This window comes from Micromys minutus (assembly GCF_963924665.1).
Source record: "Micromys minutus genome assembly, chromosome: 10".
Classification (NCBI taxonomy): Eukaryota; Metazoa; Chordata; class Mammalia; order Rodentia; family Muridae; genus Micromys; species Micromys minutus.
Window position 1 is genome coordinate 21,476,757 of NC_137979.1, and position 136,274 is coordinate 21,613,030.

At 50.3% G+C, this 136,274-nt stretch overlaps 15 protein-coding genes across 25 annotated transcripts in view; 4 read left to right on the forward strand and 11 right to left on the reverse strand.

The window, feature by feature from the left end:
* The first annotated feature begins 2,678 nt into the window (after positions 1-2,678).
* On the forward strand, positions 2,679-18,156 carry ZBTB4 (zinc finger and BTB domain containing 4). 2 transcript variants are annotated; one of them, XM_080923361.1, is made up of 4 exons: positions 2,679-2,799; positions 11,599-11,665; positions 12,074-13,098; positions 13,656-18,156. In XM_080923361.1, exons 3-4 carry the CDS (start codon positions 12,083-12,085, stop codon positions 15,592-15,594), a joined length of 2,955 nt encoding a protein of 984 aa, XP_080779487.1. In that variant the 5' UTR covers positions 2,679-2,799; positions 11,599-11,665; positions 12,074-12,082; the 3' UTR covers positions 15,595-18,156. The 2 variants fall into 2 exon arrangements, with proteins under 2 accessions (XP_080779487.1, XP_080779488.1); XM_080923362.1 differs by lacking the exon at positions 2,679-2,799 and adding an exon at positions 3,305-3,346.
* A 2,125-nt stretch (positions 18,157-20,281) lies between these two features.
* CHRNB1 (cholinergic receptor nicotinic beta 1 subunit) lies at positions 20,282-31,301 on the reverse strand. The gene is made up of 11 exons (XM_080922307.1): positions 31,194-31,301; positions 30,966-31,105; positions 30,342-30,386; positions 29,553-29,662; positions 29,290-29,398; positions 28,878-29,025; positions 28,112-28,321; positions 22,769-22,992; positions 21,554-21,735; positions 21,078-21,225; positions 20,282-20,811 (listed from the first exon to the last, which is right to left on the reverse strand). The coding sequence occupies exons 1-11, from the start codon at positions 31,249-31,251 to the stop codon at positions 20,671-20,673; spliced, it is 1,515 nt and encodes a 504-aa protein (XP_080778433.1). The 5' UTR covers positions 31,252-31,301; the 3' UTR covers positions 20,282-20,670.
* Positions 31,302-33,461: 2,160 nt separating this feature from the next.
* On the reverse strand, positions 33,462-36,821 carry FGF11 (fibroblast growth factor 11; the record flags this gene model as incomplete). Of its 3 annotated transcripts, none has more annotated exons than XM_080922250.1 (5): positions 33,462-33,588; positions 33,864-33,978; positions 34,591-34,694; positions 34,892-35,002; positions 36,629-36,821. In XM_080922250.1, the coding sequence occupies 5 exons, from the start codon at positions 36,819-36,821 to the stop codon at positions 33,518-33,520; spliced, it is 594 nt and encodes a 197-aa protein (XP_080778376.1). The 3 variants fall into 3 exon arrangements, with proteins under 3 accessions (XP_080778376.1, XP_080778374.1, XP_080778375.1); XM_080922248.1 differs by having other exon boundaries at positions 33,864-34,062; XM_080922249.1 differs by having other exon boundaries at positions 33,549-33,588; positions 33,842-34,062.
* Positions 36,822-38,775: 1,954 nt separating this feature from the next.
* TMEM102 (transmembrane protein 102) lies at positions 38,776-40,375 on the reverse strand (the record flags this gene model as incomplete). Its single annotated transcript, XM_080922929.1, has 2 exons — positions 38,776-40,070; positions 40,162-40,375. The coding sequence occupies 2 exons, from the start codon at positions 40,373-40,375 to the stop codon at positions 38,776-38,778; spliced, it is 1,509 nt and encodes a 502-aa protein (XP_080779055.1).
* Positions 40,376-49,212: 8,837 nt separating this feature from the next.
* On the reverse strand, positions 49,213-50,994 carry SPEM2 (SPEM family member 2; the record flags this gene model as incomplete). Its single annotated transcript, XM_080922936.1, has 3 exons — positions 50,854-50,994; positions 50,632-50,698; positions 49,213-50,504 (listed from the first exon to the last, which is right to left on the reverse strand). The coding sequence occupies exons 1-3, from the start codon at positions 50,989-50,991 to the stop codon at positions 49,213-49,215; spliced, it is 1,497 nt and encodes a 498-aa protein (XP_080779062.1). The 5' UTR covers positions 50,992-50,994.
* Positions 50,995-53,609: 2,615 nt separating this feature from the next.
* Positions 53,610-54,792, reverse strand: SPEM1 (spermatid maturation 1; the record flags this gene model as incomplete). The annotated part of the gene is made up of 3 exons (XM_080924153.1): positions 53,610-54,346; positions 54,497-54,554; positions 54,649-54,792. The coding sequence occupies 3 exons, from the start codon at positions 54,790-54,792 to the stop codon at positions 53,610-53,612; spliced, it is 939 nt and encodes a 312-aa protein (XP_080780279.1).
* A 2,133-nt stretch (positions 54,793-56,925) lies between these two features.
* On the reverse strand, positions 56,926-66,337 carry NLGN2 (neuroligin 2; the record flags this gene model as incomplete). The annotated part of the gene is made up of 7 exons (XM_080922536.1): positions 56,926-58,456; positions 58,940-59,536; positions 59,907-60,099; positions 60,209-60,394; positions 60,561-60,710; positions 62,706-62,756; positions 65,881-66,337. 7 exons carry the CDS (start codon positions 66,335-66,337, stop codon positions 57,580-57,582), a joined length of 2,511 nt encoding a protein of 836 aa, XP_080778662.1. The 3' UTR covers positions 56,926-57,579.
* Positions 66,338-70,456: 4,119 nt separating this feature from the next.
* TMEM256 (transmembrane protein 256) lies at positions 70,457-71,591 on the forward strand. 2 transcript variants are annotated; one of them, XM_080924319.1, is made up of 4 exons: positions 70,457-70,577; positions 70,874-70,905; positions 71,169-71,249; positions 71,348-71,591. In XM_080924319.1, exons 1-4 carry the CDS (start codon positions 70,493-70,495, stop codon positions 71,489-71,491), a joined length of 342 nt encoding a protein of 113 aa, XP_080780445.1. In that variant the 5' UTR covers positions 70,457-70,492; the 3' UTR covers positions 71,492-71,591. The 2 variants fall into 2 exon arrangements, with proteins under 2 accessions (XP_080780445.1, XP_080780446.1); XM_080924320.1 differs by having other exon boundaries at positions 70,457-70,526.
* Positions 71,592-77,625: 6,034 nt separating this feature from the next.
* PLSCR3 (phospholipid scramblase 3) lies at positions 77,626-82,212 on the forward strand. Of its 2 annotated transcripts, none has more exons than XM_080922325.1 (8): positions 77,626-77,690; positions 77,926-78,094; positions 78,371-78,609; positions 78,694-78,736; positions 78,838-79,058; positions 79,248-79,409; positions 81,147-81,308; positions 81,462-82,212. In XM_080922325.1, the coding sequence occupies exons 2-8, from the start codon at positions 78,088-78,090 to the stop codon at positions 81,516-81,518; spliced, it is 891 nt and encodes a 296-aa protein (XP_080778451.1). In that variant the 5' UTR covers positions 77,626-77,690; positions 77,926-78,087; the 3' UTR covers positions 81,519-82,212. The 2 variants fall into 2 exon arrangements, with proteins under 2 accessions (XP_080778451.1, XP_080778452.1); XM_080922326.1 differs by having other exon boundaries at positions 77,642-77,690; positions 77,920-78,094.
* A 494-nt stretch (positions 82,213-82,706) lies between these two features.
* Positions 82,707-87,666, reverse strand: TNK1 (tyrosine kinase non receptor 1; the record flags this gene model as incomplete). Its single annotated transcript, XM_080922244.1, has 12 exons — positions 82,707-82,820; positions 82,903-82,998; positions 83,079-83,389; positions 83,738-83,817; positions 84,037-84,198; positions 84,529-84,623; positions 85,703-85,976; positions 86,266-86,549; positions 86,653-86,808; positions 87,000-87,191; positions 87,299-87,369; positions 87,504-87,666. 12 exons carry the CDS (start codon positions 87,664-87,666, stop codon positions 82,707-82,709), a joined length of 1,998 nt encoding a protein of 665 aa, XP_080778370.1.
* Positions 87,667-107,381: 19,715 nt separating this feature from the next.
* TMEM95 (transmembrane protein 95) lies at positions 107,382-108,621 on the reverse strand (the record flags this gene model as incomplete). Its single annotated transcript, XM_080923491.1, has 6 exons — positions 107,382-107,473; positions 107,562-107,642; positions 107,775-107,795; positions 107,900-107,980; positions 108,135-108,191; positions 108,420-108,621. The coding sequence occupies 6 exons, from the start codon at positions 108,619-108,621 to the stop codon at positions 107,382-107,384; spliced, it is 534 nt and encodes a 177-aa protein (XP_080779617.1).
* A 376-nt stretch (positions 108,622-108,997) lies between these two features.
* On the reverse strand, positions 108,998-110,850 carry KCTD11 (potassium channel tetramerization domain containing 11). The gene has a single exon (XM_080922856.1). The coding sequence runs from the start codon at positions 110,734-110,736 to the stop codon at positions 110,038-110,040; it is 699 nt and encodes a 232-aa protein (XP_080778982.1). The 5' UTR covers positions 110,737-110,850; the 3' UTR covers positions 108,998-110,037.
* Positions 110,851-112,152: 1,302 nt separating this feature from the next.
* ACAP1 (ArfGAP with coiled-coil, ankyrin repeat and PH domains 1) lies at positions 112,153-125,413 on the reverse strand (the record flags this gene model as incomplete). The annotated part of the gene is made up of 22 exons (XM_080924488.1): positions 112,153-112,253; positions 112,504-112,553; positions 112,894-113,004; positions 113,097-113,206; positions 114,175-114,347; positions 115,000-115,169; positions 115,264-115,358; positions 115,464-115,533; positions 115,987-116,189; positions 116,287-116,410; positions 117,720-117,820; positions 117,905-117,956; positions 119,916-120,025; positions 120,113-120,187; positions 120,295-120,390; positions 120,502-120,546; positions 120,687-120,870; positions 121,130-121,188; positions 121,290-121,343; positions 121,563-121,682; positions 124,669-124,726; positions 125,361-125,413. 22 exons carry the CDS (start codon positions 125,411-125,413, stop codon positions 112,153-112,155), a joined length of 2,214 nt encoding a protein of 737 aa, XP_080780614.1.
* A 1,281-nt stretch (positions 125,414-126,694) lies between these two features.
* On the reverse strand, positions 126,695-129,926 carry LOC308425151 (uncharacterized protein; the record flags this gene model as incomplete). Its single annotated transcript, XM_080922396.1, has 9 exons — positions 126,695-126,753; positions 126,874-127,017; positions 127,486-127,533; positions 127,651-127,809; positions 128,233-128,484; positions 128,589-128,677; positions 128,907-128,978; positions 129,092-129,196; positions 129,496-129,926. The coding sequence occupies 9 exons, from the start codon at positions 129,924-129,926 to the stop codon at positions 126,695-126,697; spliced, it is 1,359 nt and encodes a 452-aa protein (XP_080778522.1).
* A 1,172-nt stretch (positions 129,927-131,098) lies between these two features.
* Positions 131,099-136,274, forward strand: part of NEURL4 (neuralized E3 ubiquitin protein ligase 4) — a gene marked incomplete at its 5' end in the record, with an annotated part of 10,498 nt that continues 5,322 nt past the window's right edge. For 4 of the 6 annotated variants that reach the window (XM_080924189.1, XM_080924191.1, XM_080924190.1 and 1 more), the window contains 15 exons: positions 131,099-131,386; positions 131,805-132,249; positions 132,448-132,513; positions 132,670-132,968; positions 133,118-133,229; positions 133,319-133,407; positions 133,896-133,968; positions 134,080-134,344; positions 134,579-134,760; positions 134,866-134,951; positions 135,074-135,236; positions 135,332-135,530; positions 135,613-135,689; positions 135,770-135,848; positions 136,198-136,274. The exon at positions 136,198-136,274 is cut by the window's right edge. In XM_080924189.1, coding sequence (XP_080780315.1) covers positions 131,099-131,386; positions 131,805-132,249; positions 132,448-132,513; positions 132,670-132,968; positions 133,118-133,229; positions 133,319-133,407; positions 133,896-133,968; positions 134,080-134,344; positions 134,579-134,760; positions 134,866-134,951; positions 135,074-135,236; positions 135,332-135,530; positions 135,613-135,689; positions 135,770-135,848; positions 136,198-136,274 — 2,500 coding nt within the window. The remainder of the gene's footprint in view (positions 131,387-131,804; positions 132,250-132,447; positions 132,514-132,669; positions 132,969-133,117; positions 133,230-133,318; positions 133,408-133,895; positions 133,969-134,079; positions 134,345-134,578; positions 134,761-134,865; positions 134,952-135,073; positions 135,237-135,331; positions 135,531-135,612; positions 135,690-135,769; positions 135,849-136,197) is intronic. The other 2 variants (XM_080924193.1, XM_080924194.1) reach the window with 1 other exon arrangement.

Below are 136,274 nucleotides of genomic sequence, written 5' to 3' on the forward strand. Positions count from 1 at the left end.
AGGCTGATTATAGGTGTGTACCACCACTCCAGGCTTGTTTTCTGTCTTTGTTGCTATGACTCCAAGTTCATTCTCATTCTCTCTCTCCCCCTCCCCCTCACTCCCCACCCCCACTAAAACTGTTTTTGGTTTATTTACTTTACGTTGTACATCACTTTACAAGGATTGTTCTTTTTGGTTTCTGGGTATCTGTGTGTTCTCGTCCCTGGGAAAGTAAAAGCCCAAAGGTAACATTAGGTATTTTTCTTCAGGCTTTTTTTAAGGTTCTGTCCACCTTTTTATTTTTTCATTTTTTAGACACAATCTTTAGTGGCCAAAACTTGCTCAAAAGGTGAGATGGCTGGTCAGAGAACCAGGGATTCACCTGCCTCTGTGTCCTCTACTTTGTGATTACAAGCATACAACCTCCCTACTTGGCTTTTCTCTCTTCCTTCTTTTCCCTCCCTCCCCCTTTCTCCCTCCTCACCATTTCACTGTGTGTGTGGGACACACGTGTGACACACACACTGTGTGGAGGTCGGAGAGAATCTGGCAGTGCTCACCTCTACCCTGTGTTAAGAGCACTAACTGTTCTTCCAGAGGCCCTGGGTTCGATTCCCAGCAACCACATGGTGGCTCACAACCATCTGTAACAGGATCCATTGCCCTTTTCTGGTGTGTCTAAAGACAGTGTGTATAAAATAAATAAATCTTTAAAAACAATCTAAATTTTATGTGGGACCTTACACATATCTTCCCGGCTCCTACTAGCTTTTTAAAAAATGAGTTCTGGGGCCCAAACCCAGGTCTTCATGCTTGTGTGACGGGCTTTTACCAAGTGAGTTATCTGTCCTGTTTATTCTTATTTTTAAATTTAATTTTGTGTGGATGAGTGTTTTGCCTGCTTACATGTTTGTGTACCACTTGCATGTGCCTGGCGCCCTTTGAGATCAGAAGAAGGTGTTAGCTCTCGAGAAATGAGTTACAGGTGTTTGTAAACCACCATGTGGGTTCTGAGAGTTGAATCTGAAAGAGCAACAGTACTCTTAAACACTGACCCATCTTTATAGCCTTAGTTTCTTTTTTAAAAATTTTGGTGTATGGACAGGTATGGTGGCTCACACCTTAAATCCCAGCATTTGGGAGGCAGAAGCAGATCCCTGTGAGTTCTAGGCCAGCCAGGAGTACACAGCAAGAGAAAAAAATGGAAAAGAAAAGTACATATGGTTATGTTCATGCAAGTGTGCAAGCTCAACCATCTCACCAACCCCCAAACTTATTTTATTTTTATTATATGTATACAGAGGCCAGAGATATCAGATGCCCTGGAGCTGGAGTTCCAGGTGGTTGTGAATGGCCATATTTGGATGTTGGAGAGAATGGGACTCTTGGTTCTTCTGCAAGAATAGTTCTCTCTCATAACCACTGAGCATTTTCTCTAGTCCTCAGGGGCTTTTTATTTGTTTTGATTTTTGCTTTTTGAAAAATCTTACCCAGGCTGGTCTCAAATATGTACCCCGTTGGAATCTGGCTTTGAGATCTTGGTCCTCATACCACCATCCCTCAAAGTACTTAGGATTATAGGTACAGAGCACAAATGTTCAGAAGAGTGTGGAGGTGGGTTTTTTGTTGCTGTAGGACTGGTATATGCTGAGGCCTTGAAACTTGCTAGTAGACCAGCGTGGACTTGAGCAGTGGTCTCCCGCCTTTACTGCCCTGGTGTAGGCATTACAAGCTTGAACCATGCTCTGCAGGGAGAGTTTGCTCTTCTTTCTCCTGAAGTGGGTTTCTTTTGGGGGAGGTGGTGGTTTTTTCAAGACAGAGATCTCTCTATGTAGCCCTGGCTGAAATGGAACGTGGTGCTTAGATCAGGTTGGCCTCCAAGTTACATAAAACTACCTGCCTCTGCCTCCGAAGCAAATGCCAGGCCTCTCCTGAGTTTTTAATTTTGCAACCAGGAAGCAGTCCATAGGACTGTCCACCTGGTGTGTGGCTAGTGTTGTTCGGGGAAGCCCATGTGCCGAGGCCTCTGCATTAATGTGCAAGGAGACGGAAGTGAATCTTTCCACTGGTGGAGACGAAGTTCCAAGCTTTGTGTTCATCTGCACTAATGACCACCCATTCTACCGGGGTGAGGTCTTCCTTGCCCTTGAGTCTGGTGATAGTCCCTAGGCATTCCTGAAGGTCGGCGCCCCCAGGGTTGTGAGGATGCTCACTTTGGATCTATAGGTTCCACTGGGCCTAAATTTGAATCTGCCATGTTGTAAGTTTGCGGCTCTAGAGAACCTGTGTGGTGTGAGTGTATGTGGTGAACAAATGTGCTCGTGCAGCGTGCTCTAGGCGATGTGATCCCTGAGTGAAGGGTGTGCAGAGGGAAGGGCAGGTGTGGGGGTGAGTCCCTTCCCAGAGAGTGAGTGGTCTAGGGCAATGCAGTCCAGTCACCGCCCCGTAAGGTGTGCACCCTGCGGGAGGCCCTGAGTTGATTCCCTGTGAGGGATCCTCTGGGCCTTGGCTATCAGACTAGAGTCCAGAGTCGGTGTCGGCTGCGCTTTGCTTGGCTTCCTCTCGGCAGCAGCGGCGGCGCTGGGGGGGGGACTGTTTCCGGGGTTGGGGGTTGGGGGGGAGGACCGGGGCGCGGGGGGGGGGGGAGCCGATGATGTCAGCGGCGGCGGCGGCGGCGGTGGGGCTGGGCCGGGGCCGGGCGCTGGGGGGGGGCCGGGCCGGAGTCGGAGCCGAAGCTGGAGGAGGGCGAAACCCAAGCGGCCGGGGGTGGCCACGGGGATGAGCCGGGCCTGGCGGACGCGGCGCCATCGCAGTCAGGTGGGCCCCGGGGCGAACCGGGCAGGGCTAGAAAGGATGTCCCCTCTCCGCTGCCAGGCGCCGCAGGGGCCGGAGCCGCGCCCCGCGACCGCTCCCCTTCCAGGTTGATCTAGGGGCGCAGGGGTCGGGGGCTGTAATAGGCCCCGCCCCCGGACGCTCACGGCGTTGGGGAGCAACTTAAGGGCGCCCTGGTATGGCGTCTAGCGAGCCGCGACTGGGGGGACTCGGTCTCCTGGGGCTGAGAAGAGGGTCGCGATCACTCCACTTATGAAGGGTTAAATTCTGCAGCCCAATGCCCCCTCCCTCTGTGGGGCAGGTTGGGGGTGGGGTGGGGCGGGTGTGATCCGGGGCAAGCGCTGCAAGCTGCTGAGAGGGTGATGGCGTAGGAGCCAGGCAAAGAGGGGGGAGGGGTGGCCCTCTGAGGGCCCCAGAGTTGGGGTGTGCAGGGTGCGCACTGTGAGCAGGGGCCCGGAACCGCCGCGCCGTCGGGGCAGGGTTGTTGCTGTGAGTCCTGGAAATTGTGCCTCCTGCGGTGCTGTGGGGCAAGGTAAACTGCTCCTCCTGGGTATAACACCATTTGCCAGTTTGGCATCGAGGGGTCTGGTAGGGCCCTCCCTGATACATAGAGATAGAAAGCCAGAAGGGGTACTTATTGGTATAGAATTACAAGCTATGGCTCTGTAGCTTTAGGTGACAGATACCTTAAGTTGTGGTGTCTGAGGTCGTGTATATAGTTTTTGACAGCATGTGTTTTCTTACATGTATGTCTTCTGTTGCACATATGAATGTTTATTGTTTATGAATGTTTGTTTTCTGTATAGCTGGCATGGCCTGTGTGTGTGTGTGTGTGTGTGTGTGTGTGTGTGTGTTATATCGGGCACCAGAATGCAGGGTGTACATACCCATTTGAAGAGTGCAGTCAGTTGTGGACATTTGAACCAGAAGGTATCATGCCTGCGCTCCATTTCTGTAGTCCTGATGAGGTGTGGTCCAGTTGTGTAGAGAACAGAAAGGCGGATGGATTTGTGTGTCTGTGATGAGCAAGTTTCATGGGGGCTGCATGTCTGGAACTCAGACCTAGTAATCATTAGGAACATGAGAAACTGAAGCCTGTGGATCAGCTGTCATTGGTGTGAGGTGAGGGGTTCTGGGTGGGACATGCTAGATGTGTTTATGGGATCATGGGCAGCCAAGCACGGGAAAGGTTGCGTGTTTGCAACATTCTCCACGGGACTCTTTTGTGACGTTGTTTGTGGGAGCCTGTCTGGGCTGTTGGGCTGGAAGGCAAGCTGGTCAGAGAACACTTAGGAGGAGGTGGCATGACAAGGGCAATGTGGGCCTCAGACCAGGAGACCAGTGAGGAGCTTTGTGTGCGTGACTACCTTCTGTGTGTCTAAGTGACGGGGTAGGGCTGCCCAGATGTCACGGGAAAGTTGGGAGATAAATATTAGGCAGGGCAAGAGGGGCAGGCTTGGGTGCTGTTGGGTGGCAGGGCTCTCTTTTTGCAGGGTCTCTGTGTTTGCCCCTCACCCAGAACAGTAGGGCCATAGGGAGGAAAAGTCCTGGCGCCCACAAGGGAAGTGAGCTTAGACAGAGCGGCTCCTTGGTCATGTTTATGTAAAGGCTGGGTGTGACTTTTGTCACTAAAATGGAAAAAGGGATCACAGACTTTTCAGTCTCCTCCTGCTTTGCCCTCTTCCTTTCTCTGCCCCCCTTTTGGGTATCTCTGACGCACATGAAGCCCTACTCCTGGTACAGCGAAAGGGCCTTGGACAGAATTTGCTCACTAAGCAGATTCTTTGGAACAGGTTTCCCTCACCTTTGGGCCTGGGCCCTTCAGTGCATGTGGGAGATACACATGCACACACAGTGTGTGCCACACTGAGCGCACCATCTAGCCCGTGTGTACACATATAGGAGCAGGAAAACTTTACGGCTATTCCTCTGGAATGGTTGAGGGAGGCTGCCTGCCTATAAGGCCTGTAGGACAGGTGCAAGGCTTACACTGGAACTGAAGTGTTCGGTGCCTTCACAACTTCCTTCCTGGCACATTCTCTGAGCCTCCTAGTCCACATCTGTGGAGATGGAGCTAATGACCCACCTTTTACCGAACTTGCAACAGCACATGGAAAATAGACCTGCTATAGTAACAAATTGAGAAACTGTGCTGGTGCCAGCCCCTGTCGGCCCCCTTGCAGAGAATCCCGGCTCCCAGTCTCACTGTTAACAGTCACAAACAGTTGGTTCTGCTCCAGGCTTCTATGGACTGCCACTCATCTGTCCCGGCTTCAGGCAAAGCAGCTGAAACCCAGGGAATTAAATCCTTTGCCTCAAATCACTGGGTTGTGAGAGGTGCGCAGGCTCTGGATTCTGTGCTCTTGACTTCGGTGCTGTGCTGCCTTTTGCTTTTCTGGCTCATTCAGCATGCACATGGCAACACACACACCGCCATTTTTATAGAACATCACTTTTTCCTTTTTGTTTTTGTGTTTTCTTTTGAGACAGGGACACACTCTGTAGCCAAGATTAGCCTCTAGTTTTTCCCAAGCTCTCTGCTTCAACTTCCTTAATACCGAGATTACAGGCTTAAAGTATCATTCCTGGCTCAGCAGAACATTTCTTAATTTTTATTTTTTAAGATTGAATTGTGTATATGACTATTTTGCCCATATGTATGTCTGTGCACCACATGGGTGCCGAGTACTTGAGGAGGTCAGAAGATGTTGTTGGAGCCTCTGCAACTGGATGTTTGGGGCCACCATCTGGATGCTGGGTCTTCTCAAGAACAAGTGCTCTTAACAGCTGGCCTGTCTCTCCTGCCCTTCACCAATCTGTTTTTGAGGACCAGTCCTCACAGGCAGTGCTCTCAAGAGTCCCAAGCCCAGGGTGTGAGAACCTGAGTATCTGTGGCTTTGCCTTGTTGGTGCTGGCTTTGGGACACTGAACAATCAGGAGAGATTGTCCTTGTCCCATGGGTGATAGAGGGCAAAGGAGAAGCCTTACAGTTTGTAGAGATGTTGGGAAGAGGCCAAGGACAGGACATTAAAAGAGCATGTGTGTGTGTGTGTATGTGTTTGTGTGTGTGTGTGTGTGTATATGTGTTTGTGTATGTATGTGTATATGTGTGTGGGTGTGTGTGTGTCTGTGTGTGTATGTGTTTGTGTGTGTGTGTATGTGTGTGTGGGTGTGTATGTGTGTGGGTGTGTGTATGTATGTGTGTGTGTGTCTGTGTATGTGTGTGTGGGTGTGTATGTGTGTGGGTGTGTGTGTGTATGTGTGTGTGGGTGTGTATGTGTGTGGGTGTGTTGTGTATGTGTGTGTGTATGTGTGTGTGTGTCTGTGTGTATGTGTGTGTATGTATGTGTTTGTGTGTGTGTGTGTATGTGTGTGTGTATGTGTGTGTATGTGTGTGTGTATGTGTGTGTGTCTGTGTGTATGTGTGTGTGTATGTGTTTGTGTGTGGGTGTGTATGTGTGTGGGTGTGTGTGTGTATGTGAGTGTGTGTGTGGGTGTGTGTTGCACTTGAATATGGGGATGTAAGTGTCTACTGCACATGTGGAGGCCAGGGCAAGACATTGCTTATCTGTTACTGCCTTTGGCCTCATTGGGCTGAAAGGGTCTGACATTAACCTAGAACTTGCCATTTTGACTAGGGTGACCAGCCAGTGATCCCTTAACCTTTCTTTGCCCTCCAATCTTGGGGTGACACGTTCAGAGCCATGCCCCAGCTTTATATGTGGGTGCTAGGGTTTGAACGAAACTGCTGTTACTCATAGAGTTGTCTCCCCAGCCCTGATTTTTTTGAATTACACTTGTTTGTGTGTGAGCACATGCCACAGTGTATAAGTGGAGTTCAAAGGAGAGCTTTCAAGAGTTGGTCCTCCCCGTCTACCATGTGGATCCTGGGGATTCAGGTTGCTAGGCTTGTGTGGCAAATGCCTTTACCCTTTGAGCTATCTTACCCACCCTAGCTTTTGTGTTTTTAAGATAGTCTGAATGTGTAGCCCAGGGTAGCCTTGAACTCTCTGCATTCCTCCCATTCCAGCCTTCTGAGTGCTGGGGTCACAGGCATGAGCGACCAGACCCAGACCAGCTTCCAAAGACCACTTTCAACCCAGGAGTCTCACTAAACTGCAGTTAGCACTAATCAGTGGAAGAAGACAGGCTGGAAGAGATAAGCCTCCAGGCAACGAGATAGCATGCCCCATGCCTTGATCCATGTGCGTGTTAACAAGGGCTCCCAACTACTTTGGTGGCCTGAGGGGCCTGAGAAGGCTTGCAGGCCGTTTCCATGCCGCTTTAGCCAGACTTGGTGACTGCTGGATTTAGGAACCAGGGAAAGGGTGGAGTCAGATGTGGCACAGTTAACACTTAGCACGTGAGAGTTTGCGTGGTGATTTATGTAACCAGCTGGCCTGCTATAGGCTCCTCAGGGCAGGATCCAGCAGTATGGCAGAGGGAAAGACTCAGCATCTGGGGTCATCCAAGCCTGGATTAAAATTTTGGCTATTACTTACAATCTCTCTTTCCTTCAGTAAGGTTTATTCCCTTTCTGTAAAACTGGGGGAATATAAAAACCTACTATGGCCTGTTGCGTGAAGCTATGAGGATATTGTTAAATGACACAATGTATAGCAAGCCTCTAGATATGTACCAGGTATAATGAGCGTCCCAAAAGTCGAGGCATGGCCGTCATCCTCAGCTCTGAGGATGGCTTTTTTGTTTTGAGAGTAGAGGCTCCAGGAAGAATAGTTCTGTTTGTTTGTTCTAGAAAAGTCTCATTTTTCCCAAGCTAACTTCAAATTCACGGTATTCTGGATCCAACCTTCAGAGTGCTTGTGCCACCAACACAGATTCTTTAATTACCGAAGTCCTGTGCTTCTCGAATGTTCCTTTGTTCTGAGCTGGAACCCAAGGCCAGGCCAGGCAAGTGTCCTGCCTCTGTCCTGGACCTCAGGCCTCCGGATTCTTTAACCTCTCATTAAACTCTATGCAAGATTCTTGAGCAAACAACGCACTCGTTGTACCTGTCCCTCCTGGAAGCCCATGCTCTAGAGATAAATGAGCAGTGTGTTTACTAAAAGACATGAAGGGAAATAAAGTAACAGAGAGAACTATGAAGTTTCCAGAAGTGGGAAGGGGCCAGGGAAGACCCCTTAGCCAGATGGCAAGTCAAAGCATACTGAAGGTAGACCTACGGGGCATGAAGCAATCCAGAGGGAAGAACATTCCAAATGGGGAGAACAGCAAGAGGTGAAGCTTTCTGGAATATGAGCTCAGCTCCTCAGCTCCGTGGGACCCTGAGGTCATTCAGGCAGCCTAGAGCAGAGGACTAAGCCTGGAAATGTAAGTCAGGGATACAGCTTCCTTAGCGTGCTTGAGGCCCTGGGTTCAATCCTCCATAACACACACACACACACACACACACACACACACACACACACACACACACACACACACACACACATGTGTGCACACAGAAAATGTAGTGAGAATTCTGGAGTTTTGGTTTCTTTAAAAAAACAAGTGGGAGGGAGAAATGGCTCAGCAATTAAGAGCATTTGCTTGTCTTCTAAATGCACCTGGGTTCAAAGCCAGCACCCACATGGCAGCTCACAACTGTCTGTAACTCCAGTTGCAGGGGATCTGATGCCCTGGCACAGATACATGGAGGCAGAACACCAATGTAAGTAAAATTTTAAACATTTAAAAAACAAATAAAAAACCCCACAGAAATACTGTAAGAATATATTTTCATGTTAATCCCAGCTGTGGGGATATGGGGATGCTTTGCTGCAGCAGACTATGATTTGCCTTGTGCTCTGAGTCCCCTTCCCCCTGCCAAATTTTCCTTTCCTTACCATTTTTCCAGGGTGAAATTCCAAGACTAGGCGCATCCATCCCTTAGTGTCCATGAGCAGTTGGTTCCAGAATGCCCCATGGGTATATATACATCATGAAGTGTCATGCTGGCACAGATATAATAGTTAGACTAGTAAGTCATATCTAGCGATGTATTTCTACTCCCAACACTGAGGAGGTGGGGGTGACAGGATTAGGAAGGAGCTCAAGACCATTCTTGATCAGTCCAAGAAACCCTGTCTCAGAATAAGTAAACAGTATGTCAAAGTATCTGCATCTAAATTACACACGTCCTCCTGTCTACCTTGTTGTCTCTACTTAAATATTTAATACCTTATAAATTCCATATAAAGTGTTTTTGGAATTTTTATCTTATTTGCTTGCTTCGAGTCAGGGGTCTTCCATTCGGCTCTGCTGGCCTGATACTTGGTGTGTAGATTGGGGTGGCACTGAATGTCAGTGACCCTTCTGCCTGTCCTCAGTGACAGGAAGGCATGCATGCCCCACCACACCGGTTTAAATAGTTCTTCTATTGCGCTGTGTAGAGAACAGTGACCAGAGAATAAAGTCCGTGTGTTCGGTGCAGGACCGGCGTTTTGGAATATTGCTGATCCTTGGTTGGTTGGACTATTAGTTCATTTCATCTTTACGGCCACCCTGCCCAGTGGGAACTGTCTCTCACTGCTACCAGACAAGAAAAGTAAGATAAAGGTTAAGTAGCTTTTCCAGGATCACATAGCTGGTGTCTTCATCTCCCAGAACTCATTTTAGGGCATTGGCCTGTCATGGGGCAGTTGAACTGGTCTAAACTCCAGGGGAATTAGCAGCAATGCCAGGGTCAGATGGCCAGAGCAGTCCATTCTCTTGACCCAAAGACGAGCTTGCCGTGTTTAGCCTCTTCACGGTGGTCATTCTGAGGGTTAAGAAGAGATGGTGGGCATGAAACAAAGGGAGGCTCCAGTGCTTGTAGTGATAATGATTCTGGGGGATTGCTAAGAGCCAGACCAGCTTTGGGTCTCTGCAGTTCTAAGAAGCACCAACAGGCCTTGCCTCATACCATGGCAGTCTAAACGCAGGTGCAGATCTGTAAGCACCCTCTTGTTACATGTGGTGCAAGGTCCTGGTCACAGGGGTGAATGGGGCCTGTACTCAAACTGACTTTGCTTATCTTCACATGGCTTCCTTGAGGAAGGAGCCCCCTAATTTTCACAAAGTGCTAGGTAGGCTTGTAGTGTTCCAGTTGGGGGCGATTAACATCCTCTATCATGGTGTACTGAAGTCACTGGAGACTTTGAACCCAAACTTTGTAGGGTCAGATCCCAGCCTAGCTGCTAACTGGCTATGCAGCCATGAACAAGCTACCTAGCATGCCTGAGTTTCTATCTTCATAGAAAAGAGAAGCCCATGCTAAGTAAGCGGTGAGGGAAAAGATGAAATGACACAAAGGCAGTGCTGAGGCCATCGTAGAAGGGAGAGAGGGGCTGGAGAGATGGCTCTGAGGTTAAGCACTGGCTGCTCTTCCAGAGGGCCTAGCTTCAGTTCTCAGCTTACAACTGCCTGTAATTCCACTTCCAGGGCATCTGACACTGTTACCCAGATAGACAAGCAGGTAGAACACCAATGTCCATTTAAAAAACTGATAAGAGAAATAGAAGGGAGTAAGAGACAATGACTCCAGACAGTAGGTGAGGTGGATCCTTCCCCAGGACTCTTGCCTTACAACAATGCAGCAACAAATGGGCAGCCCTTGGGCTCTTGCTCTGTGCCTGGCATGGTGGTTACAACTTTGGTTACAACTATTGCCCTGTTTACCACCGTCTTTCCTCCTGCCCAGAGGAGGTATCAGAGCCATGTCTTGGGGCATCAGGAGGTGAGGCATAGTCTTTAGATAATATGCGCAACCACTGAGGAAGGAGTGTTTCAGAGGCGTTGAGCTTAGATGAGAAGCTTTGGATGTGCGACACTGGTGATTGCGTGGCCCATGGCATGTGGATAAGGGACCTGAGTGGCCCTGGAACTCAGATCCTCAAATGAGAAAATGGAAGCCTGAGACTGCAGTGGCTGGCACAACTGTGATTTGCTCACTTGTGACAGTCATAGTTTACTTTTTGGTTGCCTATGGTTCCATTTGGATGAACCTCTCAGCAGGAAGTGAGGTGGGTTACATGTGTCCCAGTCCCAGCTTCAAAGCCAAAAGTCAAAGGTCTCAGAACAAAGAATGGGACCCAAAGCCCCTCACTCTAGGTCTGGTTACTTTCCCAGTGTCCTCAAGAGGCTAGAGAAAGCAGACATATATATATGTCACTGGTCATTTGGTACCTAGAACCCCCACCCCCTCACACACACACATCCCAGACTAAGATTTCTGGATTTGTGATATATATGAGGAAGTGCTCTCCTAATATAGAAATCTAATCAGGTTAGTCCAATAGAAAAAAAAAAAAAAAGCTCTATTTTGATATGTAAATAAGCCCACTGAGATTTAAACAGGCAAACAAACAAACGAAACTGAAAAAAACAAAAACAACAACAACAACAACAACAACAACAAAAAAAAAACTGTGCAGATCCTTGATTTCCATTGAGTCCCAAGACTGGGTCAAAAGGATTAGAGTGAATTGAAAGGCTGAGGCTGTCCTGAACCTGTGGGACTGACGTGTGCCGCTGTGCTGTTCAGAGGTGAGCTGCGGATATGCAAATCATCTTGTTGCTGTACTTCTTTCTGGCCGGCAGAGCAAGCTCAGCGATAATCTTGTGGCCTCCTTGGTCTGATTGGATTTGGCCAAGTAGCCTGACAGGCTCCTGGTAGGGATCAGGGTTTGCAGAGCAGCCAAGGTGTCTTTGGCTGCTGGACTGAAGCCCACATCCCGAATCCTTTCCTTGCGAGGACCCTCTTCTGTCTCTTTGATTTCTGACACAGTTTCTGTTTCTCTGCAGAAGGAAAAGGCCAGGCTGGAGGGACTCGCTGAGCCACCACACTGCTCCATGTTGGCTATGCTCTCAGGTGAGAGGGTTCGGGGAGAACTACAGCTAGAAAGGAAGTAGACCCCAGGAGGGAAGGCAGCAAAGGCAGCCATTTTGTCCATCCCCACCCCATCCCTCCCCAAATGGTTGGGTATGGAGAAGTTCCCCTTCTACTGCTTACTGTGAGTCTGGAGGTCACAACCATTTGCCCTTCACTATGGCCTGAGGTATCCCTAGCCTCTGCTGACCCAGATGTTAAACATACTGGTCTTGGATATCGGTTCAGTTCTGAGCAGCCTAGTGTTAACGCATGACTTCTGTGACCCGAATTATTCAGCCTTCCACCAACTCTAACTGCCGTCCTCCATTTATCTCCGTGGTCTCAGAGGCTTCTGACCCCTGCCCCGCCTCTGAGACTCTCTCCCTGGCCTCTTTTCCCTACATCTAGGCTGGCATCATGCCACCCCCTGCAGAGGTGACGGACCCATCCCATGCCCCAGCTGTCCTGCGTCAGCTCAATGAGCAGCGGCTCCGTGGCCTCTTCTGCGATGTCACCCTCATAGCTGGAGACACCAAGTTCCCTGCTCACCGCAGTGTCCTGGCTGCCTCTAGTCCCTTCTTCAGAGAAGCTCTACTAGCTTCAGCCCCACTGCCCCTCCCACCAGTTACTGGTGGCTCAGCCCCTAGCCCTGCAACCACCACAGCTGCCTCCTCCTCCTCCTCCCCTCTTGCTCCAGCCTCTCCTCACTCTTCATCTCCTCCCCGGGTACTAGAGCTGCCCGGGGTCCCAGCAGCCGCCTTCTCAGATGTCCTCAACTTCATCTATAGCGCCCGGCTTGCACTCCCTGGTGGCGGGGATGGGGCAGCTGTGGCAGAGATTGGAGCTCTGGGCCGGAGGCTGGGTATCTCCCGACTTCAGGGCCTCGGGGAAGGAGGTGATACTTGGGTACCACCTGCCCCAACTTCCATGGTCACCTCAGAGCCTAATGAGGATAGTTTGGGGCTAGGGCCTAGAGCAGATGGGGAGTGGGAAGGTGACAAAGCCGAGCCCCTCACTCCCGACTCACAGCCCCGGCGGCCCTTTCCTTGCCCTCGATGTGGAAAAAGCTTCATCCATCCCAAGCGACTGCAGACCCACGAGGCTCAGTGTCGACGAGGGTCTAACGCTCGGGGGTCTGCGGGGCTGGGACCTGGGGGCTCTGGCCCCGGGGGTCCTGCAGGAGTGGATGCCTCAGCCCTGCCACAACCAGTGGGCTTCAGAGATGGCCCTGAGCATGTGGTGAAGGTTGTGGGCGGCCATGTGCTCTACGTGTGTGCGGCCTGTGAGCGTTCCTACGTGACCCTGTCCAGCCTGAAGCGGCACAGCAATGTACACTCATGGCGGAGGAAGTACCCCTGCCGTTACTGTGAGAAGGTGTTTGCCCTGGCTGAGTACCGCACCAAGCACGAGGTGTGGCACACTGGGGAGCGCAGGTGAGTGACCTGAGGTGGACAAGGGAGGGATGGGCAGAGGGGTCTAGAAAGCTGGCCATCCACACTGGGATCTGCTCTCGTCCCCTCCCTACTTCCTGCCTCCAGGACTGCGCGTGCCTCCTCTCAGCCCCAGTTCCTGGATGCCAGCATCTTGCCTGCCCACCCAGGCTTGGCGCTGTGGGAAAAGCTAGGCAGGAAAGAGAAATTTGCCCTCACAGGAGAGGACTGTGGGATTGAGAGCACACAGAACAACACCTGGTATTTTCTTAGCATGACCATTCTGTCATGTGTAGCACAGAAGGCATTTTGGGGGCTAACACATGTATGTGACTATCTGGCTGAGAGTGGCAGCTGGCAGGACCCAGGGTGCTGAGCTTAGTCTGCTTCCGCTCCAGAGGCTGGCAGGGCGCAGCAAGCAGCAGGAAGGGAAGATGAGTGAGTTGCTGGGGAGTTATAGGTCTGAGGGCTGCAGATGACAGGGCAAGATGAGGCCCTGCCTTCAGGGCCTTTAACTCAGTGGCTCTGTTCCTGCCCTATTCCCTGCTGTCCTGGCCCAGGTACCAGTGCATCTTCTGCTGGGAAACCTTTGTCACCTATTATAACCTGAAGACCCACCAGCGAGCCTTCCATGGCATTAGCCCTGGCCTCCTAGCCAGTGAGAAGACACCCAATGGAGGCTACAAGCCCAAGCTTAATACCCTCAAGCTGTACCGCCTGCTCCCTATGCGAGCAGCCAAGCGGCCCTACAAGACCTACAGTCAGGGAGCCCCTGAGGCCCCTATTTCTCCAAGCCTCCACACCTCGGCCCCCGCAGCAATGCCAGCCAATCCCCAACCCCTACTCCCACCCGCCCCAGAACCTGGTCCTCCCCCCTCTGTCATTACCTTTGCTCATCCAGCTCCCTCTGTCATTGTCCACGGGAGCAGTAGTAGTGGTGCAGCTGGGGGTGGACCAGCTGGCACAGGAGGGTCCCAAGCTGCCTCAGTCATCACTTATACGACTCCCCCAAGACCCCCCAAGAAACGAGAGTACCCACCTCCTCCCCCTGAGCCTGCAGCAACACCCACCAGCCCAGTCTCTACCGCCGTCAGCCCGGCCACAGCTGCAGGGCCAGCCACAGCCACAGAGGAGGCCAAGGGCCGGAATCTGCGGGCTGGGAGGACTCTGACCTACACAGCCAAACCCGTGGGTGGGGTGAGTGGGAGTGGGGGTTCCCCCACAGGGACAGGCCGAGGCTCTTCTCAGCTTCAGGCTCCACCTCCACTGTGTCAGATCACTGTGCGAATTGGGGAAGAGGCCATTGTCAAGCGCCGCATCTCAGAAACTGACCTGCGTCCCGGAGAGCTGAGTGGAGAGGATGTAGAGGAGAGCGAGGAAGAGGAGGAGGAAGAGGAGGACCAGGAGGACCAGGAGGACCACGAGGAATCAAAGGCTGGAGGGGAAGATCAGCTTTGGAGACCCTACTATTCATACAAGCCTAAGCGCAAAGCTGGAGCTACTGCCAGTGGGGTCAGCGGGGTCAGCGGACTGCCCCGAGGACGAAGACCACTACGCTGGAGGCAAAAGCTGGAACGAAGGGGCTGGGAGGAAACCCCGTCAGTGGAGAGCCCAGGAGGACGAGGACGTGGTGAACGTAGGCACCGTTGTGGGGACTGTGCCCAGGCCTTTGCCACTCTGAGGAAGCTGAGAAAGCACCAGGAAGCCCATAGTGGGGGCTCCCACAACTCCAGGACTGGGAGGAGGTCTTCCTCCCGCTTCACCTGTCCCCACTGTGCCAAGGTGTGCAAGACGGCAGCTGCCCTGAACCGACATGGGCAGAGGCATGCTGTGGAGCGGCCTGGGGGTACTCCCACACCTGTCATTGCCTATTCCAAAGGCAGCGTTGGCACCAGGCCCACTGATGTCAAGGAGGAAGCTCCCCAAGAGATGCAAGTGTCCTCATCGAGTGGGGAGGCAGGCGGTGGGAGTGCTGCTGCTGCTGAAGCTTCTGAGTCAGCCTCACTCCAGGACCCGGTCATCTCTGGGGGTGAGGAGCCCCCACTAACAGTTGGGGGCAGCTATGTATACCCACCTGTGCAGGAATTCCCGCTGGCCCTGATAGGCAGCCGGGAGCCCGGTGCTGGTAAAGGAAAACCTGGGAATGAGGGGCCAGTGGGAGCTTCCGAGGGAGACCAGATGGAAGGGATGGGGACTGCCAAAGTCACCTTCTACCCTGAGCCCTACCCACTTGTCTACGGCCCCCAGCTCCTTGCTGCCTACCCTTACAACTTCAGCAACTTGGCTGCTCTCCCAGTTGCTCTCAACATGGTCCTACCTGACGAAAAGGGTGGCGGGGCCCTTCCCTTCCTACCAGGGGTCTTTGGCTACGCAGTGAACCCTCAAGCAGCACCACCTACTCCACCAACCCCACCTCCCCCTCTTCCTCTGCCAGTTCCCCCTAAGGGAATAGGGGAAATGACAGGGGTTGAGAGAACCCAAAAGGGGGATGTGGGGTGAGCACCAAGGCCAGATTCCCCCCTCTCACCAGATGCCACCCTCCCTGAGTCCCCCAACCCCCAGCTCCCTGGCCTCTCTGCCCTTTTGGGAGCCCCATCACATTCTTGTGCAGGGATTTGGGGGCCCCTGGAGCTCAGGTGTCAGGCTGCTTTGTGTGATTGTAGTTTTCCCATTCCCTAAGAAGGGGTTTTGGGTGGTTCCCTCTCAGTCTTCTCCAGGGAATGGTCCCTGTGAGGGGAAGAGCCAGCTCCCATCCCTTCTCCAGCCCTTGGGGCAACTGAGCAATATACTTATCTGAATCTCTACTTACAGCCCCCACCAGCTCTGAATGTCTAACCTGCTCCCCTGATTTGTAATCCAGGGGGAAACCATCTCTCTCACCTAATGATGCCTGCTCATTCTAACGTTGTCTCTAAGCCCCTCCCCAGATGCTTCCTAGCACATTCCATTCTTTGTGGCCCAAGGCCTGGACCAGACCATTGTGATATCTGACCCACCAGCCTGGAAGCATGGCTTTGGATTCCGTTCTTCCCAAGGGTGGGTTTCTCTGTCCTTGTTTCTTTCATACTAAGACACCAAGCCTTCCTTGGCTTCCATGCCTTTGGATCTTCCATATTCCTTCCTGTGCTCCTAGACTTTGGAGGTGGCCTAACCCATTCCAGGTCAAAAGGAGGTGGGAGGTGTCCTATGGCTGAGCACTTTTTCAATGCAGGGCAGGGAAATCTTGGGCCATACCTTTACCCCCAAGTCCTGTGACCCCAGATTCTTCCAAGACAAAAGAGGTGAATAGATCATAACTCTTCTTTCTGGCCTTTATATATGGCTGCTTTGGGGCTAACCCAGAATCTGAGCACCAGGTATGAAGCACTCCATACAGAATGGAGAAGTGAATCTACTTTCTCCCTCCCTGCCAACCCTTCACTATGTTTTCTCCTAGATTAGACCAAATAGCCAGAGAAAATAATGGGAGTTTGATGTGTGGGTAAGCCCAAGATTTGCACATAACCTCCATCCTTACCTTTCTTCCATCTCCTCTGATGTCACTGTCCTCACAAATCACTCCAGATGGTTTTGAGGGAACCATCTTCCTCTTCTGGTGGGCTTTGGGGTATCCCCACCAACTCTGCCTCCAAAATAGCACCTTATACCCCATCTTTGACTCAGTCCCCCACACCCAAAGATCCCAGCCTAGGAATGGGGTGCAGGGATTTAAAATAGTCCCTAATCCCTAATTTGCACTAGTTAACCCTGATCAGGGGTCCTATGTTTCTTTCCAGTAGGGACAATAGAGAAATGTTTGTTCCTAATTCCCTTTGAAAATGGGGCCTCCCTGACATGTGATTAGATGGTTATTTCCAATATACCCACCTCCCCTCCCTCACAAAGAACCAGCTCACAAAGGGAGAGCCGGTTTGGGGGAACAAATTTGATGTGGGAGATAGAGGAGTATGACTTCAAAAGGAGAAAGACTGTTTTAATCAAAATGACAGTCTTTCTCTCAGCTATTGTTTTCTGGGGCCAAGATGGCTGCCCTCTGACCTGCTGTGGAGAGGGCAAGATCATGGCTTTTGGGAGGGAGGTGAGTTTGGGAAGGGGAGTACCCCCTGCCCCTTGTAACCTCCAAATATATAGAAAGGGGGAGGTTTTTGACAGGCTTCCTGAATGTTAACTATGGAGGGGGTCACTCCACCCCTCCTCTGTCTCTTTGCACTTTTCTTGGTCTTGGCTACAGCCTGAGTGAAGAATTTCCTACTGAATGTACCAAGTTCCAGTTTTTAAGGGGGAAAACGTTTTAAACAGGGAAAAATGGAAAAAAGAAAAAAAAGAAAAATCACTAAAAATTCCCATAAATCTTGTTTCTGGCACTTTAGAAAAACTGCAAAAAAAATACATAATAAAGAATACATATATATATATCTACACACAAATTATATATATATATAAATATATCTATATATACAGCGGAACCACAAGAGAGACTGAGGAAGGCCTGAAGGCCGGGGGGTGGGGGCAGATAGGACAAGGGTCCCCTCTACCCTTCACTGCCCTCCTCTGAGGAAGTCATGAGAGGAGGAGTAAAATGACTGGGGAATTTGAATTTCAGGATAGATCACAATTCTGACCATTTGGAAGAATTGAGATTGTAAGTGGGTTTGTTGTTATTGTTGTTTTTAATAAGGGTAAAGAGAATAGCTTCCAGAATTTGTCAACAAATAGTTTGTGGTAAAGCAGAAACTTAAAAAAATGTATTCGAGCTGGAAGGTCTCAATATCATGAGTTACAGGTATTAGAAGTTTGGGATTTTGCAATTTTGTCATTTGGAGATGATCAAGTCCTGTCGGTTTGTGCCCTCTTTCCCCGTGTGACCAGGGAAGAAGGGAGACAGTGGGAAGCCACTGGTTCTGTGCCACAGCACGCAAGGTTTAGAATTTTACAGACTCTAGCTCTATACGTAGTGAGGACCCAGATTTAGAAAATCTGACCAATATTTATCTCCAGATTTGTGTGTGTTTCCAATTCTCTAGGCCAATAAATCAACAAGACAAATGAACTATGCTCACAGCGAGACGCCAGATGCGATTATTTGTGTGGCTGGTGGGTAGGGGTCAGGCATTTGTTTTCTTTGCTCGGCAAGGATCCTGAGACCTGTAGCCCATTCTTTTGACTCCAGGTGCTTCACTGTAGTTGTAGCCCCTAGGCTCCTGTCCACTCCCTTCTGACCTTTAGGTAGAGACATTAACTCAGGAGCTGGGGATGTAGCTCAGTTGGCAAAGGGCTTGAGTAGAATGCAGATTTCTCAGCCCAACATGAGGGCACACACCTCTATGTGGGAGGTGAAGGCAAGAGGACCGGGAGTTCAAGGTCATCTTCAGCTACGTATAGAGTTCTAGGCTAACCCCTTCCTCACAGGCCCCTTCTTAAAAATGCAGTGCCTCCCCCTGACACACACTTTTAGACACATCCTTAATGAGTACAAGTGCTAGGTTCAAGGTTTCTATGTCCCAGAATAACCTTTGTCTTAAACCAGGTCCAACTCTTTTCTACTTTGAAGGTACACTGTAGACATAAGAGCTCCTTCCTCCGCTCCTGTCTCCTTGGCTTCATCTTGCCTGCTGGGTGTGCCTATGGAGGACTAGCCGGGAACATGAGTGAGGCTGCTAGGTGGATGAGAGATTGTTGGTTTGAGCCCTGACCAGAGCAGGCAACCGCCGATAAGCTCTGGCACACTGCAGGCAGCAGCAGTGTGGGGTCTCGTGTCACTATAGGCTTTCTAAATGTTCTCAAGAGAAACCAAAACTCCAAATGTCTGTGGGGTACACACACTTTAAAGGGACCAAGCTTCAACTACTGTTTTTCCTTTGAGTGTTTAGCTTGCATATTGGTACGTGTACCAGAGGAAGTCAGAAAGAAGGTGTTCGATCCACTTGGGACTGGAGCTGCACATGCGGACAACAGGAATCAAATCCTGGTCCCGAAGGAGAGCAGCCAACGCTTCAGAATCATCCCTCTCCAGTCCTTAATTCAAACTTAAAATTAGACACTCATGAGGCAGTAGCAAGTGGAGTTTGAGGTCAACCTGGTCTACTCAAGCTCCAGGCTAGCTATGGTTATATAGTGAGACCATGTCCCCCAAAAACAGACATGGTGGGTGTGTACCTATAATCTCAGAATCTCAGTTACTTCAAAAACAGGCTTGGTGGTCTATGTTTATAATCCCAGTTCTTGGAAGAGGCAGAAGATCGGGAGTTTAGGTTGTTCTTAGCTCTGTAGTGAGTTCAACCATCCTGGACTGTATGAGATCCTGTCTCGAGACAAAAGTTAAAACTGTATAGCGTGGTGAAAAACTGAACCCAGCATTTGAGAGGGTAAGGCAAAAGGGTTGTTGAGAGTTCAAGGCCAGCCTGGACTGTATCATCAAGCAAGACTCTGTCTTAAGCAACAATAACAAAACCATGAAATCAAAAAATGGAGGAAACATAAGGTATGTTATGTAGCTCAGAGGTAGACTACTTGCCTACTGTTTGCAATTCGGGGTTCAATTCCAACGATAAAACAAGCCAATAGATACAGCCCAAGAACACAGGCAAAAAGTAAAATAAAGAATCCAAACAAATCCACCAGTGTGAAAACTCTGGTGTGTATTGCTAGGAACTTTTTGTGCCTGCCCTCACCTGAACAACAACCAGAGGTACACACTACCTCTGCTTCATTTTACAGATACAGAAACAGTGTGAGAGTTTAGTGGCTTGTGTGCCAAGGCTGTGAGACAAGCTCTCATTCTTTACCTTAGCCTAGCTGAAACCCACAGCAGTCCTGCCTCAGCCTTCCAAGCTGGGATTTTAAGCACGAGACACCATGTCCAGCTTGAATGAGATCTCAATATGTAGCAGAGATTGGTCTTGAACTCAGCAATCCTCCTGCCTCTGTCTTCCAAGTTCTGGAATTACAGGCATTCACCACCACTCCTTTTGTTTTGATTTGTTTTTTAATGTTTATTGCCAACGCTGACTTTTTAGAAATAGGTTTTTCAGTCTAAAGGTGGTAATCTTACAAAAAATAAATTATAGAAAGTTAAAAATAGACAAAACTTATTAATCATTTCTTCTACATTTTAATTTTAATACATGCAATTGTAGGTGGTATTTTATATTTCCTTCCAGATTCTCCCCCCCCCCCCCCCCCCGTCAACAAATGTTAAGCACTTACAGGCTAGGACCTGTGCACATGCTAGGGATATTAACCTCTGACATTCTGTGTTTCAAGAACCAAAACCCAAGTGTGCTGGCTTACCAGATCTGTAATTCCATTGTCTGAGAGTTTGAGGCCAGCCTGGACTTCATAGTTGCAGGCTAGCCTGAGCCACAGAGTGAGACTCTATCTCAACAACAAAAACAAAACCGCAGAAGAACAAAACTCTAAATAAAAGTAGAAGGACATTTCTGGTGGTTCCACGGCACCCTGCTTAGCCCCCAAGTTCTACTACAACGCCGTTCCAGAAACAAGATTCTTACTGGAGCCAAGCTTTATAGAGCTTGAGAGTACCTGCAGCACTTGGCAAAAATGACCGGAGGGTCCTCAAGGAAAAGGTTCAGGAGGGGGCAAATGGTACGTGGCATCTAGGAAAATGACTAGGGTCCCGACGCTTGTGAAAACGATGAATGTCCACAGAAAAAGACGGTCCACAACCATGGCTACAAACTGCCAGTCCTCCTTCAGCTAAGGGTAGGCAGAAATAAATAAATAAGCTCCAGGTCCAGAGCCCTGGAAAGACCACCCCTTTCAGTTTTCCTAATGTGAGAAAAAGGCAAGTAGCTCAAAAGCCAGGCACCAGCTAGATACGAAAGTAAGGAACCAGTCGGAAAGCAGGAAGAGGGACAAAGCCAAGCACACTTCCAATCAGAAACGGAAGGGCCTCTAAGGGCGGAGCTTGAAGTTAGGGGTGGAGCCGAGGTCTCGGAGCCCGCGTCAGACTCTGGACTTACTGCGTCGTGGTCCTCCTGTTCCTGCAGCTGTCTGGCCATGTAGTTGATTGAAGAAATGACCTCGCGGAGCTCCTGAGGCAGACCTACAGCCCGGGTTGGTCCGTCAATAAATCGTCTCAGGTCCGGGGCAGATGATTCAGGCTGAAACCTGTGTGTGTAGGGCGGGGACTGTTTCACCACACACGGGGGTTCAAAGAGAACAAGCAGTTCTAGTTGACCTGTTGACCCTGCTCCAGCTGCCTCCTCCAACAACCTGGTACTTCTCAAAACCTGAGAGAGCCCTTCCGGATCTCCCTGGCAGCACAGACCTCTCCAGACTTTTGCAAGTTTCTGGCTCTTTAAACTTGAAAATGCTTCGGGTTCCCAATACAAAAACTGACAGGGTTACAACTCCCATGATGCTAGGCCACACTACCTTCCGCGGTCTTCAGGGAGCTATAGCTCTCCCTTGCCCACGTGACTGACTTAAGCCTTACCTGTTAAGTTTAGGGAAAAGAAAATCACTTGGAGGCTTCCGGATGAAATATTCATCAGTTCCTCGGCCCCAGCCACTTCTTGGAGAAAAGGGGTGACGTGGTTCGGGTAGTTGGTCTAGTTGGTCTCTCTCCGGTTTGGGCCTCTTCAGACCCAGGTATGGAGGGAGCTTGTGAATGAAGATCTATAGAGTAGTGACATATTACAGAGGGCTTTCAGACCACAAAGGAGGCAGCTAACTATTTCCTCTCTGGGTGTCCATCCCTGTACTTAGGGACACACTCACGGATTTCCTGAGCTACACACTAGCAGAACCTCAACTTCACAGTTTAAGGGCTGGACAGATGGCTCAGCAGTTACGAGCAATGACTGCTCTTCCAGAAGACCCTGATTTCCAGTGCCACATGGTGGCTCACAACCATCTGTAATTCTGGTTCCAGGGTATTTGATGCTCTTCTGGCCTCAGGCATCAGGCACATAGGCAGTGCATATGTGTACACACAAAACATTCATACATGTAAAATTATATAGTATATATATATATATATATATGTCAATACATATATATATATATATATCGATCACTCCACACACAAAATGTATATACACTTTTAAAAAGAGCTCTTTTAGGTCAGATAATGGTGGCTTTAATCCTAGCACTTGGGAGGCAAAGGCAGGTGGATCTCTGAGGCCAGCCTGGTCCACAAAGCAAGTTCCAGGACAACCAAGACTGCACAGGGAAAACTGCCTCAGAAGTATAAAAAAAAAAAAAAAAAAAAAAAAAGTCTTTAATAGGTTGGGAGGCATCCTGAGAATTTTAGTGTCCAAAGTCTTCTACCCTGATGGCATCTAAAACTGAGACTGTTTCCTTGGGCCTCCACATGAACTGCATGGATGAAGAACATGCCGGATCTATGAAATGATGGGGGTGGGAAGGAAAAATACTTGTGTAATGCTTCACCACCTAACAGGTTTGGCCCTTCACTGTGCTAGCTGCAGCTCTCCGTAAGCTCCCAAAGTCAAGTCCAGGCTGGTGAAAGACAGGAGCAGAGTCTGGACACAAAACCAAATGCAAGGATGCTTCTCCTCCCTCCTTTTATTCTGTCATTTGCAGATGGGATCTTACTATGTAGCCCAGGCTAGCCTCATCTTCTCCCACACCCGGCTGGTTGTAAAATCGGGCATTGAGACAGATTGGATGAGGAGAGCTCTCTTACCTGGCGGACCCACAAGGGCATTTGGTGGGTGTGGGGTGATCGATGGTGCAGGTTGAGGACCACAACGCTAAGGATAACTGAGAAGGTGACGAGGATCATGGTAAACATGAGATACTTGATAATGATGGGGACAGCCAGGGAGGTCTCAGGCACTTTGTCGGCCAGCAGCAGCAAAAACACAGTAAGGGTCAGCAGGGCAAAAATTGAGAGCCCCATCTTCTCTCCTGGAAGACAGAGAAGGCAGAAGGAATAGTCTCCCCCCCCCCTTAAATATATTTTATTTTATTGAGACAAGGATTCTCAGTGAATCCCCAGGCTGTCCTGGGATTTGCTCTGTAGTCCAGGCTGGCCTCAACCTCAGAAATTCTCCTGCCTCTGCCTCCCAAATACTGGGATTAAAGATGTGTGCTAACACCACCAGAAGGATTAGTGTTTACCAGAAGGAAACCTCTATGGCATGAAAAACAGTCATGCCTCCAACCTAAGCGCAGGTTTATATGCAAATCTCTCTGATATTTGTTCCTCCAGCTCAGACTTCCTCTGAACTTCAGGCTTACATTCAAATGCCGACTCATTTTTCCCACTGAATATCTAAAGCACATCGCAAACTTAACGTGTCTACAAACTCCCTTACTATTCAAGCTGTTCTCCTAGCTGGGCCAGGCACGGTTCTGTAGCCCAATTGCTCTCAAGGCTGAGACAGGAGGATTGCAAGTTCAAAGCCTGCTTCTGGGTTACAGAATAAATTCAAGGTCAACCTGGACTGTTTAAGCAAACAGGGCTGGGTGAGACTGGGAATCCAAATGAGCTGGTACAGTGCTAACCTTGCTTGCATGCTTAAGACCCTGGATTCAATTCTTAGTACCAGAATTTTTTTTTTAAAGGTTGGGATATAGGTATCATTATGTTATCTTACTACCATATAAAGCAAATTAGGCCTAGCATGGTGTCACACCAATCCTCGAACTTTGGTGGTAGAGGCAGGAGGATCAGGAGCTCAATGCTTCAACTGCATGTTGAATTCAAGGCTAGCCTGGGCTACATGAAACTCTAAAAACGAGACAAACACACATACGCAAAGACACGCGGGCACACACACACTTTAAAGACAGGGCTGAACTTTGTAGCTTTGGCTGGCCTGGAGCTCACTGTTCATGTCAGGATGTGCGGTGTGGGGGGAGCTGGGATTAAAGGCATTGCCACCACACTTGGTTTCAGTGTGGCATCTAACAGTGCAATGATATTTCATCCAAAGAAGTTCCTTTTGTGTTTGGTTTGGAGGTGTATTATTTTCTGGTTTGCTCATGCTGGTCTTGAACTCAGGGCTCCAGTGCAGGAGCTCATGCCACCATACTTGTCACATACTCTTGAGACAGGGTTTTACGTTGTCTTCGGGCTGGCCTGGAACTGACTTACTATATGCATTTCAGACTGGCCTCAAATTTAAAGTGATCCCCCTGCCTCAATGAGTACTGGGTTCTGGGTGTGCACCTTCCTCTCTATCCTTTCAAACCTCTGTTTTGCAAATGTAGGTGACATCCTCTCACTGGGACACCATTGTGCTCTCCTACCTGGCAGGTCCTTCTGCCTGAAACCTGAGGGCTATTCCCTACCCACTTAAAGCCCTTGAGGCATTGGCTAACATCAAATCTTACTCATTTTCACTCATATTCATTTTGAGGACATGTGTGTGCGTGCATATATAGTACATGTGTATATATAGGAGAGCAAGAGCCATGCCCAGAGGACAGTTTTCAAGAGTTATTTCTCTTTCATCATGTGGCAGTCAATTGAACTCAGGTCATCAGGCTTAGCAGCAAGCACCTTTCCTGGCTGAGCCATCTTGCCAACCCATTTTGCTTTTTGAATGGTTTCAAGTAGCCCTGTCTCTTACTGGAACGTAATACTGTAGTCTAGGTTAGCCTCGCCTGCCCCTGCCTCCTGAGTGTTGGGGTTAAAGATGTGTGCCATCATGCCCAGGTATTTATTCACTCATTCATTCCTTTTTATTCTTTGGGCCTAGGGACCAACTGCAGGGATGCTGTTTTGAAATTGCAGCCTCTAAGGTTAAGGATGGAGTTTGGTTGGTACAGTGCTTCCCCAGCATACAGGGAGCCCTGGGTACAATCCCCAACACCCCATAAACTGGTGTGGTAACACATGCCTGGAAAGAGTCCTATAGTCCCGGGGACAGACGGAGGCTATCAGACTTGACAGCACGTGCCTTAGCCAGCTGAGCCTCCTGTCTAGCTCTGTTTGATTTTTGAGACCAGATGTCACATACTCAAGCTGGCCTTGAGTTCCCTGTGCTCAGAGGGTGACCTTGACTTTATGATCATCCTGTCCTTCCTCCTGTCCCTGGCGCTAGGATAACAGGGCTTGCTACTGTGTCTGGTTCATTCTGTGATAAGGGTCAACGGCTTTGAGCATGAGAGGCAAACACTACAGCTACATCCCAAGCCCTTTTTTGAGACGGGATCTCACTTTGTAGCCTTACATCCTCCCTATGTAGCCTGGCAGCCTCAAACTCTTTGTTCTCTGAGTGCCGGTTTAACAGGAGTCCCTCCCCTCCCCATTTAATCTTTCCAACCCCTCCCTCTTTTATTTTTCTCTTTAAAACTCATTCAGAAGCTGGGTATGGTGCACACACCTTTAATCCCAGCACTCAGGAGGCAGAGGCAGGTAGGTAAAGGCCAGCCTGGTCTACAGAGGGAGTTCCAGACAGCCAGGACAACACAGAGAAACCCTGTCTTGGAAAAAAAAAAAAAAAAAAAAAACACGAAATAAAACAACAAACAAAAATATGTGTTCTTTTCTAACATAGAATCAATTTATTGACTGACATCCCCACTAGAAGAAAGTCGGGGATTTTATTTACTTGTTTGTTGTTTGTTTATAAATGGGTTCTAGAAATTGAGCTCAGGGCTTCATGAATGCATACAAGGTAAATGTTCAGCCAACTAAACCTGCCACCCCTGCACCCCCCAATTGCTTGGGATGGAATCCAGGGCTTCCTGTATGGTAGACTAGCTCTACAGACCTCCTCTAGTGCTCTAGCACTGAGCCACGTTCTCAATCCAGTTTTTATTGTATTTATTCCCTGATACATTTTCAGTGCTCTGCACATCACAGGATTCCCACAGACATAGTTGCATGAACAAATTGACCAATCTCTGTAGCTTTTTCAAGAACAATATAGCAATTTGAAGAATCTAAAAATAAAAACAGTATACAAAAGTGGATGATTCCTCCCGTGTCATACAAGAGACCTTACAAACTTCCTGAAAGCTACTGAAAGAAATAAGCTATACAGCTCACTCTATTTTGGTCCTGTAATACTAGGTTCCAAGACTGCCCTGTTCCAGAAGAAAGTGATTGTATTTGTAAGTAGGTTCTTTTTTCTTTTTAACATTGTGTGTGTGCGCATGCGTGTGTGTGTGTGTGTGTGTGTGCGTGTGTGTGTGTGTGTGTGTGTGTGTGTGTGTGTGCGCGCGCGCATGCGTGAGTGTGTGTCCAAGAACTTGAAGGTTCCATATTAGACCCAGGTCCTCAAGTTTGGTTGCAAGCATCTCGCTTACTGAGTCATCTTACAGGACTTGGAAATATGTACTTGGATAACATCTCTTTTCCTTTCTGGATAGAGGACAGGATGCTAGAGATGAGGAAAACACACGGGTCTGTTTATTCATTTTCACATTTGCTTGCTTTGTTTTTTGGATTTTTTTTTTTTTTTTTTTTTTTTTTTTTTGAGACAGGGTTTTGCTTATGAAACTCCAGGTAAGCTCATACTCATTGGCCTCAAACTCTTGGCAATTCTCCTGCATCAACCTCCCAAATGCTAAGATACTGACCTGAGTGTGATGCCAGGAAAACTGACTTTAACTCCTTCAGCCTCTTAACCCTTCTCTATAACTGGAAATGACAATCTGGCACTTACCTGAAAGGTTACTGTAAAGATTGGAATTTACATATATGATCCAATTGTATCACCTTCCAACAATTGTTCAAAAGCATCGGACAAACAAATTTGCATAGATCCTAGTAGGTACCAGGTAGAGTTTTATTAACCTGGTCACTGTTCAAAATCATTCCATGCAGTGGAGACAGCAATTGCCCCATCCAGATCAGGAAACTCAGATACACAGTCATGACGGAACTTGTCCATAATGACTGTTGCTATTTTGTACTTCCTTATAGAGAAAAGTCAACTCTCATTTCCTAATGAGACAGCCAGATAAGGCACCAGTTGGTGTCTGGAAGGTAGGAGGAAGGTGGTTTGCTATGAATGGGAAACACAAAAAGTTGGCTTAGCCTGGAATTTGGTTTGTCATAGACGTGGGAGCTCCAAGAATGGGAAGCTGGGATTCTAAAGGGACAGAGTGAAAATGTTACTGAGTGAGGAGAAGCCCTGAGGCAGAGGGGGTGCAGAGCCTGTAGTTGGGTCTAGTTGTGCATGGGGAGAACCTGGGATGGCTGATATCCAATCCATGATGGTTTGAGTTGGCAAGAAACCTAAGATGGGAGCTGGAGAGGTTGCTCAGTAGTTAAGAACACTCACTGCTTGTCTAGATGAACTTCAGTGTGTTCATTTCACACACCTGGGAAAAGGACTTTTCAATAGGAATGACCTCATCAGACTAGCCTGTGGGCAAGTAGGGGGCAGTTTCTTAAGTGATAATTGATACAGAAAAGCCCAATTCACTGTGGGACAGTGCCATTCCTGGGCAAGTGGTTCAGGATTGTATAAAGAAAGTAGCTGACTAAACCAAAGGAAACAAGCCAGGAAGTAATGCTTTTTCATGGTCTGGTTTTCAGTTCTTACTTTGAGCTCCAGCCTTGGCTTATCTCGATAGTGAACTGTAACCTGTAAGCTCAATAAAACCCTCTCCTCCTATATGTTGGTTTGGGCCAGTCTTTTATTGCAGCTACAAAAGAGAAAACTAGTGTTCTGTCTGGTCTGAGGAGTTCAGATCCCAGTACTTCCTGCCCCAGGATTCTCAGGAATGCCTGGAACTCCAGCTTCTCTGTGTGTGTTTGTGTGTGTGTGTGTATGTGCAACTGTGTATGTGTGTGTGCACGCAAGCTCAAGCACACAGTCTTCTTCTTTTCAAGTCAGAGTTTCTTTGTACAGCCTTGGCTGTCCTGGAACTCGCTCTATAGACCAGGCTGGCCTGGATCTCAAAGACCCAGCTGCCTCTGCCTTCAAGTGCTGGGATTAAAGGTGTGGGTCATCACTACCAGCTCACAGACAAATCTTAGAAAACAAAAACTAATCTGGACTAAAAGGTGAGAAGGAAGAAGCGGGGCTAACGACACAGAGGGCCTGGAGCCCGTGTCCGTTACCTGCATCTGGTGGAAGGTAGAAAACAAAGATGGCCAGGAGGGTGATGAGGATGCACGGGGCAATGACATTGACCAGGTAGAAGAGAGGCTTCCTCCGAATAATGAGATAGAAGATAACTTCCTCACGATGTCCTTCCTTCCCTCCTCTCCGATCCCCTGGTAGTTGGATTAGCCTAGAGGGCTTGTGGATAATCTCCCACTGGCCATTCTCTGGAGAAGGAGACAGTATTAGTAAACCCAGGTGTGGTAGCTGCCCTTAGTCAGCGCCTCATATGGCACACTGCTAGGCAGCCCACCTCTAATAAAGAAATCTCAACTTCCATATTTGTTTTGTTTTTCTGTTTGTTTGTTTTGAATATTTGTGTGTGTGTGTGTGTGTGTGTGTGTGTGTGTGTGTACACGTGAATTCAAAGGTCAAAGGACAACTTTTGGAGTTCTCTCCTTCCACTGTTCCCGGGACTGAATTCAGGTTGTCAAATTTGCATTTACACTGAGCTATCTCATCTTCCCTGTGTGTGTGTTGTATGCACTTTTCGTTTGTCGTTTTAAGAATCAGGGCCGCTGAATGTAGTCCAGGCTGGCCCTGAATATACAGCCACACTCCTGCCTCACCCCTCCCTCCCCTCCAAGTGCTGGACTTGAAAATCTGGCTTATCCTGCTTGGCTTCCTTATCCATATTTGCAGTATTGATCATCATCCCCAAGTTGCTGACCCCACCAGGTTCACTGTCGATCAGCCTTGGATGTGAGAACCATGCCTACTCACCAATGAAGGTCCCTTCGTGAATGTAGATTTCCTGCCTCTCCTGTCCGTCAGGGTCTAGGCCTGTCTTCAGGCTGACCTCGGAGCTATCATAGCTGTAGGAACTAAACACCATGGTGCAATTCTGCCAGTCAAAGGGGAAGTAGGTGACCTGGATGGAGGGGAAGACACTGGAGCTGCCAAAGAGCTGGCAAGGAAGGACTCGGGAAGTTTGGGAGGTCATTGGATTCGGGTTACAAAGGAGAAGGGATCGTCAGAGAAATGGCAGACAACCTTTGAAGAAGGCAGAAAACCAAAGCAGGGCAGTGTAAAGTCAGGCATACAAACAAGAGGTTTGGGTCAGGAGGAATTATGGCACAGGATTGGGCGGAGCTGGGGAGCGAGGAAGTCTGAGAACAAGACAAAGTTTGGAAACCTGGATGCTGCAGCTGCTGCGATAGAGACCAGGGGGTTGCCAGCGCACAGAGCCCTCAAAGGATACCACGACGTTAATGTCCAGGGCAACGTCAAAATTTCCATCATTGCTAAAGGAAAGAGATCTTTTTATTTGGGATCTGGATCTGTCCTCCGGAGACCCTGCCCCCTCCCTGATGGTTCAAACCCCCCCCCACGCCCCCCGCATGGCTTACCCTAATCCCCTCATGCCTCAACCCCGCCCAGGCTTTAGAAAGACCCTACTTGTTCAGCAACACCACGTCAGGGAGCCAAACGGACTCCGCAGAGATGCGGAGAGAATCGATGCCTTCGTGTTCTGCGGGGTCCCAGCTTAACCTGTAGTCGGTCCACTCCTAGAGGAGCAGAGGCTAAAAGCACTGTTCCGGCTAGAGGCCTGGAAGAGGCTTCAGGGGTCGCGAGTGCCAGCAAGAGGTGCAAAGGGGAGTAGCTCAGGGTGACTAGTGGGTCCATGGGAAAGGGATCTGGCTCTGCCTTCACTCTCTGGGATTCACATTAACTAGTTTCCTCCCTCATCCCCCGACCCCGCAGACCCCGCACGGAACTCTCTTTCTTCAGTCTAAAACAAAGAGGGGGACCTAAAGAGATACCTAATCGGTTAAGGGCACTGGCTGCTCTTCCAGAGGACCCAAACTGGAAGGCCCAACCATCTGTCACTCTAGTTCCATGAGATCAGAGGCCCTTGTCTGGCTTCCGCCGGCACCAGTTATGCATGTGGTTTACAGACATATATAAGCAAAACACACATTCACATAAAACAGAAACAAAACAATTTAAGAAATAACAGAAAAGATTGCACTAGCTATCCTACGACATTTTAAGGGATGGGAATTCAAATTAGTGATCCCCAAACTTGTGCCTTAAATAATTGTTGATCGAGCTTCTGTTTCAGTTATTATATGTGTACATTATGAACATAAGTACTATTTTAAAAAATCTTCCTGGGCTGAGCATTCTAGGAGATTAATATAAAGGAGACGGGGTGCCCTTCCCTAACCCACGGGGTCTCCATACCAGGTCTAAGTACACCTTTGTGCTCATTTCTTCATCCTTTTCGTTCTAGAATGGAAAAATTTTAAAGGCAGAAGTGAAATGAAGTAGGTAGGAACGCGGGCTTGGCAGGTTACTTTCTTCACGGAATCTCTAGCCCCTTTCTTTAAGTTGCACCATTTTGGGTGCAAATTCCATCTCATATCAACCTCAAAACACCAGACCCTGAGGCCTGCTTTCCTTTCTTATCTCTTGGTTAAGTCTCGAGCCACGCCCAGCGTCTAATGGATTCAACTCTGAATCTCCGCTCAGGGTTGTTTATTGACTGCTTGGGCACCAAGCTCTGCTGGACTTTGCTAGAATATACACGGGCCCCGCCTCGAGGTCTTCCCGGTAGGTCCTTCTGCCCCAGCTCCGCCTCAAAACCCGCCCACAGGCGGGTAAGCGGAACAGTAGTCTGTGTCTATCATAGAGGCCACGCCCCCCACGAACTAGTTCATTGGTCTGATTTTCACCCAATCACCGCCAAGGGCCTGTTCTTCTCTTAGCATAACCCGCCCACTGGCTGCCGGTCTTCTGGGCCCGCGTCTAAAGCCACGCCCCCGGCCGGTTCTGCCGGACGACCTCCACCCGCAGTGCCGCGCTCACCAGGCTGATGAGTTGCGCCAGGGTGAGGCCGATGCTGACCCCGACGCGGTCTCCCACCTCCCGTGCCGGCCTCACCGAGCTATCATAGTCCGAGAAAAGTTTCTTAAGCAATTGGCCTTCGGCTTCCGACCCGCGGGCGCCTGATGAAGGAAAACACTAAGTGATGCTTCGGGGGGCTGGCCGTGACCACTGCTCTTCTCTGCCTCTTCGGAGCCCAAACTGACTTACCTGGGGCGAGGGGCGTCCCGAGTACCCCCAGAAGCAGAAGCAGCGCCCCTAAGGCCATGGCCCTGCCTCTTTCGCTCACTGAGTTTGTCCGAAGAGCGGCCGAGGCCGCCAGGCTAGGGGAAGTGACGAGTGGCCCAGGAATGTGCACCTGTTGTCTGGGGACCAGCTGCCAGCCCACCCGCCCCACCCTGGGGACTTGGTCCCGCCCGGAGCAACTGCAGTCGCCCTCCATTCACAAATGTCAGATAACACCCCGGTTGTATAAATCATCTTTAATTCCAGAAAGCATGAAGTGGAGACCCAGTCCCCTGAGAGCCGAGAGCCAGGAGGTGGGCGGAGCCTGAGCGGGGTTTGTATGAGGGAGGAGGGCATCTCTTACAACAAGCCAGAAGTAAAAGGGCCTGAGGAAAAGTGACCTGTCTTTGAGCACTAGCCCCTCCCTTAGGACCTCCAAAGACGGTTCCACCTACATCTCCTAGACTCGGAATCTACCCCCTATTTTACTAGAGGTTCCCCATGGCTTTCCCGGTTTTCAGGTCCTTTTTGGGTACTTAAAACCCACCTGAGGTTATAAGCTGTAAGGTAAAGTAAATTCTATTTAGTTAGAAGCTCTGGGGATACATGATGAGGGGAAGCCCAAGAGGCACTTTTCTTAGGCCTGACCAGTAGAGGGCTTGGAGAAGTTGAACTTATTGCTGAGTTGGGGGTCTCATCGCTGTGAGGGGGAGTCAAGGCTGTGTCCCTATTTGTTCTTTTTAATCCTAGCGTTATTGTTGTTATAGACCTCAGCTTCCTGTTGTTTGAGACAGGGTTTCACATAGCCCAGGTTGGCTCTGAACTCACTATGTAGCCCAGGCTGGCCTCCCCCCCAACCCCCTTTACCTCGCATCATATTGGAATGGAAGACCTCAGCTTTAAAGGGGATCTGGAAGGAATTCCTGCTGAGGTAGCTAAGTGTTCAGACACAGATTTAACCAAACCTTGGCATTTTCTCCCTCTCACCTTCCCTACTAGGAGCCAGGTATATTCTTGCAGAATTCCTGTATCTTTCCCCAGACTCCCGTTTCCCTGGCAGAACCCCAGTTGGAATGCTGAAACTAGAAACCATGTGAAAATGAGGTTAGTTCTGGAGTGCGTTTTAGAAAATTATCTAGGAAAAGCAAGAAGTAGTTCTTGATCTGTTCAGTACTGATTGGTAATCTCTCTCAGTCTCCCTGTCTCTGTCTCTGTCTCTCTGTGTGTGTGTTGGCTTTTGAAACAGGGTTTTGCTGTTGTAGTTCAGAATGGCCTCCAACTCAAAATCATTCTGATTCAGCCTCCCAGATGCCGAATTACAGGAACATGCCACCACCAAGCACAGCTCAGAACCAATTAGTTCTTAATTAATCATAGCTGAGTTCTATCCATAGCTCATGCTTAAATAATCGCTAGAGAAAGTGGAAGGGTGGTTTTGAACTTACTCTAGTATAATAATATGGCTATACAGGTCCTAGTTCCATTCTGGAAAAAGGGGCTGAGAGTTGTGGTCTATGTCCTAGAGCTGAGATTCAGAAGGAAGTATGGCTCCACAAAGGTCTAGAATACCATGCTCTGGAATTGGGTGTCTCTGGGATAAGAAGGTCTAACCTGTCGTGACCTGAGACGGTTCTGATTCAGACCAAGGCCAGTAGCTACATTAGAAGGCTCAAATTCAGCCTCTTAAAAAAAAAAAAAAAAAACTAAAAAACAAAAAACTAGGTGAGGGAGGTGTCCATCTAGGTCAAGGGTAGAATTGTAAAGGATTCATACCTGGCTTCCAACACAGAACATAGGAATGGCCCTGCCTGGCTGAGGTGAACAGCTCTATCAGGACCTGTCCAGATGAAGACTGAAGGTAGAGCAGAGAAAGGAGATGAAGTCTGAGGGCCAGTGGACCAACAAGAAAGCTATGGTTTCGCAGCAATGAAAAGAAGGACATGGCTTCAGAGACTGGCTCAGCCAAGACAAAGAGAATTACTTCCCTCGCTTTGTCAGTGTTGGAACCCTGGTGCCTTTTAGGAAAAACTGGGGTTCTCTTAAGGGGCAGGAGTTAGTGTGGAGAAAAATTAAAGAGAAGTGATCAGCCAGTATCATTTCAGGCACCCCCATCTTGGAACCTCTCCGGGGCCCCTGGATCTAAGAGTTCAGCAATTCCGGAGGTCCCAGACAGCCCCTAAGCTCCCACAGGGTACAGCACCTGGTGAGACCTGGCCGCTCAGGGCATGTGTGTGGCAACAGGGGTTAGAGCAGCAAGGCCTGGAGCAGGGTTAGGAAATGGGGTGTGGCGGTGGTCCAGGGACTACATCTCAATGGGCAGGGGGACTGGAAGGGGAGGTCTCAGGAACACTGTGGAGAGAAGGCTCCCGGTACATGGCCACTGTGAAGGGGAGAGACAGGAGCAAGGAAGGAGAATTAGGCAGAGAGCCAGGAAAAACCAGAGCTCTGAGAGGCCTCCCTTCTCTTACACTCACCCTTGGAGAACCCCAGTCCAAAGGAAGAGAGCTTCCCAACCCCCCAAAGGCTAAAGCCTTTTGGCCTGGCCTGCCAGAACATCTTGTTGAACATTTATGGCCTGAGCTACGTGCCACTAAGTATTCATGTAAAGGCCAGTACCGTCCCACATGACCCACCTTTTCTTGAGCCCATACCCACCCTCCAGGAGCTTGGGCACAAAGTGGGCAGCTGCCTTGGTCTTCTTGACTCGGTTTCCCTTCATGACCCGGCCTTCCTTGTCCAGGCCGAGGTACCAGGCCCGGCCAGAACGTCGCTGGCGGTAGAGAGCAGAGGCATACAGGACATAGTAATTCTCAAAGACGCACTCCTTAAAGCGACACTCTGCTGTGAAATGCGGCTGAGGAGACAAAGATCCAGAAAGAGGCGTGGACAGAGGGGGGTGGGGGGAGAGAGAGAGAGAGAGATCACTGGCAGAATGGAGCCCTTGGGAAAAAGCAGCCAAGATATAATCCATACATTATTTGGAAAGGAGAACGGCAGCTACTGAGTCCACGCAGAAACCAGAGCACAGAGAGAATAAGGAAGAACCTGGCGGATCACCCAGGGGCAGGAACTAGATTTTTAGGGGCACTGGAAATAAGATTTCTTCTCTTTGTTCCCAACCTCTTACTTATCCAGGGGGAAAATGAGGCTTGAAGGCTGAGAAGTACAGCCCTAGCAGCTGAAAGGGTCGGGCATCCTGAGAGCCTTTAGTGAGCGGAGCTAGTAGAGATGGGTATACTCTAGAGGACGCGTTCTGGACTAGGCCCTCATCAGCCAAAACAGGAAGGACGGAGTCCCGGATGTAAGTCCCGTCTGCAGCAAAGGATGGTTATATTCTGAGGGCGTTCCCAGTCTTCCACGCCACTCAGCCTCACTGTCTTACCGAGCTGTACAATAGGCCCTCAGCGTTCATGGCCATGTAGTGACCCAGCTTAGCACTCTGGATAGTGACCACACGAAGCCCCACAGGAATCAGATTGAAGTGGGCTGGGGAAGGAGAAAGCAAGCGTCAATACCTAGGTACTTCCCTTCCACCTGAGTCCCGCTCCCAACTCCAGCCCCACTGCCTCCTTTGGGGCCCAGGAAGACAAACGGAAGGCGGCAAAGCCTGAAGAGGTGATAGGGTTGTCATCTCTTGTGCCTATCTCCCCATTTCCCACCCTGCAGCTGGTGTCCCTTCTCACTGAAGGAGCTGGTGTCCTCTGGGGTGCCCTGGATGCTTCCATCGGGATTCGCCTGGAGGTAGAAACCCTGGCGGCAGAACAGTTTGGTGACGATGCCTTTGAGCTGAGGCTCTGGAGAGAGAGACATTTATCTTTGAAAATGACATCTCTGTTCCCAGAAACATTCCTACTCTTGGCGGGATCACAGGAAAGAAGGAAGGGGAAATGAAGAGACGAGGGTTCCAGGGCCCCAGCTCCCTTATCCCCCAAGCTTCCTTCCACCTCTCTTTGATTCCTAAGGAAGCTGGGGGGGTGGGGTGGGTCCCTTCCGCTTTCTCTAATCATGAGCGTCAGCTTAATTTATTGAAATTTATTTAAATGGTTTAATTCCTTCTCCCTACCAGAGTTGGGGGAGGGGACAGGGAGAAGGTAGATGAGAGAGACATAAAAGGCAACGGACAGTGCCAGAGACGCAGGGCAATGTGTTTGCAAATGTCGGGGTGAGCAGCAAGGTGACCACAGGGAAGGGGCTCCCCCTCAGAAGTAGGGGTGGGACTGGGCTTGACTGACGCTGACTCAGCACCTGCTGCTGCAGCTGCCGCTTGCTTGGCGCGGGCCTTGCTCTGGCACAGTGCCGGCCTGTCTGACACTGACCCATCTGTCTGTCTGTCTGTCTGTCAGTCAGTCAGTCGGCGGGCTTACGAGGGTCCAGTTTTCCTTGAGACTGAGCCTCTACCCTTCAGCTAGGTAACTGGCCGGGGATGGGGGACATTTAAACCACATCAAGGAAAAGAAAGAGGGGACAGAGACGGAGAGGCAGGCTGCATCACGTGGGGGCTGGGTCCCACTCAGAGGGTGGGCTGAGGACTGTACCACTACCTATTGTTGATGGTGGGGGAGGAGGGCGCAAGAGGAACCGGCGGTGGCCTGGAGCAAGGCCAGAGGGACTCCCTAACTGTCGTACCTGGACGGGAATCACATACCAACCCTTACATCTCTCCTTTCCCATGGCTTGCTCTCTGCCGATTTCCCTGTTTCCCCCTTGTAAAAAGTGGTACGACCCCCTGCCTAAGTCTCTGTGCAGGTCTTCAGCCTGTACCGTGTGTGAGTTCCTACTGGCAAAGGGTCCCCGGCGCCAGTAAGGACTGGATTTCCGAGTCACACAGGAGTAATGGGGAGGGGGTGACAAGCACCCTTTTCGAAGCGCAGGTCACAGAAAGAGGGCGTACGGAGGGGGCTGGCTAACGAGGTAGCTGCAAGGACACCCGGGGGAGAGCTGGAGAGATTGGCTCCTGGCCAGGCGAGCTCGACCAGGAGGAATCTAGCCAAAGCGTGGAGGGGCGGGAGAACCGGAGCGGGGGCGGGGCAGCCAGGGCTGCAGAAACCCTCGGGGTGACCCAAGCGTCCAGAACCCCCCCAAGCCCCGCCACTTCGGATAGAAAGAATCGCGAGAACCCGCACGTAGGCGAAGGACCGTGGGGGGTGGGGAGTCCTGTGTTGAAGGGGGGCCGACAGGAACTGAAAAGCTTGGGGCTCCAGACTTCGCCCCTCAAACCTTCCCCCTGCCCTCGAAAGCAAGGAGATTCGGCATTACAGGCAAAGAGGAAGAAAACTGAAGGATAGTCCCGTAGATTTTTGTCGTTCTGGTCCACCTCTTCCACTTCTGGGACACCCCCCTCCTCATCGGGCTTCATTCTCCAGGGTCCCCGGCCTCAGGCAGGACTTCTGTTCGGGAGACCCCGCCCTAGCCACACTCACCTGGGCCGCGGTCCTGTCGCGTGGGCCGCCCCCCGCACAGTCGCACCTTGGACAGCAGGATGAGGAGCTGCTTCTGGCAAAGTGACTTGGTACCGCGGGGACACACGCGCCGCTGCGCCGACACCGGCCGGCTGCCCCCGGGCTCGCGGACCTCCCGCTTCTGTCGGATCAGGCTACTGGCCAACGCCGCCATCGCGCCCCGGGAGGAGACACCCCCAAACCAGCAGGCTCCGGGAGCGCCCTGGGCTCCCCAAGAGGAGCCCTCTCACCAGGGCATGCTCAGGACCCAACCCACCGCCCCACCCACAGGATCTGAAGATAAACCCCAGACCCCCAAACGTCCCCCAAACACCACCAGCTTCCACCCTTGGGCCCTGACTAGTTCCAGCCGCTCTAGGAGCTTATACTCTCCTCAGCTGACCTCACCCATGAAATTTTGTCCCCTAATGAAAGCTTTCCCCTTCCCTTCTCTCTGGGCTCTGTACCAGACAGAGGCACCTCCTCTACCCCAAAGTCAAGACCCTCCTATATTTCTAAGATGTGTTCTCAATATCCTGAGGCTTCTTTCTACCCTATTTGGGGCCGCTCCTGCCCAGCCCTACTCTTATAAAGGGCGTGGGTCCTAAGCTTCGTGGACATTAGCTCAGGCTGCTGTCAATGTCAAGAGGAGCCCAGCTCGGTTTTTTTCCTTTGCTATATTCTAAATGGAGTGGATCTCCCACTTTCTTTAAATCCCACCACCTCCAGCAAATAGGACTCAATATTCAGGCTGTCTAGGTTCAGTGAGAAGGGGTTCCCAGACCCTCTGGCTGGATAAGGCTTTTTCTCATTGTCATCCCCATTTCTAGTGCCACAGAGTCCCAGGTGCTGGGACCATTTCTTCACCTTGCTACCCTCCACTTCTTTTGAAGTCACCTCCAAACCAGCCCTTTCTAGTGCATACACCAGGTGGTTGTCTGGAGGACCCTCTGTCGCCCCGAAAAATGGAGCATCAGTTGTTTCTGTTTGTTTTCTAGTTACCCCTTAAATTTCCCCGAGGAACAACTGGAACTGCTTAGATCCCACACCCGCCAATCTAACAAGGCCCCCAAGAGAGGAGTGCACCCACGTTGTCAACACTCCTCAAATCTGAACAGGCCCTTAATAAGTCATAGCGCATCAGAGCCTCCTGCGCCAGGGCTTTCTCGTCCTCCCTGGGACTGCTATAACACCCCTTCCTTTCCCCCGACGCCCCTCAACCTGTCCTGTCCTGTTGATCCGGGCGACGGGTGCCGTGAGCTCCGGCTCCAGGCTCCTCCCTCCCTGTCACCCGCAAGCGGAGGTTTCCCCCCAACGTCGGCCTAAGCGTCCCGGACCCCCAGGAAGGAGTAAGGATGTCTCTGCAGAGCGCCTCGGTTCGGCAAAGTCAGGGCACTGGGCCTGGAGGTTGGACCAGGCAGAGCGGCGGAGGCAGCGGCAGCGGCTGTGGGAAGCTGAGGCGGCGGCGGCGACAGAGGCTCCCCCTCCTCTGCGAGCCGGCCCGGGGGCGGGGCAGGGGGCGGAGACGCTGGGAGAAGCTGGGCGGGCGGAACCCTGGGGTTCCTTGGAAGCTGTAAGTGGGGACTGTCACAGAGGCAGGCAGAGTAGAGGCAAGGCCTGCAAGTCTGGGGTTCAGAGGAGAGGAGACATGGAGCCTGATATGGCAGGGCTGTGGGTAGGGGGTAGACGGAGTAACCGACCGACAAAAATGAAAAAAAACTGTACTGCTTGGGATGGAGTTGGGGGGGAAAGTGGGGAAACGGGTGGCTGTACCACCCAGTCTGGGCTGTAACACGGCCTTAATATCTCTCTCTGCTTTGGTATGAGCCAAATTGATCAGAACCTGGTTTCCAAAAACCAGTTTCTTCCCGCATTTTGTCAGTAAATACATTCCTCCTTTCCCTCTAAAAGAATCGGGGAGAGAGGTTCTGGGAGGCAGTACCAGGATAGAAGGGGCGCCAGCCAGATTTAAAGAACTTGGGCCTCAGGCCAGGCAGAATACTGGAGAAACCTTTTAGAAAAGAGACTTTGGACCCAAACACACACTGCCTGTGTGCGAGGGGGCAGCGGTCTTCTCCATGACCCTCTCGCCAAAGGAAATACTTTTCATTCCCTTAGGAGTAGAATCTTTAATGGGTTCCGCCCCCTACGCCCGCTAAACCACCCCCTTTGCGGGCAACCTTGGCTTCCTCCACCGCCTCACGCAAGGCCTGTGCAGGGTCCCCGCGGAGCTGGGCCAATGCCCCGCGCAGAGCAGCGGAGCCACCTTCCATACGGAGCTTTCGGCCGCTCAAAAAATAATGAGGCAGCGTCCCGGCCTCTAGCACTCGGCTCAGTTCATCCAGTAGCCCGAGGCAACAAGCGCCGGCATTTTCCGGCCGAGCCAGGTAGAGCGCTGGGAGCCGCTCGCACGCCCAGTAGAGCAAGGTCCGCAGGAGGTAGGGCGCAGCGGCTCGGGTCCCCGCCACCAGCGGGCGCAGCAGCGCCTGGGCCGCCGCGTGTGCCTGAAGCAGCGGCGCGGGGATGCGCGCTTTGAGCGCCAGCTCCTGGCGGGCGAAGCACAGCTGCCATCCAGAGGTGCCTGGGAGGCTGCCTGGCACTAGGTAGAAAGACGCCGATTCAGAAACCAGTGGACCCGCCCACGAGTGGCTCCGAGCCCCGTCAGGCCAGCCAGTCACGGTCACTACAGGGACCAGGTCGAAGAGCAGGAGGTGGCGTGGGGGCTCTGGAGTGACCAAGAGGACCGTGGTGACACCCGCGTGGCGAGCTGCGTGAACTAGCCGCGGGGCGCCCGGGACCGGGATCAGGGACTCAGCAACCTCAGCCAATTTAACGAAGAACCATGAAGCTACTTGGGTCGGGCATAACGTGGGCCATGCCTTTGGAGCCTCCGACGGCTTTGGGACTGGGCTCTCCTCGGCTTCCAAGGCGTCATGACTCAGTGTTTCCAAAGGTTCAGGAGTTTCAAGATTGGTGATGTCATTAAAAGACGATAGGGACCCTGAAAGGTCACTAGATGACTTTCGCAAAGACATATGTGGCTCAGATTCATGTGACTGATTTACAGAGTTTTCCCGGTCGGTGGGACTCTCTTTGCTGTGTGTTTGGTGAGTCACATCACTTTCTTCTGGGACAGGGGGGCCTAGGCAATCCTGCCAGGCCTCCCGGACCAAAATTCCGCGCGTCAGTTCTGGAAGGCGGAGCCATGCAGAACAGGATTCCAGATCCAGTAGCAGCTCGGGCCCAGTGCCATCCAGAGAAAATACAGGCACAAGGAGTGTAAAGCCCGCATCATAATGAGGTCCCCGGGAGTAAGGACCTAAGGGGGCGTGCCCTAAATCTATGGAACCTTCGCGAATCCCACCGCGAAGCAGCAAGAGTTCTGCCTGGGGTGGAAAACGAGGGTCCTGGCGGTGAACTAGACCTAAAAGCAGAAAAAAAGGTCGTGAAGGTATCATGGTTCAAAGCCGGCACGGGCCGGGGTTTGCAAATTCCCACAGTTGCTAATTACTTACCAAGCAGAGAGAAGACAAAATCCTTGGCTCGGAGAAGATCAACTCCAGGCTTGGGCCCTTCACTCCAACTCTCCTGAACACCCAGCTCCTGAATCAACTGAGTGAGCTCCTGGAGCTGTGCTCCAGAGCAGAAGTCTAAGTCTGTGAGAGGCCGAGCTGGGGCTGGGGGCGGTGGGCCCCACCAGGGGGCACCCCCCCAGACGGTGGAAGCCATGGTTCTCTATTGTGTGGTGCTGGAGCACAGATCCGTTAGCTTCGGCAGGCCTTTCTTTTGCAGCCCCCAAGTTCTCCAGTTTCCCCCTCCCTCTGAGGCAGAGCAAGGGCTGCAGACAGTCCACAAGTGGCTTTTGTAGACGGTGTGCTGTGTGTGTAGTCTTCAGAATGAACAAGTGACTATTTCCTTTGGTTGTCTTCTAAGCAGGTTGCCCCACGGTGAATCGGTTCACCTAACTCAAAGGCTATTTGGTTCCTCCTAAGAATACAATAGCTAATCTCTGCCACCAGCCTTTGCCCACCTCCCTTTACCTCTTTTTAAGAAGGGTTTATTGGTCCGCGGCTTTCCGATGAAGGGGCAGCTGGAAAGGTGGTGGACAGAAAGCAACGTAAAGGACTGTACAGGTAACTTCCTGGTGGTCACATGTCCACGCCCTTTTCTGGAAGCTGTCTGGGTGGCTCCAGACTGGTTCCCGCCTCCTGAGAGAGTTCAGTCACGCCTTTCACCCTGCTGAGAGGTTGTTACCCTGGGAGTTGTAGTTTGTGTCCCGCGATATAGGCGGCCTCGGAGCCTACACACCCTTTCCGTCGTTTTGAAGTAGTGTCTACTGGAAGCTGGAGTTCTTTTCTTCCCTTTCAGTTTATTTATTTAGTCTGCACAAATCGTTCCAGGTAGAGAGGCCTGCATAGTGAGACCCTGTCTAATAATAAAATAAAATAGGAATAGTGCACGTGACTTGTCCAGGGTCAGAGTTGAGGTAGGGGACTGGTGGGAAAGCATCTTCCTGGAGTCAGGAATACATGGGACCAGACATCTGAATCTTAGAAGGGATAGCAGCCAGCGATGCTCACATCAGACGTGCAGAATCGTGACAGGAAAACCACTTGGGAATTCAAAGTTACATGCACACAGACGTTATTAGGACTAATTGAAAGTCCAGAGAAAACTCCCAGCTAGGTTAGGTCAGGCCACAAAAACTAGGGCAGGAAGTTACTTTCAGTAACCTATGCTACCAGACACCAGAATAAGATATCAGAATATAGCACAGACTCAGGATGGGACCGAGTGTGTGGACAAACTCCTAGAACCAGAGCTCACTTAGGAAGCCCAGACCTAAGGGGTTTCAAGTTACTGCCAAAGAGGTATATATACCCTTCCCCTTCATCCACGAGGGAGAAAGCAGAGAACCAGGAACACAGGTTTATATATCTGTGACCCAAGAGGCCAGATTAAGAGAAGTGAAGACAGGTTTGTTTGTTTCAATTTATATTGTGTATGGGTGTTTTGTCTGTGGGCCATCTGTGTGCCTGGAGTTCTTAGAACCAGAAGATGGCCTCAGATTTCCTGGGACTGGAGTTACAGATGGTTAGTTAGCCATCATGTGAGTGCTAGGAATTGAACCTGTGTTCTCTTGGCTGCTGAGTTCTCTCAAGTCCCATATATGAGCAGTTTTTGCCTATGTGTGTGTGTACTGGTGCACGTGTATGTGTGTGTGTGTGTATGTGTGTGTGTGTGTGTGTGTGTGTGTGTGTTGATGGTAGTGGTGATCAGAGAACAACTTGTGGAAATTGGTCCTCTCCTTTCACCATGTATCACCCAAAGGTCAAACTCAAGTATCAGGCTTCACCGTTTTACCCACTGAGCCATCTGGCTAGACTTCTCCGCCCCCTCTCTCTTTCTCTTTGTATTGTTTTTCTTTTTCTTTTTCTTTTTTTTTTTTTTTTAATAGTACAGAATAGAGTTTATTCAGGTCATGGGGAGAGTTAAAGGGGCAGTAGAGCAGAAAGAGGGAAGAGGAGGGTAGAGAAGTAGAGGAGTAGAGGCCATGAGCACGTGGAGAGAGAGTGGGGAAGGGAAGGAGGAGAGGAGGGGTAAGGGTGGGAGAGCAAGAGGGTAAGAGCTGTATTGTTTTTCAAGGGGATGTTTCTCTGCTTAGCCCTGGCTATCCTGAAATTCGCTGTGTTTTTCAGGCTGGCCTTGAACCTGGCCATCTGCCCACCTCTGCCTCCAGAATGCTGGGATTAAAAGTGTGTACCATGGGCTGGAGAGATGGCTCAGCAGTTAAGAGCACCGACTGCTCTTCCAGAGGTTCTGAGTTCGATTCCCAGCAACCACATGGTGGCTCACAACCATCTGTAATGGGATCTGATGCCCTCTCCTGGTGTGTGTGTACTCATATAAATACAATAAATAAATAAATCTTAAAAAAAAAAAAAAGTGTGTACCACTACCCAGCTTTTCTCTTTTTTCTATGTTTTCACTTTGTGTGATTGTGCATGTGCACATCCATATACCCATATCACAGTTTGCTCGAGGAGCTCAAAGGACACTATACAGTAATGGGCTCTTTTGAACCCTGAGATCAAACGCTCATCAGACTTAGAAGCAAGCATCTCTGCCTTCTGAGCAATCTCACCAGACCCCTTTTCTTTGTATTGAAACAGGTATCATACAGGTCAGGTTGTTCTTGAATTTACTATATATTAGTGCTTGGTCTTGAACTCCTACTTCAGTCTCTACTTCCCAAATTCTGAGATTACAAACATGCACCGCCATACCCGGTCTTTAAGGAAAAGAATAATCAGTGATTTTAGGTGTGGTGGCTCATTAGCAATAATCCTAGTGATCGAGATTAAGGGCAGCAGAGTGTTGCCTTTAATGTGAGGCCAGCCTGTACCTAAAATACAGTTTCCTTCAGCCTGCCAAAGTGTGCCTATGCCTCACAAATCAACTAGAGGCCCCACTGCCCAGGACCAGGCATCAGGACAGATCACATGGTCTTTGATTCCTACCAGAAACAGTAACTGGTGGGGAATCTATCTGACACCTCATCAAGAGGCAAGTCACATACCTTGTGTTGGCACTGCAGTCACAGGACAGCCTGAGCTACAGTATTAGATAATCTCGACTCTCTCCTTCTGTAAGACAGGCAGGCATAGTGGTGGAGCATGCCTTTAACCTCAGCACTCATGATACTAAGGCTGCAGAATTGCAAGTTCAAGTCCAGCACAGGCATATAGAATGAGATCATAGCTAGCTTGGGCTACATAGCAAAAGCAGGTCTCAAAAGAAAAAAAATATTTTTTTGCTATGATAGAAATGTCCTGAGTCTCTGCTGCCTGGCTACATGTGGTTGTCAGAACTTTAAAAATGTAGAGCCTGAAGAACAGAATTTAAATTGATTTTGTCTTTTTAAGACAGGCTTTTGCTATATAGCTCTGTCCTGACTCAGAATACAAATCATTTTGCCTCAGCCTCTGACATTCTGATCGTACAGATATGAACTACTCTACCCAGCTCAGATTTTGGGGGCGAGGTTCTCATTATCCCTATCCTAGAAATTATGTAGACCAGACTAGTCTTGAACTCACAGAGATCCACCTGCCTCTGCTTTCTTGGTGCTGGGATTAAAGTAGTCATGTACCACCATACCCAGGTTAATTTATTATTTTTTTAATGTGAGTGGTTGCCTGCATATATGTGGGCAGTGCTCAAGTGGCCAGAAGATGGTTTCTCTGTGTAACAGCCCCAGCTGTACTGAAACTCACTTTGTAGACCATGCAGGGCTTGAACTCACAGAAATCCACCTGACTCTGCCTCCTGAATGCTGGGATTTTTTTTTTTTTTTTTAAGACAAGAATCCTTTGAACTCCTGATCCTCCTACCTCTACTCTCCAAGTGCTGGGATTCAGGTGTGCAACACAACACTTGGTGAGAATTTTAAATTTTAATTGATATTCTAATAGTCACATTTGGCTAGTGGTTAGTTTTTTGTTTTTTTTTTTTTTTTTTTTCCCTGAAAATCAACTCTTGAGCCTGGCTATGGTGCTGTGGAGGACAATGGGAACGTGTTAATTCTGTGTCTGTTTAAAATGAGGATGGTCAGAATCAGTGGGAGTGCTGGGACGGAGAGCCTCAACCAGCCACAGAATGCTTCTCTTGCCTTTTTATTCATAATGTGTATTTACCCCCTCTTTGTTCAAGGTCCTCATTACATTTTGATATCCCCACTCCTTCTGGGTCTCCTCTGAGTTTCTGGGTGCCTCCTGACGAAAGCGCCTGGAAGATAGAGCTTCACACTTTTCCCTGCCAGTTACTAATAGTTTCTGGCGGGAATCGAAGACCACATGACCTGACCGGGTGCCTGGTCCAGGGCAATGGGGCTTCCAGTTGATTTTGGGAGGCATAGACATCTGGCGATACTTCTGGCAGGCTGGAGGAGCTGTATCTACAGGGTGGTATACCCAGTCTTGGCTGTCTAACTGCCGGGAGGGTGGCTGTAACTCAATCAGTACAGGTACCTCTGAAAAAGTTTTCAGGTCCTTGGAGATCACTTGGGCTTTGGGAAGGCAGGAGTTTTGATTGACTGGGACAGGAGTCCAGGATAAGTGTTGTTCAGTATTGTCCTTTGGAGAAGCCATCTTACATACAAAGGATTTCACTGGAGAAGGTGTTAACATTGCTGTCTGAAGTGAGCCTGAGATTTGGGCAGAATCTGTACCTGGAACATAGGTTAGTCTTTTGGTGAGGCCAGAGTCTAGGATAAGGCCTGAGTCCTTGCAGGGGCTAACTTGCTGAGTAAGGCCTGGAGGCTTGAAGCCGGAGCCCTGGCCAAGTGCTGGGTCCTGATGAGGACAGGCTTCTTCATCTGTTGCTGGGCACTCCTGAAGGTTAGAGCTTTGGTTATGTTCTAAACTGAAAATGCTAACATCTTGGTTAAGGTCTGATCTTTTTTCGGTTTCAGTGGCATTGATGAGGTTACTACTCTTGTAGGAGTCAGAGTCTTGAATAAGACCTGGCACTGGACAGATTCCAGGATCTTGGATAAGGCCTAGATTCTTATAGTCTCCTGAGTCTTGTGTGAGACCTGAGCTCTTATGGAGGCAAAAAGTTTGGACATGACCTAGGCTCTTATGGGGACCAGATTCTTGAGTAAGTCCTGAGCTTTTGCTAACTTCAGAATCTTCGGTATGGCACTGGTTCTTCTGTGGTCTAGAGTCTTGGGTAAGGCCTACATTCCTGCAGACTCCTGGATGTTGTACATTTCCTGTAACATTATTACCTCCAGAATCTTGACAGGGGTCTGGCCTTTTGTAGTTGGTCCCTGGAGAGGGGTCTTTATTTTTGCTGATTACAGTATCTTGGTTTAATGGAGCATTCCTGTAGACCAGAGAGTCTTGCATAAAGCTCAAAGTCCTCTGGCCCGATGTTTCATTAAATGTGAAATTCTTGTGGAGACCAGCATGTTGCTTTGCACCTAAGGCTGGATGGTTCCTCAGAACATCAGCGTCTTGAATGGCAGCTGGACTCTTTAGGCCAGAATCTTGAGAGAGATCCAGATTCTTTTGGAGGCCAGAGTCTTGAGAACTGTTTGGATTAGTGCAGAGGTAAAGATCTTGTGCGTGGTCTGGAAACTTGTAGTAACCCAAGTTCTTATTGATACCCGGGTTCTTGTGGAGGCCCGTATCTTGGGTAAGGCCTGGGTTTTTCTGGAATCCTGGATTTGGGGTAATGCTTGGGCTCTTCTGGAGTTCTGGATCTTGAGTAATGCCTGTGTTCTTGGGAACTCCGGAATCCTTAGCAAGGGACGGAGTCTTCTGAAGGCCAAGGCCTTGGTTAAGGTTTTGATTCTTAGGGTTTGGAGGTTGGATTAAGGACTGAGACATGGTGTAGAATTGGGAAGGGCTAGAGAAGTGGGAAGAGGAGTCCATCTGAAGAATATTGGGAGGAGAGAGAAAGGAGGGGGCTTGTGTTAAATCAGAGAGCTTCTGATGGTTAGATTGAGACACAGCAAATGTTCTGGGAGACACAAGTGGTAGAGAGAGTGTGCATGGTGGGGGGATGGTGGGCAGTGTGCTCTGGGTGGTGCTGGGAGAGTGAAGGCAGGGTTTCGAGGGAGTAGCATCCTGGGCATAGACAAGGAACTGGTGGTAGAATGGAGCCTGGACTTCCTCAGTTTTCTTCTCGGAACAGCAAGGATGAGCGCTGCTGTAAGGGAAGGTCTTGGGCTGGGAGAACTTATCTTTGGCATTATCTGAGCTCTTCCATTCCAAGTTTCCCATCTCCAGGTTGCCCAGCATAGGCCCCGACAGAGGCTCAGCACTGTCCCCACCATGCTGCATTGGTGTTTTCTCAGCAGTCCCAGAATTTACCAAGTCCTTCCTGAAATGCCTCGAGTCCTGGGAGCTGTGTTTAAGGAAGGTACTCTGCTTCAGTCTGTGGGCATCATAGAGCATATGGCCGGTAGGAAAGCTGGGGCCAAAAGTAGCCACCATAGAAGAAACAGAAGATATGATAGGGGTAAAGGTTGGGGAAGGGACTGGGGCAGAGGTTGGGTTGGGCACTGGGGTACAGGCATACAAACGAATCGGAGGATGGGATGGGCCATGTTCTAAGACTTGAGATGTTGTTTCTTTGGGGACATCAACTTGGGAGTGAGTCAAGGTGTGTACCGGGATTTGAACTGGATCATGATGGCCTTGGGATTGGAAGGAAGCATATGCAGGTGACTTGGCTGGGGGTTGAGGTGGTGTATGGACTGAGTTTTGTTTAGGGCTGCAGGCTAAAGCCTGGGCTGGGGTTGGGGCTGGAACCTGGAGTTGGCTCGAGGGCAAGATGTGGGGCTGGGACTGATCCAAGGCATGGGATTGACTATGAGTTGGGGACTGGACAGGGGGACACGGTGGAGTGGGGTCTGGTTGATGGGATGAAGTTGGGGATGGGGCATTGGCTGGTTTTGAGTTTTCACTGAGGGCTGGGATAAAGTCTGGTGCACGGGATGGTGGTGTATGGGCTGAGGTAGGCTTAACATCCTGTGCCCTGAATTCAGAGTGCTCTGAGGTCTGAGTCTGGGACTGGGTGGAGGGGTTCTCATGGTTGTTGGTTGAGGTATAGGTCAGAGCCTGGGCCGGAGCATGGGGCAGTCTGCCAACTGGTGCCTTAGTCTTGCTGTCTTGAAGTGAAGAGGGTGAAACCGTGCTTAGCTTGCTTATCTTTGGAATCTGGGGAGGAAGCTCTGGCCTGGGAAAGGAAGATGCTTGAGTCTTTATGGCAGTTCCCTGAGGGGCTTCTCCAGACCCCATCAGCCCTTCTTTCCACAGTTCCCATGAAGCTTCTGTGGGAACTCTGCGATGTCCACACTGGGGTGGCATCCAGCAGCACCTAGAAATGTTCTCCTCATGTGTGTCTGATATCCAGGAGTCAAGGTGATCGGTGTGCCCAGGGAGGACACCGGGACGATGGTGGAATCGGGCAGGGATTCTTGAACACAGGTTCTTGGTATCTGCGGTACAATGCATGCACATGGGTCAGCTGTTTAGACCAGTGGGTCACTTGTCTGTGGAGAAAGTAGGATGGGAAAGGACAGGGTGCCTGGGTGGGGGTGGGGGCTGTAACAAAGGGGACAAGTACAACCCTGCTCACCTTTAGGGAAATAGTGATGGAAAAGAATCCTCAAGGAGTTCTTTAGGTGCTTCCAGAGCTGAAGGGAGCAGAAGAAGGAGAGCCCAGATGGAGGGTGAGCCTTAGAGGTCAATGTTGGTCTGGCCACATCCCGGCAGCCCTCCCACTTTAGCCCCTTGGACACCCCAGAGCTTAGGCTAAGCCTGGTGGCACATGCCTATAATTACAACTCTCAAGAGACTGAGGCAGGGAGATCTTAAGATTCACACTGAGTCTCCTAGTGAGACATTTGACCCAAAACAAACAAGCAAACAACTCCTGAGCCCCCTCTACCCTGTGCCCAGACCCTGCCCTGACCAGAGTCACCACATTGATTCCCACGTTGAGCAAGATGAAGCTGCCCAGAATCAGGAGAATTGAATCTCCCAAATCCTGGCATTTCCTGAGGTTGGTGCCAGAGCAGGAATGGGCTCCGTGATAGATTTGTTCACCCATGACCTGGGGTCCCAGGCCTACCTGGGCCCCATGGCCCCCACAAACTAGAAAACAGGCCTGCCCCCTAGTGGGGGAGGGGAGGAGGATTGAGTCATAATGGGGCAGGAGATTGGGATCACAATGAGGCGGTGGAGAAGGTCCCAGGATGAAGTTTCCTGGTGACCAGGTCTGAGTAACCTAAGCCTACAGGCCAGTACCCCTCCCTCTTTTCACCCCCCCCCCCCAGTATTCTGGTCCACTCAGCTCAAACACACCATACTCATGAAATTGAAAACCCAGAATCTTTTACCCCTTGATCACTCCTTAGATGGGGAAGTCCTTGACCTCAGAGACTTGGCTGGAATCTAGAGCCTTAGATTTCTTCCCATACTGAACCTTAGGCTTTTGTCCGCTAGCTCTCTGACCTCGGTTTTTCATTTTTGTTTTTTCCTTTCTTTCTTTCTCCTGAATTTATTTTATTTTATGTATATGAGTATGTTGCCTGCATGTATGTATGCTACATGTGTGCCAGCCCCTCATGGAGGTCAGAAGAGGGCATCAGATCCCCTGGAACTGGAGTTACAAATGGTCATAAGTCACCACATGGGTGCTGGGAACTGAACCCAGGTCTTCTGCAAAAGCAGCAAGTGCTCAGCTGCTGAGCCACCTCTCCAAGCCCTGACCTCGGAGGTTCTTGAGCAGAGCAGAGTCCCCTTTGGGAACAAGAACCGAGACAAGGTGGGTGCACCAAGACTTCCAGTCTGCAGTTTAGAGTTGGTGAGACTTTTCATACAGGAAAACATGGGGAACAGGAACATCACTCCAAGAGTGGTTTCTCATTTCAAGAATCCCAGGCCAGTGAAAAGAAAGCTTCCAAACAGACAACAAGAGTTTTCTGGACTCTCTCTCTCTCTTTATTTTTTCTCCATGACTCGCCCCCACTGTTCACATTCACCTGCTGCTCAGTTAAGTTTCCCTGTCCGGCTTCTATGCAGAGAGGGCCTTGAAGCTGAGGTGGAAGGTGGTGGCAGTGAGCTGGCCCGCCCCCTGTTCTCCTGCACCTGCCTTTTCAGCTCCAGGCTGTCATACACCTGGTAGTTGGCATTGCCACCTGGATTCCGACTGAGTGGAACAAAGGTGGTCGGAGGTGGGGTTGGATCAGAAATCTGGACTTCCGCCAAACAGTGGGAGGAGTGAGGAATCATCAGGCCTGAGCTGGCAGTTGGGGCCCTTTGGTATGAAGCCTCACCCAGTGCAGTGAGGGAGGTAGAGGTGGTCAGAGGATGAGGAGAGGGGAAAACCTCAATCCAGTCAGGGGCCCGCCTGCGGACTTCGTGAGATTCCCGCGAGCTGTATCCCACGTGTCCCATGGATTGTGGCGGGCTGTGGTTGAGTTGGCTGTAAGTATAGCTAGGGAAGTTCTGCTGGTAGGCCTGGGAGGAGTTGTGGTCCCGGTAACCTTGGACCTCTGGCCTGGGGTTCCTGGATACAAAGGCAGGTGGCTCACTGCCTTCTGTTCCGCGCCGCCACTGATCCCTGGCATCATAAGGTATGTGACCCCCTGAAGGGAAAGAGCTATAACCCACAGTGACCCAGGAGGGGTTAGGAATCAGCCGGCGGGGAGGAGGTGGTGATGAGGTCCACTGCTCCGCTTCCACGTGGGGACCGAAGCTCTGTAGCCTCAGTTCTGATTTGGCTTCTACTCGCTTAGGCAAACGGCGCAGCTCTGGTGACAGGTAGAGGGAAGGTAATGGGAGGCTGGCAAGGATTCCACCCTGGCGACCCCACAGTCCCACTTTGGAGGTCAGGCGTACTGGTTTATACAAACCACCCCAGCCCCTTCCGGGTTGCTTGGGATGCGGGCAGGACTGATCATCCTCCAGAAGTGAATCCCGGTCTTCCAGGTCAAAAAAGGGCAGCGGCTTCATGTGTGACATCTTGTGACTTTGAGGTTGTTTACGAAAGGGTGAGTAGCCATGGGAGATTTGCCTGTTGTTCCGAAGTCTCTGCTGGTGGCTGTGGCAGCCCTGTTGCTGGCTGCTTTGGCAGATCTGAAGGTTGCCCTGTTGGTAGCGGCAGCGCCTGCGGCTGCGCCTGTCATTAGAGCGCTTACGGAAATAATGAGAAGAGGAAGAGGAACGCTGTGTGGGTTGGGCCATCTTCACTTGTACGGGGTCCAGGATACAGTGGATATGGACATCTTGGGTGTTGGCTGGTTGGGGCTCTTTGGGGGGACATTCTGTAACCTGAACTTCTGTTAAGAGGTAAGAGCCAGAAGAGTTCAGGGTTAGAAGAACGTGTGGCCTTGGCTTTTTAGGCTCCGTGTGTGTGTGTGTGTGTGTGTGTGTGTGTGTGTGTGTGTGTGTGTGTGTGTTGTCTACCATACTCACTTTTCTGATTCAACCAGTCGATCAGCTTGTCTATGGCATCCTGGAGCCCTTGCCACATCTGGAAGTGGTAGGAAGACGGGAGTGAAGACCAGCTCTCTAATACCATCCCCATCCCCAACAACCCCACCCATTCCTGCAAGTGAAGCAAGCTTGTAGCTGGCTTTTCTATAGAGCCTTCTTCATTCCTATGGATGACCCACAGTAATCACTGACCACGGTTGTCACATTGATGCTGATGTTGACAAGAATGATAAGGCCCAGCAGCAGGAATAGGATGTTCTCTGCATCCTGGGGGCTTTCTTGGTATTGATTGCAACACCCCAGGGTGTTCTGCCACAGCTGGTTTTCCATGGTGGGGGGGTCTTAAGGCCACCTGGGCCACCCCCCCCCACCCAGCCCAACCCACACTATATTCATGCCAGTACTGAGAGATGCTTACTATCTGGGGGAAAGAGCCAGGTCATAATGAGGCAGGTTAGAGTCATAATGCAGAGGTAGAAGAACTTTTATTCACTCTTTTGACCAATAACATGACAATTATTTTTATCTTTGATTTCCATTTGCTAGAACATGGCCCTCGGGTACTTGAGCACAGTCTTCTCCGTCTCCTTGCTTAACCCCATATCTGGTTCCTGATCAGAAAATATGGTAGCTATAGTCATGAGACCACCTTCACAGGGCCTCAAAATAGCCATAAAGAATTTCGTTGCTCTTCTGGGACACGGCAACATCTGTAGTCTGTTGGTTTCATGCCTGCTTTGAGGGCAGCATATAAAGGGGTGGTGAATGGTATGTGGCAGAACCAAGCCTTCTGCATGCTGACCACCTCTGTCATAAGCCCTCTAGTACCAGCGCCTGTGCCCAGTGGTGACATTTGCTTTGGCATAGAAAAGATGCTGAAACAGGCCTTGTCCTGTCCCTGCCAACTACCAACCCCAACTATGGTCTTCCTTCCTCGTGGACTCACTCCAACTCTAATTTGAAAAACTAATAACCACCACCTTAAGAAAACCACAGCACAGTATGGTATCAATGGGTGTGGTGTGGTAATCCTAGCTTCTGGAGAGGCTGAGGCAGGAAGCAGTCTAGGTTCAAGCCATCCCATCCGGGGGCCAGTGATACCATCTCAATAACACACACACACACACACACACACACACACACACAGCATAGCATAAAGATCTAATTGTTGATAGGACAGAAGGGGTCTTTTGAGTAAAGTAGGATAACAATCACTTATCTATGAAAGAAACACCCTTATTGCAAGGTTTTTGGTTTGGTTTTGTTTTTTAATGATAGGGTCCAATGGGATATAGAGAGGGCTCAGCAGTTCAGAGTGCCTACTGCTTTTGCAGAGGGCCAAGTTCAGTTCCCAGCACCCAGGTTGGGACTCACTATCCACAACTGCAGTTCCAGAGGATCTGACATGCTTCTTCTGGTCGACATTGACATCACACTGAAGTGCACACACCCCCCATAGACAGTTAATAAAATACCTAAAAAATAAGGGGGGGGGGGCAGGTATGGTGGGGCACATCTTTAGTCCATAGTCCAATCACTCCAGATGTAGAAGGCAGATTTCTGAGTTCAAGGCCAGCCATGATCAACAGTGACATCTAGGTCATAAGGCTACATAATGAGACCCTGTCTCAAAAAAAAAAAAAAAAAATGCAGAACAGGGTCTTATATAATCCTCCCTGGCTTGGAACTTGATATGTAGATCAGACTGGCCTTGGACTTGCAACAAACACCCTTCCTTTGCCTTCAGAGAGCTGAGATTGCAGGCATACACCACCCTGCCAACAAGCCATTTTTCATGCTATTTTCAGACAGGGTCTCTGGTAAGCCAGCCTGACCTTGGCAGACTACCCTTGAACCCTTGATCCTTCCTTCCACCTGCCAGCCAAGCATGTTTTATATAGCAAACTATCCAAAAGTGGGGGAAAGGCACTTCCTATGGTCTCCAAACATACAGTATTTTAGTATGTAACAATAAAATTAACTTAAAATGATCAATTACTTCTCTTTGTTTGGGGGTTTTGTTTTGCTGGTAGAACATCTTGCTATTTTAGCCCTGTCTGGTTTTGAACTTGCAATCATCCTCCTGCCTCAACCTCCTGAGTACTGGGGGTTAGAGGCATGTGTTACCAACTCGAGTATAAACTTACAGAAAATTGTGTGCTAATATGTATAGGAGAATCTCAGCCATCTAGTAGCAGGGCAGGGGATTAGTTTCTTTGCTGGGCAGTGGATGGAAAATTCAGAAGGGGTTACATGGTAAAATGTAGGCTAGACTGATTCACTGGCATTGGTATTTTTTTCCTGTCAGCAGGAATAACTGTGGGGTTTGGAAGGGAGGTAGAAAGTCTTAAGACTGTGAAAATGATCCCTGGTATCTGTGGCTACAAGCAAGTCACTTGGCCTGAGCATCCATATTTTTTTTTTGTGACATGGACAGGCATAAGATCATAGAAGCTAAGACGTTATGGGATGTCACCTCTTGTGATGTCCCTACTGTCTTACCTCCTGCCTCTAAGTCTATTCCCAAAGGTTGCAGGAATTTGAGGTTCTGCCTAAGGGATTGAGAGAGCCTGGAGACCCTCCCTCTTCAGCATTAGAAAAACCATGTTTCTGCCAGACCTGTAGTCTAAGCCTGGGCTGCTTAGATCTGTGAGTTAGGACCATGGGGGCCTGAGGTCTATCCTCTTAGTTCCTGACCGCCTGGGTATCTGTAAGCAAGATAGAAGCAGTTGGGTGTCTTAGAACCAAGAAGGGCCTTAGAAAGACTCAGGACAAGGCCTAGGAGGGCAAGAAGTTGACAGGGGGCACCCAGGGATCTCCAGGCTGTGTCCAGGGTGGTCCTTCTCTTAGCAACCAGGAATTCTGGATCATTCCCCTCTATATCACCACAAAACACTTCCTCTCTCTCTCTCTCCTTTAATTTTTTTTTTTTTTTTTTTTGTCTCCAGTCACCTTCCCTTCAGGGGACGATATACCCAATCATTGCCTGTCCCTTCAGCTGTGCTGGATCCAGAGACCAAGGGGTAACAGTGGGACAATGCCTCTACCTCCCTGGTCAGTTCTCGTAACCTTCTCCGTACATCTCGGGCATCATAGACTATTCTGCCTGATGAACGACGCCAGGGTATCTCAGGGACATTTGCTGGACCCAGAAAGGATGATGAAACAGGTTGGCCCTGTGCTTGCTCACACTCAGCACCCGCCCCCGGCCCTGCCGAGTTGTTTTTATGGCTCAAAGCCTCTGGACTGGGAGGTGGGGGATTCACAGTATACACATAGGCCTCTAGGCCCTGCTCTGACCGGAGTTCCGTTTTGAGAGGCCTTGCCTCTACTGTTGGCTGGAAGCGGATGGTCTGGGGAGGTTGCTCCGGACCATCCTGAGTCCAAGGTTCCCAGATCTCCTGCACAGACTGGAAGCCTTCCCAATCCTTATGTCCTTCGCAGTGGTGGGAGCAGATTGCTGGGCGCTGCTGCGGAAGTTTCTCATCATCGGTATCAGGGGTCCAAGCAACTGGGCGGTGAGCACGGCGAGGTGGGGGTGCTCGATGGCGGTGACGGTGACGAGTGGGCGGGGGGGTCACGGTCATCTTCACAGGGTCCATGGTACATCGAAGATGGACTTTGGGGTAGGTCTGATTCCTCAAGGGCTGGGCCACCTTTCCAAGTGAGGATAATTTACTGTTTTCTGTGGATTAGGGAGAGGTGAGGCTGTTGGAAAGACTGGCTTCCAGAGAGATGGGAGGTGGGGCTTCGAGAGAGAGGTTTAGACTCCTTAAGGTGAAATAGAACACTTGGTTTCTGCCTCTCCTAGGCCCCAACCCCTAGCCCTCCTTACCTTTTTCACAAATGATATGGAACATTCGGTGTAAGAGAATCCGGATTCTGCTCCAGAGCTAGGTATAGGAGGACATGGTGACCACGGGTAGGTCCTTGTAACCAGGCCTGCCTCCCAGCCACCCACCCCCATCCATACCCTCCATTCCTGACCAGAGTCACCAAATTGATGCCAATGTTAATACAGATGATGAGACCCAAGAGCAACAGAATGGAGTTCCCCATGTCCTGGCAGTTGTTGGTACTGGGGCTTTGATATGAGGCCCACCCAGGCTGTGGCCACTCTGCCATGGCCATGGTGGTCCCTAGGGCCACCAGGGCCCTTAGGCCCCCAGCCCACTACCCCTAATGCCCACTGGCCTGCCAACCTGACCCAGCAGGTCCTGAGAGTGACCGGGTCACAATGATGCTGAGGCTTTCCCTCACAATGTGCTAAGATGCAAGGCCCAGGGTTGACCCCCAGCCTTAGCCCAGGACTAGGCAGGAACCAGACCCTTTTCTTTGCATTCTTTCTCATAGCCAACCTCCTGGGTGAGCACATTGGCTCTCTAATCCACTGGGCATCTGCCCTCACCAGTTTCTGCTTCTAAAACACCAGGCCCTGGAACACGCAGACATAGCTCCTGACCTTTTGTTTTATTTGAGATAGGGTCTCATGTAGCCAAAAATGGCTTCAAACTTTCTATGAAGCCAGGAGTGACCTTGAAATCCTGTGTTCCCTGTCATTACCCCTCCAGTCCTAGAATGACAACATGCACCATGTCCAGCATTTTTATCTTAAAGACAGGGTCTCATATTTAGCTTAGGCTGATCTTGAGTTCCTGATACCCCCCCCAATGGCCTCCTGAATGCTATGATTACAAATGTTTGTAACAGGAGGGGGTTGGGGGAACAAATGTTTGTAACTATTTGATCATTCTGGTCTTTACCTTAACCACCCAATCCTGTCATTATGGAAACATTTCTCCTTGCCATTTCTCCTCAAATCTCGAGTTATTTTCTGAAAAGGGTTAGGCACTTCTCCCCACCACCTTCTAACATGACAGGAGACACAACCAACAGTTAAACTTTTATATTTACAATATTCTCTTCATCTTTTGCCAGGTTTAAAAATGTGTACAGAGCCGCAAAGGGTTGGGGGTAGGAAAATGGGATTATTTGGGAAGAGGCTGGGCATTGGAGTCCGTGGCTGTATCATGGGGTCCCCCAGCCCCTCTCTCACACCCCAGCTCTGGGGCATCTGCTTACAGGGCTCAGGGCCCAGGTTGATAGCATTTGGAAGGCATGGCTGTTCCAAGAATTGCTAGACCAGGCAGGGGAAAGGGCCAGAAAAGAACTACATTTCCATGGGGGGTAGGAGGAATGGAGAAAGGACAGGGGACTCAAGACCAAGGATTCTGGATCTGGGTGTCAGTGGAAGACAGCATCCCACCCCTAAACAAGTTTGGCACTAACATCCCTCCGAAAGCCAAACAATACATGAAGATTCAGCCACACCTCCACTGGTGTCCCTTAATACCCTTCCTGACATTCTTTTCCCCAAGAGGTCTAAATCCAAAGATCTCTGAGCAGTTGCCTCCCACATTTTCTTTCAAAATCTTCCTGCTGGTGTCTTCCCTGTCCCCCACAGCCCCCTCCATCTGCTCCTTGGTACAGCTGACCTCATTCTCTCCCCAGCCCGTCCATGTAACCTTTTCCCCTGACTCCTCCCCTCCCCCTTCCTCAGCTTCTTTTCTTCTTCAACCCAGCCAATCAGGGAGGGGAGACAGGTTAAAGAAGGTGAAGAGAGAAGGCTGGTGTGACCCTGAGATGGGAAGAGAGCATTAAAGGAGCCAGTGATGGAGAAAGAGGAACCAAGGCAGAGACGGAGAAATAACATGGGGGTGAGACACAAGTGGGGGGGGTGCGGGGGACCACCTTAGCTGCCACCTGCTCCTGGTATTTCCCTTCCCTGGACTAGAACTTAGGGGATCCTTGGCACATTTGGAGAGTCTACCAACCCATCTACCCAGTTTGGCACGGATGAGCAATGATCTCAAGGTCTGAGGAAAAGGCTGTCCTCGGGCCTCATGAGGGTGTAGGCTAAACATGCATGGCCTCTTGTGTGACATGTGCCATGCCCCCCCCCATCCTCCCACCTCAGCATCTCCCTCGAAGTCTGTACTTTCCACGAGGCTTCTGTCCATCTGAAGTCTGTTCCCACCTGCTGTGCAAGGAGGAAGTGTGTGCTGGATCTGAGGTGTGGGAGAATGCAGAAAAGTGCTGGGGAGCTCGGGACCCTCTGCCTGGGAAACACACAGCCACATGCAAGAACATGTTTCCATTCGATGAAATGTGCCCTGGACCATGGGAAGGTAAGTTTCCAGGCAGTACTGGGATGCACAGAGATCCTCCCTTTCCTCTAATAGGAAATCTGTGTTGTCTGTGGAAGGTGAGGGCTTCCAGGGAGAACGTGCTTCACCTGACTTGTGCCATGGGGGAGAAACATGCTTTTCAGGGGTGGGTGGGAAGTGGGGTCCAGGGAGCCTATGATTTCCTTGCTGTTCCCCAGGTACCACCCTGTATTATCTGGTGGCTAAGAGTCACCGTATGTGCACACATCACTTCCAGGGTCTCCAGGGAGTTGGATGGGGAGAAGGCGAAGGCATGGGGTACAAATCCCCACAGAAATTCTTTGAGGAGGCCAACGTGTGTCCAGGGCGGCAAAACAAACAAACAAAAACAAAACAAAAAAACAAACAAACCTCACCCTGCACATAGGAAAACACCCCCCCCCCCCATGAGGAAAGCATGTCTCCACATGGACAAAAAGACTTCCACATTTCCACACACCGAAGATTGGTGTCCCAACGGAGGGCAAAAAATACCCCCCAAGTGTTCAAAGGCCCAGGTCCAGAGGAGATAATGGGGCTCTCTGCATGGGAAAAACTCGCTTCCCAGTGAGGAATCCCACGTCCGCTGTAACACTGCTCCACGAAGTTTGACAAATCCACAGGGGTAAAGCCTGGTGCTAAGTCCTCCTCCCTGCCTTCAAGTGGCCTGGGCTGGGGAGGGCTAGGGAGGCAGACCTCCCCAAGCCGCCCCCTATACCCGAGTGGTGGAGTGGGGATGGGGTAGCGTGTTGTTGTGGCTGGTAGCAGTAGGGGGTGGTGGTGGGAAGGGCCCAAAGGGATGGAGAGAAGGAGGTGGGGGTGGGGGTGGGGGCCCCAGGCCACTGGGCAGCAGGGTCAGGGCCCCCGGGGCCAAGAGAGGCACATCGTCCGGTGCCCGGCGCAAGGCCAGGGTATAGTCGGGTGGACAGGCAGGGCGCAGGGCCTCAGCAGGGTCCGCCCCAACACCACCACCCCGCTTCAGCTGCAGTGATACCAGCTCCTCCTCAGGGGGTAGCTCACGGCCAGCAGTGGGAAGCAGGGGGCCCCCACCAGGCACACCTGAGCCTGAGCCTCCTGGTGGGCTAAGCCGCCTGCACCGAAGCTCCTGGCGCCGGTCCCGTTTGTAGTAGAGGGCGGCAAAGGCAAGGATGTTGAGGAAGAGGAGGGAGGCACCCACTGCCACAGTTACGCTTAGCTCCGTGGAGTAGTCCCTCGAGTCACCAGGGAAGCGGTCATAGGCCCTTGGGCCTAGGTCAATATCAGACTCAGGTGGCAGAGTGGCGGGTGGGGGAGGGCGGCGTGTGCCGGAAGTGCCGGGACCGGGTGTGCGAGGTGGCCAGCGCGTGGCATAGGGAGGCAGGCGAGTGGTGGTGGTGAAGAGCTCTGTGTGCAGGTTGTGCAGGTGGGGCACGAGCTCCAGCCAGAAGGCCACCTTGTTGGCACGGTAGTTGTCACGCACTCGTGGTTTCAAGCCTATGTGCAGGTACTGCTTTTCCTTGCTGTTGAACTTGCTCCACACCACCTCTTCAAAGCGATTGGGTTTGGTGTGGATGAACTTGGTGTCCTGTGGCACAGGCTGGTTGGGGTCACTGTGGGCACAGGAGGGTAAGGAAAGGAGTGAGGATGGAGCAGCAGAGGGGAGGGAGAAGTCAGAGATTGACATCAGGAAACACCTACAGCTAGAAAAGGTTACACATAATGGCGGGTGCCTACAATCCCAGCACATACAAAACATAAGAAAGGGTTGGCCTGGGCTAGATAATGAGGCCCTGCCAGACACACACAGACACGCACACAGGCATACACTTCCAAACACAGGAGAGAGAGACAGACAGACAGACAGAGATGGGGGGAGATGAGAGGGACATAGAAAAGACAGGGACCTTTCTAACACTATTGAATCTCCAACCCTCAGTGTCTGATGCAAAGATGTTCAGCAGTTTGTCTCAGGAGAGCAAGGGCATATAAGAGCCTGTGTCTTCCTAGAGGAAGGGTGGCCTTGTGAAGGAAGGCAAGGGTACCTCAACCTACAAGGGTGCCCCACCCAGCCCCACTAGGCCCTCTGGCCTCACCCAGTCTTGGCGAAGTTGGTCCAGTAGGTCATGACTACTGCGCTGAGCATGACATCATTCTTGGAGAAGTTGCAGGGGAAGAGGTCAGTGGCGCCCACCATGGGCACACCAAAGACGTAGGGCAGCTCATCCCCATGTGCCGCATCAGCCCACTCTGGCCGGCCCTCAGCCTGGCAGTGGTGGTAAAAAGTGTAAAAGTAGACAGGGGACTGGTAGTCGGCATGTAGCTTGGCTGTGGCCACAGCTGGGGCTACCCACTGGTGGTCAGTAAAGAGTGCCAGCAGGGTCTTACGCCTCATCTCGCCATTATCCCGGTCAGCCCAGTCCGTGTACATGAACTTGATGGTCTCTCGAAGCACATCCTTGCCCTCTGGGTACCCATACAGGTTGTCCACGAAGTTGGAGACAGTGAAGTCGAAGGCGCTGGCAGACACGCCATCCTCACTCTCTGCAGAGTCCTCCACGAACTTGAGACCCTCCCCTTGGTTGACACCAATGAGCATGTCGTAGTTGAGGAATTCTCCCTGTTGCATGAGGATCTCGGGGTCATCAGGGACTACATCGCCATCCACCACAGGCCCAAAGGCAATGTGGTACCTGGGGAGAAGAGGGCGAGGTCTCACCATCCAGTTGCTGGCCTCCTCTGGGCCCATGGTCTCCTAAGCCACACATAGGTGCCTCCCTCTGCCTAGAGGACCTTTCTCCATGACCTGAAGATTCGTAGAGTCCCTCGGGACACTTGGTCTCTCTGTACATTCTCCTAAAGCATTTTGTGAAACTCTGTGCTTGATCTACGTGGCATGGTGACCCCCACCTAAGGGAAGCTGATAACAGACATCCACTAGGGGTATCTGAAACCTACTTCTCCTTGCCCAGTTAGATTGGGTCTAAGAACCTCTCACCTCAACCTCCTTGGAACCAGTTAGGAAAGCAGAGACCTGGACCCAGCCCTCTCCCACTCCCATACCGGGCAGGCTGCACATCCTGGTCCACTAGCTCCCGGGAAGACTTCCGGCGTAGACATTCCACGGCTTCAGTGCTGTCCTCTCGGTCACAGCCCACTTTGGCTGCCAGCAGCCGCGTGTACTTGAGCGGCTGGTAGTTGACAGACCAGCTGGAAATGGCGGTGCCACTCTGAGCAATGGCCTTCTGGAATAGTCCTGGTAGGACAGGCAGACCTCAGGCTAGGCTGTTATCAGCCAAAGGAAGGAGAGGATTGGTAGGGTCTAGGTTTTGGGAAGGGAAGGCAGGTGAGGAGGTTGCTGGTACCTTCTGAATGATGGGAGAGGATCAGCAAGTTGACACAGGAGGCTCCTGCACCAGACCCAAAGATAGTGATGCGTTCAGGGTCACCTCCAAAGTGGGCAATATTTTCACTGAGCCAGCGCAGGGCCTGAATCTGGTCCAGAAGCCCATAGTTGCCTTTTGCAGCCTGGTCACCAGTGCTGAGAAAACCTAGGGGTAGAAGAAGGGCGCTCCCTGGAAATTTCACAGCATCCTTGCCCCGCGGCCAGGAGCTCAATCAGTCTATCAGGTATTTTAGTATACTTGGGGGAGGGGCCCTGCCCACCAGGACTGCTTCTCAGACTTTGCCCCCCAAGAGATGGCTGCCCACCCTCACCGAGCACCCCAAGACGGTAGTTGAGTGTGGCTACGATGACATTGCCATAGGCAGCCAGGACTGAGCCGTCGAACATGTTCCCGGTGCCCTCCATGTAGGAGCCGCCGTGTAGAAACAGCATGACTGGTTTCTTCCCCGAGTCCCGGATATCTGCGAGGGGAGGGGGTGGCAGGTGGGCCAGGAGATCGGGACAAGGACACAGTCAGACCAGAAGCAGCACTTTGGAGCTCCCAGGCCTTTTGAGGTCCAGCCTGGGGCTCAGGGGACTTGTCACTAACATCCCTGGCGGGGGGGCAAGACCGGATTCCCCTCCCTCCCTCCCCAGCTAAGCCTAGAGGAAGGTCCCTCCTCCTCATTGACCGGTATGAGTCTAAGCACTTCACCAAATGTCGGGCACACTTTCCAAGAAGCCCAACAGAGGCCAAGGGGTAGGAAGTGGCCCTCCTCAGGGCTTCTCCACACACACAACAAATCTCCTTCCTGCTCCTGGGAAGAGCGGACTAAGGCTGGGACTAGGGCTGGAGGTGTTGGGAAGGCCCTGGCATCTCCTCAGACTCAGGCTTGGGTCTCAGCTCCACATGGCACCCTAGTCTGTGGGTGAGGGGTGCCAGGCCTTAGGGTCCCTGGGGGCTTGGTCTCCTCCCCGCCCTAATTCCTTTCTAGGTCACCTCCCCAGTTACCATGGCAACCCCCAGCCTAATTACTGTGGCAGGAGGAGGCAGGGTGGGAAAGAGCCTACTTAATGAAGTCATGATAAAGCTGACTCCTGGACTCTCCACCCTCCAAACTGGCCTCTCCCTCACTGAAGCCCTCCTGCCATAGGCAGAAGAATCCTTTAGCTCAATGCCACATGCAGTAGGCCATGACACTCTAGACTGGATGACAGAGTGAAAATCCTAAAGAGGGTAGCTGGGAGTCCAAGAGGCTTTTCAGGGTCCTCAGGGTTATATAGCCAGCATCCCCACTACTAGCAGAGGCTCGGGACATCTCCAGCTCTCTGAACTCTTGGCATGCTCTTGGGCGCTAGGTCACTGGTAGAGCTCTTGTCTTAACACCCGCCATTTTAGGGAGCCAGGCCTAGACCCTACGGCTGGCATCTAGGACCTGTGCCATCTCCCGCATCCTTCCGGGTCAACCTGCAAGTGATGGGACAGGCCCTTTCTGCTGCCTTCCCTGGTCTCTGGACTTCGTTGGCCAGAGTTCTCTCTATGCCCATCCCAAGACGCTATTCTTCCTTCCAGCCCTGACCTTACAATGTGCTTCCTACCAGGGTCCTGCCCTAAATATCCTCCTTCTTTCCCACCCTCCCCCAGACCCTCTCCCTGTCGGGGGAGGATATTAGAAAGGGAAGGAGCAGGAAGAGGGGCAGGGGCAACAAGAATCCAAAACCAACAACAAAAACCAGGATCAAGAAAGAAGAAAGAAAGAAAAAAACGACAACCAAAAAGCAAGAAGATCTTGGGGCAGATTCAACAAGAAAAGAAAAAACAAAAAGCTCCATTTGGGAAAAAAAGAAAACAAGAAAAAAATTCTTTGCATTATTTCAAAATTTTGTGGTGAAACTTCAAGATATTGGGCCCTGTTTTTAATTTTTTTTTTTTTCAAATTCTTTGATTCACTTCAGATGTTCATTTTTTTTTTTTTTTCTTTTTCCTTTTTTAGTATGACAGGCTTTGGTTAGAAATTGTAGCAGGTTTCTAATGTTTTGATTAATGTCATTAATTTGTCAGTTTTTTCTTTTTCAAATGTTACTTTGCTTCAGATTAAAACTTTTTTTTTCTGGTCAAATGGTACATTTCACATGTTGCAAAACAGTCCAGATTTCTTTCAAACTCTCAACATTTTATCCATCTTTTTTTTTTTTTTTTTCTGGTAATCCAATTCCTTTTTCTCTTTCCACCTTATTTCACCATGACTAGCCTTTCTCGTAGGTTAACTAGTGGGTCCAACATTGTTCAAATTTTGTTTGAAGTTTTCATAATTCTTTTTTCCAATTAAATTTTTTTCTTTTCTTTTGTATTTTTAGTTGGGAGAACGACTGGGGGAGGGGGAGCCTTAAGCGCTGTGGGGACATTTAGTTAGGGGCAGGGCTATCAGAGTCCTCTTCAAAGCAACCACATGCATCAGCGGGATTTTTAAATCTACCTGTGTCTGGCGGATTGAGCGTCGCCTCGTCACGTTTTTTTGTGAGCGGACCTAAGACCGGGAACACAAAACAGAGAAAAAAGGACAATTTTGTGGGGAAAGATGGGGGTCAAGGGAGGTGGTAGATGGGGAGGGGAGGAGAGAAAGCAGAAAAGGGGAGGGGGGAGAGGCAGAAAAAAATAAGCCAAAAAAAGCAAAATCTGTTTGCAAGAAAAAGAAACCAAGAAAAGAGAAAAACGTTTCTATAACCCAATTTCCCCTCCCCAGAAAAAGTCATGCCCCAAAGAAAAGGTGGGTTTGAGGGGGTGGGGCCTGAGTGGGCCGGGGCTGTCTTGAGACACAGTTACTTAAATGGAAACGGCTTTGCTTTTTGTTATGTTTGCTACTTGCTGGAAATGAAAGAGTGTTAGGGGGATGGGGTGGGGATAGGGGCCTTTCAGGGCCAGCCACAAGGTATGGGCTGTCCACTTGAGGCTGTAAGAGGAAGCTGTGCAGGAAGGATTCTACTTCCCTCTGAATTGTTCTGAAGGTCAGAAGGCAGGATGGGTTTGGGGCAGACTACCCCATTGCTCATTGAGTCCAGAAGCCCCTGCTGCCAACTGAAGGGCGATGGGTAGGTCAGCTAGGGCTGCCTACCTGCCCACCTATCCAGCCTCACCTACGACCAGCATTTCTCTTCCATCCACACTCACAGGCCCTGGCTTCTCATCCCATTTCCCCAATGTGGGCAAAGCAGGGAAGGGGTCATCAGGTCTTGCCCTCCACTCCAGCTCATCCCTCCACACTCCCACCCACCTCAGCCCTTGCCCAGGCCTCTTCTCCTCCCCACCAAATTGTAATTTTTCTTCCCCCTTAGGATCACCGGCCCCACCCTAGGTCCACTGCTAAAGAGCCCTCCTCCCCTCTCAGGGTGTCCATTCTGCCAACAGTAGGAAACACTGCCTTGGGCCAGTCTGATACATAAAGTAGGTGCCGTGCTGGGAGACAAGTGGAGCTAAGATCAGCAAAGTCCCAGCGGAGCCCAGAGACTGGTGTCAGACTTCTTTTGGATTAGGGGGTTAGTCAGGGGGAAGCTGAGACTGAAGAGTCTCAGGGAGTTCCCCAGGCTGACTGGTTCTCCCCAAAACTCAGAGAGGGGACGGGGTGAGGTCAACAAGGATGAGACTAGTACTGACAGTGACGATCGTCCACTTGGTGAACCTGGGACCAGGGCCTCTATTTTGTGAGGGGATATGGATTAGGATGAAGTCAGCAGGATATTCATGACCGTGAGACTGTGAAAAGTGTGTGTGTGTGTGTGTGTGTGTGTGTGTGTGTGAGTCAACCACTTCCTCCTAGAGCTGGTGTGAAGATGTAGTGAGATCACCTGAATGTCAGGCCCCAATCAGGTCTGCAATATGCAACGGTTAAAAATACAGAAGGTGTGGGAGGGCGTGGAATGGAGGGAGGGAACGAGCTCTGTGCAGATGGAGTGGACAGTCCAGCGGTGAGAAGTGTTAGATGGTTCCAATGGGCATGCTGAGAAAGTCCCCGTGAGAAAGACGGGGGCGGGTAGCTTATGTGAAAGTGTGGGTGCTGTTGACCGTGGTGGCTCGTAAATCCAGGAAGTAAAGGCAGGGGGATTATCAAAAGTTCACGGAAGGGCCTGGGACACACACACACTCACACGTACACAGTGATGGAGAGTCAAAGAAGCATAGTGGTAAGATGAAGGGTGTGCAAGCACTTCAGGGGGATGAGGTGAGAAACTAGTAAGGAAAGGGGCGCTGGGAGAGAGCAGCAGAATCGTGGATAGGTTGTTAGAAGTCACGGTTTTACCTGGGGAGGGGTAGTTAGCTAGGATGCAGGGCTATAGAATTCGGGCAGTAGGTGGTCCATAGGACAGATAATAGCTTGGACCTGGGCAGATTAAGGTACCGGAGTCATCCTGTGATTGACACAAGAGGAATCTTGGTGCAAGGTAAAGGTGTTAGTATTGGACTTTTCAGGAGGGTGAGCTCAAGGTTCTGTGGATATCAAACTGTACATGTAGGGGTTACTAGAGCATCCAGGGATACAAGATCATGAGAAGGTTGGGGTCCATGTGAAAAATGGGAATACCATTTCAGGGAAGTATTGGTCCTGTGAAGGGGTTGAGAGCTGTAACTTGGAAGATATTGGAACACATGACCAGCTGGGCAAATGGTCATTTTAAGCATTTGAGGCTCAGTTACCGTAGAACTTGAGTAAACAATGAGGGACAGGATTCATTTGGGGCTCCTGGTTACCAGGCCTGCACGTAAAGTTACCAGAAACCGGCTGGAGGAAGCATACAGCAGCTCTCTGGACGTGTTGGGATGTTTTGGAGTGGTGAGACTGTATGTCAGAAGGGCAATGCAGGGGCCATTTGTGATGCGTGTGTGTGTGTGGGGGGGGGGGAACGTTGATCATTCTTGGTGTGGAGAAGGCTAGTGAGTGGAAAGCTACCTGGGGGCAAGAGCTGGGGCACAGAGCTGTCACACAGTGAACAGGAATTCATTCACAAAAAGAGCGTCTCAAACCCAAGGAGGATGTTCTGATGCGGATGGGTCATGGTGCTGAGTGGAAGGCCTTTGCTAAGAAGCTTCCCTGACCCTTCCCTGACGCAGAGGGGTATCTGTATAGGAGACAGAAATCTCCCATTAGAAGTCACTTAATACTACTGACAAGGGTACTCGACTCAGGTAAGGGACTGATAGGTGTCATATGATAGAAGTCAAGGCAGGGTGGCCTTAGGATGGGGACTCTAAGTGGTGTGGCTAAAACTAAAATGTGGATGTAGTTAAGTGGGGAGACAGGCAGGAGGTGGAGGCAAGGGTGGAGGAGAATCCATCACCTGAACACCAGCCACCAACATTGAGATTAAATGTCTGACTACCTGCCTTTTTCCAGGGGAGGATGGGTGAGCCTGGCCTAATGCCAGCTACCCTCCCTTCTAGAGCACCAAGAGTTTCTGCTGTGAGATGCTTATGGGATGCTCCTAGGACTGCCTGATAAGCAGGCACCCTTACCTCGGAGGATCCGCAGAGGCTTTGCAGGGACCTACTGCCCCTCAAGGCCCAGCTTAGGGGCAGAAGTCGGTCCTGTGCTTGAGGGTCTGCGTGCGCGTTTGTGGGCTGTGTCCACAGGGTGCCCGGCCTTGTGCCCGTGCCCTTACCGTCCTCAGTGGGCACGTAGAGGTTGAGGTACAGGCAGTCCTCGCTCTGGTTCTGCACGTAGGTGGCGGCCGCCTCCAAGTTGTCGGTGAACCACACAGGCAGCATGATGGCCGGCAGGGCCCCGTGCAGGTTCTGCGGGCAGGCGGGCGGCAGGGTGGTGGCGTTGCGCACGCCGGGCCACGAGGCAGGTGCCTCAGGCGGCTGGAAGCGGCGGGCGCCCAAGGGCGGCGTGGCGTAGGGCACGCCCAAGAACTGCACGACCGGGCCCAGGATCTCGTTGTTGAGCTCGCGCCGCACACCGCGCACTCGCCCGTAGGCTGTGTTCACCACCGGGAAGCGCTCTTCCCCGAGGCTGCCAAGGCCCAGGCCTGGGCCGCCCGGGGCGCCGCCGCCGGGACCCCCTCCTCCCCGTTGAGCCCCAGCCAGCCCCACCAGACACAACGCCAGGAGCCACATGCTGATTGGGGGACCCCCCCTCCCTCCCCTGACCCCCCCCTCGGAGAGAGAGAAGGGGGGGAGAGGGAGGGAGGCCCCCCTCGCCCCAGGAGGGAGGAGGGGGCGGGGAAAGGAAGGAGGAGGGGGACGGGTAGGGACCTGGGTTAGAAGGGACAGAAGAGGAGTCTATTTCTCTCCATGGAGGGGGTAAGGGGTGGGGAAGGGGAAGAAGGTAGAAGGAGGTGCTGGAAGGCCCGACCTGCCCGGTGAAGGGGAGAACGGGGACCCGGACAGGGTGTGCAAGATACAGACAGACAGACAGACAGACAGAAAAATACAGAAAGGTGGAAGAAGGGAAGGGAAATTGGATGGGGAGGACAGAGGATGGGAAAACAAGAGACAAGTGGTTAGTGGCTTGCATTTCAGATCGTTACCCCTTTCTTCCACCCGCAGGCCCCCTGACACCTACCCCCTTTCCCCAGGTGCCCTCTTCCCTCCGCAGAGACCCAAGTTGGGGGTGGCGTCAGAGGTGGTAAATGTCCAGGGCAGGGTCAGAGGAGGGAGGGTCCTAGACTCAGCTTGCCCCTTTCCTGCCTCTATCCCTCCCAGGCAGGCTCTCCCTAGGGACTCAGGAGTCCCAGTCCCCACTTCCCTGGGAGAGAATGAGATAGACAAGGAAGAGAAAATAAAAATACCAAGTCATTAATTAGCAGGAAGTGGCGGGTTTGTTTATACGTGTTAATTACTCCTGAGCTGTAATTTCATGGCGCTGAACCCCCACCCGAGGCCAAACTCTGGGCCTTCTCAGGACTGAACAAACCCCAGTACCTTCTGTCCCCATCACTATATCATTCCCTAAAGATCTGTGCACTTGGGAACTGTTTTCCTCCCCAGGCCCTTCCATATCTTCTCTTAGAAGTTGGGGTGCCTAGAGCCAGGGGTTAGAGTGAGGAGAGGATGCTGAAGGGGCAAATCCAGGGACAGATGCATGATCCTGCAGCCGGTTGCTGGGCGACAGGATGCTGCCCCGCAATGTTACCTCGGCAACGGGCTGCAGCTTTAACCCTGGAGGGGGGTGGTCTAGAGGAAGAGGGGAAGGGGCTTGCTCGGTTGCTGAGTCCACCCAGGCCATGGGAGGGAGGACAGAAACATGAATCAGAATGATAGTTTTACCCAATCTTATCAATGAGGAAGAAGTATATATGAGGGGAAGGGTAGTCTAGAAGAACAGAGAGAATCCTAAGAGACATGTCCCCTCCCCCCACCCTGCTTAGCCCCATCAGAGCCTAACCCTACTGGGAAGATTGGGGGGGGGGGGGCTGTGGGAGAAGCATTACTGAAGTTGGCTTCTCAAATAAGCCTACTGACACCCCCATCCGTCCCATAATTAGGAAGAGCCTTGGACCCGGTCTGAGGTCTTTTTTGCACAGCATTTTGACCTACGTCCTGAGGCAAACCTCAGGTATCTTTTCACCCCATGAGTCCTCCCTTCCCCTTCCTCTTGTCAGCCCCCAGTATTACTGCTTAGATTCCCGGGTGCCCAGGCAGCAGGGGCAGGACCAGTAAAAAGGTAGGCAGGGCAGACACCCAGGTCATTTCAGCAAGCCCCCCCCAGCACCCCCCCTTCAGGACTGTTTGCTGACGCTGGGCTTTTCAGAGCCAGGCGCCAGCCCGCGGGTGGCTCTCTGCAGGTGTCAATTTATTCCAGAGATGAGGACTCAGGAGTCCTCACCACTCACACCCAGTCATGCCCTCCCCCTTTTGAGGTTCTTTTAGGCTTCTGTTCTCCCATCAGCTGAAGGGGGGGTTGTAGTTGACTCCCACCTCCACCACCCCCATCTCTTCCTATGCCTGGCTGGGCCTTGCTGTCTTTTCTCCCTTCTCCCAACATGGCCTGCCTCAGTCACCCCTTTCCCTTAAGGTACTTTGGGTTCCTTGCCTCCTCTCCTCTAACTAGCTTTTCTCTATTCCCCTCCCACTAGAGCCCTCCCCCATCTTTCTCCTCTATACAGGGTCCCTCGGAGCATCTTTCCTTGGCCTTAACTGGCTCGCTCTAGCTCTTGCCTTCAGTCTCTCAACCCTCGTTCTCGTTCTTTTCTCATTTCTGTCTCCTTGGTATTTCTCATCGCTCTCTCCTCCAAATACCTTCTCTGATTTTCTCCCTCAAGTGCTCGCTCACGCTCTCCCTCTCTCTCTCCCTCTCTCTCTTTTTCTATTACTCTCTCCCCCATTTTCTCTCTTCATCTCTGTCTGCCACATCTTGCTCCCCCTCCTCCCGATCCCCTCTGCCTTGCTCTTCCATTCCAGCCCAGGCCTGACTCCCCCAACCGGGGAGAGTTGAGGGACGGGGGCTCAGGCCGCAGCCCCCCCCCCCCTTCCTGCAGTGGGGAAAATGGCTTGGCCGGGAAGGGGAGAAGGAGGGGGAGGGGGAGATGGGAACACACGGGGTCTGTGGGCCCATTCAAAGGATCATTCATGGACTGGAGAGAGGCAGAGACAAAGAGACCAAGACGCAGAGACACGGCGAGAGCATCCTTAGGCGGAGACACGCAGACAGAGCAGGCTGAGGGAAACCAGGCGCAGGGAGGAATATGGGAAGAGGGAGACCCCAATGGACCGCCGCGCAGCCCCCTCCATCCAGCATGGCTTAGCTCCTACCTGGATCAGCCCTGGGGCCGTGGTGCCTCCATCCAGGGCTACGAGTGGGGGGCGGACGGGCTTCAGAAGGGGGGCGGCGGCCTCTGAGCCCCCGCGGCCCCGCAGGCCCAGCCCCCGCCTGCAGCGCCTCACCCGGCGGGGGAGGGGGATCGCCCCAGCCCCGGGGGGCGGGGCCGGGATCCAGTCGATCCCCAGGAAAAGGAAAGCTAGGGTATAGGGTCAGAGGGAGCTCAAGAACAGGGAACCCCGCAGTGGGGAAAGCTGAGCCAGGAGGGAGCAATGGGACAGGACTGGACTGGAGATCCACTGGCTCTCTGGGATGGCTTCGAGGGACAGGAGGCGGTCCAGGCGGAAGATCCTAAGGGATCGGGTGCTGGAGGAGGAGTCCACGGCAATCCCTAGGGGCCCGGAGCCCCGGAGCGCAGAATCCGCGGTGCAGGGGCAGGGATCCAGCCGGAATCCTCAGGGAGGGGGAGGGATCTAGTCGATCCCGAGGGCGGGCGGGAGAGGGAGATCCGGGGAGTCAGAAGAGGGCGGGGGCCGAGTCCCGAGCCTCGAGGCAGAGGTCGGTGCGGCTCCTAGGAAGGAAGGCAAGGGCTAGGGGAGGCGCTGGGGAATGCTCAGTAGCCAGGAGGCCCGGACTCCTGGCTCTGCGCGCCAGGGCCCGCCCGCCCCGCGTCCATCCCAGCTCGAGAGTGATGATCCGCCGGCGGAGCAGCCGCAGCAGCCCCGCGCGTCACCGCGCGGCCGCCTCCCCCGCCCCCTGCCGAGAGAGCGGCGCACACCCCTCGCTCGCACCCGCCTGCCCACCCGCCCTCTGGAGTGTGGGGGGATTGAAGACAGTGAAGGGGGTGGGAGTGGACAGACGGACGGATGGACGTAGCGAACTGGAATAGGGTGAAGACATCCTCCTCTCCCCCCACCCCCGGATCTCCCACCCCCGGGGCTCTCCGGGTCTAGCAAGGGGGAGAACATCTGAACTATAGAGGGCAGGGCATCAAACGAAGAAGGCGGGGCCTCTAGGCACAGAGGCGGGGCCATCATGGAGTGGGAGGGGTTTAACGGCAATAGGTGGGGCTTAGAAATCCGTGGGCCCGCCCCTTTTGAGGAATGGGTCTGGTTTGAAGCCGAACAGGAGGAGCCTGTGGAGAAAGGGGCGGAACTTTGTGGGGGACCGATATCTTTGCAAATTAGCTGGAGGTGTAGGGTTGGGGTGTCGAAGAGGCGATCAACTTGGAAAGTGGGCCAATCCATGACGCAAATCCTTTAGTCCCACCCTCAACCCCGCCTCCCACTGCTCCGCTCCTCCGCTCCTAATAGGTTCTAGTTTCTCCGCCCGCCAGACATCTTCTCCATTCAGCAGAAGTTTTACAAAGGCGTCTGTAAGGGAACCGGGGCGCTGAAATGAACACAGCCCTGATTGGGCATCTTTGTACTTTATTTGCATGGGCAATCGGGATTGGCTGGCTTCTTGGGTGGCCAGGGCGGTGTTGGTTCCGCGCGTGACCACCCACAGCTATGGCCGGGGTAGGGGCTGCTTTCCGCCGCCTAGGTGCCTTGTCCGGAGCTGGGGCCTTGGGTTTGGCCTCCTACGGGGCACACGGTCAGGGGAAGTGGGATGCAGCTGGGCTGGGGGGCAGTCTTTAGGGTCTGGTATAGGGAGGGACCTATAGGAAGTTTCCTGTTTCTTATGGAGTAGAGATTCCTGGGAACCCTGAACCTTGAAGTTTGTCATTAGATCCAAAAGCTTCTCAGCACTACTTCTCAGTACTACATGTTTGTACCAATCAGAAGCCTCCAGGGATGCCCCTCTTCACCAGTGTCTACTTAGGTGACCCGGGGTTTGAGATGGTCTAAGTCAGTACAGAACTGATAGGTTTTCCTTCTCTCTCTCCACAGGCGCACAGTTTCCCGATGCCTACGGGAAGGAGGTGAAGTAACAGCTCCGGGGCTCCGGGAAATGGCGCAAGGTTTGGGTGTACTTCAACTGGGAGGGAGTGGGAAAATGAATGGGAAGGCAAGGAAGGAAGCTTCGGTCTCTAGAGCAGCAAGGACTGCAGGCCTGTGGCTTGAAGACCTGGGGGACCTCAGAGGTGGACGTGTTGGGAGTGGATGGACTTATGTCCTGTGTACAATTTCAGGTTCCAGGGCGCCTGTGTTGTTGTTGTTGTTTTTAATCTCATTTTTCTTCCAGCTCTTTGACAAGGCCAACAAACACCACTTTTTGCACAGCCTGGCCCTGTTAGGGGTACCCTATTGCAGAAAACCCGTCTGGGTAATCAATCCCCTTACCTAATTTAAATAAAACCCTATTCACTCCTGCATATTGCTTTGTTCTTAAAATTCTGCTTTTCTGTTCACCGTCTCTTTCAGGCAGGGTTACTGCTAGCTTCTGGAACTACCTTATTCTGCACCAGCTTTTACTACCAGGCTCTGAGTGGAGACACCAGCATCCAGAATCTGGGGCCTGTTGGAGGGAGCCTGCTAATCTTGGGCTGGCTTGCCTTGGCTTTTTGAGGTCTCTTGTTTAAGTGCCCAGTCCTAGCCTTTCTGGGTAATTGGGCACAGAGGGAAGGGGGGTGGGAGATGTTGAAGCTGAAAAGAAATTAAAATAAAAAGGCACATAAAGAACTTTAGAGTCTTCATTTATCTAACCTCGAACAAGGGAGGGTATACGGTCTACCTTGGAATTTGCGTTTCTGACTACAAATACACTCCAGTTCTGGAATTCTTTACCGGGTGTGGTAACTGTGGGCAGGCTCATAAAGAATGCATGAACTAATGGAGCCTCTTAGCTAAGGAGCCCTAGGTAATGTAGATTTTAGTAATTTCATTCATGTAGTTCATTGGAATCCCCCCCCCAGCCATGTTGAGGATTGACCCCAGCCTTGGAAATATTAGGCAGTTTTTCCTCCCACTGAGTCGAATGTCCAGCTGCCTCCTGCCTTAGCCTCCTGGTTGATGAGATTACAGGTCTGCGCACCCACCTTCATTAGACTCTGGTTACTTGGAGATAGTGAGGTTTAGTCATGTTGTTCTAGGATGCCCTTTTCAACAGTGTCCACCTGGTGAAACAAATGTTTTCCATACCCACATAGTCTAGAAGTAAGAGCCATGACAGTGCTCAACAGACATACAATTAGTTGTAAACTGTGTTGGGATTGGGCATGGAAAAATGTTTGGCAGCGCTCAAGATGACCCTTAAAGGAGCCCTAGTATGTGGAGGACATTTGGTGGACAGAGACTGAGGTAGAACTTGGCAGGGTTTGGGGACATCATGGATCTTCTACATGGCTGAGGTTTGAACTGAGACAGAAAAAGAGACACAGTTGCAAAGCAGACTGGACTCTCCTAGAATGGAGAGAACAGATGTGTAAGTTTACATTTAGTAAGCCAGTACTGATGCAGTGGCAGACACCAAGGAAGGCCGACACGGGTAAGATGGATGCTGTCATTTCTCTCATGGAGCCCCTTACCTAGTGGGCTTAAAACAACGAAACATGAGGCTGGAGACATGGCTTAGAGGCTAAAAGCACTGGCTGTTCTTCCAGAGGTCCTGAGTTCAATTCCCAGCAACCACACGGTGGCTTACAACCATCTGTAATGGGATCCAATGCCCTCTTCTGGTGTGTCTGGAGACACTGTATTCACATACATAAAATACATAAATAAACCTTAAAACAATATTAACACACAAGCACATGGGTTGCTAGGAGCGAAGGAAAAGACTAGTAGAACAGCTGGGCAGTGAGCATGTTCCACTTCAAGGAGGTCCTAGCAAGAAATGTGGAACTGAACAGATTGCCTAAAACACCAGTCATTTAGGGAGAGTCCATACTTTCCTAAGTTAGAAAATAAAGTGTGTCCCTTTAGGCTGGAGAGATGGTTCAGTGGTTAGGAGCTCTGACTGGTTTTCCAGAGGACCTATGTTCAATTCCCAGCACCTACATGGTGACTCACAATCATAACTCCAGTTCTAGGAGATCCAACATCCTCACACAGGCATACATGCAGGCAAAATAATAATAATAAAAAATAATAATGTGCACCTTCAATTTATTATACAAATTGTGCTTTATAAAGCAAAGCTACAGGCTGGAGAGATGGCTCAGTGGTTAAGAGCACTTTTCCAGAGGTCCTGAGTTCAGTTTCCAGCAACCACATTCGTGGCTCACAACCATCGGTAATGGAATCAGATGACCCTCTTCTGGTGTGTCTGAGGACAGTGACAGTGTACACACATAAGTAAATCTTCAAAAAAATTAAAATAAAAGTAAATCTTTAAAAAAACAAACAAACACACAAAGCTACATGTAGTAGGCTGCGCAGTACTTGGGAAATAAGAGGCTGGAGATGACAAATATGAGGCTAGCTTAGGCCACATAATTCAGGGTGGTTTAGGTCCAGGACAGAACAGCAGCAGTATCTACATACTGGATGTCTTGTCTAAAACCATTGCCAAAAGGAAGAAATGTATGCTAGGCAAAAGAAGTAGCTAGCAAGAGAGGCTGAAAGAAACAATCCCAAATACTCGAGGTAAGAGAAAATCAGATGAATAGGACAAAATTAATGTGGCATCCATGATGCTAAGAAAGTCTGGGCAGTGGCTGCAGGCCTTACAGAGGGCCGTAAGCTGCTTAAATGTTGTTTTTTCAAGATTTATTTATTTTATGTGAGTACACTGTAGCTGTCTTCAGACACACCAGAAGAGGAGGCATCTGATCCCTTTACGGATGGTTGTGAGCCACCATGTGGTTGCTGGGAATTGAACTCAGGACCTCTGGAAGGGCAGCCAGTGCTCTTAACCACTGAGCCATCTCTCCAGCCCCTGCTTAAACTCATATGTGCAGAGTGCAGAACGGTAGTGAGTTAGAGTTTGAAGTCATTCCTTTATATTCTTATGTGAGTGTGGTTTGTCTTTTTGAAGCAGGGTCTCCTGTATCCAGGTTGGAATCTAGTTTAGAGTATGACTCAGAACTCTCGATTTTTTTTTTTTAAGTTGGGGGTAGAGACCAGGGTGTTTTGAGACAGGATTTCTTTACATAGCTCTGGTGGTCCTAAAATTCACTATGTAGACCAGGCTGGCCTTGAACTCTCAGAGGTCTGCCTTCCTCTGCCTGGGATTAAGACCATGCACCACCATGCTCAACATATCTGCATAGTTTTAAGACAAGAATTTTTATTTCCTACCCTATTCTCTGCCAAGCTACAGGTTCCTTTTCTTCTTCTTCTTTTTTTTAAATTTATTATTATTGTATGTGTGTGGGTAGTGTGGAAATAAATGGACAGATTTCAGGAGCTGGTTCTCTCTTCCAAACATGGGGTCTGAGAATAAATTCAAGTCCTCCAGTTTCCACTGCAAGTGCTCTCACCTGCTGAGCCATCAGTCCCACCAGCTCTGAGCTCTGGGCTCCTGTGCTAACAGTGTTGCTTTGCTCTGCATCTTAGTTACCTTTCTGTTGCTGGGATATGGCACTGTGGCCAAGGTAATTTATAGAAGGTTGAGCTGGGGCTTGTTGTTGCAGAGGCTGAGTCCATTGCCATCACAGTGGGGGGCATGGCAGCAGGCAGGCAGGCAACAGACATGATACTGGGGCAGTAGCTTAGGACTCACATCTCCATTAACAAGTACCAGGCAGAAAGGTAACAGGAAGCCATCTGGACCTTTGAAACCTCAAAGCTTCCCTGCACTGAAACCCCACCTCCAGCAGGACCACACTTCCTAATTCTTCCTGAACAGTCGCACCAACTGAAGAACAAGTGTTCATACATCTGAGTCTATGTGAGCTTCCCATTGAAATTGCCATCATTTGAAGTGGGCTCACGCAGCCTATGCTACCCTCAAATTTGCTGCACGTCCATGGATGACCTTGAACTTGTGTTCCTCCTGCCTCCGTCTCCCAAGTGCTAAGATTATAGGCCTGAGTGATAGGCCTGATTTGCTTAAGTGTTTAAGGCCCATGCCAGGCAAGAGTGTGCATTAGTGAGAGAACTCCAGCTGTGACAGAAAGGGCACAGGCATCCAGGACATACACACGGAATCTATGGGCGGGAGCCAGAGACAAGGATCTGTGGGCTCAAGCTTTTGCTGGGGTTCAGGGCATTTCCTATCCCTGATAGGACTGGAATGCATAGTTTGAAGGGAGCACAAGGCCCACTTGAGGAAGGCAAGAATTTGGTTCACTAGGTTTAAAATCACAATGAAGTTGTCAAATGCTCCACCATATTCATAGGGCTTCATCTAAAACAGGATTGGGCTGAGAGTGCCTTGAACTATGTAGGTCAAGAAGTTGATAAGAAGAATCAACTCCTGGCAGCTCTTAAACATTGTGTCGGGGCAGGTTTCTTCTTTTGTTTTATTTGTTAAATTTTATACTAGTACACTGTAGCTGTCTTCAGACCCACCAGAAGAGGGCATAAGATTCCATCACAGATGTTTGAGAGCTACCACATGTGGTGAATTGAACTCAGGACCTGTGGGAGAGTCATCTCTCTATTATCGCTTGTTTGTTTTTCTAGGCAGGGTTTCTCTGTGTAGCTTTGGCTGTCCTACAAGTCCATCTGTAGATCGGGCTAGGTTTGAGCTCAGAGATTTATCTGCTTCTGCCACCCACTTGCAGAGATTAAAGTTGTGCACCACCACACCGGACTTCTTTTTTCAAACACCAGCTCTCACTGTGTAGCCTGGCTGATTCACTATGTAGACCAGGCTGGCTTTGTCTCTGCCTCCTGAGTGCTGGGATTAAAGGCATGAACCATTAAGCCAGGATGTAGTTAGCTTTGTTATTAGTGGAATGGACAACATAACAGGGCATAATGGTGCAAGCCTTTAATCTCCGGCACACCAGAGACAGAGGCAGGTGGATCTGTGAGTTGGAGGTTAACCTGGGCAACATAGTGAATTCCAGGATGGCCAGAGCAACATGGTGAGACCCTGTCTTATAGAATGGAACATTCTCCTCTATCACCTCCTAGAGTTAAATTCTAAAAACCAAGACATTCAGATTCCAAGAGCAGTAGAGATGGCCCCAGTGGGTCAAAGCACTGGCTGCTCTTCCAGAGGACCTGGGTTTGATTTCTAGAATCTACAGGGCAGCTCCCAACTCTCTGGAAGTCCAGTTCCTGGGGATGTGATACCTTCTTCTGAGCACAGTATGCAATTATTATGGAAACATACATGCAGGCACAACACCTATAGAGATAATAAAATTAAGAATGCAGACTTCAGATGTGGAAAAGTGGCCCTTGTTAATAAGACCGCCCATTGCTGTGTTCTCAGCCCTATGCTGAAGTGGGCTTGTTTAGAATTTGGGGACTGCTAAAGCTTCAGCTCATTTGCTGGGTTTTCAGCATTAGTAAGAAAACCCCAAAAGAGGGCTGGAGAGATGGCTCAGTGGTTAAGAGCACTGACTGCTCTTCCAGAGGTCCTGAGTTCATTTCCCAGCAACCACACGGTGGCTCACAACCATCTCTAATGGGATCTGATGCCCTCTTCTGGTGTGTCTGAAGACAGTGAAAGTGTACTCACATAAATAAATAAAGTCCCCAAAAGAAAAGGAATGGGATCTTAGAGGTGATGGGTCAATAGAGAGAACAGCACACGTGAGGCCAGCAACTGCATGGGCAGGCAGTAAATGATGGGGCAGAGCAAGGCAGGGGGGAGGGGTCTGTGCTGTGCAGAGGGTCTCAGAAGCCAAGTGTGACTCAACTTCCCATTCTCTTCTCTCTGAGGCACAATGAAGTCATGTTTCCTCAGGTGCACATCAACACCACCATCACTACCCTGGTCTCTGGTCCAATCCATCACATTATGACCAGATTGTAAGAACCTCCTCCTTACTTTTGCCTGCCTACAGCCTCCTAGGGTTGCTTTTGGCTTTGTTTCTTTAATAGCTCCCCTAGGGACCCAGGTCACTCCCAAGCTGACCTGGAACCTATGATCCCCCACGTCTGCCCAGATGCTTTTGCTTTCTTCTTTTGAGGTAGTCTTTTTTTAAAAAGAGTCTCCCTCTCGTAGTCCTGACTTGGTCTGGAACTAATGTAGAACAGACTGGCCTCATACTTGTGACTAACCTCCTGCCTCTTCCTTCCCAAATGCTAGGACCATGCTGGGGAATGAAGGGCCTGTTCTGTTCAAGTGTTTTTCCTTGAGCCTTACCTCATACACATTCATTACTGATACCTTTTGAAAGCCTGTCACGCGTGTAATGGGCGCGCCTGAACTAAGAGGTGACTGAATGGGTCAACGCTGTGACAGGGAGAGAACACAGCGAGGTCGCCCCGAGATAGAACGCCCAGCCAACTCTGGAAGGCAATGAGTGTGAATGGTGTTCCGCTGCGTCAGTGAGGCCCGATCCGCCCTTGGGAGGGGAATCCCGGGGTCCGGAGCAGTCACGCGGTGGAGAAGCAGAACAGCCACCCGCTGAAAAGGCGAGGGTCTTGTTGCTCCGGATAGGGCCGCAATCACCCTGACTGCCCAGGTCTCCACGCCTCTGCAGTCGGAGCGGAAGGGGCGGGACCACGGCGAACAAGGCGCACAAGGTCCAAGGTCCGCGGCCCCGGGGGAGGAGAAGCGCCTGCTTTCTACGCAGTCGCCCCGCCTGGATTGGGGGCGGGACTTAGGTGATTTGGGGGTGGGCCCAGATTTGGGCCCGCCTCCACCAGCGCCTGTGAGCCCCGGAGTGCGTGGCCCCCCGGCATATTCTGGGGGCTTCAGGTGAGCCGGATCATAGGGGGGTTAAGGAAACTTTCTTCGGGGTCAGGTCATCTGTCTGACCTAAGGTCCATTTGCCCTGCCGTTTGCCAACAGCCATCTCTGCCAAAAAAAAAAAAAAAAAAAAAAAAAAAGGGAGAACAAAGGGAGGGGGCGGTCCTGGGGCCCCTAAGGAAATTCAGGGTCTTAGGTACCCCACCCCGCCCGCTGACACTTTCGGTTTCTCCCCGAGTCATAGGTACCGCCCAAGAGACCCTGGGCCCGTGCTGGGCGCAGCTGCCTCTTAGCCTCTGCCTGTCCGGCTTTGTTTCTGTGTCTGTCTGGCTGTTCCCAAGCTTGTCCCCACTCCAGAACTAAACCTCACCTACACCGACAGCCCAAGACTCCCCTCCCCTTTTCCATGGCAGGTACGTTGGTGCTAGGTTGGGGTCTCCGTTATTCCCCCTCACAAACTTGGGTGTCTGGTGTCGAACACATTCTCCAGGAATGTGCTCAGACTGGCTACGTGGGGCCCTCCCTTCCTCCTGGGGAACCAACGCCCTGCCCCCCACCCCATCATTCTCTGCCTCTTCTTACGTTTTTCCGCGGGTGCTCCTGGTCCTTGGGCTGAGAAAAAAAAAAAAAAAAAAAAAAAGAGGATGAGGCCACAGGTAACTTTCTAATCTAGCCCTGCTCCCCTACAGGCTACTTGCCCCCCAAAGGCTATGCTCCTTCGCCCCCACCTCCCTACCCCGTGCCAGCTGGGTATCCAGATCCTGCGGCGCTGCCTCCTGGACCAGGACAGGCTCCACTGCCCACCCAGGTGCCTGCCCCTGCGCCCGGCTTCGCCCTCTTCCCCTCGCCAGGCCCGGTGGCCCCAGGGCCTCCTGCTCCCTTCGTGCCATTACCAGGGGTGCCTTCTGGCCTGGAATTCCTAATGCAGGTGAGTGGGAGAGAGGATGGCTAGGATGAGGACTGATGTTCCAGGTGATGGATAAGGGTCAACACTGCTCTTAACTCGTTACAGATTGATCAAATCTTGATTCATCAGAAGGCTGAACGAGTGGAAAGTGAGTAGGAGATGGAACAAGTTGGGCTTCATGATGTCTGTGGCAGTGGTGAGCTTCTGCTCAGGTGAGGTCTCTGAGCCTCAGCGTGTTACTCTTCATAGCGTTCCTAGGCTGGGAGACCTGTAATAGGTATGAACTTCGCTCCGGGACTGGACAGCAACTGGGTCAGGCAGCTGAAGAGAGTAACTGTTGTGCCCGCCTGTGCTGTGGTGCCCGCCGGCCACTTCGCATCCGCCTAGCGGACCCTGGGGACCGCGAGGTGCTCCGCCTACTCCGCCCACTTCACTGTGGCTGCAGCTGCTGTCCCTGTGGTCTTCAGGAGGTAGGCATGAGCAGGTTTTGTGGTGGTTGGTGGGCAGTGTGGTAAGCAACACAGAAAGAGTTGTGGCTTTAGTAGGAGTGAGGGCAATTTAGTTGAGGGTCTGATCAGTCAGAAGACAGCTAGCACCAGGGTAGAGCGCTGGCCAAGGTATCCTGGCTTGACAGTAACCCTGTTTGCTTCCTTTTCCAGATGGAAGTCCAGGCTCCACCTGGCACCACCATTGGCCATGTGCTACAGACCTGGCATCCCTTCCTTCCTAAGTTTTCCATCCTGGATGCTGATCGCCAACCTGTCCTGCGAGTTGTAGGGCCTTGCTGGACTTGTGGCTGTGGCACAGACACCAACTTTGAGGTATTATAAATTAGGGAGAGGGAGTTATCTCTAGGCTCTTCACAAACTGAGGTGGGGGTAGATGAGATGGCTCTAGCCATGAGTCTCACAATCAACTCCTGCAAACTGTCCTCTCCACACACATACCATGGTGCACACAACCAATCAATCAATGTAATTTGGAAAAAAAAAAAAAAGCTTAAGGTCAAGACTTTTAATCTTATCATTCCTGATCTAATTTTGAGTTTTCTTCCACCCAATAATGTGATCCTGTAAAAGCACGCCAAAAAAAAGATCTCATGACAACGTACAGTAAGTAGTACGTGATCCCAGCACTCAGGAGGCAGAGGCATACGGACCTCTGAATTTGAGGCCAGCCTGATGATCTACATAGTGAGTTCCAAGACAGTCAGGACTATATATAGAGAGATCCTGTCTGAAACCAAAAAAATGTCTTTTTCAGTCCAAGGCTGAGTGTTCCCTGCAGCCCTGTAAGGGCCTAGGGGAGCATCTGAGGCCAGCCTGGATCTAAAATGGAGGACTGTTATCTCCCAGTCTTTCACTGCATAAGTTCGCCATGGGCTGGACCCAGGTAGCCCCTGTACCTACCTGTAAGCATAGACCCCATCATAACTTAACCCTTGGCTTGTCCTGCAAACCTAGAAGTCCAAATGGCCCATCCAACCTGAAGTCCAGGTGATGTCCTTCTCACAGAGGTTTTCTCTCACCAACCCAGAGTGAGAGGAACGTAGGTGGTGAGAATCCCACAGGGCTGGGAGACGCTCCGGCTCTTAGAAGGCAGTAAGGGATGATTCCCCATTCTGATAAGGGAGAGACAACAGGTTTCATCCAGTAGAGGTTGAAACCTTCCTTCACCTAAGGTTGCCTTTAAAAAAAAGGTGAGTCACCTTGGTAGTCAGAGGCAGTTTCTGTGCTGAGAACCGGTTGGAGAGGAGATAATGGTGTGATCTCTGATGGGAATGTGTGTGTTACGGGGTTCTCAGGGAGTCAGTGGCCCTTGAACACAATCTTGAATGGTCCATACGTAAGCCGTACTCTCAGGACTGTGGAGTTGGCAGCAGTAGACTTTGCTGAGCCTGGGACTAGGCTGCAGGAAGTTCCCTACAGCTGCAGGACGAGGCAGGAAGAGGATGAACAGGATGTAGAGGGAAATTACTTCAATTCTAGTCACTGGGCTAGGAAGTCACTGAGATACCACTTAGTTTCACATGACTTGCTATGGAGGAGCTCCGAGAGGCCAGTGAGAACCTGGCCTCTGTTTCAGAGGCTGCCTGTTGGGCCTATCAGCCAGAATTAGATAGCCTCTGGATGAGGCTTCTGCAGTGCTGGAAAGGATTCTCCCCAGTCCTTGGCAAATTAATAATCACACTTTTGTGAAGATATGTGGCACCTCCCTTTGCCTTCTCAGCTAGGCTCCTTTGCATAGGGCACCAACCATAGGTGTCAGGAATACTGGTGAGCAAGCAAGCTTAGCAACTACTCATTTATTACCGATATGCAGTTAGGTTATGCGTGGTCTTTGGAAGGCAGCAGATCCGAATCTAAATCCTGATCATTGTGTACTTATGTAACCTAGGGTATCTCAGTTTCCCATGCTGTCATATAGAAACGGCATGCTATTGGGAAGATTCCCTGAGCGTAGTCTACACAACTCAGACATGCACCCATAGAGTGGGATGGGAGGCAAGTGAGATTGGCAGCATCTTCCCCAGTTGGGTCCTTCTTCCCTCCCATCAGGTGAAGACGAAGGATGAATCCAGAAGTGTGGGCCGCATCAGCAAGCAGTGGGGAGGGCTGCTCCGAGAAGCCCTCACAGATGCCGACGACTTTGGCCTCCAGTTCCCGATAGATCTAGATGTGAAAGTGAAGGCGGTGCTACTGGGAGCCACGTTCCTCATTGTGAGTTGGCTGCCCCTGCCTTTCCCTTCCTGTCATGAGACGCTCTGTTCAGTTCCTGTACACGTATGGTGGGTTGCAGGTCCAGAGCTAAGTTATAATAGCTGGTCGGCACAGGCCCAGCCAGATCTTCCATTGACGGTGACCTTTCCTTAGGATTATATGTTCTTCGAGAAGCAAGGAGGCGCTGGACCCTCTGCCATCACCAGTTAGAAGCCACCTCAGGATGAGGAAACCATCACATCACCCAGAGTTTAAGATGGTCACCTGTCCTGGACTTCCCCTCCTGAAGCAACCCTTTCTTGGCATACACTGCAGTGGACTGACAAGGGTGGCTGGGTGTCCCATCTGTTCCCTCCCTTCACCTGTGGCCCTGCAGAAGAGCATGTGTGAGAGAATTCCTCCTGTGTTTACCATCTCCCAGCATTCCCTGTGTACACATTAGCTTTTAAACATCCCTGCCCACTCCTTCCAGCCTTCCCCCCTGGGCCTCTGGAATCCAGGACTGGAGTTTTACAGCAGGGCTTGTGGGTAAAAGGCAGACAAGCACCAAAGATGGCAGACAGCACCCTTCCCTTCTGGCACTTTAGTCGATTAGTTTAGCTTCTGACTGTGGCACTCTGACGGAGTCTCTGCCTCCTCGCTGATAGCTGTAGCGGTTGGGACCCAGTGCCAACACCCTAACCCCCTGGGCCCTGCTGGTGCTTTCTGCAGCTTCCTGTGCCTTATTTAACTGTTAACCCCTTCCTTCCCCTACTGTAGGAAGGAGGCTTTGTCTTTGTATGTTGTACTCATATAAACTTGGCAACTTTTTAAACAGTGGAAGAGGGATGTGATGGGAGAGGGTAGATAAGGAACAACACAAAGGGGTGGCACCTGCTGGGCTAGAGTTGGCCAACCTATTTGGAATTAAGGGGAAAAAAAAGTCCTTGAGTTCAAAAAGTTAGTTTTCATCACCCATGGTGATTCTGGACCAAACCAAAGCAGTTTGCAAAGGTCATAGCCCCCAAGTCAATATCTAAGATGCCCCATAAAGTCTAGGGAAGTAGCTAATGACAGTTCTGATGGTTGTTCTGTGATCCGGTATTGCTACTTGATCCTTGTCTGTAGTGAGTAGAGGCTTCCTCCGAAGTCTTCTCTTTCAAGTCCTACTCAATTGGGAACATAGTAGGCAGAGTGGACTTGATCCGTCTTGGTCCCTCAGAGGCCAAGGAACAGGGCACAGAGGAAACACTAACCAGTATCTGACCTCAGGTGTCTCACACACTTCCTATACCTCCTCACAGCAGGTAAATCTCCCTTAGTGTGCCTGTCAAGACCTCATGTTATGTTTAGCTATAAGGCCAAGCCCTAAGTGGACCAGGTAGTCCATGCTGGTATCCGTCCCCAAGGGTGCAGAGTTCAGGATCTGGCCAGGATATAGCGACTGGCTGCTGACAGGTCCCACTGATGATGCTCCAAGATGCGACGACAGTCTGCTCTGGACCGGTTGCTGAGGTGGAAGAGCTGGTCTACCTGTGTGAGCAAGAGGGAGGGCAGCTGACCACCAGTGGGCCAAGCAGGTGACCGGGGAACCTGCAGATGGGGCTAGCTTTACCTTGAGGTTCCGGATAGCAGAAGCCACATCTCCCCCAGTGGTTCTAAGTGCCATTTGGCACTCCTGGTAGGTGACGCCATGCACACTCAACTCTATCTGTGGGAGACAATCTTTGTTTAGCCCTTGTCCCAACCTACAGGCCCTTTGAACATCAAGCCATTTCAGTGAGCCCTCACCTCTACAATCTTCCTCTGCCACTCGGGGTCTGACAAGGGGCCTCCAGAGGGGATAGTGGCTTTGCTGGATCCAGGTGCTCCAGTGCGGTGATTATGTGAGGGTTCTCTTTTAGGCCGGGTTTTGTGGGGCTGGATGGGCTGAGAAGAGCTGCAGGTAATAGGTGGACGTGGAGGCAGGTCTGGGGGGCGTGGAGGTAGATCTGGGAATCTTTGGGGCAAAGCTCTTGTGTGTCGAAGCTCAGGAGGGCTTGAACCACCTCCTGTGGGTCTAGGGCCCAGTGACAGAACTGATTCCAGACTCTTGGAAATGCCTTCAGAGTTGAGAAAGAAATGACTTAAGAGGAGGCCCACCTTCCTGTTCTCTTGTCTATCTGTACTGAGCTGTGTGGTTTTGCAAGGATCTTTAGGTAAGCTAGCTGGCCTTGGCCTCAGGTGTTTGTATGTTAGGTGGGACAGAAGGAAGGTATGCAAGCAGAATCAAGACAGCCAGGCACTCAAAGAGATAATGCATGCCTTTAATCCCATCACTTGGAAGGCAGAGACTGGCAGATAAAGGTGATATTTGGAAGAAGGAAATCATATCTGCAAAGGCATGGATTCAGAGTTGGAAAGGGGAATCGGAAGGTTGTTCCAGAGACCCTGGGTACCACCACACCCACCTTTTGTCCTCTGCAGAGGCACCTGCCTTCTCTGGTTCCTTGATGGGGGTAAATCTTGTAACGTTGTCTTCTCCCTGTCCCTGTCGGAGAGCGATCTAGTTCATTCTCCACTGTTCACCTACATCATGGCCTCCTTCCAAAAACCATGGGTCCTACACATGACCCACTGGGGAAGTTCCAGCTGAGGGCCAGTTCATTCTTACTCTTCCGTCCTGCTCCCAAGTTTCCTTCCACAGAAGTTACACTATTTGGCCAGTCCCTCCAAGCCAACTGTGTCCCTTCCCCTTTCATGACCTTACCCATCTGTGGCCCCTCTGTGTTTCTCTCCACGCGCAGGGGAACCTCTGTGGACTAGATGGGTGACTGGTGAAGCCAGGTCTACTAGTGTCACTGCTGAAGCTGGAAAGTTGCCCATTTTGAGGGTGCGACCATTCTGGCCTTTCCAGGTTGTGGAGTCCGGGCTGTGGAAAGAGGAGCTGGTGAAGGAAATGGGTCAGGGAGAATGGCAGCTGGTCCCGGGCCACATTCAGCTCATCAAGCTGTGTGTCTGTGGCCACATCTGCCTGGAGGAAGGGAAGCAGTTTTCTCTCCAGCACAAAAAGGGCACTGTGGGCCAGGCAGGGCTCCAGCAGGGAGGGTGGGACTGCACTGGAGTGCAGGGCGCAGTGGGAAAAGGAAAAGCCCCACAAGACCAACATTCAAGGAGCTAGAGAAAAGCAAAGGGATCAGGAGTCAAGAAGGCTGGGAGGACACCTCCCCTGGGGGATGCTTAGGGGACATAAGGTTGTCACCTGCCCTCAATGATAGTGATGGGGTCACCGGGCTCCATCCGCAATGCACCTGGCTCTGAGACCTCCCTCACACAGCGCCCCTCAGAAAGCCAAGCCTGTGGAGACAGAAGAAAGAGTGGCTGAGCTCTTGGCCTAAGTCATAAGGGTGATAAGAAGGGACCTTCCTCTGCAGCAAATAAATACACACCATCTATGTCTTCCACGTGCCCAGCCCTTCCTCCCCGTTGCAACCCAAAGTGGGGTGGGGTTGCTGGCCTGGACCCCATGCCATGCTGGCCATGGGAGAAACCACAAAGAAGGATCTTGTCTCTGTTTAAGGGGACCAAGTGGGATGCATCCCGCTCACTTTATTCCACACCCAAGCCACCAGGTCTGCCTCCCATGACACCTCAGGGGTATTTCCACTCCACCCAGTGCCTCAACTCTGGTCCAGAGCGTACCATCCATCTTACTGTCCCTAACCCAGCTAACTAATGTCGCTACTCTGATCCATGCCCTACCACAGCTCCCAAGTGCCCTTGGAGTAAAGAGCAAACTGCTTTGACAGTAGATAGACTGATTTAGGGCCCCTGGCTCTGAAGTCACGTGGATGGTGCTACTTTCAACACCTCCCTTTATTGGGTGACTGTAGATAAGTCACTGACCTATCAGCGTCTGACGTGCCCCATCTGTTAAATAGAGATTAAGAATAATTACCTCCCGGAGCTGTTAAACTAGAATGAGTGACTGAGGAGGACACCTGTAAGACTCTTCACAGGCCATCACGCTGGTCACGTGTTCTAAACTCTCCTTGACGGAAGTTCTGTTCCCATCTGCAGCCCTATTGCTTCCACTTCCTCTCCCAGGCAGAATCTCTTTTTCCTTCTCTTGTTTATTTTAATTGATTTAATTGATTAATTTTTCTCGTCAGGCACCGGTGAAACCTCACTACTCTCTTTTCTGTGGCTCTCTTGTGGCCCAGAAGTAAGTACCACCTCTTCCAGCTACATCTTTACAGACCCTAACTGGCGTCCCCGGGGCTCTGCATTTCCTGCAGGAAGTGGATGAATCTGGTTCTGAGCCGAGGTCCAGGTTCCGGCCCAGGCATCAAGACATGTTTGTCTTATGCATGGAACTCGGGTGAGAGAATAAAGGAAAAAAAAACTTGTGTATCTGGGGAGCTGGGGATTCTCACCTCTTGAAGCAGTCCTTCCAGGTTGGAAAAGCTCGGCCGGTCTGCAGGGCGAGGGGCCCAGCAATGCAAGGCCAGGGAGTAGAGGGCCCTGGAACAGAAGGGAGGCTTTGGCAGCCTGGCACGGTCCTTCTCCAGCCGCTGGAGGATGAGATATGGTGGAACACCTGCCCAGGGTTCCTCGCCTCCAGAAAACATTTCCCAGAGCGTCACGCCAAACATCCACACGTCAGAGGCAGAGGAGAAGGCTCCCTGGCGCAGGCTCTCTGGGGCACACCTGAGGAAAACGGAAGTTAAAAGTGGCTAGGCCTATGCCCAGTTCACCTTCTTTCCACTGTGCACCCACTCCTCAATCCCGCCCCACCCCCATTAGTCTCAAAAAGTCCTTTCTGTGTCTCTTGACCTGTGTCTCTGCCTCCTATAGAAGAGTAACAACCACTCACTCTCCCCAACACACACTAGCTCCCCTCCCCCTCTAGTTCCAAGATGGCTGCTGCTCTCCAGCCCTGCTCAAGCCTGATTTCCCAGCCCTGCCTCAAACCCGACCATCAGAGAACGCCCCTCACCAGGCAAAGGGGATGGGACGGGGCCCACCCATGATGTAGCGACCCCGGGCGCCGCCCAGTGGCCGCACCAGTCCAAAATCCGCCACCTTGATCGTTCGAGGTGAGGCTAGCAGCAAGTTGCGGGTAGCAAGATCCCGGTGCACTAACCCACAGGACCCCAAGTATGCCATGGCCCCTGCCAACTGACGCAGAAAAAGGCACAGTAGGGCCACAGGCAGTGGGGGTGTCGGTGCTGGGGCAGTCAGGCGCGCATGCAGAGAGCCCAGTGGCGCAAGTTCCATCACCTGCAGGAACAGAGCCGAGTGAGCCAAAGTCTGGCCCCACCGGTATTTCCGGCTGCGCACCAACCCTGGGGCTATGGGGAAAGCAGTGTCCTTACAGACTCACCATCAGTAGAGGCTGGCCCAGGACGAGGCCATGCAGGCGCAGCACATGTGGGTGCTCCAGCTTCATCATGACGGATACTTCCCGCAGAAAGTCTCCCAGTTTTGTGCCCATGGGACCCTCGGGACCCACACGGAGGGACTTGACAGCCACTGGGATCTGGAGGTGGGGGGCGTGGGGGAGGAAGCACCCTTAAGCATCCTGAGTAACTGACCACAGCCAGCGCAGAAAGCATGAAGAATAAGGAGAGCTTAGGTACTTTAGGGTAAGTCCCTTGAGGGTGGAACTGCGGATGGGGGAGGGGTGCAATCGGAATGTAAAGAGAGAGAAAAAGGCCCTTAGACACTCACACTTTGGCCACTGGGTAGTGTCCATAGCCCTCGATGTACAAAACCAAAGCAACCTGAACCCAGCAGTTCCTCTCTGCACACAGCACCCTCTGGAATCAGACACTTGAGTCCCCCCTCTGGCTCGTGGAGGCGTAGAAGGTTGTCTGAGGGTGGAGGGGTCTCCTTCTGCTCAGGAGCAAAACCCCCAAGTATCTGAAACAGGAGTAGAAATCCAGGTGTAGGGAACCCTGATTAACCCTCATCACTCGGCCTACCTACCCTCCTCCTTCAAAGACCTCAACCATCACCGAAGCATGTACCTTGTACACCCAGTTCTTAGACCTGACCCCCGAACGGTACCTCTTCAGGGCTTCAGTAAGTCTGCGCTGGGCTGGGGAATTAGAGGGTGAGGGTAGAGTGAGTGTGGTGTGAGAAAACTGACAGTCAAGCCAGGAGCCTGGGGGAACAGAGCCAAGATATGGTAGGCTGGGGAAACTACAGGGCCAGAAGGCAGGGGTTCCTCACCAGGCCTGCCCATGCCAATGTTGTCCAGGTCCTCAGGCCTTACAAAGTCAAAATGTTCTGGCCGAGTGACGTTGAGTTCCTCGAGGATGGGCCGGTAAAACTGGGCCAGCTGGACATCCCGGAGCAGCCGAAGGAGCCACAGGGAACTGGCTTCCGGGAGCATGTCTGGGGTTTAGACCTCTCAGGAGGATGGCAGGCAGCTTTAAATGGATAGCCTAGGGCAGCACCGAAGACAGAGACAGAATCTCAAACGCCACCCTCAACACAGCAGAAACACCCAGGTATGCAAGGAGAGACAGATGAGACAGGGAGGAACTCAGCCGGCCACGTATATGTATACCGCCAGTAGCCTATACCACATACATATATTTCTCGGGTAGCCTACTCCCATACACTCAGTCCCAAGACTGAGAAATCTGCTCCCCATACACTTGAGATTTCAGAATACCAGGTACCTTAACATTAGAGCCATGGTTCTCACCCTCCTAATGCTGTGACCCTTTAATACAGTTCTTCATGTTGTGGTGCCCCTCCCCCCACCATAAAATTATTTTCATTGCTACTTCATAACTGTAATTTTGTTAGTTAAAAATCATAATGTAGGGCTGGGGAGATGGCTCAGTGGTTAAGAGCACGGACTGCTCTTCCAGAGGTCCTGAGTTCAATTCCCAGAAACCACACAGTGGCTCACAATCATCTGTAGTGGGACCTGATGCCCTCTTCTAGTGTGTCTGAAGATAGCTACAGTGTACTCATATACATAAAATAAATACATCTTAAAGAGAGAGAGAGAGAGAGAGTGAGAGAGGAGAATCGTAATGTAAATATTTCTGGAGATAGCGGTTTGTCAAGGGGGTCTCAAGCCAAAGGTTGAGAACCACTGCTTTAACACTATGATGCCCCTGAAATAGGGACATTCAAATATTGTGCCCATTTAGTTCCCAGCTACACCTTTGCACATGTTCACTTGTATACAACCAAAACATCTCCCCTCTTCATATATAAGACATTTTGCCTACCATTCACAGACTAGAGATGTCCTGATATATTAACACACCATCCCTCAGGAACTGAGTATATGAGGTACACCGCCTCCTACCCACCACCACACACTCACCCTCTCCCTCTCACTCACTCACACACACACACACACAGACCTACAGATATGCTACAAAACATGCCTGAGACAATCAGATACATGTTGCCTCAAGTCCAAGATACTCCCATAGACTGTCATGAAATGCAGACAAACTGCAACAGGCCCGCACACAGGTAGGTGTTCCACTGACACAACACTTCTCTGCCTCCACAAGTCAAAGATACCTAGATATATCACCGCACTTAATCTGAAACACCAAGGATCACATGAACAAAAACACATAATAAGGACAAACTATCCTTGCCTGGCCCCCAATAATGCCCACGGTCATGGCTTCTTAAGACAGCACTGAAAATTAAATCTGTGCTGGGCTGTTCAGTGAGGGCTAAGACGGGAGCCAAGCTTAGAAACTGTTTGCAAAGCCAGCTAGACTGTTAGGTGTGTGGTCCTTCCACACCCACCTGAGCTCAGTTCCAGGTACAGAGCCCAGGTGCTCTCCTGCGTCACTCAGTCTAAGCGGGCTACCAAACAGTCCCACCAGCCATTGTTAAATAAAGCTCTAGGCCTCTGGGTTCGGGCTGCCTGCCCAAAGACTCTTTTACACACCTGTCCCTGATCCCTCTGTAGTTAAAGCACGAGGAAGTCCTAGATCGGAGGTGGGGGTGGAGGGCGCGGGGAGCTGGCCACTCCAGGCGGCCTGGGAACTGGGAGCAGAAGAAAGTTCAAGCCCAGAAAGGCCCTACGTTGTCCCATAGGTAGGAAGGAAGGAGCAGGAGAAGGCAGCCAAGAAGAAATCCTGAGAGGGAAGGAAAAGATCCGGGAAAGAGATCCAGCGACGCACCCCAAAGGGAGCCCGTTGGTCCCAGCCCCGGGCCCCCCTGCTAGGTGTGGACTCTCACCTGACCAAGGCGGAAGAGGCAGCTGCGGGGGCCGCCCAAGTGGCCGGCAATAAATCCTAAGAGGGGCGGGACCCCAGGCTGTGGAGGGCGGGTCCTGGAAGCTGGCCCTGAACAGTCGAGGATCAATTCCCTGGTGGCACTTTGAGGCGGGCGGACGCCCAGGCTGAGCTCCTCCCATTTGTAGGACAGGTGAACCTCTAGGCCGGGGTTAACCTTCCTTCCGCTTGCCTTTCTTCGCAGTCTTGGCAGTCTTCCCCACTCTCTCTAGGGCTCTTCCTCCGGCCCTGTCCCATAAGCTGTTCTTCCCTGAATCCTTCACGGAAAACAGTAGCATCTTGTAGTTCTTCTGCTCGGGTATGGGATTGTAGGTTAATCAGGACATAGACACTGCCTTTAGGAGAGAGGCTCTAACAGGCATTTTGTATCCCTGGAAGGGAAGCTAAAAGGCACAGGAAGCTTTGGGATGGAGCCAGGCTAGAATGTTGGTGCTCTGGTCCTAGACAGCCAAGAAGTGAGGCACTCCTCCTATATATAACTCAGCCCCCAGTAGCCTATGTCTGTGGACCAGCATAGACATATGTTAGTGCTCACAGAGGTCAGGAGAGAGTGCTGGATCCCCTGTAACTGGAGTGGAAAAGTGGGTGTGAGCCACCGGAGTCGGTGCGGTGCTGGGAAATAAATACTCTGTGAAGAGCATGCCCTTAAGTGCTGAGCCATCTCTCAAGCCCAAACCCTTTTTTTTTTTTTTTTTTTTTTTTTTTTTTTTTTTTTTTGAGGTTATGCAGCTCCTAGAGATCTGCCTGCTCTCTCCTCCTTAGTACCCGGATGAAAGCCATCGCACTTGGCATACAGCTTTCACCATTTTATTCTGGGGTCCCAGAGAGGAAGCTTCACGGCTTAAATATATGATCTGTCTCCTGTCCAAGGAAGAATGCATGCACGAACATAGCAGCTGTCATCCCTTTACCTCTCTATATTGGGAAACACATGGATGTTCCAGCATGGGTAGGAAAATCACAGGGCAATTCTACATGTATGATTTCTTACCGCTGCTCTTGTCTGCCAACTAGACACGCTGTTAATTATTCCCTCTACGTGTGTTGCGCTTGATACATCTTGTGCTCTGCAGGATGGGAGACGGGTCTGTCTTCCTCATCTTGGTGTTTTCGATCCCAGAAGAGTGTAGGCATGTAGTAGGTGCAGTGTAGGTTAGTTGTAAAGCAATCTGTCAGTCAAACCTGATCTGATGGCATCTGTAGATGATCTGTCTTTATTCCCTGCTTTTAAAATGGCATTGGTATTTTTGTTTGTTTTCTTGTATAGTACTTCTTTTGATTTCTTTTTTTTTAAAACAATATTTATTTATTTATTTCATGTATGTGGGTACACTGTCGCTGTCTTCAGACACACCAGAAGAGGGCATCAGATCCCATTACAGATGGTTGTGAGCCACAGTGTGGTTGCTGGGAATCGAACTCAGGACCTCTGAAAGAGCAGCCAGTGCTCTTGCCCACTAAGCCATCTCTCCAGGCCTTGTTTTAATTTCTTTAAATTTTTTAAAAAATGTTTTATGTGTGTGGATCTTTTTCCATGTATGTCTATACACTGCCACCACAGCAGACATGCCTGTGAAGATACAAATGGTTGTGAGCCACCGTGAGGGCACTGCAAATGGAACCCAAGTCCCCCACAAGAGCAGCCACTACTCTTTACCATTGTACCATCTCTCCAGCCCTCTTTAAATATATATATTTTAATCACTACAAACCTCTATAGGCACCAGGCATCCAACTGATCCACAGACATACATAAAGACAAAATTCCTATCCACACAGATTTAAAAATAAAATCTGTGATTAAAAATGTATTTTAGCAGGGGCTGGAGAGACGGCTCAGAGGTTAAGAGCACTGGCTGCTCTTCCAGAGGTCCTGAGTTCAAATCCCAGCAACCACATGGTGGCTCACAACCATCTGTAGTGAGATCTAATGCCCTCTTTTGATGTGTCTGAAGACAGCTACAGCACACTTATATAATAAATAATTTTTTAATGTATTTTAGGGGCTGGAGAGATGGCTCAGTGGTTAAGAGCACTGGCTGCTCTTCCAGGGGTCCTGAGTTTAATTCCTAACAACCACATTGTGGCTCACAACTATGTGTAAAGGGATCTGACGCCCTCTTCTGGTGTGTCTGAAGACAGCGACAGTGTACTTACATATAATAAATAAATAAATCTTAAAAAACAAGCCTGTAAGCTATAGATCATTTTTGCCTGCTCATAGCTGTCTTATAAATAGAATTGCAGGCCCAGGAGCTGGATCAGCAGGTAAAGGTACTTGCCTCCAAGTCACATAATCTGGGTTCAGTCCTCAGGACCCACAAAGAACAAGGAGAAAAACGACTCCTACAACTTGTTCTCTGATCTCTGTGCATACACAAATACATAAATAAATGTAAAAAATACTGTTGCACTGATAATATTATTTGCTTTTAGCTTATTTCAATTCACATAATTTTTTGTTGTTGTTTTGGGTTTCTTGGTGGGGGGAGGGGGCTGCTAGGGAATTGAACCTGAGTCCTTATGCACATTAGGAAGACACTCTACTACTGAGCCATACCTCCAGCTCTTAGGTGTTACCTATGAAGCCCAGAATGGCGACCCACAATTGTAATCCAAATATTGATGAGGCTGGGACAGGTAGGTCATTTTGAGTTTGAGGCTAGCCTGGGCTAGTTAGTAAGTTCCAGACCAACCTAGGCTACAGAGTGAGACCCTGTCATAAACAAAACAAAATGAATAACACCGTGTTGTTTATATTGATGGTAACACTTTACTGTGGGCTAAAATGCAATTATACTGATGTCTGATGAATTACTTTTTTTTTTCTTAAGGCAAAGACTTAGTAGTGAGATTGCTCAATGGTTAAAAGCTGGGCTATCTTGGTTCAATTCCCAGCACCCACGTTCATCTATAGTTCAAGTCTCAGGGGATCCAACACTGTCCTCTGACCAAAGTAGGTGCCAAACATGTTCTTATGCAGGCAAACACTCAAGGCTACCCAGGTGGCAGAGGTGACGCACCTTTAATCCCAGCACTAGAGAGGCAGAGGCAGGCAGATCTCTGAGTTCAAAATTAGACGTCTATAGGACAGCCAGAACCTCACAGGGAAACCCTGTCACACACACACACACACACACACACACACACAAGACAAGGTCTTACTGTGTAGCTAGCTCACGATGGTCTGGAGATTCACTTCGTAGCTCCAAGGAGACCCAGTGCCTCTTACCTCTGCAGCCACCTCCTGCACCCACAAGAACTAACCCCCCCATACACATATCTTAGATTCTGAGTATGTAATGTTGCCTGACCTGGAACTCATTGTGTAGACCAGACTGGCTGGGAACTCCAGAGGTACACCTTTGCCTCCTGAGTGTGGGAATTAAAGGTCTGCACCACCACACCAGGCTGCACACAATTTAGAGTAATGAAAGTTTATAACTTAAAAGAGTAATTACGCCGAGTGGATGAAGACAGACAGAAGAGGACATACTTTACGGATCTGTTCATATAAAGTTTTGGGAACTGCAGGAAGAGAAATAAGGAGATGATTGTGAAGAGACATATGAAACATAGGCAGTTAATTTCATTATCTTGATTGCACGAGAAGCTTCCTGGGTACACATCCATCAAAACGTGCCAAATTATGTGCTTTAAATGTCACCAGTGTCTGAGTGCCAACCACACATGAATAAAGGTGTTTTTCTTTAATCCAACAAATAAAAAATAAACCAAATACCCTTTTCTCAGGTATTAGATTTAAAAAGTAACATATTAATTGAATGTGATGGTCCACTCCTGTAATCCCAGCACTCAGGAGGCTGAGGCAGAAGGATTCAAGTTGGAGCCAATGGTGGCCACACAGTGAGTTCCAGGTCAGCCTGATCTATACAGAACCCGACCTGATGGTTTGGAGACGTTGCTGGGTGACAGAACACTTTCCTAACATGCACAAAGCCCTGACATTAATTGCCAGAAGCACAGAAAGAAATAAATTCAAAAAAAGTAACTATATCTCATTGTGAGGCCTTGGGAGATGGCTGAGCAGGTAAAGGGGCTGGGAAGCATTTCTGATAACCTGACTTTTGTCCCTAGAACCCACATTAAAAAAGATGGCTATTTAGCCTGGATTTTTTTTTTTTTTTTTTTTTTTTTTTTTTTTTTTTTTTTTTGTGAGTTCCAAACCAGCCAGGGCTTCATTGAGAAACTGTGTCTTTAAAAAAAAAGAAAGAAAGAAAGAAAGAAAAGATCTGGATGCTGTGACATTCACCTTTAACCCCAATACTGTTGGGGAGACGGGAAACTGAGACAGGAGACTTGCCAAGAAGCTCTTGTGGGCCGGGTAGCCTGGAGTACACAATGCAGCAGCTGAAGCAGAAAGACTCAAAGGTGGAAGGTGAGCACTGAGTCCCAAAAGCTGTCCTCAGATCTTCAGATGCTTTTTTGACAGCCACACATCTTTTAAGGTGAAGGGTCTGTATGTTTATCTGTCCCCTCACTATTTTCTAGTGGCCTGCTCTTGTTCTCATCACAGATTAGTAACTGATTTTTATATTCTCCATATAAGCCCTTTGTTGAGTAAGAGTGATTGTTCTGTTTTGTTTTGTTTTAAAGACAGGAACACCTAATCCTTTCCTCTGCACCTCCCTATGAGCACCCATGGGCACCCACACTCACATTTACACATGCATACACACGTGCAGTCCATACACATACATGATATACAAATACCACACACACATAAATGTTTTGAAGCCAGGTATCACTATGTAGACCAGGCTGGCCTCAGACCTGCCTGTGCCTCCTGGGTACTAGGGCTATAGATAAGAGCCAACATGCCTGGTCTCATTTGATGTTTAGATTCTAATTATACATCCTTACAGAGATATATTTTTGTTACTGATGACTCTCAATTATGATTAATTAATTCCTTGTGTGTCTAATGACTCATGATCTGAGGCAATATACTATTGATCTTAATCTATAGGAATCACAGGGCCAAAACTTGAGATGTTTTTCTCTAGTAAGAAATTTCTGTTGTTTCTGCCAGGAAGCAGAGATTGCAGGCACCCTGAGTCATCTGTCAGGAGCTCCAGAGTAATGCAGCAGCCTCAGTTCAGCTGCACCTTGAAGTGAAGTTAACAAATTTGTAGGAAATAGCGATTCTGCCTGAATTAGACAGATAGACACATGATAATACAGAAGAATGGATAAATGGGAATATCCTTCTTTTCCTTCCAATGCTGAGGATTGAACCTAAGGCCCCATGCTCTCTAGTCAACTACTCTCCTATCAAACTATAGCCACAGCCCTGAGGGAATGCTTTTACTGCACTGGATAAAGCTGTGAAGGCATCGAGGGAGAGGAAATATGAACTGAGTCCCAAAGTACCAGTTAGATGTTGAAAAGGCATTCCAAACCAGAGACAGAACACGTAATATCTAAGCTGGAGCGACAAAATGGCCTTTACAGAAGTGATATGGAGTGTGTGCGTGATCACACACACACACACACACACACACACTCACACACAAAATAACTAAACAAGTAAATAAACATAATAAAAAGTAATGTCTGGGTTCTCCATGAGAAACATAATGGTTTCATGAGCTTCCTGAATAAAAATATATTTTCCTCTGAACACTCAGTGTCGTCCAACATCTGATCATCATGAAGCCCCTCTGGGAGTTGAACTAACACATGTGGAGGGACACATGGAAACATGCAAGGTAGTCACGGCAAGAGAAGTAAAAGAAAAATGGGTATTCAACATGCCTATCATCCTAGCACTTGGTATAATGTGAATTATATTGGTAAATTGGCATGTGCGCTGGGTGCTGGCTTTAATTCCAGCACCCGAGAAGCAGAGGCAGGCCAGCCTCAAGGCCAGCCTGCTCTACAGAGTGAGTTCCAGGACAGCCAGGGCTACACAGAGAAATGCTGTCTCAATAAAGTAACAACAACAATAATATAAATATAAATATAAATAATATAAAAAAAGCATCCTGCCCTTGAGAACGGCAAGGTGAACCATTTCCGGCAGAGATTACCATTGTTTGCCTTGTGTTAGAGAAACACCTGCAGTAGGGAAGAGGCGGGGGAAGCTGGAAGCTCACTGGTGGAAAGCTAGCCAACTGCTTTAGCTTTCCCAGGTGAATTCTGCCGGCAGCTTGTAAGCCCCAGATTTAATTGGTTTCTCAATCAAGCTACTCCAGCCCTCTCTGCTGGATGTAATAAACTCCCACTTTGACGTCTTGCTGTCCACCCGCAGCCTCCATCTATCTGCTCCTCCACTGGCTTTTTGTCCTTTTAACTTTTGTTTGCTACGTACTTAATAAGATCTCTAACTCAAAACCAAAAGTGCAGCTATGGAGTTGGGTCTCCAGACTATACAAGTCGGGAGGTGGGGGTAGGAGGAGCTTCAAGCTTACCCTAGTCTGCATAAATTAATATGCAAATGCTGTGCACATCTGTATAATGTATGCAGATATATGCAAACAAACAAATAGCACTGTAAAGGCTATTGATGAATAGCCGATTGAAAAGATTTATCAGGTGAGGCACAGGGATGGGGTAGGGCTTCCCCTGTGGTCTCAGTACGAGGTACCCTCTCAGAACCTTCCTGTGTTTACCAAGCCACAAGCCCGCTCAGCAGCCCTCTGCTGAGTTCACAGTGGCAGCTCCATTATATAGACATCATGCAAGCATCCTATATGGCCTCCAGTGATGCTCTCACTGTCTAGCCATCCTTCCCATCTCAGCAGCTGGGCGCCGGGGCTGAAAGCCAGAACCATCTGGCCACAGACCCCATTCTCCTAAGCCTCCTCATTAACATAAACTCAGGTAGGACTGAAAGGGGCTTAATCCAAACAGCAACAGATGTTCCTGGCTCAGCTATCACTTGGGAAATTCCGAAGGTTTTAGGATCTCTGTGGCAGGAACTGGGACAAAGACCAAATATACATTTCTTATTATATCCCAACATGACAGATGGAGAGGAGGCTGAGAATTGGGGGCATTATAGCTTGGACTCCTGGCCTAGGTCTTCCACACTCCATCATGCCTCGGCAGGAAACACAGAGACTCACCCCCCCCCCACACTTCCATCTTTAGCGTGAGGGGAAAGAATTCGGGGATTAGCCTTTTGGTGTGCCTACCCCCACCTCCACCCCCCCCCCCTGCCGTCCCGACCCTGCCGTCTTGAGTCTATTTATCGATTCTTTTCCAACTTAGAGTTTTTTACCTCTATCATCCCCACCTCTGCCTGTAAAGGGGAGTGAGATATGGAAGTGTGCAGTTTGACTATCTAATCGTCCTTAGAAGCCTCTCCTCCCAACTAGTTATTAACGAATGGGCTTTCCATTAACATCTTAAACCTGGACCCTCAGATTGGGCTCCACCCCTTCCCCAGCCTCTGCCTTCCCTGCAGACACACGGAGAAAGATGGACACATCTACCCACACCAGCAGGACCAATTTCTCCTGCACAGGACCAGAGATCCAGGAGGAGTAACAGAAAGGGTATCTGGATACTCCCACATCCCCCTGGCTTCACAGAGGCAGGTTGCCGGAGGCACACAGCTTGAGTATCCACAGGACTCTTGCTCCAGGAACTGCATCAGTGCTGTTAGCTTCTCCTCTGCTCTGTTCAGGCCGCCTCAGCCATGGTAGTGTTACACCAGGGAAAGGCAGCTCAGCGTGCTACCTTATCCCTCTGAAGTCAGTCCCTTTGCTTGGAATAGTTTTTCCAGCCAGGTCTTACTGTGTGCCAAAAACCCATCCCTAACTTATCAAATCTCCTTTGCATCCCAAGACCTTTGTTCTCTTCCACTGTTGCCTCACCAACCTGCCAGTAACCTACCTTCTTTGATAGCAGATGCTTTGTCTTGCCTATCTCCTGTGTGATCTCGCTAATGGAGATGCTGGGACACAGCATCTCCTGGCAAAGTCAAGGAGATCAAGCTTTCCTTTGCTAGAACTGGTACAGATGACAGTTTCCAACCTTTGCCAACATGTATTCTCTTAGGATCCAGCCACTGCCCTTTCCCAGTTTAGAATTTCTTGGCTGCCCACCGACGGCTTTTCTTAGACCCTCCTACCTCCTAGGACCCTGAAGTCCCTTCTTTTTCCAATTTACATTTGCCTCACTAATTTCTAGAGTTGCTGCCAGCTTGGTTTCAGACCCAGGATGAGGGACTGAGGTCAATATTTTACATATCAAAGCAGATCTGGCCTCCAGGTTCTTCCAGCATCCTTTAGTCCCTAGTTGGCATACCGTCCCCCCAGCCTTGAACTTTCCAGCCCAGGCACAGGGCTGCCCTTCCCCCAAAGGCTCCTCCCTACATAATCTAGACATTTTGGTCTTTCCCTCTTTTTTTTCACCTTCTCTCTGTGTGTGTATGTGTGTACAAGCCCTTTCTCTCTCTTTCCCTCACTCTACCAACCCCCCAACCCATGTTTCTCCATGGGGACTTCCTTGTCCTCGGTCCTTGGGCCCAGTGAACTCACCTGCTTCCCAATAAACTGCCTTTAATATAATCTAATCTGGTTTAAATTGGCTCTTTTCTCTGGCGGCGGAGAAATAACCTATCACTGCCCACTTCTGTGTAGACACCTTCTGTTCACAGCTACTGTGTCTCCTCAAGCTTGTAGCAGATGTAAGAACCATCCCAATACAGTGATTTAGATCTCAGCCCTAGAGTCTGATTGCCTGAGGAGGTTTTTTGCATGTTTGTTTGGTTGGTTAGTTGGTTTTTCGAGACAGGGCTTCTCTATGTAACAGCCCTGGCTGTCCTGTAGACCAGGTTAGTCTGGAATTCAGGGAGAGCCACCTGCTTCTGCTTTTTCTCTACTGGGATTAAAATCATGCACCACCATGCCCAACTGGCTTTTTTTTTTTTTAACATTTTAATTGTGTGTGTGAATATATGCACATGTCTGATACATGTATGAGGACTACATGTGTGAAGGATCTGATAGAGGTTGGCAAAAGCATTTGGATCTCCTGGAACTGGAGTTAGCTACCTTAGCTTCCGTGTAGATAGATGGCTGGGAACTTCATGAACCTAGATCCTCTGCAAGAGCAGTGAATTCTAACTGCGGATCCATCTCTTCCTGGCTCATAATGACTGAGTTTGGATTTCAGATTTACCACTTACAAGGCTGAGGACATGAACAAATTACTTCCTGTCATTCTATCTATGTTTCTTCCCTTACAGGACACACCTACCTGAGGGCATCACTGGATAACTGTGTCTCTGTATAGAGTAGTATAGAGTAGTTAGCCTCTGGATTGGCTTCCAATGAAAAGTCCCTTCCCCAAATTAACAAGAGTTCATCTATATAACCCATAGGACATTTCAGAAAGAATGCTGTGTGATATTTTTGTGGTTTTCTTTTCTTTTTAAGACAGAGACTTGCTATATCAATCATGCTGGCCTGGATTGATACATACTCATGACTGTGTATCTAAGACTTGTTTCAGACTTTCAATCCTCCTGCTCCTGTCTCCCAGGTATTGGGACAGTATGTATGTATCACCAATCAAGTGTGGGACTTTCTAACTGGGCCATGAAAACTGTGTGACTTCAAACGTTTTCTTGTGTTATTACTTTTGGGAGCCACTATGTTGAGGACACCCAATCAGTCCATTGGACACTTCCCTGTGGGTGTTGGGAACTAAACTAGGGAATAGAAAATGTTAGATCCTTGAGACCTGGACTCAAGAGCAGTACCGTATCATATCTACAAAGTTCTACCAACAACCTGTCACAGAGCCTGAACTGAAGAGGGGCTTCAGAGACCTACCTCTCCATGGCATACACAGAATTTGGGCTTTTTAAATTTTTTTTTATTTATTCTGTTTTTATTTTATATGTATGTTTGCCTACATGTATACCTATATACACCACATGCATGCAGTGCCTAAAGAGGCCAGAAGAGAGAGTTAGATCCTCTGGGTTTGGAGTTACTGTCTGTGAGCCCCATATGGGTGATGGGAATTGAACTCAGGACCTCTGGAAGAGCAGCCAGTGCTCTTAACCACTGAGCCATCTCTCCTGTGAGAGTCCTTTGCTGCTTTTTATTGTTGTTGTTGTTTATAGTGTGGGAAAACTCTGCTAATTAAGGTCAAAGTCCACTATGACTGGATAGCTGGGAGACTCCCTTCATTAGTGGTGTTTCTCCTCTGACCTTGTCTTGGGAATTCTAAGCCCCCTTACATGCCTCTACCTGAGGAATGTTGCATAGCCTCAATTAGATTATTGGGCTAATTTCCTTTCTCCTGATAAAGCCTGTTCAGCTACTATTGGAGATTCCTGAAATGCTTCCCCATGCTAATGAGGCATTTTGGTGCCCTAAGCCTTCAACTAATTGCCCATCCTAGATGTTCCTACTCTCAGTCCACCAAAACTTTATTGTTTAAAAGGTTTTATTTATTTTATACATATATGTACTCAATTTGTATATATGCCGGCACGCCAGAAGATCCCATTACAGATGGTTGTGAGCCACCATGTAGTTGCTGGAAATTGAACTCTCAGGACCTTGAGAAGAACATACAGTGCTCTTAAGCACTCTCTAAACCACCCTGATCTCCAAAACTTTATAAGCCTTGAATCACCCTAAGTAAAGTTGATCTGCCTCTTGATAGCTGGTCTCAGGTTGTTCATCTTTCTTACATACTCACAGGGCTCTGAACACCCCCCCCCCCACACACACACAGACATTCTGGTCATCTCCTCTGTTCCCACTGCTCTTGTGGATCTTATCAGGTGACAATCCATGGGGGAGGGGGCACAGTTAGGGTCCCATTGATTGCCTGGTCTGATATTTGCAGAGATCTGCCTGTCTCTGCCTGCGTTTAAAGGTATGCACCACCATACCTGGCTTTCTTTGTTTTTATTTTTTATATTTAAGATGCATTTATTTTTATTTTATATATGTCTGAGTGCCTGCACATATGTTTGTGAAATATAAATCTGGTGCTCACAGATGCAAGAGGAGGGAGTTGTATCACCTACAGCTGGGGCTATAGGTAACTGCAAATCACTTGATTGTTTGTGCTAGGAACAGAACCTGGATCTCCAGGAGAGTATCAACTTCCTCCAAATGGTGCACATTCTCTCTGGATCCTTCATTTTTAAATTTATTTGGGAGACAGGATAGTACTTTATAGCTCTGGCTGGCCCAGAACTTGCTATGTAGACCAGATTAGCCTCTAACTTACAGAGATGTGCCTGCTTCTATACCCTGAGTGCTGTGGTTAAAGGCCTTTGCCACTGTCTTTTTGGTTTACAACTGACAACTATTATTCTTCTTTGGTGAAGGGCTCAGAGAAGCCAGCCTGGAGCAAGGGAGACAGTGGAAAGTGCTTGCTGCACCTGAATAAGGACTTGAATTTGATCCCCAACATCGTCATATAAAGGCAGGCCTCCGAAACCCCAGCACTGTGGAGACAGGCAGATGCCTAGAGGTCCCTGGCTAGCCCACCTAGCCAATCAGTGATCTTCAAGGTCTCTATCTCAAAAAAAAAAAAAAAAAAAAAGACAAATGCAAATGAAACCTTCAAGGTGACTTAGAGGACAGTTTGATCCCCAGAACCCACATGAAAAGCAGCACCTACAGCCAGATGGGAGGCAGGGACAGGGACTCCACCTGAGGCTTAAATGCCAACTACCCCAGAGTAGGCAGGGTGGCAAAAACCAAGAGGGACCCTACCTCAACAAGACAGAAGGGAGAACTGATGTATGAAGGTCCTCCTCTGTCCTTCATGGGCTCACTGAGGTCTGCATATGCACCTTCACGTGCACACAGAACACAGTAACAAAATTAGCTGTGCAGAATGACACACAAAGTTGACTTTTGGCCTCTCTACATGCATGTGTACCTCACACACACATGTGCATGCACACACACATGTGCTTGCACACACACACACCTCCTGTGCACCCTGCTCATGAATTGCCAAGTGCCAGAGAAAGGCCTGGAAACATCAAGGATGTCTCTCATTTTTATCTATGTGCCAGACATGGTAGAAATGGAGATCAGAGACCCTTCCTATAGCAGCTTCATAGGAAGAACATGATCCGGCTGCAGAGATGGCTCAGTGGTTAGGTGCACTGACTGCTCTTCCAGGGGTCCTGAGTTCAACTCCCAACAACCACATAGTGGCTCACAACTATCTGTAATGAGATCTGATGCCCTGAAGATGGCTACGGTGCACTCATATATAATAAAATAAATAACAACAACAATAATAATAATAATAAAGAATATGATCCAGAGAAGTTAAAAAAAAAAAAAAAAGACCACCAAGTCAGATTCCCCTCTGGTGTCCACTGTGACCAGCCTGGCTGACTATAGCCATGACTAAGGCTGATGTCACTCAGAAAGCTTCTCCCCTGCAAGGTGTCCATATCATCAAAAACACCTAAGGCCCTTGCTTGGCAAGCAGCTTTGGGCCCAATGAGGCCATCAAACCCTTAATGGGGCAATCTGAGTTCACTCTGATGCTGGCAGGAGTTGAGAATGGAAACCATTCTGCCCCTTCCATTACTGTGTGAACAGAACGCTTCTGGGTTTGTATGCTCCTCCCAGCAAGCCTTGGGGCAGGCCTGTTCTGTTCCCACAAAGAAGATGGTCAGCAAAACCAGAATATCCAATTTATTCCAAAAAGCTCTTAGTCTCTGCCTGTGACTTCTGCCCTGTTTTCTTTACTGACTCACACCCCTACCCCTCAGGTTGTGTATCTTATCAGCATACAATATTTCCAGTAGGGGGCTGGAGAGATGGCTCAGTGGTTGGGAGCACTGACTGCTCTTCCTAGAAATCCTGAGTTCGATTCCCAGCAGCCACATGGTGGCTCACAACCATCTATAATGGGATCTGATGCCCTTTTCTGGTGTGTTTGAACACAGCAACAGTGTACTTACATTAAATAAATAAATAACTCTTTAAAACATATTTCCAATAGCTTTAATAAATACTGAACACATACACACAGACACACACACACACACAGAGGCTGGAAGTGGTGATCACACTTGTAATACCAGCAGCAGATGCAGGAGGATCAGTAAGATCATCTTCCGCTACATAGAAAGTTAAAGGCCAAAAAAAAAAAAAAAAAAAAAAAAAAAGAAAGTTCAAGGCCAGCCTGGACTACATACGGTCCTGTCTCAACTCTTTCCCCCTTATCCCAACCCCCCCCCCCAATATAGGATGTAGCTGGTGCCATAGCTGAGAGATGCAAGGGGAAGGAATTCGTTCTCCCCTAGCATACCTCAGAGGCAGCTCTGCGTGGGAATGCTCTGTGCCAAATCAGAAGGGCAATCCAGGGGGAAGACACCCTTCCCCAGGCAATGGTAGAAAGGAGAAATGTTTAGGAAGCTACAGGATTCAATTTGGCCATGGGGAGATTTATAGGGTGGACAGTCCTGGGAGAGAACGTGCTAAACAAGTGGCAGCCGGATTGTACATGTTACGAGGGAGAAATCACTTGGTTACTGGAGAGAAGAGCGCTTGTAGGTATTCACATAGAGGGAAGACGAGGAGGATGTGTGGATCATGTCAGAGATCACAGAAAAATCTCTGGGAATCTCAGTGAGGGAAGGTTTGCTTGGTCACACGAAGTCTGAGCTGCTCATGGACCAACCTGGAAATTCCAGCTAGGTTCGTTTAGAGAGTAGCAAGAAAGATGCTGATGCCCAGCCTACACTTTGCAGGCAGGGAAGAGAGATAGGGAACATCTCCAGGAAATTAATTTTTAAGACAAGATTTTATGTGTACTAGGCTGGCCTTGGTCTTGCTATGTACCTAAAGATGACATTGAACATTTTGGTTTTTAAAGATTTATTATATATCAGTACATTGTAGCTGTCTTCAGACACACTAGAAGAGGGCATCAGATTCCATTACAGATGGTTGTGAGCCACCATATGGTGGCTGGGAATTGAACTCAGGACCTCTGGAAGAGCAGCCAGTGCTCTTAACCTCTGAGTCATCTTTCCAGTCCTGACATTGAACTTCTGATCCTCTTGCCTCTATCCCTCTCCAATACCTTGCCAGTGAGTGTTCTGCCACTGAGCTGATTATAAGGATGGAACAAAGGACTCAGGTATGATATGCACGTGTTCTAACAATAAACCACACCCTCATCTTCAGCCTTCTCAATTTTTTTTCCTCCAAGACAGGGTCTCACTACGTAGCTCTGGCCATCCTGGAGCTTTCTCTGTAGGCCAGGATGGCCTGGAACTCAAGAGATTCGCCTGTCTCCAAGTGCTGGGATTAAAGCTGTGCACCACCACTTCCAGGCTCCTGTTTATGTTTAATTTTTTTGCCTTTTATTTTACTTTGTGTATGTGTGTGCACATGTGTACCCTACACATACAGGAATCTTGCAGATGTCAGAGGATGTGTAGATTCCCTGAAACTATAGTCACAGATGGTTATTTAGTGTTAGAAACCAAGCCCAGGGGGCTGGAGAGATGGCTCAGAGTTTAAGAGCACTGGTTGCTCTTCCAAAGGTCCTTAGTTCAAATCTCAGCAAACACATGGTGGGTCAGAATTCTGATGAAGGAAAAAAAGATAGTAGGAACCAAGCCCAGGTCCTGTAAGAGCAGAGAGTGCTAACTACTAAGCCATCTCTCTAGACCCTGCTTTGTTTTGTTTCTAAAAACAGAGTCTCTTGGAATCCAGGTTGGCCTTGAGCTTTATGTGAAACCAAGAAGGACAACTCTGATTCTCCAGCTTTCAAGCCCCAAGCGTTGGATTTTAGCATGAGCTGCCATACACAGTTACCTTCTGATTGTTTAAAAAGAGATAATTTTCTGGGGTGGGTGCTGGTGCATTTCTTTAATCTCAGCACTGAGGAGGCAGAGGTAAGTGTATCTCTGAGTTCGAGGCCAGCCAGATCAACAGAATAAGTTCCAGGACAGGGCTACACAGAAAACCCCTATATCAAAAAACAAAAACAGCATAACAGGGCTGGAGAGATGGCTCAGTGGTTAAGAGCACTGACTGCTCTTCCAGAGGTCCTGAGTTCAATTCCCAGCAACCACATGGTGGCTCACAGCCATCTGTAATGGGATCTGATGCCCTCTTCTAGCATGTTTGAAGATAGCGACAGTGTACTTACATATATGAAATAAATCTTTAAAAAAAAAACAGCATAACAGCATCAAGAATAACAACAAAAAGCAGATTAAAAATTCTATTAATTTTTTTACATTTTAACATCTTTGAAGTCAAAGAATTTTAATTAGGCATGCCACAGCTTAATGATAGGTATTTTTTCCCTTAACATATAATAAAAGTACATTTTATAACTGTTTTATTAAGATTGTTTTCATTTTATGTGTATAAATGTCTTTTCCACATGTAGATATATGTGCCACGTGAATCCTTGGTTCTCACAGAGGATAGAAGTAAGTACTGGACCCCCAGAATTGGAATTTTTGGACAATTGTTGCTACCAAGTGGATGCTGGGAATAGAACCTGGGTCCTCTGAAAGAGTGCTTCACTACTGAGCTGTCTCTCGTCCCTAATATATATTTACTGAAATACAATAGTACTTACCTTAAAGGAATATTTCAGTCTTAACAAATTCATATAAAATATTTGGGACTGCTGAGACTAGCAGCACCAGCCTTTAATCCCAGCTATAAAACAAGACTGTGTCAAAAACAAAATACAGGGGGAGGGGAGTTTGGGAAGGAGATAACATCTGAAATATAAATGCAAAGAATATCCAAAAAAAAAAAAAAAACCCAAAATACGAAGACAGGATAAATAGGTTAAAAGTTCCCAAGGCTTGGGGCTGGAGAGATGGCTCAGCGGTTAAGAGCACTGACCGCTCTTCCAGAGGTTCAATTCCCAGCAACCATATGGTGGCTCACAACCATCTAGAACCTGATGTCCTCTTCTGGTGTGTCTGACAGCTACAGTGTATTCATATAAATAAAATAATAAATCTTAAAAAAAAAACCGTTCCCTACAGTGTATTCATATAAATAAAATAAATAAATCTTTTTTTTAAAAAAAAAAAGTTCCCAAAGCCCAGTAAGAGCAGACCAAGGATTTGAAGTCACGAAGCCTCACTCCAAAATCCAAGTTCATCACAAGCAGTGAGAGATGTGCAGCTTCAGGATGTAACCATGGAGACCGACTTGGGTTCAAGAGGAGCATCTGCATCCAGGTGGAACATCTGGCAGCCTAACGTCCACTCTAAAAGGTTCATGGTAGGCTGGAGGTCACCACAGGAGAAGGGGCAGACAGGTCCTTGAATATTGGGTGGTATTATTGATCTATTAATATTGGGGCAGGAGAACAGAAACAACCATAAAGTGTTGATCCTGGAAGTGAGGCTGGACATAGGAGCATACAGGGCAGCTTCCATCAGGAACAGAGCTGTGCCACCTCTGAGATCAGGACATCCAGGGGTTTCCTTCTCCTTTTTGAGTAGTGATACTACCTGTTAACTGATGGGAATTCACTGCTGTCAAATGAAGGACAAGCTTCCCTATGATCTTGGACATGTTTGTGCTCTCATGTGACCTCAGGTACCCGTATCTTCATGTATATAATAAAAAGATTGTCTAGAATGTGAGGGCCAGATGGCGGTTCACACCCATAATCCCAGCTCTTAGGAGGTAGAGACAGGACGGTCAGAGGCTTAAGGACATCTTTGGCCTAATAGCAAACTGAAGGCCTGGCTAACCTGACAAGAGCCTGTCTCAAAAGTGAGAACAATGGCTACCAAGTTGCCTCAGCCAGTTTAGGAGCTTTGCCTCCAAGCCGTCCAGGCTGTTCTACATGTGCCTTCCAGACACCCATTTTGAAAAGTAGGTGAAGGTTGAGATCCCATCTGGGCTCGGTGCTTCCATGAGGACCTACGGCTGACGACAGGCCTCTCTTCATTTCCCAAACCCTGTCATCCAACTCCTGAGCCCCTGATACAAGGAGGACCAGCACAACCAGAGTTCCTCCACCATAAGTTGTTGACATTAGGACAGGATTTTCCTGTGTGTCCCAGAATGTCTAGCAAACGGCCTTGCTCTCCACCCACTAGCGCCAGCCACACATTCCTCCAATTAAAACAAAACAGACTCCAGACATTGCTAAATATCTATTGGGAGGGGGCACCCCTAACTAGAATTCCGAAGAATCCCCATCCCATCTGCCTGCCCAAGTTGCAGACAGAGCCAGGCAGGGATGGAAGGCATCACACAGCCGGAGGGGAAAGCCCAGGCTGCGCAATATTAATACAATGGAGGGACTGTATGCCAGCAAGTTGACTGATGTGGTCTCACCCCAGAGGGAGAGAGTTTTCCAGAACCCTCATTCCCGGATTCCGGATCAGTCATTGGAGGGCCTAGAGCAACATCTACAGGCCAACAGTCCCCCGCTTTCCGGGAATGGACAGAGGGGATGTGGGAGTGGTGGTGGTAAGGGATTCTTTCCTTCTGTAGATAACTTCCTGGCATCATCCACTGCTCTGTCTGATTGGTAGAACACAGAAGGGGAGGGACTTTCCAGCTGTGGGTGCTTGGGTTCCTGGAGGCCATCTGACACGGGTATTGGTAAGCAGAAGTCTGAGGTTTAGGGTCTGGAAGACTGAGGCTTTGGGGCTGGGTCTAAAGAGTGGCTGGCTCCCACCCTAAGGGATGTGAAATGTGTGGGCACGCATTCCTTAGAGTCGGGGCTGAGAAAGCGGTCTACATCTTCACAAGTCTTTTGCTTGCAGCTGCTGGAACCTGAAAGGAGACAGAGGATGGGAGACCTGAAGAGAATCAGGGAAGGGGGTTGGGAAGATGCCCATAACTCACTCCACTTGGAGGCTCAGAACACCCAAAAGCAGGACAATTATGAAGAAACACAGAAGCAGAATCCTAGCGTCCCACAGATCGTGACTTCCTGCAAGGAAACCCAGGAGACCGTGGATGATCCCTGTGGATCACACCAGGGAACCTGCGGGATCTTAGGAGGGTGAGGATTAAAGAACCTGGGAGGCAGCGCTTTTGGGGCCAACAAGACTCCTTCTTGCCCTCGCAGGTGGAGCAGTTGTATAGGATGGTGCTGCCCCCTGCAGGAGACAACAGGAACAGCGCTGACAAGCGAAGCCATGGCCTCCAACCCTTCCAGCCACCCAAGTTCCTCCGGCAGCCCTACTCTCTTCGCTCCCCAGGGGGCTCCACGGCCTTTTCTTTTTACTCACGGCAAGCAGGAGCACAGAGAGCTGAAATGACAAGCAAGGAGGAGTGGCTGACCTGTTCGGTCACGCCCCACTCGGCTACAAATCCTAGGCACCCCCTTGATGCGCCCCCCGCCCCCCGTCGATACCTTCCATGGTGTACTGGGGGATCTTGGTCTTCTGAAGCCATTGCCAATATAATGGAAGCACGGAGATGGATTTTTTAATCTCTGGAGAGGCACAGCACAGCTATATTGCCCCAGATCTCAACAGTGCTGCCTTCCACACGCGTCCCAGATAGGCTCCTCTCTCCAGCTCCCCTCCCCCCATATCCTGTCTTGGGTCTTCCTAAGTCCCAAGGTGTCAGCTTCCCCCAGACCTCACCTACGACTCTCAGAACTCGGTGAGTTTTCTCTGTGATTTGGTTCAGGGACACCTCATCTGTGGAGATGGACAAGAATGAGCTAGAGTCGGCGCCAGAGTTTTTGTCTTTGGTTGTTTTGTTTTTCTTATTTCCTAGGGCACAGAGTTCTCCCAAAGAGAGAGGCTAGTGTGTCCAGAAAGGGCTATGGACTGAAGCAGTGACCGAGAAGCCTAGCCTGGAACTCACCTGCCAGCTCCCTTAGGAAATACAGGTGACTATTGCTACCCTTGTGTGTCTGATATTACCTAAGGCAAAGGCCGAGAAATTTGGGGAAGCCCATTCCTTCCACTCCGGCTCCATCTGGTTTTTGAGGTAATGCAGTCGAATTTGCAAGGCACGATCTGGGAGACGACAGAAGATACAAGCCTCGGCCACAGCCAAGAGCACCCCACCTAGGGCCAGCACCCACATGGAGCCTGTTGGGGTGGGTGTGGGAGTTGGACCCATCAGACCAGGGTAGATTCAGAATTCTCTGACATTCGGGTTCTGGCTCTTCATGTAGGAGGTTCTAGATTGACCCAGAACAATGCCATTGTCTTACCCCTCAGCTCCAGTTAGAGCTGTCCCTGGGCCCCCAAGAACTGGAGGCTAAAACATATCTCTAGAACAGATAAATTGGGGTTCCTGTTGCAAGGGGATAGTGGCCTTTACACATCTGTGGTCTGAAAGCAATTTATTTTTCTTCTTGTAAGTCACAGTGATAGATGAATGACTCCACCCAATAATGAAGGCGTTTATGCGCATCCCATTCACCCAGGAACGCAGCAATGCTACCCTTCCCACATCCTCCCTGACTCCCAACTCCACCTCATCTCTGCCCAGGACAGCCTTAGGCCTTACCCAGCCATTTCCTAGCAACAGGCTCATGGTTGTCTCAGCAACCAAGAGCTCCCAGAGGTCTCTGAGGCCCAGCTAAGCCCAGTGGCTTTTACCTCTCATAGGAAGAGCCCAGTGACTCAAACTCAAACAAGGCCCTCCTGCCTACGTGGCGGTGCAGGCATAAACACACACACACACACACACACACCCTGTGATTAAACTAAATCTGACTCTGCTCTCACACATACATACCTGAGCCTGGAGAGTTGCTAAGCAACCCCAAACAGGTCTGGACATGCCAGAAAGACCAACACACACACACACACACAGGAGTCAGCAACATTGATGGGATGGGAACCAAGACACCAGGGAGCCAAGCATCAGCACGCACGCGTACACACACGTACACACACACACACACACACAAACACACACGAAAGAGGCTTCTGAAACACTCGGAATTCCAGAAGGGAACTCCAGCCCTCATGCTGATGGGGGTTTTCCTAGCTCCCTTTATGTCATCCTAGGATGGGGTGTCCCACAGTAGGTGGCTTAGGACATAGTTAAAAATCCTCCCGGAGTGTCCTGGCCTCTTAATGGTCATGGTAAGATAGGTGCCAGCTCCAGTAGAGGAAACCACAGTCTAGAGAACAGATTACAATTTCATAAATTCAAAGTATGTCCTCCTGCCTAGTGCTTAACCCTCCAGAGCTCTGCTAGGTTTAGCCTGGGAAAAGAGGTGCTTTCTTTCTTTTCCACATCTCTGAATACAGAGGACCTATACTCAATCAAGAACAGGCTAGAGAATACATGATACTGTCCCAATATAAACCCCAGTATAGAACTTCTGGACCATTCACGAGTCTTGGGGCACCGGGGCAGCTCAGTTTGAGAATCCCAGCTCTAGGCTCCAGCCAGGTGTGGTGGGGATCCCCGACTCTCATAGCTCCCACACCAGAACTAGAAAGAGGATCTAGAAGAGCCATCAGTCCCTTGGCTGACTCATTTTCCCTCGTCTCCACAGTCAAGTGAAGGGTTACATCCTCAGTGGCGCACAAAGCGCAAGGATCTAGAGTTCAGAAGGTCTTCAGGGTCTGGGAAGACAGAGTCCAGGCGGAAACCATGTTCCAGAGCCACTCGTAGCACCTCCTCCAGGAACGTAGGCGTGTTCACTACCTCCCGCCGATCTTCTGGGCCCCCAGTCCACAGTGGCTGAAACCCCAGTCTTTGATACTCTGTTTCAGGGAGTTCCTGGGGGCGGGAGGCCCACTCTAGCCGAAAATGTGGACCTCCTTCTGCTCTGTCCCCACTGGCCACACCAAATCTGTTGCGCATGGCAGCCAGACACTCAGAATCAGTGCAGAAGAGGTTGGCTCGGAAGGTGTCCACCTGGACAGAGCTCAGCTCATAGTGATGGGGACCCCTTCGAGCAGAGAAGTGCACCAGGCGGGGGCTAACATCTACATCTGCATGGAGCAGGGCAGCTGTGGATGCAGGTGTACCCCGAGAGGCTTCCAATTCCCGCAGGGCATCCAGAAGGGGCCGGATCTGATAGAAGTCAGCCTCTGCCTTAAGAAGGGCAGTTTCTCCATACCCACGGGGCAGGTCCAGACGGCCTAGTCGCAGGAAATTTAGGATGTGCCGGAAAGCCTTGCCATCCCTGTCGATGAAGTAATGGCCATCTCCTTGCGGGTTGAGATTGGGTGGCATTAGCGTGTCAGCCCTAAACATGGCCCCCAGCATGGAGTCTGGGAAGCGTGTCAGGGTCTCCAGTGTAGTGGAATATAGTGTTCCCCCCACATTTAGGGTCACGGGGCCCCCAAAAGAAGGGGGTGAAGAGGACACAGGAGGGGGGGAAATTTTGGGGAATATAGGAGGCAGACAAGGAGAAGGAAAAAGCAAATTTTCCGGGTTTGGAAAGAATTTGGTGGTAACGTTCAGACTTGCTAAGTTGGAGGCAGAGGTTGGAGAACAAGACAGCAAAGTTTGTAGCTCACCCAAGCTCACTACTTTGGTGGTGGTTGGGGGCTTCAGGCCACAGAAGTCCCGGAGAGGATGAAAGAACCGATGTAAAGAACAGAAGGCAGCCAGACAGGATCAGGGAGCTTTTGGTCCAGACGATTCTGATTGTGCGTGGTCAGCGATTCCCTCCTGTATACTTCAAACAGTGGGTTTCAGGAATTCAACCAGCAGGTGACAGTGGCGAGCACCGATAGGACGCTGAGTTTCTGAGCTTTTCTAGAAATAGAGTCCACGCCGGGTTCCGAGGACCTGTCCAGAGCCCCAGCCAGGGTTAGGGGCAGGTGTCCCAAAAGATGGAGGCGCAGCTGATACGAGCCGGTGTCCAGGAGTTCTGTATGGCTGGGAAGAGACGATGCTTTCGCAGTCAGAGCTGAGAGTGTCCCAGGACTCTGTTGGGAACAAACAGAGTTTCAGGACTTGGGCGTTACCACCTTCCTGGGTTGTCGCAGCAGCCACTGAGGTCCTCTCCACCCCCAGGAAGTGGCCTAAGGGCAGCGGTCAGTGGCCCTTTAAACGACAGTCCCGCCCCTTAGCGCCCCGCCCCACGCCCCCGGGGGCTGGCCGGGTTCTGCTAGGGGTGGCAGCCGGGCCTTGCCAGTGGGGAGAGGTGGGGTGGACGAGCTGGACAGGCAATGGGAGCGGGGGTGGGATGATTCACAGGCTTTGTTGCGGATGTGGCCAAGACGGCCCCTCGTTCCCTGCAGGTGTGCATGACCTCACTAGTACTACTTGGTTGGGGCTGGAGTCTCCAGTCCATCCCTCTTACTCTGAGAAAATACAAGTCTCGAGTTTGGATCCCGGTCGGGAACTCCCGAGGGGGCGGATGCTGAGCCTTCGCATTCCCGGGATGCCTTTGGGCCATCCGGGCAAGCCCAGGTTCCCACGCGGTGGCTTCCCTGGTCGCCTGGGCTCAAAAGCCCCTCCCGCCAATCCACCGGGTGCTGATCAGCCTCCTCGTTTACTAGAGGAACCCTAACCTCATGAGTAACCACGGCTACCCCCACCTGGGTGGCCAGTGTGCCAAACACCCTGCTGGGCCCCCAGGTGGCGCACAGTAAATGACTTGAGAAAGAAAAGGCAAAGCTGAGAGTCTTTAATGGAGAACATGCCATTAGCAGGATGAGGAGGGGCCTGGAATCAAAGAGTATGGAGGTCGTGACTTCGACGGCTCAGTTTCTCCGGGTCGTCCGACGCCATGAGGGAGAAGTCTCGGAATATGTCGAGATACGTCTCATCTCCTAAGGAAGTGAGAGGATAAGCAGCTAGGCAACACAGGTGGTTGTAGCACGGTAAAGGGCTTTATGTTTGGTTGCATCCTAAGCACAGCACCGGCGCCTTTTCCTTTGTTCCAAAGGTCAGGCAAGTTCTCTGTGCCCAAAACATGTTTGCTGAAGAAACAATGCTATTAATGTAATTGGTTACTAAGGAGACAGGTATACAAGTCCAGCATTCCGGTATGGTGTGGGGAGGAGGGATACAATACTTTACCTGCCTGGCCCTGGGCCGCTTCAGCCTCCCTCATCTTTGCCAATCGTAACCTGAAGGGAGTAAAAGACCTCAAGCTTTTCTTCTCCAACTCCCCATCCTCTGTCCAACTCCCAATTCTTGAGCTGCATCACCCCTTAAAAATGCTTTTCCATAACTGGTGCTTTTAAGAAAAGCTTAAACACACGAACTTTTATGCAGGTGTTGGTGTCCTAATAAAGACTCCTAGGATGAACTCTCAATATCTCACCTTACTGGTCCATGCACCTGCTCCACACCCCAGGACACGCACCCCTCCCCAGACCTCACCCTCCAAGTCTGGTTTTGACATTAGTCCCACCCCAAAGATGAACAGACTGTCCAAGCATTAGCCTGCCCCTCTGGCGTTCTCACAGGGTTACGATGTCAGCATTGGCGGCCTCCATTGCGATAGTCAGAGGGTCCCTGCCTTCTGTGTCTTGAGCCCCCAGATCTGCACCCCGTTTCAGAAACAGGCAAGCAAGCCTAGAGAGGAGAGCCAAATTCAGCTTCAGTCATCCCCCAATTTCATTCCGGGAAAGCTTCCTCCCCATGGTGGCATTTCCTCAGTTCCCTACCCAGTGTGGCCAAGAATGGTGGCATGGTGGAGTGGGCCCCGGCCAGCACTGTCTGCTTGGTTCACGTTTGCCCCATTTTGGAGGAGAAACTCACAGGCCAAAAGAGAATTCTGCATGGAGAGATCAAGAAGGGAACAGCATTTTTAAAGGTTAGATTTTTGGATGTTTTAGGGTAGTGTAATCGAGACAACAGAGTGTGGAATTCAGGGTACAATGAGGTGTCAGGCTTGGCCCTTATATGTTCATATATTATGTTCATATACTAAGTATATCCCAGGGTTCAGAGCACCACCTACTCTTCTAAAGGAGCCAGATTCAATCCCAAGCACCCATGTAGTAACTCACAACTGTCTGTAACTCCAGACAGTTCCAGGGGACCCCCTCATCTATATATATATACACGCAGGTAAATCACAAATGCACATAAAATATTAAAAGAAAAGATAGCATTTGTTTTTTTTAAAAAAAGCCAGGCAGTGGTGGCACATGTCCTTAAGCCCACCACTCAGGAGGCAGAGGCAGGCATATCTCTGAGTTTAAGGCCATCTTGGTTTACAGAGTGAGTTCCAGGACAGTCAGGGATACACAGAGAAACTCTGTCTCTTCCCAAACCCAATCCTGCACCCTGATGAGGCATATTATTCCTTTTGTTTTTTAAAGATTGCTTTATTTTTATGTGTATAGCTGTTTTGCCTACATGTATTCCTGTGCAGCACATGCGGTGAATGAGGGGCTGACAGAAGGTGTTGGCTCTCCTGGCACTAAAGTTACAGTTACGAGCTGCCTTGTGGGTGCTGGGAACTGGTCCTGAGCAAATGCAGCTTGTGCTCCCAGCCTCTGAGCCATCTCTCTGGCCTCCTGCTATTCTTATTTTACGTTGAGGAGACTAAGTCACAGAGATATTGTCAACTTGTTTAAAATCTCATGTAAGTGGTAGATCTGACATCTAGTTCACCACCTCCAAATCACACTTCCAACACTTAGCCTATAGAACTTATCTTTCCCTATAGGATGGAGACCCCAGGAAGAGACAGGAGGCGCTCTAGGATAGAGTAGGGGAGGTCAACATGGTCCTCACAGCAGCTGTGGCCCGGATCAGAGGTGTGGCATTCCCCTGGCCCACATTGACCCAGTTGACATCAGCTCCATGGGCCAGGGCATCAGCCATGGTAGGAAGAGATGGAGGGTGTCCAGCGGCTTGAAACAGCAGCGCCCCGGGGTGCAGGCTTCCTATGTCATCCGATGGGGACTCTGTTAAGGGGATTTAGTTCTGTTAAGGAGAATCAGTACTGGGTCTAAAAAGAAAATCTTCGGCAAAGTCTCCAGATGTTGAACGGGTGAACTGAGTCACGTCCAGATTGTGGGGAGGCCCTTGTGACTCAGGGCTGTGGTGAGAAATGAGAGCGCTGTGGATGTGCCTACGTGTTGGTGTGTGTGTGTGGAGGGCCCTGGGTGTGGAAGAGATAGTATTGCTCATCACCCAGACTGACTGGATGCCAGAGTGAGCTGACTCCCTGACAGACTCAGTGCTCACCTTCCTCCCTCCTGGCTAGGCTCATAACCCTTCTTTTCAAACCTTTGGAAATGCTCTCTCTCTCTTCTATCCTCTCAACACCCCTCCCCATGCCCTGAATAAACTCTATTCTATACTAAAACAAAACAACAAACATACAAACACCTGTTTGGAGATGCCATGCTCAACCTCTCTCTGGAGACACCCCTTTTAGTGACTCTTCCTGACATTCTCCACCCCACACTTTTCCTCATGACAGTGCCACACCCCACTGTATTGACTGTAGTCTGGTCCTCCCAACCTCCTCCAAGGAACATCCTGGACCTCATATTCTGCCTCCCTATAGGGCCTGGCCAGTATGAGCTTACAGCAATAAGCCAGACTCTCTACCTGACTTGGATCTGACAATCCCCAGCTGTGGCCGGATGGAAGGTTTTGGGGGCACAGGAGGATGTCCTCTTGGGGGTCCCCTTCCACCTCTTCGCCCTCGAATTTCGGGAAGCTTGGTCAGGAACTTTTTCTCCACATACTTGGCATGAATCCAGGCTTCCTTTTCCTGCCTGGAAGTTAAAGGAGACAGCCCTTGGTCCCTCAGCCTCTCTGCAGCTTCTCTCCACTGTAGGGAAGCCCTGGGCTCCTCCACCCCAACCTCACCGGGAACAACTGGGCCCTGGCTTCTTCACTGCCATGGCTTCCACCCGGGCCTCATAGATCTGGTTGATGATGACATTCCCCAGCTCACACATAAGCTTTAGGAGACCCAAGAGAAAGAAGTAGGGTGATGGGGTGAGTATCGGATCCCTCAAGACTCCTCAGTCCCCTGTCTTCACAATATCCCAAGGAACCCTAGTTACCTTCACTAGTTCCGGTTCCCAGGAGTCAAGGGTCAGAGAGCGGACTTTGGAGAAATGAACACCAAGGCTCCTGAAGGGCCAGAGGGAAAGTCATGCCTGGCGTGGGCAGCAGAGACACATAGTCTCCCCCTGGCTCATTGCTGCCCTTATCTTCTGTTAGCACCTCAGGCTCTCCAGCCTCTTCACTTGCTCTGCGGTCTGGAACACTCTTTGTATGTCATCTCTTTTCCCTTTTATACTTCAGACTGGTGGTGAGACCTTAGGGACTTGCTAGGACCTCACAACCCCTTCCCTCTTTGGGCTCTTTTTGGCTGTTCTACCCCCAGCAACCCACGAGTCTTCAGATCAAGACACTAAGTTCATCTAGGAGGCCCCCAAGCCTGTCCACACCCAACTCACATGTGCACTTTGTGCTCGGAGACTAGTGACAGAGAAGGAGAATGTGAGAGAGCCAGGGCAGAGTGCATGAGATGGGCCATACAGGAGTGGGAAGCAGGGCCTAAGCAGGGCCTCAGGGAATGACCTGTGGATGCCGGAGCACTCAATGCAGAGCGTGATGCCAAGGTTGATACTGGCCCACTCTGGGGCTGGCTCCCTGCAGTCGCAGCACTGAGCATTTCCATCCACACTCTGTACCTGGGCTGCCACCTGCCCAACTCCCCCAGACTCCCTTCCTCTGGCTGCCCCGCCACAGCCCAGAGTAGCAGCAGAGCCCTGGGCTGAGACCTGAGGGAGACAGAAGAAGAAAGGACGAGCAAAGGGCCTAAGTGTAAGGGATGTTCTCCTCCCAGGGCAGTACACCTGCGTGCCCACGTTAAGGTACCTGGCCTGGCCCCCTGGGGCTGTTCTCCAGGTGAGCCTGGTTGAAGGCTGAGGCAATGCTGCTCTGAACAGCACTGACCCACAGCTGCAGGAGACGCTCGGAGTCAGCCTGGAGGAGACAGGACCTGCAGGTGGCAGTGGGAGTGACAAGACTAGGAGTCAGAGGCCAGACAGCCATGCGGCAGGGTGGGCAAGCTGACAGTCTGCGGATGCTCCGCTGGATATACAGATTTCGAAAGATGTTTACTTACTTATCTATTTCTAATGAGATTGGACCCAAGGCTTTGTGTATGTTTAAGCAAGTAAGCACGCTGCCTCTGAGTTACAGCCAAGCTAACTTTTATTTTAGTTAGAGATAGGGTCTGTTAAACTGTCCAGACTGACTTCAGACTTGCTAGTAGACCAGTCAGGCCTTGAACGTTTCAAAAAGATATTAACCTGGTGGCGGTGGTGCACACCCTTGATCCTGTCATTTGGGAAGCAGAGGCAAGTGGATTTCTGAGTTTGAGGCCAGCCTGGTCTACAGAGTGAGTTCCAGGACAGAAAAACCCCTTCTTGGGGCAGGGAGAGACTATATTATATCCAAATGTGTGTGTATCTGTGCAAACATACGCACAGTATGTTGTGGGCTTGGTTATCTCCTTCCACCATGTGAGTCCTGGGACTCAGGTTATCAAGCTTGGCCCAAGTGCTAAGCCATCTCACTAGCCTCTTTATTCTTAAGACAGGAACAAGCTATGTTCCTTGAACTTAAGATTCTCCTCCAGGGCTGGAGTGGTTAAGAGTACCGACTGCTCTTCCAGAGGTCCCGAGTTCAATTCCCAGCAACCACATGGTGGCTCACAGTCATCTGTTATGAGATCTGATGCCCTCTTCTAGTGTGTCTGAAGACAGCGACAGTGTATTTATAATAAATAAATAAATATTTTAAAAAAGACTCTCCTCCCAAGTGCTGGCATTACCGTTGCATTCTGTACCCGGTTATTTTCTATATTGAAATCCAGGTGGTCTCTAACTTATGGTAGTTTGACAATATTTCTCAATATTAATGCACAAAGGTATATTTATACAACCATCTTGGGTTTTCAGTAGAGTATTCAATAACACTTTATTGTAAAAGAACCTTTTAGGTGTAAGCTAACAGTTTCTAGCAGGCAACCTATGTGTAAAGTAGGTTTTCCAGTATCTTTTCAACTGACCACGAATTATTGAAATGTGATCCCCATCAAAAGCACCTGTTCTCCTGTAGAGATTTGGAGCATCATCCAAAATGTCTCCTACCACCTTGTCCTCTCAGTCTAGGCTTCCTGCTTCAACCAGCCACCAAAGGGTTAAGCCCTGGAACTGCACAGGGAAACTCATTTTGGTGGCCCTGACTTTTGGGTTTGTAACTATTTAGACATGTTATAATACCACCCCAGGGACTATACTTACTTGCTGGTGGACACTACTTCGAAACAGAAACGCCTTTCTGAGTCTGGACAGAGCTTCACTGTACACAGACGGAGGTCATCCACCACCACAGTTACAGGGTCCTGGCAGAAAGTGATAAGAGGGCCAGAGCTAGAGTGAACAAGGGAGGAGTTTATCTAGAGCCCAGACACCGAGGACCTACCCACCTTATATTTCTTCTGGTAAACCAGTTGGTTGTTCTGAATGGTGAACCAGCGTCTGGAGGAGACAGAAGTGGTTAAATACATGCCCAGCATGGGGACAGGCTCAGGAGAAACTGTGCTCTTTGCCTCCTAAGTAGCTTGCTGAGGAAAGAGGTGTGGGCTGACAGCCCAATAGGACATTCCAGACAGTGGTGAGAAGTTGTGCAGAATTGGAGAGTTAAGGGGTGTTCTGCACACCTAGGACAACTGAGATTGGACAAACCTTCCAGCAGATGGCAGTAAGGCTAGCCTTCAACTCTTCTTCCTGCCTCCACCTCAAGTGCTCACAAGGATATGCCACCACACCCAGTTTTCTTTCTTTTCTCTTAACTAAAATAAGTTTTATTGTTGCAACTTTTTTTTTTCTAACAGTGGCCAGTGTTGAAGGGGACAGCAGTGGGAGGCAGCTGGAAAAGTTGTAAAAATGTGTAACATAGTGAAAGACACGTTTCTGGTGTCTCAGGAGGATTTGCTTGAGATAGGATCTTGCCATGGAACCCAGACTGGCCTAAAATTCGATTCCCTCTGTAGTCAGGCTGACCACAAATCTGTATGTAATTCTCTCACCTCAGGTTCCTGACGGTTGTCATTACATCAGGCTTATTGCTACAGTGTTTGGCAAATAAAACTATGTTGGGGGAAGGGACTCCATTTCCTAATTTGTACCAAGTTTTTTTATGGGCTGGGGGTGGTTCTAGAAGACACATCAGCATTCTGTTTGAAGCCCTGCAGGGTTTCCCCATCTTCCTCAGACTACCCTCCAAGTCCCACCAATGTCTGCTAAGTCCTAGAAAGATTCTGTAACCCCTTTAGCTCTTCCTCCTTCCTCCCCAACCCTGTCCATGCCCACAGCTGGTTTGCAAATGCTCAGAGAACTCAGGGCCTTCCTTCCTATTAACTCGTCCTTCTACCTACAGCATCCTTCATTCAGATATCTTGACTCAGAAGTTACTTTCTTAGCCGGGCATGATGGCAGAGGCTGAAATCAAGGTCATCCTTGACCACATAGTAAGTTTTGAGATCAGACGCCTGGATACAAGAGATTTGTCCACCCCCCTTCCCCCCCAAAAAAATAGTGGGTATCAAAAAATAAAGTAACAGTTCTGTCCCTTGTTTGTTTGCAGACAGAATTCCAATCTTCCTACCTGCTTCTGGAACGTGCTAGAGGCTTGCAGCCATGATCCACCAAGCCCAGCCCCTGACATTTTATTTAGAATTGGGAACCCTACCTTGTGGATGTAGCTCAACTGTAGATCCCTTATCTAGCATGGCCCTGAGTTCAAATCCTCAGCCCACAAAAAGAAGAAGAAGAAGAAGAAGAAGAAGAAGAAGAAGGAGGAGGAGGAGGAGGAGGAGGAGGAGGAGGAGGAGGAGGAGGAGGAGGAGGAGGAGAAGGAGAAGGAGAAGGAGAAGAAGAAGAAGAAGAATGCTGTATGAGCTTACAGTTATGTACCATCACTATTATTATTATTAATTTGATAAGGTTTCTCTACGTATCACTGGTAGTCCTAGAACTTGCTATGTTGTAGGCTAGGCTGGCCTTGAAACTCACAAAGATCTGCCTGTTTCTGCCTCCCCTGAGCTGGTGTCAAAGGAGTGCACCATTGGGCCAGACATTTTATTATTACCTTCTAACATAGTATGCAGTTAATTAGGTGTTTGACTGTCTTTGCTGACTAAGGGTTGTATCTTTTTTTAAAAAGAAGATTTATTTATTTATTTATTTAATGTATATGAGTACACTGTTGCTGTCTTCAGACACACAGAAGAGGGCATCAGATCCCATCACAGATGGTTGTGAGCCACCATGTGGTCGCTGGAAATTGGAAGAAGAGCAGTCAGTGCTCTTAACCGCTGAGCCACCTCTCTAGCCCATAAGGGTTATATCTTGATGTGCTTCATACACAATACACAATTATTACCGATCTAAGAATATTCAGTTGGTTGGGTTTAGCTGAGACAGTTGTCTTCTTACCTGCTCCAGGTCTTAAATGCATTGCTGGCACGTTTGAAAAGATGTCCTTCCATTACCAAGCCACTTGGCCCCTCCTTTAGGCTGGGCTCTGGCTCCTCACCACCCAGCTCCTGGAAGCAAGAGAGTCAGAGACAACTGGGACAGGCAGAGACAAAGCCACACACGGCTTTTCCTCCTGTCCCCATGCCAGCCCTCACCTTCTGCTTCAGTAACACGTGCCTCTGTTCCATGTCTCTCTTCTCACGAGCTGAGTTCAAGACCAGGTTGTGCAACTGGGCATAGGAGGGTCATCTCAGATGTCTGAGTTCACCCTAACCAGTCCAGAAGAGTCATCTTAGTGTACTCTAACCTTTCTGCACCAAATTTCTAGGCTCCTTACCTGGGCACCCAATTCCTTCCGATACTGAGCCAACTGGTTTAGCTCTTCATGGCCCTGCTGGAAATACGTAGCCTGGGCCTCGACCAAACGCAGTACCTGATAGGCAAGGTGAGCAGGGGCAGAACTAAGGAAGGGTTACCCCCTTGCTTCCTCTTCCCTCCTGCTGTCAGCCGGTTCCTCCCCATCTTTGCTGCTTCTGAAACTCACGAACTCCATGATGTCAAATTTCCTCTTATCCTCGATCACATTGACCTGAAGGCCCCAAAAAGACCTCAGGTCAGTCTAGAAACCACAGCATTTCCCCCCATTGCACCCTAGGAACTCCCCTTCTCCTGGAAACCTCAAGGTATTCAGGTATCTCTCCCGGAGGATGGGTTGGGATTGGCACCTACCTGCAGGGCATAATCTAATGCCCGACTCCGGTACACAGCTCTCGCGGTCCTCAAAGCAGTTCCAGCATCCTCTGCTTCTTGGACACGGCGCCTGGGGACCTCTGCATTGTGGGTAAGAGCAGCCTCCAGGCTCTCAGCCCCTCGCCAGAAATCCCTGCGAGCCTCTCGGAAGCCCCGGAGACCTCTAGAGTTAGGGGAGACAAAACGAGATCACAGATTTATCCTCCTGGTTCAAGAAAGAGAAATCTCGGATCAGGCCCACCTATATCCGGTCAGCCTATGTAGAGAGGGAAATCCTGGGAATCCTGGAATGGGAAGACAAAAGTCAAGCCACTTCCCACCCACCCTCATAGCTCCTCCTGTGGGGGAGGCCCTGTGGGAAGAGAGGTGGAGAGCTAGTTTCTGGGGAAATAAGACCCCCCCCCCTTTCCCTCCCATCTCACTCCTTGACCAGAGTCTGGATTTGCTGCTGCAGTGTGTTTTGAGTAGCATCAAGGAGCTCCTGTTGGAAGAAGTTGACACATGACAGTCAGGAGGATCTTGATCAAACCTACCCCAACCATTCCCTCACCCTCAGCCCTCCCCACCCCCACACACACTCACAGCATGGTTGTCCAGCTTGTGGTTCAGACTCACAGTGAATTTTTCCAGACACTCCTGGGCAAAGGAAAAAAAAAAAACACAGAGAAAGAATCAAGTATGAGACACTAAGGTCTGTCCAACTCCAGGTCCTGCCAGGACTTATCTTGGGTAGGTCCAGCTTTGCTTTGGCCTGGGCTCTACAGACCCCAAGTCAGCCCTCCTCTTCCACAGCGTCTCTCTATCCCAGTGCCCTGCCCCTAGCAACCACAGCTCTGGTTCCGAATTATCACATACCGCCATCATGGGCTCCGGTGGACCCAGGAGAGACAGGTCACAAATGCCAACAATGAAGGCACGGCTGGCAGCAAGGTAATGGTGGCCACTCTCTAGGAGGCAGGAACCCAGCTTCAGTAGCTGGGAAGAATGAAGCACGAGAGAGAATGTCACCCGTGGCCAGCACAGCAAGTGATGTCCCCTCTGCTCCACTTCGCTCCTTGCCCAAGGCTGTACAACGCTTTACCAATCTCATCTACTGTCCCACCCAGCCTAGTGCAACCCCCACCCCACGTCAAACACACACCTGTGGTGTCATTATCTCTGCTTCCTGGCTTCCTTTTCCTGTGCCTGTTTCCAAGTTCCTGCCATTCCTCCAAGTTTGCTCCCAAAGTCACTGTCATCTCTACTTCCCAAATCTCTTTCCCTGTCCGATCCTGCCTGCCTTTCTGTGTCCTGTTTGAATAGGTGGCTCCCCTAAGACCCCATCCCCCTGCACTGTTTTGTTACTAGTACCCAGTTTCTGCCTACGTTCGAGTCTATGGCCTTCGTTGTATGTTGGGGTGGAGAGAGTGTCTTATTTTATACTCTCTAAACATTCCTTTTCAAACATTAACTATTCATCTAGACCTCGGGATCAGGGTCAAGTAAGATGTTGGAGTGTTCAGTTGTCCATTTTCCAGTGCCCTTGTAATGGTCAAACTATAACTGACTGATCTGGGAAGGGAAAGCCAGGTGGCTGAGCTAGAACCCCAAACATGGCTGTGGCTGCATCACCCTAAAGGTGCCATGCTAGACTTTGGCAGGAGTTTCCATCCATATCTTGAATAGACCAAGTGTTGGTGGAGTCTTTCCAAGTGGTCCAGGGTGGTGAAAGGCTACAGAGGAGCTTTGTGAAAAGATGGCCGGGTGCCAGGAACCCAGGCTCCATGTGTTCCCAGCACATTTTTCTGGAGGCTTGTGGAGGTGTCTAAAAAATATAGCTTGGGTTGAAAGTGGCTATCAGGGCCAGGTGTGGTCAGGATACTGACCAAGATCAAGTCCCAGTAGTCTGAGATTAGGAGACAAAATGACTGTAACTCACATGTGACTCAATGGGCAGCCTAGTTCTATGTCTACAAACCCCTTTCTCCAATATGAGGAAAGACATTCCATAAAACTGAACCAATAATTAGCTGGATGTGGTGACACAAGCCTTTAATCCCAGTACTTAGAAGGCAGAGACAATGTATCTATGTGAGATTGAGGCCAGCCTGGTCTACATAGCAAGTTCTAGGCCAGCCAAGGCGACATAGAAGGATCTTGTCTCAAAAAACCAAACAAAAAAAAATCTAAGACAATAATTACAACATCCATAAGAAAGAATGGGACTCGGCAATAGAGAGGAACTGTCAATGTACAAGATGACTCGAATAGACTTCAAACACTTTGTTATTTTCGAGACAGAGTCTCTCTGTGTACCTCTGGGTGTCCTGGATCTATCGCTGTAGATGAGGCTGGCTTCAAACTCAGAGATCCACTTGCCTCTGCCTCCTGAGTGCTGGGATTAAAGGTGTGTGCCAGCACACTGAACTAATAGTTTTTAGAGAAGCGAACTTCAGGCCAGGGAAATAATTTACCTTGTAGACATGTGACAGGTAAACCAGGAAACCTAAGTGCAGTTCTGGAGCCCAGGGTAGAGCGAAAGAACTGACTTGTGAGACTTGTCCACTGACCTCCTCACATGCAGTACAGCATATGCGCACACACACACACACACACACACACACACACACACCACTAGATTCTAGATTAGATAGGTGATAGACAAGCAGACAGATTAGCTCTCCGAGGCAAAAGCTGGCAGGCCTCTATGAGTTTGAGGCGTAGCCTAGTCTACATAGCAAGTTTCAGGCCAGTCAGGGATAAATAGAATGACCTTGAGGGGAAAAAAAAAAAAAAGAGAAAGAGCAATGTCTATCATAGGATTTCTCATTAGTCTCTGAAGCCCATGTTAGGCTAGGCTGGGTGCTCAGAAAGCCCTAGTGCTTCTCTTGTCTCTACATCAATGCTAGGATTATAAATGCATACCATACACCCACCCTGTCACGTTTACACAGGGGAATCAAACTTGGGTTTCATGCTTGCCAGAGGTGCACTTTATTGACCAGCCATCTCCTCTGGTCCCTATAGACTTTATTGTTAATTGGACTGTGTCGATGCTAAGTTTTGGTTCTGATAATGAGGAAAAATTACATTAGATATCACCACTCAGGGAAGCTAGCAAGGACATGGCCTCTTTTAGAATTTCTGAAAGTGTATGATTAACTTGAATTTTAAAAGTTCCATTAGAAATATTTGAGGGGCTGGAGGATTAGCTCAATGGCTGGCTGCTCGTGCAAAGGACCCAGATTCAATTCCCGGCACCCACATTGTAGCTCACAACTGTAACTCCAATTCCAGATCCGATGCCCTCTTCCAGCCTCTGCAAGCACTGGGTGTGGACATGGTACACAGGCATATACCCAGGTAAAACAGCCATATGTATATAATAAAATAGTATTAATAATGTTTTAGAAGTATTTGCTCTGGAGCTAGAACTGGTGGCAGAGTCCAGCCTGTCTAACCTGCACAAGGGTGACTTTCATCTGCGGGAGAGAAGTAGAGGTCAGAGGATTGGGAATTCAAGATCAGCTCAACTACATGGTACATTCAAAGCTAGCCTGGGCTACATATGACCATGCCTCAGAAAAATATATTATGTATATTAATATAATATTAAATTATATATAGTCTCTCTTCTGTCCTAGAACTTACTATGGAAAGCAGACCAGGCTATCTTTGAGCTCATAAGAGATTCAGCACCACACCCTTTTTTTTTTGCCCTGGCTGGCTTGAAACACACAGAGATCTTTATGTTTCAGCTTCACCAGTGTTGGGATTAAAGGCATGAGCCAGTACATCCAGATTTTAAATGTGGTTTTGTGTGTGTGTGTGTGTGCACACTCAAGTGCCGCCAGGCACAGATGAACTTTCAATGACTCTACCTCATTCCCAGTCTCCCGACATCTCCCTGACCTCGTATCTTAATTTTATTCTGCTCTTTTATTTTAATCCGATTCTGGATCTTTCTCCACGGCTTGGTCACCTTTTCCAGGCGGGTCTCCAGCTCAGACACCTCATCCTCCACCAGTTCCACCGAGGCTCTGGGAAAGGACGGACAGGGTCATAGGATGGCACACAGGTCAACCGGGCCTTCTGCCTAGCATCAGGGTTGGGGTTGGAGTCATGGCGTGGTGGGTGCAGACAGACCTAGCCTATGAGCTGAGCCAGCTACCGCTCTGGTGCTACCGTGCATATTCTAAGCTTCAATAACCCAGACCAGAGCAGGAAGAGTAGGAGGGTGGATGTGGCCAGGGCAGGAAGTTGCTAACCGCCCCAGGGCAGGTGCTGGGGGAGGGGTTCCAGTGAGAAGGAAGAAGAAATGCCAATTATAAAGGCCAGAAGGTCCAGAAAGGCTTTGAGCTTTGGAGATCACGGGGGGGGGGCGGGGGGGGGCGGGGGGGTTGTCTTTAAAGGGTTTTACTCTGTAGCCCAGGCTAGTCTGGAACACTCAACAACCTTCCTGCCTCAGCCTTCCAAGTGCTGGGGTTACAGGCATGAGACACCATGCCTGATTTGAGAGCCTGTGTTGAAGAGCAGAGGTACCTTTTCCCACCAGTTCCCTCTGGTCTCTGTGGCCTAGGCTCTAAGGTTTGTCCTGCTGTGTGTGTGAGTGTGTTGTTGGGCATGTTGGACCTTCCTTCCCCTCCTTAGTCTGATAGACCTACACACACTTACCGGAAGCGGGGTGAGTCCTTGAGACATTCTTCAAAATCTAGCTTGACCGTCATCTCAGACGACCTGCTTTGGGGGCCCCGGGCCCTGGAGGTCAGGTAGGTGGAGATGGAGACAGATGCACTCCCCACCCCCCAGAAGAGGTATTGAAGATGGAGAAAAGTCCTCTGGTAGGAAGAGTCTGGGTCTGTAATCCTTTCCCCAAAGGGAAAGGGGTGACCCAGGAGGAGCTCTAACCCTACCACTTCTAGGCAGCTCTGGGAGGGGCAGGGGTGGGGCCTGAGCCGAGGTGGGTGCTGAGATCAGAGAAGCCACAGTCCCTCCCCCAGAGACTGCCTGCTGTCACCCTCGTTCTGGGACACTGGTCTTTCTGTGCTTCCTTTTCCTTTGGTGAATAAGTTTTTTGAGGAGGAATGATGGTCTAGAGTCAGATCCTGCCTCTGTCACTTAAGAGGGTGTGTGATTAGTAGGCCATGGTACTACATGCCTTTAATTACAGCAGAGGCAGGCAGATCTCTGTGAGGTCAAGGCCAGTGTGATCTACATAGCAAGTTACAGACAGACCAGTTGGGGCTACACAGTGAGACCCTGCCTATAAACAAACAAAAAACAGTGTGACCCTGGACAAGTTCTCTGACCCTTCAGTTCCCTCATCTGGGAGACAGAACCCTGAAACAGAGCCAGGAGTGGCACACACCTTTCATCCCAGCACTCAGCAGGTGGATCTCTGAGTTTGAGGCCACTGGTCTAGACTGAGTTCCAGAACAGCCAGGGTTACACAGGGCTAACGCCCTGCCTCAAAGATGGTCTTAATAAATGTATAGTATGTTCGTTCTATCAGACATTGACATTCTGCTGCAAGGTAGGGCCTTTTCAAGACCCTAGGTTTGGGGACTAGCAAAGTGGCTCCGTGTGTAAAAGTATTTATCACACATCAAGCCTGACAACCTGAGTTTGACCCCAGAAGCCACAGTAGAACTTCTTCTGGAAAGTTCCTCTGACCTCCGACCCCCATAGTTGTACCATGTTAACGGAATAACAGTTTTTAAAACCCTAGGTTTTGTTCTGTGTTTTGAGACAGGATTTTACTCCATAGAACAAACTGCTCAGTTTTGTGTCCTTACTGCTTTAGCCACTAAGTGCTTGCTCCTAGGAGTGCAGTTCCTTGTTTTAGCTTGCTCTGCGTTCCTGGTTATTGTGTATGGACACCCCTCCCACTCTCCCAGAACAGGCCCAATCTGGACATCCAATTCCCAGCACTCAGATTCCTGATGTTCTCTTTATTGTCCATTAAAGTGGTGAGGGAAGGTCACCCTCACCCCACTCCTCCCAGTTGACTACATTTTCCATGGTCTAGGTTCTTTATCCTGAGTCCACTGGAGCCGCAAATTTTCATCTAGAGAAAGAAGAGGTTAGACTTTCTTGCAGCAGGGGTAGGCTCTTGTCCATGTGACTCTTGAGGATCTCTAGAACCTACCCACTTAACCCAACTGCCTCCCTGTGCAGTGCAAGTTACCCCCTTGCCTTGGCCCAGGCTCACGTCTGTGCCCAGTCCAGCTTGGAGGGTTCTGGTTACTTCCCCGTTCCTTTTCTGAGCTCCCTGGGCTTCGGTACTTCAGCCCCTTAGGGCAACAGCTGGATGCCACCTGTGAGCCATTGACTGTGGAGGACATAGTACTAACTAGAGAGAGGTGGGGTGGCAGAGAGCAGTCAAGGAGGAGGCTTGGAATCCTTGGCTGATGCTAGGCTGGAGGGGTTCTCTGTAATGTAGGCATTCAACTCCAAATGTTTAAAGCCTCTTTCAATGAGGCTGCTGACATGGCTCAGCGGTTAGGAATACTGACTGCTTTTCCAGAGTTCAATTCCCACCAACCACCACATCACAACCATCTGTAATGTGATCTGATGCCCTCTTTTGATGTATAATAAAAGATTTTATATATATTAAGTCTCTTTTACTGCCTGTGGCTGATGCACTGACTTAATAGGGATTGGGAGGCTGGGAGGTGGGAGCTTGGTACAAGCCAGGCCTCGAGAGATGATGTCATCACCAGGTTGACTAGAGTCAGTGTTATACCCAGAGAGCCCTAAAGGGTTTTGTCATATTCAAAGGGGCTTCCAACAGTACCTGAAGTGCCTTTGGGATTCTCAGTAACCCAGGTCAAACCTGAAGAACCTGGAAGTAACATGAACTGAGGGCTGGGGCACCCAGTAGGCTGTTTGTTCAGTCCTCCCACCTCTAGGCCATCCCCCAAAGGCTGTCCCCCCAGGATGTCCTCCCCCAGTCTCTCACTGTTCTGTTCTTCATCTTCGATAGCCTCTCCAAGCTCTGGGTGGGAGCAGGACCTCAGATATCTTCCTTTGCTGTAGTATTCCTTGCGTTGTAGATGAGCCAGCTGCCCCATGGTAGAGTCTGAGGCTGAGGGGAACTGGTTTCTATAGGTAGCAGAATCTGAAAACGCACCCCAGACAGTCTTGAATCTGTGGCCACCTGCTGTGCCTATGAGTCCTAAGAGCACATGGTGGGCCACTACCAGATGGGAGTTCTCATGTAACGCCCCTCCCTCACGTTAGAAAACCTTCAGTGAATCTGCATTCCCCAATGTTTCTCTTAATCTCTCTGCTCAGCCTGTCTCTGGAGGCTCAGCTCCAGTTGCCCCCTTTCTTCCCTGGAGTCCTCTCCAATCACTGCCCTAGGTGAGCTGGATGGCAGGCAGGCCATTGCTCTCTGAAGAAAGCAGAACCCAGCAGAGAAGTGAGGAGCCAGGAGCCAAAGAAAACAGATTTGGGGGAAAACGCAAAGCTCAAGAAGATCTGGGCTCTGGACCAGTGTCTGGTCTCCATTCTTCAATCCCGGGAGGCCCCTGTCACTAACCATTGGTGTCTAAGGCATGGCTATTTGTCATTAGGTCAGCATCATTTCTGACTCCCGTGGCCAGTCTTCCTGACCAGCCTTTCTCCACAGGCCTAGGTGTCGGATCCATCACCACACCTTGGTTACTGCTGCCAATGCTGGCACCCGCCCCGGTGCTCTCCTCCTCAGGGGACAAGGGCAGGTTTTTCGAGGTCTTCAGGAACTTCCCTTCACTGTAGTGTATCTTCCGTTGCTTGTCAAAATCACTGGAGTCTGTGGGCCAGTGTGAAAGTTTGGCTCCCCCCCCAGGCTTTCATGGAAGGGTCATGCCCACTCACACCCTCTACGTCAAGGCCCACCCCAAGTCTCACACATACGTGTCTTGGCAAAGACGTCGGTATTCTTCGAGCTTTTGTTGTCTCCATACTGGAGGACCTTGGGGAGGAAATTGTCCATTGTGGCAAACCTGAAGGGGAGGGAGACTAGTTGGGGGTACAGAAGGGAAAAGAACAACAGTGGGAGTAGGTGTTGGGTGGGGAACTAAGCTGCTTATTCCCCAGATCAGTTTTGGTTATGCCTGAGGGGGGCTGTAGTACCTACCATCTTAGGGCCCAAAGAACAAAGCTATTTGACACAATCTTCAAAGGTATGGGGGTAGAGGGCACAGCTCAACTAATCTGAGAGAGGGCTCTTACCTCTCTGCCACTGACTGCGGAGTCACCTTGAAAGAAGACTCCGCAGACAGGTCCTCATCGTTGTCCAGCAGCCTACAAAGGAGGAGGGAGTGCTTGTACCCCGAGGTTTCTCTGCCTCTTCCTCGTATTCCCGTGTTAGAATACAGGAGTGGGGGGCTGAAAAGCTAGGGCTAATGGCTTGGCACCTGTGGTAGGGGGTTCTGGGCTCATCCGCCTTCATAAAGCCATAGTCTTTGTCAGCTGGGTGGTAGGTGACCAAGATATTCATCTCATCCCAGTGCTGAGACTTCCTAAGGTGAAGCAAAGGAGGAAGCTCTTCCAGCCATTCAACAACTTCTTATATTCCCTTGCAGAGGCTAGGATGGGAGCCAGATACCCAGTGATAATCCGTGTTGTGTGGCCAGGATTTCTGTCACACCCGCTGCCCTCTCCAAGTCATGAATCTTCAGATTTCCAACACAACTGACGTCACCTCTTCTCCCTAACCAGGGCCTTGGGACTCTGCTCCCCTTTTCTCGGCTTATACTCAGGGTATCCTGAATTCCTCCCTCCCTCCTCAGGGCTGCTAGCTAAAAGCTGAGCTGCTTACTTCTCCGAATTGGAGGGTTTCTTTATCAAAATGGTGCTGCTGTTTTTCAGGATACTCCGAGGCCGCTCCGTGAATGATGACCCGGAGTGTGCATTACTACTCTCCGAGATGTACACTTTAGGCTCCTCCGGCCCAGGGGTAGACGCCTTAGTTGCACCAATTCTAGTGCCAGAGGATGTGCTCGACCCAATGCTTGGAACTTCCCGGAGATGCGGACCAGGTCCTGCATTGAGGGTCACTGCTCCTTCAGAGGGCTGGATTGGACCAGGACTGCGGGTTACAGGGTTCCCGGAATGCAAGAGGGAGGAGCCAGGACCGCGAAACAAGGCTACTCCGGAGTCGGTGTGTATGCCTCTGATACCTCCAGGTACTGCTGCCCTACGAACCCCTCCAGGTGATTCCGAACTGAGGCCACTAACCGGCTTCTCCATAGCTCAACTTGGTAACCACTTCAATTACTCTGCCTAGCCTTCTAGCTGCACATAGCCCCGCCCTTTGGCCCTGCCCCCACCGCGGTGGGCGGTGGGCGCTGGGGGCTCCGGGTCAGACCGGGCCTCCGCTGCCTCCTCTCCCTGGCTCTGGAGCACGTGAAAGTAGGCCTATATAGACTTCAGCTTGGGAGCTCCTCCGCACACCCTTCTCTAATTGTTACACCCAAAGACTTTCTTTGTCTCTGTAATTTGTTCCCGCCCTTCTCCATCACCGCCCTTCTCCGAATCAACCAATCACAGTCAAGGGGCCTGGCCAGCGGTGAGGAGCCTTGTGACGTCACGGCCTTACAACATCAGCGAGATCCTCTGAGTAGGGTTGGGTTCTGTTAATAGCTCTCAGGTAATCTCCTGGATCTTTCAGCTGTATTCCTTGAGATTACCCGTCGGGACATGTCTAGGATTTTTATTAGTAACTATAAGATTCAAGAGTTTCAATGACTCGGAGCTCAAGCTGGTCTTGAACTCCGTGCGGGTTCCCCCACAGTCACCTCGTTGTACTTCATAGGAGAGGTGTGATGCAGTGTGTGGGGTCGGAGCGGGGAGAAGGCGAGAGGTGCAGGACTGGGACTAGGTGTGATGCCTGATTGGATTGCGACATTTCCGGTCTCGGTATTGTGAAGGGCTGAGACTTGGATTTATAAAACTACTATTTCTCTGTCCCGAAGATAGCGTTTACATCGCCTTAAACCGTGCAGTGTAAGGGGAAGACACCACCCCTTGGGTTAAAGCGAATGCTTTAATATGTCGGTTTTCCCAACAAGGGTTGGGTCCTGGGCGCGGGGCGACGTCGTAAAGTGTATCTGGGCGCCAGCACGCCTTCGTCGCAAATACTCCTATAGCGGGCGTTTCTTCCACTCACTGTCGCAAAAGCAGCCTAAATCTTCCAGTATCTCGTAGCCGCTGTCGTCCCGCTGTGCCGTAAAGCAAGTCCCCGACCCCGTCGTCCTTCCGTTCCCCTCGTGATAGTCCTTGGTTCCTTAGCGCTGGATGCTTCAGTGCCGTAAAGCATTTCAGGCCCCAGCCCCCGGCCGTATTCCCTCAGGGCGTCTGTCCGCCGTGGTTGCCACGGTGCCGCCAAGCGCGGCTGTCGCGCGGCCGCGGTATCAGCGGCGATGGCGGCGGGGTCGGGTGGGAGTGGGGGCTCTGGGGCAGGCCCCGGGCCAGGGCCGGGGCCAGGCGGGGGCGGGGGCCCTGGCAGCAGCGGACCAGGACTGGGGTCCAGCGGGGGTCTTGGCAGTGGCGGGGAGCTGCACCCGCGCACTGGGCGCTTGGTAAGCCTGTCGGCCTGTGGGCGCACAGCGCGGCGACAGCAGCCGGGCCAAGAGTTTAACCACGGGCTGGTGCTGAGCCGAGAGCCCTTGCGCGATGGACGCGTCTTCACCGTCCGCATCGACCGCAAGGTGCAAAGCGGGGCCCGCGGAAACGAGGTGCGGAGGGTGGTGGGAGTGGACGAGAGGGAGAAGCGGTAGAACTGCCAGAAAGTCTGCATCTCCAACCAAGTCTCCAGGAACCGACAGCGAGCCGGCAGACTATAGTGCACCCGAAAAGAGAACGGAAGAGAGCATGGAGCAGACACATTGATTCTGAAGGAGAATGAGTTTTCTCAGGACCCAGAAGCAGGACAGCGATACAGGGCCCAGCTATTAGAATGGCTAGCACAAACAATCTCTTAGGGATGGAAGATAGTTATGGAGGCTAGGTCCAAAAAGTTATTTGTGAGTGGCCTCGGAGGTCAGGGTGAGAGGAATGCAGTGCTTTGGAATGTGGCTTCTGGTGATGAGATTCCATACTGAAACTCTGTCCACCACCCTCTCCTAGGTCAACTCCTGGAGTGGCTCCATTGAGATTGGAGTGACAGCTCTGGATCCCAGTGTGCTGGACTTCCCAAGCAGTGCCACTGGGCTGAAGGGAGGGTCCTGGGTAGTGTCAGGCTGCTCAGTGCTGCGGGACGGGCGCTCTGTGTTGGAGGAATATGGCCAGGACCTGGATCAGCTTGTCGAAGGGGACCGTGTGGGTGTGGAACGCACAGCCACTGGGGAGCTCCGGCTCTGGGTGAATGGGCGGGATTGTGGTGTGGCAGCCACAGGCCTGCCTGCGCGAGTCTGGGCTGTTGTGGACCTTTATGGCAAGTGCACCCAGATCACTGTACTGCCTCCTGAGCCAGGCTTCATCCCACCTACTCCTATTCCCACACCTCCCCTTGAGCCCTTGGCCCCTCCAGAAGATTCTGCCCTGTCGGAACAGGGGACCTCTGTGGATGAAGGTGAGAACACAGCTTTGGGGAAACATGAGATTTGGTTGAAGAAATGGGGCAAAAGCAGTCACAAGTCAGATGGGAGAGGGGAGGGGTCATTGAGCCCAGAGCCTACTGCAGGGGATTATAGGGGTTAGAGGAGATGGTCTCCTGACTGGGCCCTGGAGCATGGAATGAACCCTTATTCCCATCCTACCTGGTCCCTAGCCTTCATGGTGTCCCCAGCGCAGGCTCGGCCGGAGACGTTTCCTAACAGCCTTGATTCGCATAATGGTGAGGGCTTCGGGGAAGCCCAGGGAAGGGGATGGGTAGTGAGGTGGACACGGGTGGGATTTAAGAGATGGGTAGGGAGAAGAGGGTCCCAAGCTAACTGTAACTGTGGTGGATAGAGCTTCACCTTGACTTCCTTTCTTTGTCTTGCTGCTGTAGACTTTGCCAGCATGGAGCTGTCTGAAGTAGTGAGCAATGCCATCCTGTCTGCCTACAATGGGGGCCTCCTTAATGTGAACCTGAGCTCCCCACCAGCAGCAGATGGACTGGCATCCAGTGGGCCGGCCACCTCTCCCATCCTCACTTCCAACGATGCCCTGCTCTTTCATGAGAAGTGTGGAACCCTCATCAAACTCAGCAACAATAACAAGACAGCTGAACGCCGGAGACCCCTAGATGAATTCAACAACGGGGTTGTCATGACCAACCGCCCTCTTCGGGATAATGAAATGTTTGAGGTATGTAAAGTCCTGGAGTCTGGCTGACCTTCCTGCCAAAGATTTGGATTGATCCTTGATGGCACGATACCAGTGACTGAAGAACCAAGGGTTTGAGGGTCTGTATGTTGTTATATTTCCTGGTCCTGTCTGCTTTCACCCAACCCCAGATCCGTATTGACAAGCTTGTAGACAAGTGGTCTGGTTCCATCGAGATTGGTGTCACCACCCACAATCCCAACAGCCTGGAGTACCCAGCTACCATGACCAACCTGCAGTCAGGTACTAGCTATGGGTAGGGGTAGGAACAGAGGCTTGGAGCTAATGAGATCCAGACAGCCTTTCCCTAACCTGGTATCCATCTTTACCAGGAACCATCATGATGAGTGGTTGTGGGATCCTGACCAATGGCAAGGGTACTCGCCGGGAGTACTGTGAGTTCAGTCTGGATGAACTGCAGGTGAGTGTGGAGCACAAGAGTGTGAGCCAGTGCAGGGAAGCCGGGTACCAGGTCGTGTTCCCTGTAAACAAGAACAACTTTTTCTCATGAGGCTTCTGAGAAGGCAAGGTTGTCCACAGGATCTTAAATATGCTTAGATGTTTTTCCCGTTGGTGCCAGAAATGGAACCTAGGGCCTTGAAAATGTTTGGCAAGTAGTCTACCACTGAGTGACACCTCTGGCCTCAATAGCACTAAGTAGGTCGGGATTATAGAGGAAAACAAAACAAGATTGTTTTTAAAATAGTTTAATTTAGTACCTACTTTACAATGGACATTTGGGAAATGTGGAGTTGTTGTGTCTGGAAAACAGGGACCCAGCTCCTGCCCAAGAGTAGTCTTATGTGAACTTCTTCAGTGGGTGGTCTGTGGACAGTGCCCAGGACTGCTGGAACCTGAGCCTGAGTGTAGCTGAATTCCGGACTAAGAAGGTCTTTCTTCTTTGGTTAGGAAGGGGACCATATCGGCCTCACGAGGAAGTCCAACTCTGCCCTGCACTTCTTCATTAATGGCATCGATCAGGGTAAGGTGACAAAGGACTGCTGGCCCAGGGCCATCAGAGGGTCGTAACCTCATCCTGCTCTGGGATGCTTGCTCTTCTTCTACTTGACTCTTTGATTCTGTTGTGCCGCAGGGGTAGCTACTCCGTTGACACCACCAGTTGTATATGGTGTAGTAGACTTGTATGGAATGGCTGTGAAAGTGACCATAGTCCATAATAATAACCACAGTGACCGTCTCCGCCGGAACAATGCTATCCTGAGGGCGCTGTCCCCCGAGGGTGCTCTTCGTCGGGCTGCTCCTGCAGCCCAGGCAGAACCTGAACGCCTGCTCTTCCATCCTAACTGTGGCCAGAAGGCAGCCATCACCCACGAGGGCCGCACTGCCCTGAGGCCCCAGTATGACCTATGGGAAGGGGAGACACCTGCAAGGGGGATAGGGTGCGGGGGCACTGAGGTGGGAACATGGGGGGTGTCCAGTATGGGAAGTCCTAGACAGAAAGGTGGAGACTTCCAGTAGCAAGACATGAGGTTAATTGTCTTGGGGCAGTAGGTATCTGACGAACATTGTTGGTTTAAGCCTTAACACACTCAGTGTGCTAAGAGCTGAGTCCCCACTTGCTGTGTCCTCAGTGCCACTGATGACTTCAATCATGGCGTGGTACTGAGCAGCAGAGCCCTCAGAGATGGAGAGGTGTTCCAGGTGCGCATTGACAAGATGGTGGATAAATGGGCTGGCTCCATTGAGATTGGTGTCACTACCCACAACCCTGCCTACCTCCAGTTGCCCTCTACTATGACCAATTTACGCTCCGGTGAGCTTCCAAGAAGTGTGGGGCTGTTGTAGGGTCCCAGAGAAGAAGCTGCTGCAAGGTTATGGTTGGTTCCTTTTTCCTTATCTGCCACTTCTGTCCCTGCAGGGACCTGGATGATGACAGGGAATGGGGTAATGCACAATGGGACAACCATCCTAGATGAATATGGACACAATCTGGACCGCCTCAAGGTGAGAGAGCAGTCATACTGACTGGATATAGTGTTGGGGGAGTCAGTAAGACACGGTAGATGCGGGACCATCTCAGGCAGGAACTCTGCCTGACTCCTCACTCCAGCCCCACTTCTTCCAAGGCAGGGGACACAGTGGGTGTGGTACGGCGGGAGGATGGAACACTCCACTTCTTCGTCAATGGAATGACTCAGGGCCCTGCTGCCTGGAATGTACCCCCGGGTGTCTATGCTGTCGTCGATCTCTACGGCCAGGCTGCCCAGGCGACTATTGTGGATGACGTGGGTGAGGGCCCGACAGGGCTGGGGTAAAGGATTAGGGTGACCTTGGGAATCCTTAAAGACACCTAGAGACTTAATAGGTGCTATCTGTGATTGCAGAGGTGCCTCCAGTCTCTGAGCCACTCCCTGAAGGAAACAACCAGATGTCTCCTAGTTCTCCATCCTCAGCAGCTGGGGGCTCCGACCTCCGCTTCCACCAGCTGCATGGCAGTAACGCAGTCATCACTAATGGCGGCCGTACTGCTCTCCGCCATAACTGCCGCAGCGAGTTCAATGATGCCATTGTCATTTCCAACCGGTCAGTCTCTAGCCTTTCATGTCTCCACTGTTCCTCTGCCTACTTAAGTAGGGCCTCAGTGATCCCTGCTCTTCCTTGACAGAGCCCTCCGGGATGGCGAACTGTTTGAGATTGTCATTCAGAAGATGGTAGACCGCTGGTCAGGCTCCATCGAAGCTGGTGAGGGACCATCTGTGCAGGGGTTGTTGGGTACTGGATGCCTGTGTCCTGGGGATTTCTCACCTTTTGCTTTCTTCCAGGAGTGACTGCTATTCGGCCGGAAGATCTAGAATTTCCCAACACCATGACAGACATTGACTACGATACATGGATGCTGAGGTTAGGTTGACTGCCCTTGAATCCAGTTTGGAAGGGAGGGGTGGAGCTGGGTAATATCAGACAACTAAGTATGGTTTAGACCTTTGGTGGCCATAGACACTGGAAGACTCTGGGACCTAATACCCTTTCTCCTCAGTTCTGGGAATTCCCACCCAAGTAGCCCACAAAGCAATTCCTGCTTTTCCCTGTGGGAATTCCAGGGACAAAAGAGACAGGACTAGGCCTCAGACCAAGATCAAGTCTCTATGCCTGCTATCCACAGCACTGGCTAGTTTTGACAGGCAGAGACTGAGAAGAGGCCACTTAGTGATGAAGTGGGGAGGCTAAATTCCTCTTCCTGTGTTTTCAGTGGCACAGCTATCATGCAAGATGGCAACACGATGCGCAACAACTATGGGTGTGACCTGGATGCACTGGGCACAGGTG

Coding starts and splice junctions, on each gene's coding strand:
- ZBTB4 (XM_080923361.1), top strand. CDS start 12,083: ATGCCACCCCCTGCAGAGGTGACGGACCCATCCCATGCCCCAGCTGTC. Junction 13,099..13,655: donor TGGCACACTGGGGAGCGCAG/GTGAGTGACCTG, acceptor GTCCTGGCCCAG/GTACCAGTGCATCTTCTGCT.
- CHRNB1 (XM_080922307.1), bottom strand. CDS start 31,251: ATGGCCTTAGGGGCGCTGCTTCTGCTTCTGGGGGTACTCGGGACGCCC. Junction 28,322..28,877: donor TCACGAAGGGACCTTCATTG/GTGAGTAGGCAT, acceptor CTCCTTCTCCAG/AGAATGGCCAGTGGGAGATT. Junction 22,993..28,111: donor CTACCTTCCACCAGATGCAG/GTAACGGACACG, acceptor TCTGTCTTCCAG/GAGAGAAGATGGGGCTCTCA.
- PLSCR3 (XM_080922325.1), top strand. Junction 78,737..78,837: donor GAAGGCTGAACGAGTGGAAA/GTGAGTAGGAGA, acceptor TACTCTTCATAG/CGTTCCTAGGCTGGGAGACC. Junction 81,309..81,461: donor TGGGAGCCACGTTCCTCATT/GTGAGTTGGCTG, acceptor ACCTTTCCTTAG/GATTATATGTTCTTCGAGAA.
- TMEM256 (XM_080924319.1), top strand. CDS start 70,493: ATGGCCGGGGTAGGGGCTGCTTTCCGCCGCCTAGGTGCCTTGTCCGGA. Junction 70,906..71,168: donor CCGATGCCTACGGGAAGGAG/GTGAAGTAACAG, acceptor TTTTTCTTCCAG/CTCTTTGACAAGGCCAACAA. Junction 71,250..71,347: donor ATTGCAGAAAACCCGTCTGG/GTAATCAATCCC, acceptor CGTCTCTTTCAG/GCAGGGTTACTGCTAGCTTC.
- KCTD11 (XM_080922856.1), bottom strand. CDS start 110,736: ATGCTGGGGGCCATGTTTAGGGCTGACACGCTAATGCCACCCAATCTC.